This window comes from Hippoglossus stenolepis, chromosome 9 (assembly GCF_022539355.2).
Source record: "Hippoglossus stenolepis isolate QCI-W04-F060 chromosome 9, HSTE1.2, whole genome shotgun sequence".
Lineage (NCBI taxonomy): Eukaryota > Metazoa > Chordata > Actinopteri > Pleuronectiformes > Pleuronectidae > Hippoglossus > Hippoglossus stenolepis.
In genome coordinates, this window is record NC_061491.1 from 10,948,967 (window position 1) to 11,070,862 (window position 121,896).

The 121,896-nt window shown below is 41.3% G+C and overlaps 10 protein-coding genes across 17 annotated transcripts; 8 read left to right on the plus strand and 2 right to left on the minus strand.

Moving 5' to 3' along the window:
* Nucleotides 1–7,886: 7,886 nt before the first annotated feature.
* On the plus strand, nucleotides 7,887–13,967 carry ube2d4 (ubiquitin-conjugating enzyme E2D 4 (putative)). Of its 2 annotated transcripts, none has more exons than XM_035165190.2 (7): nucleotides 7,887–8,197; nucleotides 9,556–9,619; nucleotides 9,783–9,814; nucleotides 9,903–9,980; nucleotides 10,132–10,237; nucleotides 11,019–11,112; nucleotides 11,204–13,967. In XM_035165190.2, the coding sequence occupies exons 1-7, from the start codon at nucleotides 8,174–8,176 to the stop codon at nucleotides 11,247–11,249; spliced, it is 444 nt and encodes a 147-aa protein (XP_035021081.1). In that variant the 5' UTR covers nucleotides 7,887–8,173; the 3' UTR covers nucleotides 11,250–13,967. The 2 variants fall into 2 exon arrangements, with proteins under 2 accessions (XP_035021081.1, XP_035021082.1); XM_035165191.2 differs by lacking the exon at nucleotides 7,887–8,197 and adding an exon at nucleotides 8,460–8,571.
* A 470-nt stretch (nucleotides 13,968–14,437) lies between these two features.
* dbnlb (drebrin-like b) lies at nucleotides 14,438–24,164 on the plus strand. Of its 6 annotated transcripts, XM_035165184.2 has the most exons (15): nucleotides 14,440–14,649; nucleotides 16,573–16,628; nucleotides 16,843–16,955; nucleotides 17,045–17,119; nucleotides 17,865–18,014; nucleotides 18,468–18,545; nucleotides 18,945–19,096; nucleotides 19,179–19,233; nucleotides 19,492–19,563; nucleotides 19,789–19,912; nucleotides 20,797–20,913; nucleotides 21,238–21,312; nucleotides 21,536–21,594; nucleotides 21,683–21,770; nucleotides 22,604–24,162. In XM_035165184.2, the coding sequence occupies exons 1-15, from the start codon at nucleotides 14,567–14,569 to the stop codon at nucleotides 22,738–22,740; spliced, it is 1,434 nt and encodes a 477-aa protein (XP_035021075.1). In that variant the 5' UTR covers nucleotides 14,440–14,566; the 3' UTR covers nucleotides 22,741–24,162. The 6 variants fall into 6 exon arrangements, with proteins under 6 accessions (XP_035021076.1, XP_035021080.1, XP_035021075.1 ...); XM_035165185.2 differs by lacking the exon at nucleotides 19,492–19,563 and having other exon boundaries at nucleotides 14,438–14,649; nucleotides 22,604–24,164; XM_035165186.2 differs by lacking the exon at nucleotides 21,238–21,312.
* Nucleotides 24,165–28,037: 3,873 nt separating this feature from the next.
* Nucleotides 28,038–35,871, plus strand: arid5a (AT rich interactive domain 5A (MRF1-like)). Its single transcript, XM_035164971.2, has 7 exons — nucleotides 28,038–28,071; nucleotides 29,101–29,159; nucleotides 31,836–32,004; nucleotides 32,096–32,148; nucleotides 33,775–33,872; nucleotides 33,957–34,116; nucleotides 34,207–35,871. Exons 1-7 carry the CDS (start codon nucleotides 28,068–28,070, stop codon nucleotides 35,413–35,415), a joined length of 1,752 nt encoding a protein of 583 aa, XP_035020862.2. The 5' UTR covers nucleotides 28,038–28,067; the 3' UTR covers nucleotides 35,416–35,871.
* Nucleotides 35,872–38,823: 2,952 nt separating this feature from the next.
* On the minus strand, nucleotides 38,824–43,013 carry LOC118115274 (aquaporin-9). Its single transcript, XM_035166346.2, has 4 exons — nucleotides 42,887–43,013; nucleotides 42,602–42,720; nucleotides 40,777–40,991; nucleotides 38,824–39,051 (listed from the first exon to the last, which is right to left on the minus strand). The coding sequence occupies exons 1-4, from the start codon at nucleotides 42,990–42,992 to the stop codon at nucleotides 38,886–38,888; spliced, it is 606 nt and encodes a 201-aa protein (XP_035022237.2). The 5' UTR covers nucleotides 42,993–43,013; the 3' UTR covers nucleotides 38,824–38,885.
* A 19,507-nt stretch (nucleotides 43,014–62,520) lies between these two features.
* On the plus strand, nucleotides 62,521–67,625 carry gins4 (GINS complex subunit 4 (Sld5 homolog)). Of its 2 annotated transcripts, XM_035166101.2 has the most exons (8): nucleotides 62,550–63,212; nucleotides 63,311–63,397; nucleotides 64,757–64,870; nucleotides 64,965–65,062; nucleotides 65,465–65,553; nucleotides 65,718–65,808; nucleotides 65,951–66,055; nucleotides 67,072–67,625. In XM_035166101.2, the coding sequence occupies exons 1-7, from the start codon at nucleotides 63,123–63,125 to the stop codon at nucleotides 66,045–66,047; spliced, it is 666 nt and encodes a 221-aa protein (XP_035021992.1). In that variant the 5' UTR covers nucleotides 62,550–63,122; the 3' UTR covers nucleotides 66,048–66,055; nucleotides 67,072–67,625. The 2 variants fall into 2 exon arrangements, with proteins under 2 accessions (XP_035021993.1, XP_035021992.1); XM_035166102.2 differs by lacking the exon at nucleotides 63,311–63,397 and having other exon boundaries at nucleotides 62,521–63,212.
* On the minus strand, nucleotides 66,401–77,352 carry LOC118115121 (phytanoyl-CoA hydroxylase-interacting protein). Its single transcript, XM_035166103.2, has 5 exons — nucleotides 77,134–77,352; nucleotides 74,924–75,100; nucleotides 72,718–72,892; nucleotides 72,400–72,517; nucleotides 66,401–72,304 (listed from the first exon to the last, which is right to left on the minus strand). Exons 2-5 carry the CDS (start codon nucleotides 75,089–75,091, stop codon nucleotides 71,758–71,760), a joined length of 1,008 nt encoding a protein of 335 aa, XP_035021994.1. The 5' UTR covers nucleotides 75,092–75,100; nucleotides 77,134–77,352; the 3' UTR covers nucleotides 66,401–71,757.
* On the plus strand, nucleotides 68,797–70,290 carry ppp1r3c2b (protein phosphatase 1 regulatory subunit 3C2, duplicate b). The gene is made up of 3 exons (XM_035166100.2): nucleotides 68,797–68,938; nucleotides 69,202–69,294; nucleotides 69,426–70,290. Exons 2-3 carry the CDS (start codon nucleotides 69,275–69,277, stop codon nucleotides 70,288–70,290), a joined length of 885 nt encoding a protein of 294 aa, XP_035021991.1. The 5' UTR covers nucleotides 68,797–68,938; nucleotides 69,202–69,274.
* Nucleotides 77,353–79,874: 2,522 nt separating the features above from the next.
* Nucleotides 79,875–84,038, plus strand: polr3d (polymerase (RNA) III (DNA directed) polypeptide D). Its single transcript, XM_035166945.2, has 9 exons — nucleotides 79,875–80,031; nucleotides 81,123–81,290; nucleotides 81,411–81,454; nucleotides 81,556–81,710; nucleotides 81,808–81,932; nucleotides 82,022–82,178; nucleotides 82,312–82,559; nucleotides 82,643–82,795; nucleotides 83,576–84,038. Exons 2-9 carry the CDS (start codon nucleotides 81,129–81,131, stop codon nucleotides 83,690–83,692), a joined length of 1,161 nt encoding a protein of 386 aa, XP_035022836.1. The 5' UTR covers nucleotides 79,875–80,031; nucleotides 81,123–81,128; the 3' UTR covers nucleotides 83,693–84,038.
* A 1,046-nt stretch (nucleotides 84,039–85,084) lies between these two features.
* On the plus strand, nucleotides 85,085–96,709 carry LOC118115052 (glycerol-3-phosphate acyltransferase 4). Its single transcript, XM_035165975.2, has 13 exons — nucleotides 85,085–85,242; nucleotides 85,928–86,574; nucleotides 88,723–88,792; nucleotides 88,904–89,204; nucleotides 91,259–91,333; nucleotides 91,456–91,545; nucleotides 93,486–93,579; nucleotides 93,698–93,813; nucleotides 93,957–94,012; nucleotides 94,136–94,221; nucleotides 94,553–94,681; nucleotides 95,001–95,080; nucleotides 95,405–96,709. Exons 2-13 carry the CDS (start codon nucleotides 86,407–86,409, stop codon nucleotides 95,511–95,513), a joined length of 1,374 nt encoding a protein of 457 aa, XP_035021866.1. The 5' UTR covers nucleotides 85,085–85,242; nucleotides 85,928–86,406; the 3' UTR covers nucleotides 95,514–96,709.
* A 2,029-nt stretch (nucleotides 96,710–98,738) lies between these two features.
* inpp5l (inositol polyphosphate-5-phosphatase L) lies at nucleotides 98,739–121,163 on the plus strand. Its single transcript, XM_035166617.2, has 16 exons — nucleotides 98,739–99,590; nucleotides 106,318–106,359; nucleotides 106,773–106,873; nucleotides 107,634–107,721; nucleotides 113,273–113,336; nucleotides 113,942–114,045; nucleotides 114,296–114,348; nucleotides 115,804–115,923; nucleotides 116,646–116,730; nucleotides 116,859–116,954; nucleotides 117,038–117,112; nucleotides 117,448–117,521; nucleotides 117,603–117,714; nucleotides 118,219–118,287; nucleotides 118,372–118,431; nucleotides 119,331–121,163. Exons 1-15 carry the CDS (start codon nucleotides 99,531–99,533, stop codon nucleotides 118,411–118,413), a joined length of 1,185 nt encoding a protein of 394 aa, XP_035022508.1. The 5' UTR covers nucleotides 98,739–99,530; the 3' UTR covers nucleotides 118,414–118,431; nucleotides 119,331–121,163.
* Nucleotides 121,164–121,896: the final 733 nt, after the last annotated feature.

The window sequence follows — 121,896 nt, forward strand, 5'->3', positions numbered from 1 at the left end:
CAATCTGTCAGAACAATGCACACAGTCTGAAAATCATCATCTTTATGTGTTGGTCTGTAAAATTCTCCTCCATAGAATTACTGCACAACTCTCTGCTGGTGATTGCCTCATACTTGAACGTTTACATCTGGTGGGGTGTGTGCACAGACACAGGAAGCGAGGGGTTGCCGTTGAGAAGAACAGTATGTATAGTGATTCACAGGTCATGTTGCTCTTTTGGGTGTCTATCAACGTCTGTACAATTTTACTTGATTTGTTTCCCCATTGGTGATGAGGAGAATGAGAGCCAACAAATATCTGACAGGTCACATTTATATGATAGATATCAATTAGAGTATATCATTTGTAAGGGCTAGTGCTAATTTGGGATGAAATTTGTGGAGTTTTTTTTTTTACAAGTGAAACATAGTAAATACACTGTGCGGAAACTACAGATGCATTTTCCTGGTTTGTTGAATGCTGTCATTAGTGCAGGGGGTGAAATAGGCGCCATGTTTTTCTGTTAGTGAATTGATGTGCCGGGCAGGACCAGAGTCACGCTGATCAGACACATCTAAAACTCTAAGAAGTGAAAATTGAGATGATTGTGGAGGATAGAAAGCATTTTGAGGGAAATGACAGGAGACAGGGTGGATAATTGAGAAAAGAGCAAAAAAAGATATAAACACCTCCCTCTCTTCTTTGGTGAACTTTTCTCTGAGGTCGGGGCAGATGAGAGAGTGAGCATTCATGAACCTGCTGCTCATTTACATTGGAGAGAATTTAGAAAGAAATAACTGAGCGGTGCTATTGCCCGGATAATATTACTCACAGACATGTCTTACCTGCTGCACCACATTTCTTCCTGTGGTATCCCTTGGTGCAACAAAACCTCTCTCTCTCTCTCTCTCTCTCTCTCTCTCTCTCTCTCTCTCTCACTCTGTCTGCAGCTCATTCCTTATGTGTGTGAATGTCTGGCCACTCATCTGTGGTTGTTAAAAAAGCTGCTGTATACATCTCAGCATAACTGAACTGCTGCACATATTGCTCTGCAGAGTTTACACCACCTCTCCGCCGTCCAAGTTATTATCATTCTCAGTATTCTCATTATTTATGCTGTGTGGTGAGAATTAAGCTGTGAGAAAAAGAGCCACTGTGTGAAGTAGATATTACAAGTAAAGCATGTTTAACCACATTAACAATATCTGAACCAGACTGTTCTGTTGCCTTCTAATTCCACTGTACAATTATCACTCAGCGAATAGGAAGGTGCGTGCCAATAAAAATAAGTCATTTCTGTTTTTTGCTTTGGCCCACCTCTCCATAATGCTCGCCTCTGCAGCTGCACCTCGCTGTGGAAAACAAACAGTGCAGTGCAGCTGGGCTCCTCAAGACAGCGAAAGGGGGAATTTTAATCCCATTTTTCCCCCCATTTGGCACCAGCCAGATTTATTTGGTCATAAAGCGACGAAAAGCACCCCACCATCTGAGAAGGATTGGGAAGTGAGAACGCAAATTATGCCAGAACCCCAACTGCAGACTTAGAAACACAACGGGCCAGGAAATGAATCCCCAACAGGTCAAAGTGCTCAAAACACAGACGAGTCTGATTAACTCAGACAGTGACACATTAGTGGGATACCTGGACGGCTCCGATCTGCTCGTCATGCTCACAGAGAACACTAAGAACCAACTAAGTATGCAGCCGTGCAGATTTTTTTACAGTGATATCATGCACAGAAACAGTTTTATCACCACGAGGCGCAAAAGCCAAAGGCTAACCTACACGTGTCTCTCATCCATTCCCTGCAGCGTGGTCTGAAAACAAACTATCCAGAGAGCCTCAAACCATTTCCAGCTGTCACGTCCCTGCTCCAGTGTAGCTACTAACCTGATATGATGGGGCAGGATGAGGTGAGGGTCAGGCCTAGAGGAGGATACATAACATGTAACTAACACTGTGAGCATTATATTCATAAATGCCTGTGGTTGAAAAATGAGGATGGCCATGTGCTGCACCTATTGTCTCTCATATTACCTCTATTAATGGCTCATCTTACGCGAGACACTACAAGTCTTCACACGTACAATAACAAGCCTGAGAATAATGAAAACACACAATTATGCAGCGGTGGAATGTAACTAAGGACATTCAGACGATTTTAATCGAGCGCTTCCATGTTATGTTACATTATATTGTTGGAGCTTCTACTCCATCACTTGTGTGTGTGTGTGTGTGTGTGTAGTGTGACTTTTACTTGTAGTGTGTACTTGTAGTTTACTTGAGTATATTTACACTGTTAGGTTTACTTTGGTAAAAGTTTTCAATACTTATTCAACTCTTGTAATTACAGTCAGAAAGAAATAGTCATTTTAACATATGAGTGTGCCATAAATTAGAAATGTTTACTCTATCTGTTAAAAGTTTAAACTATGCATCAAATGTGACAAACACATGCCTGAAATGAAAATAAATCAATTTGGCGACAGATACAAATATGAAGCCTTTTCATCACAATCCATTATAAAACAGCTGATAAAATGCAAAACAACAAACATCTGGAATATTGTTCAAAGCTGCAGCTAAGTTCGCGCCATTAAAATGATAAATGAGTGTCCCTGTGAACGTCTAGAGAATAGCATGTCTACTCATCCCATTTCTCCAGCACGCTGAGGCACAGACAAGGATGGGCTGCAGGCCCTTAAAGCTCTTGGTTCAAGTGTAATAAAAGAAATAAGACTATTTCTCAAAAACCTTCAGAATAATCTTCACAGGAAATATTGTGTGGATGCTGTTTCCCTCAGACACAAGAACTTAAACTGATATACACCTCGGCCACTGCTGTCAGTTAGTAATAGCCTCAGGAGAGGTGCAACAAGTTTCCATTATGAAAGCATGGTGTTTCTGTTTAACCATCATAAACGTCTGCTGTTCTGGGGCGATATATTTAATTGTGCCGCCAAAAACGGCATTTACGTGGTTGTTTATGTGCTATCCTGTTTAAAAGGGTCACTGCAGTCAGAGGCATGTATCTGTTTCTCAGCTCCTGTGGTTCAAGTATAACACTAATGTGGTGAAAATCGTACAATACAACCACTCCTTTCTTGGCCGTTTTTTTTTTTTTTAATGATGTGCCTTACCCTCTGTTAGCTACTTAGATTGAATTTCCCAATTTTGTATGGGAAAGCTTGTGGACCACAGCTTCCATTAAAGATATGCAAAGAACGCATGCAAGGAACAGAGCTCTACACATGTACTGAAGGCAATCAGGATGTTCAATAAGAAATAGTCAGTCTGTGCATTGTCCTGATTCCACTTCCTGAAACTCTTGATAACGACTGGGCCTTCCAGCGAAAGACGGTGTGAGAAGAGACAGAGAAAAAGAAGCAATTTTAATGTTTTGTTTTTGAAGGGGTGCGTGGTTGGAGGAGGTGGGGGTTGGCTCTTTATCTTGCCTCACTATCCAACCTCTTACCTCCCCTTTTGGGCCTTTAGGAGCATCCTGTGACCCCCTGACCTCCCGGACAATAGAGACCAGGACGTTTCCCAGTGAGCGCCGATGGAGCCAACAACAGGAACATGAGGGGTGCTCCTGGGAAACAAACTGTTTATTGTGCAGCAGGATGGACAGCCCCCCCGATGTCCCAGTCACTTACTTTCACACACAATCACACACAGTGCACACCTCCGCACAGTAAAAGCCTGTCAAACAACAGGTGGCAGCTTCTGAACCACGTAGCAACTGTCACAGGCTTTTCAAATCTCCCGAGAGTGCATGCATGTGTGTGGTGGTTGCTAAAAAGGATATTTCGCTTTCATCGAAGTCACAATCTATGACCATATGATGCAGCTAAAAAGTGTTTTTTTACTTCTTTTGGTCTATGAATCTTTGTCAATGTCCAAGGAGACATCCTGTAGACAACAATGTGTCAGTTGTCGCCTTCTTCTTCTTCGTTTCTGCACCGACACATGCAGGCTGCAGATGATTTATATTATATTTATATTTAGTCAGACTTTCTATTTGATAACAGTACCAGGCCATTTGTTGGTGCTGCCACTGCCTGTCTGTTTCAGAGGAAATCCTTCCTTTGTCTCTCAAGGAAGCTCAGCAAACTGGGAAAACCTGAATTTGTCATCAGAACTCAAACAGCTGGAACACATTTGATTGCGGAGAGTCGCCGCTAAATGTATTAGTCAACACTCCAGACTGGTTATTACCTACGCTCTGGGGGCTACTCATTGCAAGAGCAGCACTGTAAAACAGTTTCCCGAGCTGTCAATCACCGTGCCAGAAATGTGTTGCAACACAAGAGTCACAGAGGGCCCCGGGGATTGGTCCTTTAAGTGCTTAACCCCATAGGATTACTGGTCTTTATGACTATGTGTGATTTGTGTCTGTGCTCGGCATGATGCACATCTGATAAGGGTGGATCAGAGGTGACAGACACTGGGGACTGCAATCGGAACTCATTCTCTCTGCTCTCGTCGGAGAGATATTACATTTGGATAATCAGAGAAGAAAAAAAACATTAATCATCTTTGGGATGAAGAATCGATGACTCATTCTTTCTGATATAACCACAATATTTAGGGTTAGGGTGATATGTGGAAAGAATTAAATGATATGGTACATATGTTAAGTTTGAGGCTCATGTGAGTTTTCACATTTGGTGATACTTTACTTTTTCTTTTCTTTTTTTTTAAAGTATATTAACCCTATCACAGCAGGATACCTATGAACATCTGACTGGTGCATTTACATTTGTATGAATGTTGATTATTATAGTACATTGTCCTTTTCCATATAAAGAATAAATAATGATTTTAAAATGTGATTAGCTTTAATCTGATGCACAGCAATACTTTAAACTACCCGGCATGAGATATCTTTTAATTATTAGTCTAAAAACTGTTAGGGGGGAAAAAAGCCTGTCACTTAAAAAAAAAGAAAAGTTCTCTGAAATAAAACACAAAATAAAGTCATATTTGGTGCTAGCAGCCTTGTGTGTAAATGAGACATCCAGTAACCAGCTATGCAATTAGGCCAATAAAAGCTGGATAGTTCTCCATGGCCACAATTAGAGCATGTAATACCATTTAATAAGCACGTTCTTGAAGCTGTAAATGTTTATATGATTTCATGATGTAAACCTCATGAGCCAAAAACAAACACGCAGTCCCATACCAGCTTGTTTTAATGTCCAACACTCAAGCAGATGAGAAGTAGAAGCTAAAAAAAATGAACTATTACATATTGATCAAAGTTGTAAAACTCTTTCACAGTGATACTCACAAAAGCACAGGGGAAGATTAGAAGAATAATTCAGAGGTTTTCTGGGTCAAAGGCCACCTTAGCACTGACAAGCAAAATCAAATCACAGCTAAGGAAATGAGCCATGAAACGCTGATTGCTCCATACATAATGACCCTTTTCCAGTTGCTTAGCTCAAGAATTATATGATTGTGCAGAGTGCTGACTTCACTGCAAACATGAGCGCTGCTTGCACATATTGCCTGAGTGTATAATCAAATCAAGACAATTGATACAAGGAGTGAACAAATATCTCTTAGTATGTGCGAACAATGGATCTTTGTTGCACAACAGAGCCCTCAGAAAGCTAATACACTGACCGAAGGTAGAACACCTCTGGGGACTGGGAGCCCAGCTTGTGCTCAACAATAATTGGTTGCGCTTTTATTGGATAATTCAGACATTGGCAGGACCCAGTTAAGTTGATTTTTAAAACGGCAGTGAGCATATGTGCTTCGTCATGGCAACCATGGGAAAAGTACCATCGAGAGAATAATGCTTGAGCAGGGCACAGCTTTAGCATAATTGCCACAGTAAGAGCAATGCTTTCTGCTATACAATGAAACTGATTATGATTCATGTGACCGAAAAGACAGATCACTGTCTGCCAAGTCCAAGGTTTCAAATAACCACACTATGGGCTATATTCCTCATGAGAAAAGCCAGCTAAGCTTCTGCCCCCACCCATATCATCCCAGCTCTGACACTTTCACACCTCGGCTCATACATCAATATGGAACTTGGGGCACCAGGCCTGTAACTAAAAACTCAACTTCTGGGTATGGGTGGGAAATTCCCCACACAGGTCACTGATAGGTTTCCCTAAAGAAGGAAAGACATTTCTTGCTTGTTGCTTCGGATGTTTACAAGGTAGCATGCACCCCCTAACTAAGGGACTTACCAGCGCCTCTGTCAGTTACACATGTGATATCAGAGGGAACTACAGTAGGGCGATTGTGGGAGGCTTTGTGAGCCGAAGCTTCAAGCCAACAAAGTGTGGGCTTGACTGTGTCTGAAAACCTCATGCTGATAAATGGCCTCTCCAAGAACACAAACTCGGAGCACAAGGCCCCTGCTGCACACGACCCAAACTGCTACCTCTGCTGCTGGCAGAATCTGATTACAGGCAGGCCCCGAGGACAGGCAGGTCATTGAGAGCACAGAGATGAGCAAACAATAAGATATTATCTGAAGGAATCTTCAGCTTTCCAAAGGAAAATGGTCCCTCTCAGTGTCACACTGACGATAGGATCCTCAACCTGACACTGAATCAGCCATTTAAGAAGAATGAACACTGCTGCCCATTCATACATAGCCACTAAAATAATGAGAGCTCTTTTTTCACCCTTGTTTAAGATATATAAAGGGGAGCTCATGAGGCTTTGCGAGACAAGGCTATGCAGAAACCGGAGCACGCAGCTGACTCAGATGAATATGCCTTTACAATGATTGGGTATTGAATGAACAATCCTATAGTCTTTTCCTTCATTCTTATGTACGTGTACATAATACACGTGCTTGGCTTCATTGCACTTCGCTGCTCCATTGTAATGCATTTTTGCAAGATGACTTACAAACAATTCTTTAAATGAATCAGCTGATCATGAGCCTGAAACATTGAGGTTGATAAATGACACTGGGACTCTTGCCAACAAAGCTGGTCAGAGCTGTATATCACATGGTCTGATCATGTTAATCCTGTGTGGGTTCGTTTTTGTTCTTCTCAGACAGTGACATCTTGTGGACACCTGGCCTCACTTATTGTGTTCAGGTCACAGGCTATGCTTATGTTAAAAGTTATATAGCCATTGTATTTATGTATGTATGCTGTTTGAACATTATCTTCCAATCTAGTATTAGTGCTGTGCACTCAGTGATGAGGGTGAAGAACTGTATCGATCATGATGGCAATTTAATTATTTTTTATGATATATTTATTTATGTAAGGTAGAATGTGATAGATAATGTGATAAGTAGAGAAGGGATAGGTTTGGGAGCAAATTTCTAGTATTTGTATGGAGTTTTGGTTCACAACATTATATTGTGATTAAAAATGGATTTATATAAAAAGAAAACACTGTTGAAGAACTATGAACTATGAGCTAAAGTAGAATGCCATATAACATGTATTATTTTTATGAGTATGCACTTATAGCAAAATCCAAGTACACATAATTTTTGTTCAATGGATTGTGACAAAAACTGTCAAAATAGATTTTTAAAAATACATTTATTTCGGTACCTACAGTGTATGTACTTATTTGTACTTATTATGACTAGATTTAAAACTATTACCTTCTTTCTAGAACCAATTTAAAATGCATGTGATTCCCTTGCAAAGAGTACAGCTGTTATGAAATACTGCAACTGACAAGTAAAATCAAACCTGGTTCATGGTATTATTGTTTAACTTTCAGTAAACATACTTTTTTTTTATTGTATTTGTTTATTGTATGCACGTATAGAAAAAAAATCGTGTAATTTGAATACATGTTAAAGGGATCATGTAAAAATATAAATAGATAAATAAATACATTAATTGAGGACTACAGCCATGACATATGCAATTGTGATTTCTCGTGATGTCTCGCGATATTACCCAGCAGTTGGGCACTTACACACCTCGTAGAGGAGCAGCGATGAGAGGAGAGGCTAAATCCCTCGGTTGTTCAGTGTCAGTCTAAAGAAAGATCAAGCTCTAACCCTTCTTCTCGCAAACGTTCACCTAGAAACCAAAAAGCCCCAAACCCGCTGTATGTCAGACGTGATTTTCCGCTCGTACGTGAAGTGAGATTTGAGAGTGCGCGGCTACAAAAAGCCGAATTGTATGTGTGAGGTGCGAACCGTTAGCTGACGGGCTAGCTAGCATAGCCACTGGAGCAATGGCGTTGAAAAGAATACAGAAGGTGAGTGTGTATTTCTTTCATCAGTCTCATCGTAAACGTGTTATTTTTAAAGCGTGGGAGCCTCGGTGAAGATTAACCGTGGCGTTTAGCTGTTTGTGTCGCTCCCCTTAGCCGTGCTGGCTTTTTGTGCTAATATTCAAAATAACACAAGAGACAAAAGACGAGCTAGCCCGCTGCTGGCCCTGTTGGTGCATTGCTACACTAACGCAGGCCAACTCGGACCTCTCCTACGTGTTGTTGTGACAGCTGCCTCTTGTTTACGTGCAATGTGTGTTTTCGTTTTTTTCCTGACGTAACTTAGCACCATAGTGGCTAGCGTATGCCAAACAAGCCGTGTCCCAGGGCGGCGCTAGGCTAGCAGTCATTCAGCAAAGGTTAGTATGAGCTGTGGTTTGCTCGGTGGACGTGCACAGGGTTTGTTATTGAACTGCTCGCTCGTTATCTCTATCGTTGTTGCTGATGATGTGTTTAATCGCTGAATGACAGCTGCCTGCTGGTTGCCAAAATTGAACCCTGGTGTCAGCGTTGCCATATATGGAATGGCAAATGGGGCAGTGGAGCAGGCCATGGTGTGTATTTATATAACAGAATAGATAGGCTTCCCGTTAAATAACGGGCTTTATGTCTTTTTCAAACCAATCCTCCTGTGCTCATTGTCATTTCATGACTGACGAGTGTGTAATAGGATTTGGTGAAAGTTGACATTCATTTCTGATATATTAAATGGAATTTTACACATAAGATTATTGTTTTGCTTTGGTTATTTCTATAGAACCTATTTGTTTTGATTCTGTTCATCTCTGTGACCTTCATAGTCGATATCCTCATGGAAAAACTGAACTGATGACTAAAGCGTTTATGGAATCAGCTGTCCGTGAACCACCATTAATATAGATTGTAAAACAGACATCACAGCCACTAAAAGGACGAATAGTAGTTGCAACCTGTCTTCATTTTAGTGTTGATAATGACATTATATTCCCCTCCTCAAAATTAGGTTATCCCACTGCATATAAAGCCTGAAATTATGTTGATTTAAAATCCGATAGTGTTTCGAAAAAGGCAAATTTCTGTAGCAAAGCAAGACGTTATATCAAAATGAATACAATAAATTCCCGACCTATAGTTATGACATTCACTTTATTTGTCCACTGAGTGAGGTTCTAGCATCATTATATTCACTCAGTACTGCTTACTACTAAAACTAACACATACTAATAGATGTGAAACTACTACTTCTTTTTGCAGCACTGATTTCAAATGAATATGATTTCTTATCAAAGAGTACAGTTGTCACAACACTGCAACTGACCAGTACATCAAAGATAATTTATTATATTTGTGTCATTTTTTTTTAGGAACTGTCAGATCTGCAGCGGGACCCACCTGCGCAGTGCTCTGCTGGACCAGTCGGAGAGGATTGTAAGTAGTTAGAAAATTGCTGCATCTGCATATGCTTGAACCCAAAAATATGTAATTGTAATGTAGAGAGACATTTCTAAGATTACAGTGAAGTATGGCATGCGCCCAGTGTTTGCATCTCAACGTATATACCAATGTATAATTTATCTTGTTTCTCCCTCAGTGTTTCATTGGCAGGCAACAATAATGGGACCGGTAGGTTACTCTGAAGCTTACACCACTTGAATTATGCAACAAAATGGCTGTAGAAAAACTTATCTTGTTTCTATTTCTATTTAATTAGGGTGACAGCCCATATCAGGGCGGAGTGTTTTTCCTCACCATCCACTTCCCTACAGATTACCCCTTCAAACCACCCAAAGTGAGTAAGGGTATGCCTTAAGTGTCACTACGGCTGTGGCATCACATGTCCCACCTCATTTAAATTCAATTATAGTCTTCTTTTATATTTACTGTGTAACATAATTTGCTTCACTGGAAAAGTATAACATTCTTTTCCTGTTCTGTCACAGGTTGCATTCACCACAAAAATTTACCATCCTAATATCAACAGCAATGGAAGTATTTGTCTGGATATACTGAGATCACAATGGTCACCTGCACTTACAGTATCAAAAGGTAAGAGATAATATAAGACATTTCTAACTCTGTTGACTTTTATTTATTAAAACAAGTCTAATGTTGACCCGACATGCACAGTACAAGGGCACTGACTCTGTCACCAGTAAATGAATTGCAGAAATTCATGCTACTCGCTAAACCTGATGGGACAAGGGGAAGTGATTACTTTTAGACTGGGCTTTGGTGTTGCTGCTTTATTGTTCATAGCAGGTTTGTATCGTGAGCTGTTTCAGACATGACCTGCGGGTAATAATGAATTGGCTACGAAGTCTACCTGCAGTTTGCTGAATTTCTACGGACATTATACTAGGAAGCCTGGTAGATAAAGTCCCTAGAAACTGTGGAGCGTCTCACTTGAACATTTGCGTTCAGACACGCACCTCCTGTAGAGAAAATACAGAGGATCTGCATAATTCAGTGCATGTCTGAAAGCAGCTAGATTAATTATTTCACACCTTAAAACAGACTTTTCTTTTTTTGTTTTCTTTTTCAGTTTAATATTTTAAATAGAATACATACAAATTACTATGTACGTTTGATGATTACAATAATATCCACTAGGTATCAACATATAACTAGTTATAGTTATTTGGTCATGTGTCTACTGATATTCTGTTTTGTAATATTGCCCGGCCCTACTATCATATTTATCTAAAATATCACTGTACTAGTGTTAGGAGGTTTGAAAAATATGTGCCTGTACTCATCAATGTCGTATCTATTTCTTCCCCATTTATTGCAATCTTTAATTTTAACTTTCTGATTCCTTCCTCCGCAGTTTTATTGTCAATCTGCTCTCTTCTTTGTGATCCGAACCCGGATGACCCACTGGTACCAGAGATTGCCCACACATACAAGGCTGACAGGGAAAAGTGAGTGTAACACACTGGCATTTAATATTCTTGGAGTTAAAATATTTACAATGCTAAAACTGTACTTCTAAACTTTGCATGTGTTTTACAGGTACAACAAATTAGCGAGAGAATGGACACAGAAGTATGCAATGTGAAAAATGCCAGGGAGATCAAAAATACAAACGAGAACAAAATAAACACGTTTGATTTGTAACTTGAGGCAAGTAAGCAACAGAGGAAAAATAAACTAGACAAAAGCCCACGTTTTGGAGAAGGAAGCGATACAATGAGGTACAGTGCCACCTGGCTTTCCGTGTGCTGAGCTGCTACCATGTGCTGTCCTTCATGACTTGTATGGATCTGCTGAGCAGGACCTGATGGGCTCCTTATGCCCTCCCATATGGAATACTGGAAAACTAACCACTGTCCATGCCACCACACTCAGACTTTCAACTGTTTCTCCTGCTATTTTATTCATCACTGTCATTGTTGCTATTCATTTGCATCATTGTTACTGTCAAAGAGTCATATCATTTTTGCTACTCAGAAAACAAAATGTTTGATTAATTTAGGAGATTGGCTGTCCCTTCATTTCTGAGGTACTGTCTGTGTCCCACTGGATGTCTTGTTATTACTATATCTCCTTGTATTTAGTGGCCTTTCTGTGTCCTTATTTTCAAATGGTGTATGTGCAATTGAGGCAGAATGTTCCCTGTTCAACACAAAATGGTGCTGTGCCATTACCAGCAGCTGATCTGTTGGCACATACTGTCTCTACCCCGCAACAATGTGAAAGACGCAAAGAAGGATTGGTCTCTTATCACTCAATGCATTTCATATCATGGCAGTATTTAGTTGGTTTGAAGATATTAGGGAACTGCTGGGAAGAGCTTGCTGTCCCTCGCCTCACTGTCGTGGCGTCCCACGGGGCAAATGTCAACATTCATTTTTCTCACATGGTGTCATTGCCCTTATATCCTGTATAAGTAGTCACCCACGGCTGGTGTCCATAGTGCACAAAATACTGCTGTTGTATGACATGTTTCTTGTGTGGCTATGAACATAGCTACTCTTTGGCATAGAGCTAAGCTGTATGCCGCCTCCTCAGTAAAGTTACTCAGGTATCAAACCAAATCATCAGCCTTTACATGCAGTGACCCATGTTGAGAAGAATTACCAGGGCCCATATCACCAGGTTTCTAAAAAAATCATAGTGCTGATCTACGTTCACTGGTTTGTTCACATACAAAACAGCTCATGCTTCCTGAAGAGGCAAACTGATCAATGACAGATCAGCACTCCTGGGGTTTTGAATGCATGTAGGCCCTGGTGGTCTGTGTTGTCATTTAGTCACACAGGGCTTCTTTCACTCGTTGTCCTTGAGTTCTTTTCATCACTATTTCCATTTTGAACAACACTTTGGATGTGAAAAGCTGTTTAATGATGCTGTTGAACATGTACATGCTAGTGTTTTTCTAAAATGAAATGGCCTTTGGCTACAGCTGGTGTCAGTTACACTCAATGAGGAATTTGAGCAGAATAACTTTTTGCAGAGCCAAGTAATTTGAAGTCATATGTGTTGTTACTTGAAGTGAACAAATTAGGTAACTTGCCATGACAGTTTTATATGCTTTAAGTATCAGGTGATGTGAAGTTTTTTCTTAAATTTAATCCATCATCGGTCTGCAAAGGTTTTTGTTTTGTTTTGGGGATAAATAATCCACACTAAAACAGTTTTGCCTAAGTGATACATTATGTGACCTTTTGTATTGTATCTTTAGATGCTTTAGTTTTAGGTTCTTTTTTTTAGTTTCGTTCATTCATGTCACCAGAAGTGAACATGATTTTGATTCGTCATGATATTAGTTTTAATGTAACCCATTGTGACTGTTGGATTAAGTAGTTAGCAAATGCAATTTTTGTTTTTAATCATTGCTCATAATGTGCTGATGCTGCCAATATAAAGGGAATTATTTGATGTTTGAAAGGAGAATAAGTTCTTTTTGCTATTGAGGCATTATTGAATGGTTTCAGACAGAACAATGCATAGTAAAGCATGAAATTAGTAGATCTGCTTGTAGAATTAACCCAATGGTTTAGGCACAGAATATAGATTTTCATGATTGTTAACTACTGTGGAGAAAAAAGTCAAATCAGGTTGTCCTGAAATACAGTATATATTAAAACAATTTAAAAAATGTATCCTCTAAATGCTGTTACAAAGTCTTTTTGCTGACAGACCACAATTGAAAATAACTTGCGTGTAATAGTACTAGTTCAAACTTTGTGAGCATTGTCATGACTTCATCTGGCTATTTATTTATTTGAAAGCAGGGTATCTTCCAGCTGTTCCAACTGAATGCAGCCTCTTCATTTCATCATCTGGGTGATGCTGCATTGACTTCCATTGTCCAGTGTGCTCAGTAGAGTTTCTTTAGGCAGCTTGGCATGCTTTGCACTCTGGAGAATCCTCCTCACAGCCATTAGCAGGATATCAGGGATTTCGTTACAATTCATCCGCCTAACACCTCTGACTAAAAATTTTAGCCTTAACCCTCATTTTTGTATATACACAATCATAAACTGTAAATTTGCTATCAGGGCTGTATATCCCCCATATGGGTGAATCATTTCATCAGTAGATGTGGAAACCTGCTTGAACAGTACCAGTATAAGTTTTCTTTTGTTTTTGTTGTTGAAATGTTTCAGCCTGGTTTTCTCTGAATGCAGGATCAGCTGACATGCATCTTAAAAATCTGGAATACTTGTGCTTGAACTGCCACCATGAACATCCACATGTCCTCACATAGCCTACATAAGATTAACTATTGACCTTGTCATGAAGTGAATAAAGCTCATCTTGGTTTACCTTTGTCTGCAGCCATTTCTGTCTCTTTCTTTATTCCACAATGTGGATCTAGGTAACAGCCTCACGAGTTAGAAGCCTATGTGGTTTTGAAAGGTGTGTTTTGTGAGTGTGGCCTCCAAATATAAAAAAATGTATGTATTAATCGAAAACAAAAGGATGGCACAATATCTTCATGCACTGTAGATACAATTCGTATCCACACGGGGTCAACAAAAAGTTGCTTTTGACATAAAGCGTGCCTGTAAGCGAGGGTGGGTTTGATTTAACGGGCTGTACTGCGAGGTTTTTGCGGTGCAGACAACGCCATACATTCCAACATCAAACTTTAATCGTCTAAAGTGTTAATATGATGCATATTCAAAATACGTTTCAAACTGTATCCAACATATTCACATACGAGTTTATAATAAACCAAACACAATCTAGCTCCGCCCTGTCGGAGTGTCCCGCTGCCTCATATGAAGGCTACCCTGGCTGAGAGTTAGCCGCCAGCCACACAAGCTTCCTGCTCAGCTGAAAGTCAGCATCATCATCACCGCTCCTCCCCCCGGTAGGAAGGGCGCATCCCGGATAGCTAGCAGGCTAGCTGTACTCAGCAGAACGATGGCAGTCAACCTCAGCAAAAATGGCCCCGCGTTAACGGCAGCATTTAAAGAAGTGGTGGATGAAAAATCCAGCACCAACTGGTAAGAAGCAGCATCTTTCAAAAACAACAGTGTTAGCCCTGCGAAGGAGCTATTGTATTAGCTGCAGCGATGGCTAGCGCAGAGCCAGTCGATAAGTAGTTAAGTTAACCTAACGTGAGATAAACTTAACCTGTGACCCGGTTAACCACAACACCCCAGCTTAACTAAACCAGCCACGACGCTAACGGGAATTAGCTTAATTTACAAGGGGGCTTCTCACAGTCACTGTCCCTCTGTTGGAGGTGAGCTAATTACATTAGTTAACATTAGCTGGATGCACTAACCAACTAACACATGGGGAATTATCCTCCATGCTTCACGTGCATCTTCTTGTTATGTTAATAAGCTTGTCTGTCCTGAAATGAGACTTAACAAGTTGCTGGCAGCTTCACCCAGTTCACTCACTTCCTGGTTGTAAATCAGAGATTGGATGTGACTAATGTGTGAAAGTCAAATCTAGAGACTTCCTCAGTGCATCGAGGTTCATATTAAACCTGCTGATGAAAGCTGCGGTGTTTAATAATGACCTGAGGTAATTAATCCGAGGCAGATATTGTCCAGGGAGTCCCTGCTCCACATTCCACATGTTGTGAGAGTCTGACAGTCTTCTCTCAGTCAAATAACCCGAACCACCACAGAGTCTTTCTCTATCTCATCTGAAAGGGTTACATTTAAAGATGAGAAATTAAAGTGATTAGTTTAGTTTAAGCCAGTGAGTTCCACTTCACTGCCTGTGATAGGATGTACTGCACCCCTTGTATCGATCTGAAGAAATTACCTCTTTATAGCCTCTGAGCCTGTTCTCCAATAGACCTAGGCAATAAAATAATATCAATATTATCAAAAATTTAATTTTCATCAATAGTAATACAACAGAGGTTCAATATATATTGATATATTGCTTCTGCATTGTGCAAGCATAGTGAGGGGGTATCACACATGGTGGTTTTACCTCAGATCAGTGAAATGTTTTGTCATTCTCCTAAGACGAGTGTAAAACGTTTACTCAGGAGCTAAAATCTGTCTTTAAACTTAAAATAAATTATAATTATGTGACATTTATACTGTCCGGGCCCCTGCTCTAATATAGTTTTTTTATATTATATTCGGTGTTACTGTGCCCATCATGTTAGTGTATCTCAAGCCCAGGTGTCATCTAGGTCCTATTTGTTATGCGACAGGTCAAGTGGTTGTTCTTCTGTGCAGCATTAATGTGAGGCTAAATCATAAATGCATATTTTATTGATATGAAATGTGAACCAAAGATGTGAGCTCATATTCGTAATGTTAATAAAAAATCCTCTTCATGAGGCATTAGATTAGAGCTGTATCTCCTTTTATAGTCAGGAATGATTGTTGATTATGGCAGTATAAGATTAACAAAATGGCCATAATGCAATTCATAGACTTGCCTAACCCTGCCTACTCTGTCAGTGCATGTCAGCATCATCTGTTGATCAATGTGATATTCTGGTATTTTCTTACAAGTTACTACAGAGAAAGAAAATACTCCTCAACCCATCTCTAACTTAAACAAGCTGTTAGGCCCACTCAAACATCAAGGGGAATGCAAATATGGGAAATGGCTCAGCATTAAATAAGGATCCAGCTATTATTCATTTTCATATTGCATTTAATAGGAAGGAAAAGTGACTGAACTCTTCACTGGTGCAGGCCACACAACCTGTAAAGATTACTGATACGGCTGCTGTAAAATCAGATTAAAAACCACTGCTGTACTTAAGTATATTTATACAACCATACTTCAACTGCAAAATGTATCTTGTTTAGAAAAGCTTAAATGGGTTTACAAAACATCTATTGTTTGGTTTAATGTGACAAGATGCATATCAACATTGGAACAAGTTCTCCGTCTGTCAGTGTCCTCTGTTTAAGATGGTATTTATCTGATGTTTCCTCCAGGGCCTTGTTCACCTATGAGGGCAACAGTAATGATATCCGCCTGGCAGAAAAAGGAGGTGAGTAACTGAGTGGACACTTTTTAACTCAATAATATCAGAGATGTTCAGGAATTTCATTGTCAGCAAACCGCTGCAGTACTGGAATATGAGCACAAAAGGATTGCTTGCCTCTGCTGTCTCACCCTGCCATTTGTAAGAGGGAAGAAATGTCCACAGTTACAAAACCGACCACAGCAACCATTTTACTTTTTCCACAATGTTTATGTATCAGATGGCGGCCTGGAGGAGCTGGTTGAGGAGCTCAACAGTGGAAAAGTGATGTATGCTTTCTGCCGGGTCGAGGATCCAAATTCTGGGCTGCCTAAATATGTCCTCATCAACTGGGTTAGTGCTGCACTCAACAATTTGCTCATTTATTTGTCTGCTTTGTTGTGGCCATCCTGGAACTTGGAGAACAATTCTTTGTGTTTCAGACTGGGGAAGGAGTGAATGACTCCAGGAAAGGATTATGTGCAAATCATGTCAGCTCCATGGGCACTTTTCTCAGGGTAACACTGCTTTTATTACTTCAGCAGAGGTGGTTATGTTTTCATGTGTTTGTATGATTGTTAGCAGGATTACACCAAAACTACTCAAACAATTTCCATGAAATTGTGTGGAGGGGTGGGGCATGACTAATTAAGAACCCATTCAACTTTAGTACAGATCCAGATTAGGGGGCAGATCCATGATCTATTTGTCTTTTTCTTTAACATTGCTGGATTGGGCATTTACACTGAAGTATTTTTCATGGATTTTGAAACAAATCAGGCATATGTGGGCAACTGATATTTATGAGTGTGTGCAATTTGGTGCAGATAGAAATAAAAATCTGGATCTAGTAAATTGAAATGTGGTTTCATAAGGGAACTGTTGGACCTTGGTGGAGCTATGCGCTTCTTAAGTGCTCCTCTAGTTACCTCGGCAAGGAAGGTTATGTTCCCATTGCTGTTTGTCTGTTTGTTTCACTTGAAGCAGGATAATACAGAACTACTCTATCGAGTGCCATTCTAGATTTTGACTCTAGATTTAAATCCATTTAAATTTCTACTATTGTTAACAAAGACTGGAGAAAGTAGCATATAGCATGGTGCAGGCAATTGTTGGAATAATGCAGCAGCTTATTGAGTTGAGTCAATGTCATATCATACCAGCATGTAAACAAACTACTGGGTGGCGCAGGCAGAAACCAAGATAACAGCAACTGGTGTTTGCCTGTGTATGAAGAGGAACTTACATTTTGCGCTGTTTCAGGGGGCCCATGTCACAATAAATGCCAGAGCAGAGGAGGATGTGGAACCCGAGGTGATCATGCAAAAAGTGGGCAAAGCCTCAGGAGCCAACTACAGTTTCCACAAAGAAGCTTCCAGCCGCTTCCAGGACAGTGGTCCTCAGGGTCCTGTGGTATGCACTCGCCTGTTTGCTTGTGTTCGACGGATAAGATAAACTCTGGGTTAAATTATAAAGTGGCTCCCTAATCTCAAAACATGGAGACATTTGATATGTCTTTGAGTTATTTATTTTCTCTATGTTATGGCTTTCCATTCACTCTAAGCCAGGATTTCTACCATTGAAAACAGATTTTTCACACTGAAGCAAAACATTTTGAAAATGCCAATGTACTAGGACAACCTAAATACAAATAACTTTTTTTTAGTTTTTGTCTTTTCTTTTTCATCTTACTTCTTTTAGGAGAGAATGAAATCATTGGTTCTTATAAACCATGTATAAGGAACATAATGTGTATGTATGGTTTTTGTGAATTAGTCAAACAGACAACTCCATTTTTTACTTGTTTTGTAAAACTGTCTTGTCATGTTTACACAATCATACTAAATAATATTTTCCTCCCTGCAGGGCTCAGTGTACCAAAAGACCAATGCTATGTCTGAAATCAGAAAGACCAATAAAGACAACTTCTGGGCTCAGGCAGAGGTAAGCTCATTGAAGTTAGGTTAAATTAATTCTGACTTGAACTTCACCTCTGAGACAGTGTGAAAAGAACCTGAAGTTCAAAAACAAACACTTCTTGTATATGTAACAATTTTACATGTAAGAAGTATTTGCAATTTTGAAACATCCATAACACTTTGTCATTTACCTAAAATCCTGTTGAAAAACAATAATCAGGCAGTTTTTTATCCATAAACAATGTAACTATAGTCAGCATAAAGCTGGATTGTAACTTTGCCATTTTAAAGTTTTTGCTGAGCAGCGCACCTCTCACCGATACTATTCACACACAACAAAAATATAATTGAATGCCACATTTGTCAAAAATATTTGCCAAAATCATAAATCAAAGCTGACCTGGCTGGTCTGTCTGACTTTTAGAAAGACGAGGAGAAACGTCGCAAGGAGGACCGGCACAGGGCAGACGAAGAGCGCCAGCAGCTGGACAAAGAGAGGAAAGACCGCGAGGCCAAGGAGGCGGTTGTGAGGGAGACGAGGGACAAGGAGAGGTCCTCTCAAATCGAACAGCAAAAGTAGGTGGCAACTGGGGAAAGCCTTCTGGTTGAGATTCAAATAATACTTCTCTTTAATTCTAAATGGCCTTTTGTATAATAGGAAGTACCAGCAGAAGCAGGAGGCCGACAGCAAAGAGATGGAGAAGCATCGCTATGTGAGTGTCTGACATGATCACATTTTGATTTAATGGGTTTCAACTGGGATTTAACTTGACACTGAGATGATGAACTGATGTGATTGAGACGAGAGCCAAGATTCTTTTTTAAAGTTTACTTTTATATTGAGCGTTACCCACTTTTCTATGATTATGTTGATAGTTGAGTAAGTGTCAGTAGCGCAAGCATCTTGTAAACGCTTAAGTCAGGAAGGTAGCGAATATCAGCAGTGCCAACAATGATGTCAACGTCATCAGGAGGAGCAGGAGGACAAGGAAGCAGTGCAGAAGAAATCAGTCAGGAGAGGTGTATCTCTGGAGAAGGCCAACGTGAGTTCCCCTCCCTGAAAGTGATCTCTCTTGGCCAAACTGTTTTTCTTTTTCTTACCTTTCTCAAGACAACAGTTTGTCTCTTTTAAGCTCAACCTCACTCACCTGTCTTTATTGCATGGCCTCTTTCCATAAGACACAGTCAAATCTCTTTTCCACCACATTTTAAAAACCTGTGGCCATTTGTTGCTTATTGTACGTATGATTTGTTTCCTTGTTTCCCAGGAGGCTGCTTCTCTCATCTCTCAGCGTGCTATGAACCCTAGAGAGATGTTTAAGCAGAGAGAGAGGGGAATCACTCCGGCTGAGCCAGACGTCCCCGCAGCTGCCCCTGTCAGCCCCCAGCCAGGTACCACGCAGACGTAAACAGTGACCTCGGCATATAAATGTTTGCTTTAAATGTCAACGCCTCTCCTACATTTCTGTAAGGCTCTTGTAGCCTCTCTGTCAGGTAGCAGTGGGTACCAACGCCAACCTATAGCTTTAACTTTCCATCAAGACTGTCTAGAGCTGCTTTCAGACATGCACTCAACTCTGCAGTTCCTCTGTATTTTCTCCGGAGGAGTTGCATGTGTAAACACAAATGACCGAGTGAGATGCTCCACAGTTTCTAAGGACTTCATCCGCCTGGCCTCCTAGTATAAAGTCCGTAGAAATCCAGGAGAAGTCTGTGTGAACACAGCAGGGAATCCCCGCTGGATTCACCACGAGCAAGTGAGGGGGTTGATGACGCTTCTAACACACGACAGACACAAAAAATGAAAAAACAAATATCTCCCAGTGAAAAAGCGGTGACGCATGTAGAAAACACTGACTAAGATGTCCAGAGAGTTTTTGGTGATAAGAGCTGACGACGGTGTCTGGGTGCAGTAAACAAAATCACATGATCTACGCAGCAGAGTTAATGCGTCACTTCCTGCCTCTGTCTGTTGCACCCGGCTGCTCCACCTCTCGCCTGAATAATGGAGAGGATTTGTTGCTGTTGTCAACGCGCCTGTGCAGAAAACCTCCCGCTGTGTTGTGCATGTGTGAAAGGCAAACTGCGGGTAAACTCCATAGCCAATTCTCCAGATTTTACCCAGAGGTCATGTCTGAAAACGGCTTAGTTGTCTCATAGTCATACTTAACGCGGTGTCTCCATCATGGTGTCTTCTCTTTTTCTGCTCACCCTGTCTGCTCTTTTGTTTTTCTCTCTCTCGTCCATATTTTGCTTGTTTTGGGGCTTCTGATCAGGGCGTCTGCAAAGCCCGTTTCTTTCTAAGCCAGCTTATGAACATGAGCCAGCCAGCTCACCTCAGCGCCAAGCTTCGCCTGTGCCGGCAGGCTCCGCCTCTCCTGTCCATGCTACAGGTGTGCGCTTTACACACACAAACAAACAAACAAACAAACACACTCACAGAGTCAAAGTCTCATACTTAACTAAAAGCTCACTTTTCTCATTGTTATTCTTCATTGTCATTTTCCTCATGATCATGAATTTCATCATGTGGCATATTTCCATTCAGTGTTCTTTCCATGTACATAAGAAACGTGGAGAATACTGTGGGTCTTTGTTCCTCCCTGAGTGAATCATGCCCGCATGTCTGAGACTGGTGGTGGTTTTCTGCCTGTGTGGACTTGTGATCGTGTTCCTCTGTGTACATGCATGTCTGTGCTTGTGTTTTGGGTGATAAGAGCCTGATGTGGATGATGGACAGTCCAGGTGTGAGTATGATGAGCAAGAGGCAGCCCCCCAGGAGCAGTTGAAAGGTGGGGCCCATTTCACACAACACCAGCCTCAGTGTTAACATCAGCTCTCCAACCCTCCCATCTGCTTCTTATAAAAATGCAGTTTGCACTTTGTTTATAAGAACAAACTGTGTTATTCCCTCCAGCTAAACTGTGCTGCCGGGATCAGCTGCTGCTGCCACCTGCTGGTAGATGGACAGCTCAGCTCAGACAGTATCATACTGACATTGTTCTCTCTTTCCAGAGGAGGCACCAGCTGCCAGCTCTTCCGTCCAGGAGACGGCGTTTGAAGAGCCTGCTCAGGTGCTTGTTTACTTACATTTTAGTAAACAGTTCCCTTCAATCATACAAAATCAAACTGAAACACAACCTGACCTCATTTCTCTCCCAGGTGGAGGAGACTAGCTCATATGAGGCGACTCCTGAGGAGACCTCTGACAAAGGCGTCTGTGCCAGAGCCTTATATGACTATCAGGCTGGTAAGAATTGTTTTTAATCACTTAACAAAAACAACAATAACCTGATATGTAGTGACCAAAAACAACAATAACCTGATATGTAGTGACCAAAAACAACAATAACCTGATATGTAGTGACCCAAATATGTCATGAGTTTCAAAAGACAACATAGCACCCCATTTTAACTTGGACAACACCAAAAATGTATTTAACACCAACACCTTTAGACCCCCATCACCCGAAGCTACTGGGTGGATTACCACGAAACATGATGGAAAGCTGCGCTGTGGGTCAGGGAAGAACCCATTCATTTTTGGTGCGGATCAGTGTCAGGGGGCAGATGGCGAGGATATTTTTAACATATACACTGTTTTCTCAGAGAATAATTCATGGATCTTGATTTTAAACAAATATGCATGTTTACAGGACTGATATGAGTGTAGGGAGTTTAGTTCAGCTTCATTGAATTTAAGGGGCCTTGGCGGAGATATGCGCTGTATTGCGTGCCATTCAGTCAACACTGTAAACTACTGGTGAAATAATAGCAGTGGTAGTAATTGTTTTTCACAGATTTATTTATAAGGAAGAACCTATTGTATTTTGAAGGGGATAAATGGGTGGATCCAGGATTTATTTTTAACTTTAACATGGCTACATGGGGCATTAGCCTTAGCAGAGGTATGCATGCTCCAGGTTTTCTACTAGTTCATATTTCTTTCAACGTAGGAATTATAGTCAAGTGAATTTCTGCTTAAAATAGAAATAAGATGTTATTTACTTGTAATGTTTGAACTTGTATATCATACTTACACTATGCTGATGTTCACAATGTTCTGCCCTTTTTCTGCTTTAGCTGATGACACAGAAATCTCGTTCGATCCCGAAGATATCATCGCCGGGATCGAGATGATAGACGAGGGCTGGTGGCGAGGCTATAGCCCTGACGGCCATTTTGGAATGTTTCCAGCCAATTACGTGGAGCTCATGTAGCCCAGCGCCCTCCCTGCTCCCCGCCCCCACCCACACAGATCATCCCACTGACAGCCTCAGAGGACCTCTGCAGCAGAACAACACAGCAACGTCTGTCCTCGCACAAAAGCGATCAGGCTGAAATGGAGCAAACAAGCCGCCACATCACGGACCAATGAACAGATGGTACTCGTGGGCCAGAATCTTTTGAAATCTCTCTATATATCAAGAAAGAAATTCCATTGAATTATTGATGTTGGAAGAAACTGTTGGCTTAGTTTATGGATTTGTGAAAACCCATAGACTGATCACAACTCCCTCCTACTCCCCCTAAAATTAGTCTTTACCTGTAAATGTGATGAAGTACAGTATCTGCCTTCGTTCAGTCTTAAATTCAGTAGAGAGCTGTAAAATCACTTCTAGTTCACATTCCTTACAAAGTGACTTCAGTTCTATTTGAGGTATTATTTAGTTTTTACTTGTCGCAAATGCTCCTGTACATTTCAGGAAGAAAAATCTAAAAAGGTGGTACCAGCTACAGCGTAATCTCTTGCCTTGATTTGCCTTTCTTTACCAGGAGACTGAATTTTCCTTTTTGTTTTTTAATGCGATTTAACTTGCATTCTGTGTGACTTTCAAACCCTGTTGTACTGACCTGACTGTGTTTGAAGTGAATATTTAAGAAAAAAAAAAACCCTGATGATGTTTGCTGTGCTCCGGGTGATTGACTTTTAGTGGGGGATGCAAAAATGGTTAAGTTCCCTTAAACTGTGAGTCTGCAACGGTTTGTCTTCATTTCAAGTCCTCGTTTGAACCAAATCATTTCAACATATTAAACTTTTCAGGGACAAGCTGAAGAGAGGAGGACATTAAGTCAACATTAGTGTTACTCAGTTCAGATCTCAAAGAGTCATGTATGATATTGCGGTGCCATAATGAGGGGTATTGAAAAGTGCTTGGTGTCATTTTAACATTTGACAGAAAGTTATGCAAGTTCACTGTTTTTATCTTGGAAGTAAATTCTTGTTCTTTTAAAGCTTTGAGGTCAGTCGACAAAAAGAAGCATTGATATCGATCATGAATAGAAAAGGGCATAATGTATCCGCTGCATTATTCATGTTTGTTTTTCCAGAGTCTATTGTAATGCACAGACATTCTTCATATTAAAATAAATAAAAAAACTTGTATTTTCTTATCATTTCTAAGCGGTCACATCTGGTGTCGGCTGCAGACATCTTAGAAAAGAGAAGTCTAACAGGAACTTAGACGTATACACAGACTATATGTGTGTGTGTTCTACAATCGGTTTCCTGGAATTAGACAACAGACGGGGGAATTTACCTGAGGTATGGGTTTCATTTTCACACGAAACATCTGATTTAACCTCTGCCCACATCCTTCACTCTGTTCAAGTGAATGAGAAGGGATATGTCCGACAAATGTAAACCAAGAAAGTAAATAAATATTCATAATTACAAAACAATGTACGCACATAAGATTTCTGGTTATTTTGACCTCTGCCTGCTCCCTCCACTCAAATCACACAGACCTTCTTGTTCTGTCCTTTTCACATTATTCACTGGGGGTATGTCCCATCCTCACACTCACATGAGAGTGTATCTACATAAAGTCATGTCAGGCAGGTTAGAGCTCTTAAAGATGTCACAATTGATTTCCCCTGAGTTGAAAGGACAAAAAAAAAAAAATGAACACAATTTTATTGGTTAACACACTGAATATTAAACTCCAGTTATGCCTTGTAATTTACAAGCCTCTGTGTTAAGTTTACATTCATTTCAATAAAGTTATCTGTTATAATTCGGATTTTGTGCGATGATAACCAGAATAGTGCATTTAATGACCCTGACTAACATAAAATTCTGCCTAAATAATATCTAATCATGTATAGAATCAGAACTGAAATTGTGCTTGAATCAATTTATTTTTTGACTTTTCACAAAATGAATCAAACTGTCATCTGGTCTTAGTTTCAGGGATACTTTCCACATACACCTACACCATCCAGAAACTGTTCACATTTACTCATGTTTTACATTTCTGCTTTAAATGATTACAGATCTTCTGTAACTTTGTTTTTATCCCTATAACAAGAAGCCACAGCTTTAAAATCCATGTATTGTGGGAAACTCTAGTGTCTGACACAGAAAATGACTGTTTCTCACTGTGACGGGAATCAGATCAGCCCGTTGAAACATTTGCGGATTGTTCCCAGGAAAGTGACTCAGACAGGAAATCTTTTTTCTGTATTATTCACAATATTTTCTCCTCATGTTCTCATTTACACTGCGCTGCCCTCACCTCAACCTAGTGTGTTTATGTCAGTGAAAGTCTGAAATGAATCGCTGGGGATTTTTTCTCATGTTTTTGCTCATCGTCCCCACATTTGTTGTGAGAGATAGAATCTTTACCTGGAATAAAAAAACCTCTCATAAAACCTCATGACATAAACAGTCAATACTTTATGACAGACGTCTCAACACACACCTGATGTTTGCAAGTGGATTTGTGTTTCACTTTTTTCTCACTCTCGCTCTCACTTTATTTAATATTTAATAAGTAAATCAAATATCAAATCACAGGTAACCCAGCTTCTCAGTTACATTACATGTTTGTACAGGAGTTGTGCCGAGAGCGTTGATCATCATCTTGACTCTCAAAAAGTACTCAAAAACCAAAACTAGTTTCACATCTATCAAACCAAAGAGAACAAAAACTCCCTCCGATATTTGGACAGTCTGTAGATTCTAGGTTCATTTGACATTTAGATGCTAATCATTTTTGAAATGTCACATTCTATCCACAGCAGATGGACGAAAGGGTTTCCCCTTTTTAAGCAGGTTCGAAAAACATGGGGAGGAAACGTGGATAGTGTTGAGTGCAGCTTCCTCGCACAACAGTGTTTTTCTCATGAGATGTGTAGTTTTAGAGGGAAAACACAGTAAGTCTGAAATGTGACCTCATGAAAAAATATAACAGGAAATTATTTAAGATTATAAACCAGGTTTCAATTGGGTCTTGAAGAGTAAAAACTATCAAATTCAATTATTTGAATCTCTTTTAATTATTTATAATCATATTTAATGTAAATTCCATCTGGTGTTCCTTTATAACTGTCACTCATACATCTAACTTGTTGCAGCACTGATAAAGTAACTTTCCTCTTTAAACAAACATGAACGCAAGTCATTTGACCCTGATGCCCTCTGAGGTCACTGGTGTGTCCATGAGGAACATGAAAATTAAAGACATCGCCCTCTGACTCATAACTAACAGTACAGACAAATATGATGTTCTTTAGCCACTGTAGTGGAAAAAGCTGATTCTGCATTAATCTGGCACTATATTTTTAGCCACTATATTTCAGACAATGGTCAGTGGAAACCAGTTTAAAGAAGTAGGGTCTTTGCCTCTTCCTTGAAATGTAAAGACTAAAATTTCCAAAAATCCTTCATGAGACAAGTTAGAGAAAGTGTTTACTCAGCTAATAAATTCATTGTCAATTCATGTCCAACACCCTTCTGCATATCTGTTTACCTCCCTGGTTGCACTTCTCTGGAAATTGTGCAATAACTGATACATAAATATTCCAATACAGTGTCAGGACAAAGAATACAAATAAACGGGGAGTACACAGTGTTACAGAGGAAAATCAATACAAATGGATTTTTCAAACAAACAACCAAAAAGACATGCTGTGATATGAGGTGTGTTAGTCAGGGATATCAGTGGGACAGCTAATGAATGAGTGTTTATGTAGTAACGGTGGGATGATGTATGGTGTAAAACTAAACAAAAACAACGCCCCAGCAAACTAAACAGGAACGTGGTGCTGGGCGGAGTGAAGAGTGAAGAGCAGAGAGAGATGGAGGGACTGGGCAGCTTCCTGTACTCCTGGGAGACTGGTGAGGTACTCCCAGTTGTACCTGCAACACAGAAACACACATTAGCAAGAGGGGGACACACAGAGACACAGGCCCTGCATCTTTAGTATTGTTGACTTTTACATTATATTATTTTATATTTATATTAAACTCTTTCTACTTTGTTTTTAACTTTTCAAACCTGATTCACTCCAAACCGATGAGCACACTTCCTTAACAATTATTTTTTCAAACATACTGTAAACATGTATATTTACAGCACCATCAAATGAAATAGCTTTTCTCACAATGAGCGATGCTGGTAAACTCTTGAACTACCCCCACATCTTTAGTGTTTTAATCATCACACTAACTATACACAAATTGAGGGAAGCAAGATACTTTAAAGGTGTTGAATCATTGTGGTGTTTAATACTTCTTGTGTTACTTCTCAGAAGATGTTTTGTGACTCCTCCTCTTTTTCAAGCATTAACACACACATGTACAATCGCTCAACACAATGTGATTTTCCATGTTGCACAACCGACACATGTCGGAAGTAGTAGAGCCCCAGTGACATGAAACAATGAAGTATAATTAAGATAACTCAGTTGATGGTGAATCAGACAGTAAAAACACTTATTGAGGCACTGATGTACATCTGACAGTTTGTACCTTATTTCAAATATTCCTGAAATACATTGTTCCAATAATAAAGACATATGGGAACTGATGTGAGTCATTTAGAGACATTTAACATTTATTCTGGGCATGGGCTGAATGATTGTTTCACTTCCTGAAATTAAGGAATTTCGGTAAATTCGGTCTGAACAATGAAGGTGACCAGGCTATAATCACGGGCTTTGGTCTTATTCTGTCTAAAATTATATTAAATAAAAAACTTGAGGGATGAGGCATTTATTATTGTCTTCGTCATTTTTGTCTCGTATTATTACTATTTTTAAATATTAATATTTTATCTTGTGTCTTCTTGTATTTATTATCTTAATCTATTTAGTCTCTTTTTACTTTAAAAATAAACGTTATTAATTGATTATAAGTTATTATAATGAAGACTGTATTGGTTGTTTTTTGTAATTTGTGGTAAAATATGTTAGAATTAGTTATGACATTACAATGTGTCACTGATAACATTGGACATCAACATAATCTTCTTAAGAAATGAAGCAACAAACAACATATGTATCTGTGCAGCATTGTATTCTGTTTGATTTGTGCTTAGATACACAATTTAAACACAGCTGCTGTTTTCTGAGGAGAACAAACGTTCTCAGACTCAATAAATAAAGGGGGGGGGGGAGGGGGGAACTGTGGTGCCACCAGTCAACCAATGAAACTGTCTTGTGGAGACACCTTCCTTTTTCGAGGTGTGGAGTTGTTGGGGCACCACGTGAGTTATTGTCACAAAACACAGCCAAGCCGGAGACTAGAGGACAACTTCTAGACATGGGTGAGAATTATTTTCATCTTTACTGAAGCCAGACACTGATCACAGCTCTATTAAACAGCAGGTTTAAATACTTTAATAGTTTATGTTATACTGAAAAATCAATGATAAATATTAGACTTTAAATCCTTTTCCTTGTTTTTATAAACAACTGTCTGCTTTTGCAAAAGTAAACTAGTTTACATTTCACTGATTTGTGAAAATGTTACTAAAGCTTCAATGCCTCAGGAATATGTCATTAACCTCAATCCTGAATAAGTGTGTATCACAGTAATTTGACTAAGATGAATATGAAACTTGATAATATAATTATATGTATAATTGACACACGTTTTAGCATTTAGAGTTGAACAAATGTATGAAGTGTCAGTGCACGTTAGAAAGAGTACATCAAAAATATTTCTTCAACACGTGAAATGGAGAAGTTAGAGCGAATGAAAGCAGAATTAAAGGTTCAAGCCGCAGCACAGGAAACAAGTGATCTCAAAAGAGAAGTATGTTGGTTTTGCACACAAATGATATCAGTGTGGGTGGGGGGCTATACGAGGAATTGTGTGATATTTCATCTGAATTACATTTCATCCTCAGGGCTCCAGCATGTTTTATTACTTTATTCACGGTGCAAATTAGATGTGCAACATTTCTCTATGTATTCTATTCCACTAGTGACAGTAATATTATAGTCACATATGTTTTAGTACTGTCATACTGTGCAGCTTACAAGCAGGAAGTGGTTTTGCAACTTGTGGTATCATATCAGGCTCAGTTGACAATATGTTCCACAGAAGGGTCACCTGATCAATGAACCAAAAGTAAATCAGACCCAACAGCAAAAACAATCTACTTATTTATAATATATATAGCCCATGTTTTAACCTGTGTAGACAATGCATTGCTACATATGATTTTTCCAGAAATGAAGAAGTGGTTAGTTTCGACACGGTGGTTCCCTGAATTCAAATTCACACAGTTCACAGGATTTTGTTTTCACGGCGAAGTTGTAAATCCCATGTCTGTGTTTCATGTGTGAAGCTCAAGAGGACCAGAGAGAGACGTCCCAGCAGACAGAAGAGAAGCGGACCATGAACCAGGTACTAACTTCAGATGAAGTGTCAGTTGGCCTTCTTCTAGCAAGCTGTACAATCATTTACAGTTAATCTGGGACTTCCGACATGACTCCTCACAGTGAGTTGTGTTTTCATTTCCCTGTTTTGGGTGAATTTGAGATAGTGGCAGATTCGGTCTTTGAAGTGCTGATTGCGTGCATACAGTTGTTTCGTCTTGATTGTGAAATGAGTAAGATGATTCTGCTTGGTATTCTGACGAGGACACGCTCGTCATGCACCCACCACACGGTATTTCACCTCGCACACAGAGACTGCAGGAGGTCTTCACAGCCTGTAGTCTGTTCTGGTAACTGAAGGGAAACAAACAATATGAGAAATTTCCAAGACTGATGATGCGACCCGAAAGCCCAGTGGTTTGTGTGGTGACCTCAGGCCTGTCGATAGCAGCGACCCAGTACGCCACTGACAATCACTTAGAGAGTCACATATCTACACTTTGACATCAACATCACCCACATGGTTTTCCACAAAATATAAATCACCCAGTGGAAATGAACTGAATGTGACAAAATGATATTTGCTGTCTGGTGTAGAGAGATATCTACAGACAAGAGGCCACCGTGTGTGGCTTAGACGTTTCCTGTAGGCAGACATTGAGGCAGGAACCTGAAAGTTTTGTGAATCACTGACTGAAAGTGAAGATCGGTGAATTTTACTGATGAAATACCCAAAGCAAAATTTTGAAATTTCATCTGCTGTATAGCCGTCACTCTCACACGACTTTGTCTGCAGACGCAAATATATTAAGACACCATGTTCCACTTTGAAGCAACCAACCGTCCTGGAAATAGATCGAGCTGTTCTACTTGGCGCTGCAGAGTAACAGTGGAAAGTCAGACAGGTTGAGCTGTGAAGTCCATCAGTGTGGAGTCGCTGCACTGTGACTCAGTCAGGTTATCTTGGTTAGAGGCCTGCACCTTCACTATTACTCACTGGAGGCCTACTTCTCGGAACCAGGAACCGCATACAGGAACTTGATTCAATATGAAACCACCTCGAGCCGTTGTGTGGTACAATGACTGAAATAAAGCAGCTGCTACGTGCGGTGATTCAACGTGAAATACTGACATTGTGGTCACCAGTGACATCCAGACTATGAAAATTGATCGACGCAGTGGCAAAGTGAGATTTCACATAGAAATATCTGATATGAAAGACCATCAGGTTTGATTCTGCTACAATAACAGAAGTGACTATATATGTGCTGTTTAAGTCAGAGTCCACATGACTGGAAAAAGATTGTTGCTGTGTACAATACAATACAATACAATACAATACAATACATATACAAATACAATACAAATACTATACCATACAATACAACACAATACAAGTTTATTAATCCCAAAGGCAATGTGTTTGAGGGCAATAAAAAGAAGACCGAAGAAACAGATAGATGTAGAAGATACAGCCATGCTCTGACAAACATCCACTCAAACAATAAAACACCATAAAAGAGCTGTTCAATTGTGTTGAGCTAAATAAGTGCAATTTCTTTAAAGATACTTAAAGTTATAACGAATAAATAAATGAACCAGTTCACATGGAAGCTGGTCGTTAAAGAGTAATGTGGGTTTTTTCATGTTCCAAGCTGTGGATGGAGGACAGAATTGTCCTGTCAGGCCTTATTAACCAGGCGGATCCATTGTATTCACTGAATATCGTCCACATCACAAAACAACAAGGTCAAGTTTTCAGCTCGCTTCAGCATTTCTGATTTTCTGAGAACGACCATCCTTAAATCAAACCGAGAATATCACCGGTGTTCAGACACTGTGTCGCCTGCATTAACAGTTTCTCTTCTTATGTTTCGGTTGTTTGACACTTCTCTTTTTGACATCTTCCTAACTGATGTATTTAATTGTGCATGCCTTCACTGTTTCATTTCTGCTTTCCTGCAAACCACAAATAGTGACATTATCAATTTCTTACACTGGACGTCTGGACTTCTTGGCTGTTACTGACACAAGTTCTGAAGAAGTACAGTGTTTTTAGATATTACTATAGTGCAGTGTCCATTCTATACATGCCTGTTTAGAATGGACTGTTCTCTTTGCCTTTGCTAATGCTCCAGAGCAACTTAAGAATTTTCTTCCTTTGAGTGCTGGACATCGTGTGCAGAGATTTTATATAAAGTGTGCAGAGTGAAGTTTGTGTTCATCCTACCTGGTTTATCTGCAGTGAAGATCTTGAATGAAACGTAATTTGCTGTATTACAGTGGCTTATACGTTTGAATTCTTTATTTAATACCCTCTACTGAGCGCCATTCTAGTTTCAGCAGGATGACTTCTCATCTGGTATATCTTTTTTTCAATACTTAATATATAAATTCCTTCTTATGGCTTATGTTCGTTTTTTCAAAGTGACATTTATGACAACTCCAGACCAAACCCCCCACAAGTCTGCTACTATCTCTGCAGACAGGATGTGCAGCGGTTATCTAGAGAAAGTAGCGGTGAAAACCTCCTCTGATTGTGATGTTTCATTTCACCTTTTGTGTCCCATGAGAGGACTGCCTGTGTCATTTTCCCATCCATCAAAATACCTTCAACTGTAAAACAGGTTTCCACATCAGTGCAGTGGACCCTGTCATATTTACAGGAGCTGTATACCTGACACACTCTCGCATGCTTTGCCAGGCTTCTCCCGCTGTTATCGAGATTCATGACTCTACGACTGAATGTGAGGAAGAGACGAGGCCCAGTCCAGTGCAGATGGAGGAGAAGGCTTTTGTGTCAAGTCTGCACTCTTTCATGAAGGAAAAAGGTTCACCTATAGAGAGGATCCCACATCTGGGCTTCAAACAGAGTGAGTTTATATTCATCAGCGCCATGCTTGCACAATATTCGAGGGGAATTTGAAACAAACAGGTTCTCACGTGTGTTTTTTCCACCCTCAGTCAATCTTTGGAGGATCTACAAAGCCGTGGAGAAACGTGGAGGCTACGATTTGGTAAGTTCAAGTTCTTTATTGTTCACAGTCGTGTGACTGATGCAAAACAAGTTTTTGTTGTCTGTCAGTGGAAAATGCGCAATAAGTCAGTTGCTGCAAACGTTGTGGTTTTTTACCACACTGCAGGACATTAATTCCTCTGAGCTGTCAAAGCGTCACCGCACATGCACAGTTGTTTTTGATAATGACACAGTGACACACAGGGACAAGTTCAGAGAGAGCGAAGCTCATATACTGAAATAGCTGACCCTGATCTCTGTCTCCACCGTGGCCCTGGGTGTAAATATAAAGCCGCCTTCGCATTGACAAATGTAAAAATGGAAGTGTTCTCTCAGCAGACGTGACATTTAAATGATAACCTGCGATCGCCTTTCTTTAAAACAGTTTGGAAGTATACATGAGAGCAGGTAGAGTCGGGCCTGAACCCTTAACACAAAATGAAACCAAAGGGCCACAATCTGGAGGCAAGTTAATTTTGCAGTGTGAGAATGCACACAATGGCAAGTTAGATAATAAAAATTAGTAAAACATAGTAATAAATGAACCTTTTTGAACAATTTCAGAACAAAAACAAAATAATAATTTATTATCAACAGTTGTTTCTCATTGTATTAGCCCCATGCAGCCCTTTAGTTTGTACTCTAGACTGGATGACACGTCTTCACTTCCTCCCACTATCAACAGATAAAGCTAAAATATCCCACATATGAACAATGCAATCTTGGGTCTGCGCAGAAGCGATCAGGTGATGGAGCTACAGAAGCGAGGTCATTCTGAGCTGTCAATCATAACGTTTCACCCCATGTTTACAGCATCAAATCATGACCAAACTAAGCACTTGAACATATACCAGTGTGATAAAAATGACCCAAAATGAGAGAAAACATCTCTGACAATAATTTATCAGACATTGATTTTGACTTTTTCTTCAGTTCATGTCCCATCTGTTTACATGGAGGAGGCAGGATTTATGACCTATACTGCAGCCAGCCACCAGTTTAGCTTTAGCTTCACTTTTGGGGGGCTGTCATGTCGTCCATCGTTATATACAGCCTTTAGTTTATACTTAGAAGAAGAAGAGACCATGAGCCTTTTTGTTTTAAAGGGCCCATATTGTGTAAAATAAATGTTCTGGTCTTTTACTATCCGTAATTACTTAGGGATCCGTAGGGATCCTCTTAGTATGAAAACAGTCACTCCGCGGACTTTTTCACTCAGTCCATTCTAAGAAATATGTTAAATTATCGAAACGTCTCGTTTTGTACTTCCTTCCCCGTATGATGTCATTCGGGATCACACTCGACTCTCAGCCCCACCCAGCAGGTACCAGTCCAACCTCCGAAAACAGCCTGTTCTGTCTGCAGCTCCAGAGAGAGGCAGAGGAGAGGACATGGAAATACACATTGCTGCAGTTTTTTCGACTTTAAACCACTGATATATCATCTTAGGGGTACCAATACCTCAAATTAAATCCCAGAAAGGTGTCAAATGTGGGCCCTTTAAGCATCACTGTGTCATGTTTTTGATCCTTGTTAAAAGCTGTCACTTATACCCCACACATTGAAAAAAACTAAATTACTGTAACAATTATTGACTTGAGCTGTCCCCACCCCCCACTGTGTAAAGGTGACGACACAGCGTCTTTGGAAGAAAGTGTATGACGAGCTGGGAGGAAGTCCAGGCAGCACCAGTGCTGCTACATGCACTCGTAGGCACTATGAGAGGTGAGGATTATTCTGTTCCCCACCCTGTCAATTCAATCAGCACAGATTCTGATCAGACTGATAATCACATATGTATTTCTTCAGGCTCGTGCTGCCATTTGAAAGACACATTAACGGAGACGAGGACAAACCTCTGCCCCCAAGCAAACCACGGAAACCGTACAAGAGAAACTTGGATGGGAAGATTAAAAAAGTAGAGGTTAAGAGAAAAAGGAGTCAGTCGGATAGAGAGATGGATTCTGAGGTAACGTGTCTCTGAAGAAAAAGTCTAGAAAAAGATGCTCCACAATATGTACATAGAGTGTTTCCTTTAATATCCCCTTGTATTTTACAGACCCAGAGGAGTCCAGAGGTCGCCTGCCAAAGTGAACCAGTGATTCATCCTCACTCTGCTCTCTGGGCTGCTGCGTCTGACAGACACTATCCAGACTGCTCTCAGCCAATCAGAGCCCCCACTGATCTTTGCACTTCTGTCTACGCCCTTCTCCCAGTGTCCACATCTAATCCTTGGACTGCTCACATCACTTCTGCTGCTGCTGCAGAGGTCATCTCTCCTCTGGAGAAAAAAAAGCGCATGGCTCAGGCCAGCTTGAATTTGCCCCCGAGTCCACAGAGCGAGGATAAAGAAAGGCCCTCGGTCATCCGCTGCTCCCAGTCTCCAGCCCGGGCTTCTTCCAGCCACAACTGCAGCTCCTCCGATGATGGCTCCCCGCTGCCTTTATCCTCCTCCTCTTCCCGCAGCCCCTCCCCTCTCTCTGTGTCATCAGAGGATGAACCAACAGGAAATGAAGATAAGCCTGCATCAAGCTCAAAGCTGAGCCCAAACTGTTGTAGCTCTGTTACATCCAACTGTGGTGAGGACAATGTGTCTGTGAGCTGTACTCAGGTATCAAAAGACTCTGCAGGACCAAATAAGCACATCTCTCAGGTCAGCTCCCAATTACTAATCGCTGACTCAATAAAAAGCCAAATTAGAGATTGGGAGCCAGTCCACAAAGTGGGTAGCAAATATTTCACCCATCCTTTCCAGTCGACTTCTACCTCCAGTTTTACCAAAGTTATTCCAAAATCGGTTCAGCTTATGCGGCCTGCTCCCATGCGGCCGAGTTATAAAATCCACCAGGGCAGGTTGGTGCACCAGGACGACCATCAGACTCATGCTAAGAAGCTGAGCAACGTGGTTCCATGGGTTTATCCGACAGAGAAGAGGGAGAAATCCAGGACGATGCAACAGAAAAGTCCTGTCTCTCAGCAGAGTGTGTCCCAGGCCACCGCCTCCCTGCCGGTGCTGTGCGTCCTGTCAAGCTACGACAAATCAGGGAGAGACTCTCGGCATCCGCCTCCATTCCACCCTGTGTTTCTCCCCAACAGAATGAGACTACCACAGTCCCAGCTGATGTACCGTCATATACCAATGGGTCCAGCTCCCTCTGCTCTAGCTGGCTCGGTTGTTTATCCATATCCTTACCCTGTTCCACTGTTAAACCCTCACATTGGATACACCCTGCCTGCCATGAATCCAAGTTATCCTCACAAGCTCTGATTTTTCAATTACAGTTCATCTTTCCATTGAAAAAGGCCGCCGCTGAGCTTGTTAGACCACTTTTGTATTGCTCCGTGTAATTTTGGGGAGGCCTTAGTGTTTTAAAGATGTAATGAATTACGCAACACACACACACAATAGGTTCTACAGATTTACACACGCCTGGGCAGTGATAGCTTTATGTGTAACAGTGGGAAACATACAAGGCATTGTCATTGTATTAGTCCAATTTTTTATGCACTCTGAAGGACATTACTCAAAAACGGTCTGTCACACATAGTACTACACTAGTGTATAGTCTGTTATTCACCCAATATGTTTCTTTTGTCACTTCACACATTTGCACATGTGTTCAAAGTATACAAACTTTAATGACATGTATTTATGAATATGACAAATTCACAGTAGATTTCTGAAACACAGCAGGTTCAATTAAAGGTAAAGATTTTCTTCCTTGTTTGTCGTCACTTGCATAATTTCAATACTTTTGAAACTAAGAACTTTCTGTTCTGTTCCTCTTTGTACTGTACTCTGAAGACATGATTCTGTAATATCTGACTCATATCAGTGTTTAATATTTTTAAAAATGTTACAAGCAAATCTCAATTATGTATTTAAATAGATGGTTATTAAATGATCATGAATGAATAAACAAACATTCAAAAAAATAAAACCTTTGGTCATGTATCCATGAAATAGGCCTGAAACTGAACTTAACACATAAGGTCTTTAAGATGTTCTCTGGACTGTCTCCAAGTTTCATACAAATAAATCGAGGAGGAGCCTCAAACTCCTTGTTTGTCAGAGAAAGTTCACACAGTGAGTCAGTAACCTTTTTAACATTTTCTCAAAATGTTGCTTTGATAACTTGATAAATGTGAGTTGCATCAATTCCTCCGTTAACGTCCAAGCAACATGAAATTTCACTTGTAGCCTTATGATGTCAACTGATGTCAATGGGACTGTGTTTATAAAACATGGGGGTGGAAGGCGTGAGGATGATGTAATTTCTCATTGTGGCTTATTTGTTGTCTCACTATACTTTTTGGATTATTTTTTAATATTTGGTTGAAACAAAAGCAGTAGAAGGCGTTAGTTTGTGTCTCGGTTGGACTCAGACTTTGTGTGAAAGTGAAAGCAGGTGTTTTATGTGATGTTACTTTATATTTGAGGTTGAGATGTGAAACTGCTGCAGATCCTCAGGTCAACACCTATTCAACAGGTTCAATGTAACGGGCTCATATCTCCTATTTTAAAAAGACATGATTCACTGACACAACTCTGAAACCAATCACTGAACAATGGCTTCACCTAGTGGACAAAACGGGAAACTTCATCTGATTATTTTCACTTCATGAAGCAACAGAAACAATAAATATTCAAATATGAAAACGAGTCAATTTTGTTCAGTCACATTGTTCAATGCCATTTCAGTGATGTGCTTTTACGTCAGTTCCATCACATAACAGTTCACATCACCTCAGTAGGTGTTAATGATGAAATTAATTAGTCTGTAAGTTTATATACAGAAATGTATTGATATATATTCTTACATTGAGTAACATATCCATAAACACAACTGATTCATTTTTAAATGAAAATATTTATGAGTGTTAGTTTATTGAAATGTAATGAATGACTTTTACCTTCAACCTTGTGTTATTTGTTGCACAAAACAATCTGTAAATAAATGATCTGTGTTATTTTTCTTTATTTTCTGAGCTGTGTCTGAAATCACTGAGCTCTTCATGTTCTAGTTATGTCTGAATGTTTAATGAGAATTATTACGCATTACACTACAAACTCAATATCCCACTATGCATCATTGAAAGTAGTGTTAAACTTTATATACAGTCTATGTGTAAAACTAACCATTCAACTAAACTGTGTAAAATATTGATCACTAACTGATGAAGTGGGAAATGATGAGAGATTACTTTCTGTGTACCAATGCTTATTTGTTTTCAATGCATTAGGATGTGGACTATATGTGAGTAATATATTAAAGTCTGACTAAGGTTATCTTATCTGCTCTGCCACACAATTTCATGGACAATGTTTCAAAACCTATAAATGACTTTTCAAGGACCCAAAATAACATTCCCACCGGGCTATACAAACAATCTTTATTATACAGGTCTGTTTGTATATAAGGTAGTATACTTTACTTCCAATACATATTATATATTTATTCAGATGGAATACATTTCATTTCAAATACCTCAAATGAGCACAGTAAGTACATTGCCATTCATCAAACCATTCCTCCCTACCATGCCTAAAGGCGAGAGGTTTTCAGCAGAATATTACTGTCACAATTAATGTCATTACACACAACCATCCCATTTCCACGGCTTTTAGCCCTAGGCACATCTCTCCTCTGCCTTAAATGTACACTACATTCAGGCATTTATGAATAAACAACATTCTCTCTGACATCAAAAACAAACTCACCAGCATCACACACACACAGCTCCTAAAATCATCGGCCCTCCACACCCAAAATCACAAACCTGAACAGAGCCACCGACATAATAAACAAACTGACATCAGCATTCTGTATAGGTCTATATGCACCATATCGTCTTACAGTGGCGCTCACAGCATGTTATCCATTGTTACAGGCTGGATTATGTATCAAACAGCCTGTTGACCTCAGGATTGTCTTTGCAACTTCACATTTCTCTGCTCACAGGATTGAAGCATAACTAATCACAAGAACACAGTAAATCGGGGGGAAAAAAAACTGTGTTTTGACAACTCCATTTTACCAATCCTAAACCATCTAAGTTGCTGATGTAAAAAAATTAGTGTTTGCATAGCCCGACTTAGCAGACACTTATCTTATGTTGAGTTATGGCTCTTCGATATCAAGCATGTCTCATTAATCTGTAATCCAGCATAACATAGGATTGTGTGTCACGGCAATATGGAAATAATTGAAAACACAAGCGACACCAGTGTAATCTTTACATGTGTGTAAAACTACAATGCTGGCAGCAAGATAAAGCAATCAATCACACTATCTTTACACACATCCAAAGGATGAAGTGAAACAGAACAAAGGAGTCACTCCACAAAGCACTGGCTAAATCAACTGTTTCCTACAGTTACACTCTTTGTGAGGTAGACAGAAATATATATTTTTTAAAACTGTACAGAAGCTTGGCAAATACCTCTTACAACAGGATGATCCCAGTTAAAAAGGAGAACATAAAGATTACTGTATGTGTATATAAAATACAAAGGAAAAGTATTATATCATGGAATTAAAGGAAAAACCTGATTTCATATATATAATATAATATATTTCATAAGCATGTTTAATATTTTGAAACTCATAAACAGACCAGACCTTCTACAAAAATACTTTATTCATACATATAATAGAAATGATAGTCCGTCACATACAACATGCTTTCTAAAAAACTGCTTCATTTAGATGAACATTTTTGTCGTCTCCTCCAGGTTTAAATCATGGTGATCATTTCAAACAGTGTCCTGGAAGTAGTTCTCTGCTCTCGTATAACTGGCTCAGTGTGGCTCCACTCAATGAAGAGAGCGTAAATACCATCTCCAAGTGCTGCACCCACCATGGGCCCTGTCAACTGGATCCAAAACTCGTAATCTCCAGCTCTGCAGTAGGGACACGTACACATGAATAATAATGACAAAGCACAAATTAACTGTGTAGTTATTATCACAGCTTCCTGCATGAATTAAACCCTTAAATTCTGACTTGATTGGGTCTGCCACCACTGAACAGGTCAACACTGTTTAGTTCCTCTATGGCTCTGAGCTTTGTCAAGTTTAAGGAAATTACTGAAGCAACGTCTGACAGACACATTTTTAACAGAAAGCTTGGATTGCAAACTGGGTGCATGGAGTAAGAAAGTTTACCAGTGAGGGAGAAACTAATGTTAATTACCGTCATATGGGAGGATAGCAGAGAGGTGAAAGATTCCCGTGTTAACACCTTGTTAGCATTCATATGAGACAACTTACTCATTCATCTAAGGGTTAGAAATGACTTTGTGTAGCAGGTATTAAAACTAATATTGCATTCCACCAAAAATCCCTCAGTTTTTGTTAATTATTGCTGTTTATTGTATTGGGTGTTTTACATGGGTTTGGCGCCCTCTATTGGTCGTGGGCGGACATTGTGTTTATTTTCCCGGCTCTCGCCAGAATGCACTGGAGCTGGCCGAGAGCGGTACGTATATTGTACAGCGCGACACTAATGTGTAAATTTCTAAGCTTAAGACATATGTAAGTGTTTAGAATGATTCATTTGCTTGTAATATCATAGCAGTCGAGCCGTTTCATTTATTTTTGGTTTATTTTCATTTGTGAGTTAGTTCAGAGTGTTTTAGCGAGCTAGCAAACATGTATTATGTTTCTGTGCATGTGCGTTGGCATTCGCCATTTTGTGTCCTGAAGTACGCCTGTTGAATCGTATATTTTTTTATGTTAGGCATGTACTGAAGACAAATGACCAATGCTGTTTCTTTTCTTCTGCTGAAACTCTGAACAGGTATGTTTTGTTGCATAGGACTCTTGTTGTAAATAGAAAATGTGAATCTTTTCATGATGTGTGACTGTGGTATGAGTGAATGTGATACATTCAAAGACAATTGTAAATTATAGTTTTGTTATTTATTTTTATGAATACTTAAGTATTTTTGCATTTATTATTTCTTATATAGGCCTTTTTGTTTTTATTAGGCAAGATTTGTAAATGTACTGAGAATGCACTGGAGCTGGCCGAGAGCGGCATGTACTGAAGACAAATGACCAATGCTGTTTCTTTTCTTCTGCTGAAACTCTGAACAGCAATAAAAGTTCTGTGCCGAAAATCAAGTCCCGGTCTTCGACTTCATAAACTGATACACAACGCAGAGCATACGACACAAAGGACAGACCGGTTACATTTGCATGGACAATATAACACTATATCCTATTTTTGCTTTAAGATAGGTGATATCACTCTCAGGTTTGCATAGAGGCGCATTGAGCAAAAAGAGATATTCACCTATCTGCATCCCTTAAGAGCATTAACTATCCCCAAAAATGTCAAGCTACTCGTTTATTGAAAGGATATAAACGACTTTGCCTGATACAAGGATTTTCAAACACTTGTACTCAGTAGGTGACTTGTATGTGGATGAGGGGGGGATGCCATCCCCTTTAAACCAAAACGACCAAAAAGGAAAAAAAAGATTTCTTCCATTTTTCTCTCTGGTAATAATCCCAACATAGCTTAGAAAGTCCTAAACTCTCTATTTTATGTTAGAAAACTTTAAACACAGTCCGTCACAGATTATACCAGGAACGTATTTGTTTCTACATCATTAAAATTACCTGAACACATACAGGCCCCAGCCAGCCACAGCCGCGAAGAGCTGTGGGCTGAGGTCTTGAGCTGGGTTGAGGGTATAGCTGTTCAGACCCATGGACACTGTGATGGCTATGATGATCAGGCTGATGGCCAGAGGTTGCAGGCCTTTTGGATTGCTGTTGTTGTTCTCGCCAATGAAGGCCAGGATGCCCACGATCAGAGCGGCTGTGCCAATTACCTTAAAAAAGCATAAGGAAATTAACAACAGTTACGTTCCATTGATGTTATTGAGAGGAAGTTTTTCAGTAACCCCATCGGCCCTGTTGTTTTGTTTAAGCTTATCATGAGGCTTCCCCTTTATCCTACTTTCAGTCTGTATAAATCAGCGTTACTATAGCTCCATAAAGGGTCACTCCTGGGTGAGATGATCATTACTCTGAAGGTTAACTATTAATGTTTCTGGTGTTGCTATTTGATTTACATCACTAATGCTGTTACATGCAGAAATCATGGCCTTTTAAAAATCGAATCAGTTGGGAAGCAATTTTAACAAACAACACAAACTGAAAGTACACAAAATGTATATGATCGACAACAAGTGAAAGAGAAGAAAACATATTAGACCTTAAAGGGGACATAGCATGCCCATTTTACCACAATATGGTATGGTTCCTTGGGGTCTTAATGAAATGTCTGTAACATACTTTGGTCAAAATACCACAAGGATCATTTAAAACAGCACCCTTTTTACCCTGTATAAAACAGCCCTCCACAGAGTGACCTGTTTTGAGTGCCTTTAAATGCTAATGAGCCAGCTCCCCCCTCCCCCCCCATGATTTTAAACGATATAAATTACATATTTTATATGATATAAATGATCAAATATGCATCCCATACTTTGCATTCCCCTTCTGTTGTCCTGGAGTTTTAATTTTCCCCAATCACATTGTCCCCCTCTGCCCATCCACTACAAGCACACAAGCAGACAGACAGAGAGAGAAAGAGAGAGAAAGAGAGGGGTGGGGGGGACACAAATTCCAGCTCACGCATGGGAGAGCGAGCGGTCGCGCCCGAGCAACTGCTGCAGCCTCCCAGTCCCAACGATCCAGACAAATGCCACATGTGAGTGAATCGCGGGCTGACCAGCGGAGAAATGCTCGTCCCGTGTGAACAGCCAGGCGGCTGCGCGCTTGGGAACGGCGCTGCGCTGCCTCGCAGCCTTGCTGCATCCGGTGTAAACACGGCGTAACGAGTGGGGGCCAAGACCATGTAGGGAGACTTCCAGTGCCTTGTTACGACACAAAACCCAGGAAGCTCAATCGAGTCACTCAAGCATGACGTTTCTGACTTAGAGGAACCATAACAAAACGCGCGAGTGTTTTTTTCCCCAGAGTTTTTGGGTTGGTAGACATGCCAGATACCCACATTAACGTGTAGAAGCACTAACAAAGTGGAATTTGCATGCTATGTCCCCTTTAACTATCCTAGCAGCCTTCACAAATACAATAACTACCATGTCAATCTCACCTCAAATCCATAACAGATGATATTTATTCTCAGCACTGGAGCATTTTGTCCATTTATGATTGCATTCATTCATAACTGCACAAAATGCACGCTCACAGATTATATCAGTATATATAGGCTCACATGCATCTCTGTGCTCTATTGGCTTCTATACTTAGACCCATGTTGGAAAAATACATCAATAATTCCATAAAAAGAGGTAAAAACCCTCCAAAGCTAATAGCTGAAATAAGAGTGCATTAAGTTCTGTCATCCATGTGGATATAGTAGCTATATATTATCAGCAGACATTTTTTTAAATTATAAATCTTAAGCCCCTACCTGATTCAAAAACCCATTTAGGACTGAAGTATATTCGGAAGGACAAGATGCAAAGATGTGGGCTGTGGCATTGGCACCAGTAACAGCAAATACTCCATTGGTATATGCCACCAACACATCTGAGGAAAAGAAAATACGATCATCATTATAAATAATAAATCACACATAAAAAACTGTATTGAAATATCAGGAAGCAGGATTTCTAGATTAGTTGGGTCATGACCGTTTTTTTCTGCTTCCTGAGATAGTGTCTCATAGTGATGACATTTACACGTTGGCACCTACCATAGTACAACCCATAGAAGACAGAGGCTCCAGCGAAAGCACCCAGGAACTGTGCCGCCACATACAAAGGAAACTTCATCAGTGGCAGCCTCCTCAGGATCACCATGGCCAGAGTGACTGCAGGGTTCAAGTGGGCTCCTACAACAAAGCAGATGAATGAAAGCAACAAAAAGCTTTATATTCCATCTCTTCTGTCATGCAGTGGACCCCAACAAGACATCCAGATGTGTTCAACTGGAGTTCGTCCTTAAATGATAAATGACAAAATAGCTGCTGATTCTTAATTAATTGATCAATTGACTAAAAAGGTCCAACATCTGTCTCCAAGCTCGTTGAGATGCCTAAGCCAAGTATATTCAAAGTCTTTGCGGTGGCAGTGTGTCGGGTCATTTATTTAACTCTCTGGGGTTAGGATTTTGACCTCACTGTGCTAACACCACTGGGGGTATCAGCCATGCGCCCATTGTTGATCTCCCCATCCTGTTCACCAACACTGACCAAGACAACCAGCCAGACCTGACATAATCTGCCTGAATCTTTATAAGGCAACTGTAGACTGCAGGTCATTAGACTGACCATGATGTGCCACACAGAGAGCTGCGAAAACTACTGAACTCACCAAAAAAGTGTGGTGTGACAGAAAAGGCTATTTTGCTTAAGGAAACTACGTCTGACAATTTTCAACATTTTCTGCCCCATTGATCATCAACATTAATGCTTATATGATAATGGAAATAATTAATAGTAACAAAACGGACTTGCAGGATCAAATATTTGTCTCTGAACTAAGAAGCAATTGTGTTGTAATGACTGTGTATATATGAAGTGTGGGTGCGAGTGTTACCTGACACTTCACCTGCCACGTAAACGGACAACATGAGTCCCAGATTAATTCCCGTGTTGAAGGTTAAGAGGTTCCCCCAAGCCCCTCCAGTGACCACCGCCTGGGCTACTGAACCACATACAAAGAGCTGGGACAAAAAGGGGAAAAAAAAAACACAAAGGATGGAAGAATGGTTATTGTAATTATACCCAACATTAACACTAGCCCTCTTGTCCAGCCTCTGCCAAAGATGATTAGTCTAACTTGGAAACATTCAGGAAATACACAATAACTGAGAAACAGAAGCAACTCTTACAAAAAAAGAAGAGAAGAACAGATTCTGCTCTGAAGTGTAAAGTGAATTGACCATTTGATAATTTCTCTACTGACGTCAACTGAATGGAAATTGCTTAATGCATCTATAATAATCCAGTTCGTTTTTTTTGTTTAACAGGTCACCATGGATGAGATATGATGAATAAAGATGAGTCACATCTTGTTGTGATTTCTAGCAACTCTTTGACATGTGAGAGACTTATTTCTGCTAATGGAGACATATGAGAGACAGCAGTCAGAGACCCTGGGGACACAGTTTTACACCTTATTAGAGAGCGGCAGTTTAAACTGGATGACAGGTGTAGAGGGAGGTACTCACTATCAGGATAAACACCCCCAGAAACTCTGCCATGAACTCCTTTGTCAGCTCGCGAAACATCGCCTTCCACGTGTTCATCGTTGTTGTTGTTGTTGTCTGGATCTCCATGATGTTCTTCCTCCGTCTAGAACAAACAGCTAAACCACTAAAACTCTCAGACGTCTTGTCAAAAAGTTATTGCCTGCCAGAAAATGTCAACGTTTTATTGCCCTGTTTATATGCGTCTACAGCTGGTTTACGTGAATCAATCTGTTACAACGTGAGTGTGCGGTGATAACGAAGGTATGTATTTGTAAAGCTAATGATCACAATTGAGGTTTGGTTTGGATTATTGGCGGGTGAATTAATATTTGATAGCTAACAGGGTCAGAATGAGGAGCAAGTAGGTGACTCTGCTCTTCAAGTTGAGGTTGGCTGGAATGCCTTTGTACCTTAGGCCCAAGCAGTTGATGGTGAATTACTGGGAAAATCTCCAAGGGCATTCTGAAGATAGAGATCCAACAACAAAGGTACTTCTTTCATGTTGTGAGAGCGAAGGGGCCAAAAGGGAGTGTTTTGTGTGGATCAGTATAGAAGTAGCCAGTGACATGTCATCAAGTCAGAAAAGTCAGTCAGACCATTGTCAGTAACACCTCCCTGGCTGTTCCCCTCAGTGTCTACTGGTTTTTCTATTTTCTGTAAAAAGTGAAAGGATGTAAAGATTGTTATGTTTTGATTGTATGTTAGAGAACGAGAAAAGCTTAAGAGTGAAATTGCGGTGCAGCAACACAGTAGATGGGGGTAATGCACCTTGATGTAGTTTGCCATCCGCCAATAGGCATTTTGTAAGTTTTAGTAACAAACTAGGAGGTACAATCACTTTTGGCAGGTGGGAAAGGGTATTTTTAAAAGAAATAGATTTCAAACATCCATAACCTGAGGGGCCATTAACTTGGGCCCAGAGCAGGTAAAAATAATGCTGTCATAAAGATGATGGCAAAAAGATTTTCTTTATTTTATATGTAACCCCTCCATAGGTCTTGTTAGTCACAGTCTGTTTTTGCAATTATTCCGTAAACATGGATAATAGACAGAGCAAATACTTTAAACATCATAGATGTTGGGACCTGGTTTTTGTGTGTATCACATGTTCAGTCAAAAGCCTGAAGCCGCATGTTCCTCCAGGACTCAGTCTCCCAGGGGCCATCAAAAACCAGAGCAAGGAACTCAGTCTCCCAGGGGGCATCAATGTCACAGAGGTGTGAAAATCCCCCCAGGGACACAGGTTTCAACTCCCATTGGTCACTCTGGACCCCATGACCTGTGAGGTCACCGGGCCGATATAAGGCCTTTTCTCCCCCTCTTCTGTCTCTTCTGCCCTCTTTTCTACGATCCTTCCGAGGGGAGAAGGCTCTCCAGCCTCTTTCCATCCAACTCTTCGAGAGGAGCACAAAGGTTCAGCTTCCAGCTCATCTCACCAAGGAAACCTCCTCGTAACCCAAGCTCTACCAACGTCCTAGCAGCGATGCGATGTCCTGCAGGAAAACTTCAACCAGCAACTGAGCTACACAGCTCAACAGAATCACCAAGGCAAGAGCCACAGACCAGCAAGACGACTTGCAAGACGACACAAAACTACGAACTGCACAGCAACTTCCTTTTTCCCCTTTCCACGGACGGGTAACACAACTGGGCTTAATAATTATACTAGGCTAAGCAAGACTGTTTATTCAATTCTGTATGATGTTTATAAGTTTGATTTGTGTTGTGATATTGTGGTTACAAGTTGTTGAGAAAGTTAATGTTAGTTATGCTCTTCAGTCCTTCCTTGCATGCATCTAGCAACTTTCTCTAATTTGACACACGCATAACTCTTCACCTAATTATCTCTACAGGTCGTAAACATTCCAATAGGGGGGAAGGGTGTAATCATTTTGGCCAGCCGCCATTTTGAAAGCACGCTAACTCATACAGACACACACACATGCATACTCACATACCTATCTTTGTTTAGTAAGTACACCGTTAGTAATTTGTGTTTTTATACTTTATTATATTCATAATAAATGTTTTTCTTTCACAAATGTTTTTTCATTAATGTTGCATAAGTGAATTTTGCCAACCTCTACACTGTCAAGAACTCCATATCCTTCAACTTAGCTAACTATCTATATGGTAATTTTGGTTAGTTATTAATTTAATTGTTAATCAGAGTTCCAAATTTGTAGTTAGAACCTTTATGAGACTTAATCAATAAATTGGTTATATTTTCCCTTCCTTTGAAGGGTGGTGCCCCGAGGTAACTTTAATCAATTAAAGAGATTATTTAAAGGGGACATAGCATGCAAATTCCACTTTGTTAGTGCTTCTACAGGTTAATGTGGGTATCTGGCATGTCTACCAACCCAAAAACTCTGGGAAGAAAACACTCGCGCGTTTTGTTATGGTTCCTCTAAGTCAGAAACGTCATGCTTGAGTGACTCGATTGAGCTTCCTGGGTTTTGTGTCGTAACAAGGCACTGGAAGTCTCCCTACATGGCCTTGGCCCACCCCCCACCTCAAAACAGGTCACTCTGTGGAGGGCTCTTTTAGACAGGGTAAAAAGGGTGCCGTTTTAAATGATCCTTGTGGTATTTTGACCAAAGTATGTTACAGACATTTCATTAAGACCCCAAGGAACCATATCAACTTGTGGTAAAATGGGCATGCTGTAACAATTCGCCTTGTTTCGGGAGAAGGGGAAAGTTACTAGGCTATTTTAAAAAGGAGCACGGGCGGACCTGTCCCGCTGTGTACAGGCGCCACCGCCTGACAATTTACAATAAACGAATACTATTCTATAAGGCCGATAACCTTGTCATCGGCCCCACCACCTATGAAATAATATATATATAAACGAAATAAACCCAGATATGTTGTATACAATGGTCTGTATTGACACCCAACCCAATCATACCCACGTACCCCCTGGACGTGTGCCCGCAAACAAAGCTGAAAACGTGAACATAACCCCACAATTTACACAAATCCCATACATCAATATTTCCCCAACCCCAAGTTCATACAGTCCCCGAACGTCCCAAAGCAAAAATGCATGCAGGTGTGGCGTGGCGAGATGCCGCAAACAATACCACAAATGGGTCCACGCTATCCTCACCACCTCTGAGCACCCAGAAAAATAGTTCCGTCCTCGCGGTAATCCTTGCAAGTGTCCCCCAGGCAAATAATCCCGTTTTTGGAAGTAATCCCATGTAGGTCTTCAGGACCGCAGTCGACTCGAACGTGGCTGGTCCTCTGCCGGCCCGCATACACAAAAACAACCCCCCGGCCGTGCCGTCACTTCCCCTCATTTATCACATTTTGATGTTAAAGAAACAAATGCATACACAATAACACATTCAATAAACAAATATATACGGAGATCCCTTCCCTTATCCTTATACTTTAAGGCCTCTGACAGTTTGGCTATGTACAGAACTTATAAAACATGTAGACAAGAAGGCACAGATTTATCGGTCCTCCCTAACACATTTCCTGTACATCAAGTGAACTTAGGTGACCTTTACAATGCTATGTCCCCTTTAATATTAATAATAAAATATTAATATTTTATTTTGATAAACAAATTTATTGAATGCCGAAAGGCACACCATTTTATGGTATCACGTTTAATGCATTATGGCACAACATAGACAATCACCATACTGTCATGTCTGACTATGCAATTAACATCTATGACCTCAATTGTGATCATTCGGTTCCGATAAACGTTAAATGTTTCACAAATACATACCTTCGTTATCACTGAAATAAACGTATGTGTATTCGACTATGGTCAGAATCACCATGTTACCTTCTGAAGGAGGCAGGCCAGTGACGAAATCCACAGCGATGTGTGACCAAGGCCGGTGAGGAATGGGCAGGGGACGGAGCAGACCGGCAGGTGCCCGATGAGAAGCCTTACTGCGGGCGCAGACAGAACAGGCAGACACAAACTGCTTGGTATCTGCAGACATGGAGGGCCACCAGAAGCATTGCTGCAGGAGAGCCAGAGTCCGGTGGAACCCAGGATGGCAGGAAATCCTGGAAGCGTGTCCCCACTGGAGAACTGGAGACCTGGCAGACAAAGGAACAAACAGCCGGTTGGGTGGACACCCTTGAGGGACTGGATGATCCTTCTGGGCCCCCTGGACCACTCCCTCAATCTCCCACCCAGCTGCTCCCACCACACAGGAGGATGGCAGGATTGTACTCCCCGACCAATCCTCCACAGGAGGGGTAAACTGACGTGACAAGGCATCTGGCTTGTCGTTCCTTGAGCCTGGTCGGTAGGTGAGTGTAAAGTTGAAACGACCCAGGAACAAAGCCCACCGAGCCTGGCGCGAGTTAAGCCTGCGAGCAGAGCGAAGGTAAGATAGGTTCTTATGATCAGACCAGACTATAAATGGGTGAGTGGAGCCCTCCAGCCAGTGCCTCCATTCCTGAAGGGCCAGAACGACCGCTAGCAGCTCCCGGTTCCCCACATCATAATTCTTCTCCGCTGGGGAGAGCTGGCGGGAGAAGAAAGCACAGGGATGCTGCTTCTGGTCGGAGGTGGTTCGCTGGGAGAGGACTGCCCCAACACCGGCGTCAGAGGCATCAACCTCCACCATGAACTGAGCTGAAGTGTCAGGGTGAATCAAAACAGGAGCAGAGGAAAACAAATACTTCAACTTAGAGAAAGCAGCCTTGGCGAACACCCGAAAGGGATTTTCACTGCTGTTAGCGTGGTAAGTGGTGTGGCAACTCTGCTATAGTCACGGATAAACCTACGGTAAAAATTGGCAAACCCCAGAAACCTCTGAAGTTGCTTTCTTGATGTAGGAGTGGGCCATTCGGCCACTGCCTTAACCTTGGCAGGGTTGGTCTTAATTTGCCCTTTCGCCACTATAAAACCCAAAAAACTGACAGATGATACATGAAAATCGCACTTCTCAGCCTTAGCATATAGTCTGTTTTCTCTTTTCAACACAAGTCTTACATGTTGTACATGTTCCTGGAGATTGCGGGAGAAAATCAAAATATCATCGAGATAAACAAAAACAAACCTATTACACATGTCCCGCAGAACATCGTTGATGAGAGCCTGAAAAACTGCAGGTGCATTTGTGAGACCGAATGGCATGACCAAGTATTCAAAGTGTCCTAGGGGAGTGTTAAAACCAGTCTTCCACTCACCCCCCTCCTTGATTCTCACAAGATGGTAGGCGTTGCGGAGGTCCAACTTGGAAAAGATGGTCGCTTGATAAAGGGGCCCGAAGGCTGAGTCAGAGTGGGAGGGGATACTTATTTTTCACCGTGATATCATTCAACCCTCTATAGTCAATACAGGGGTGAAGCGACTTTCTTTTCCACAAAAAAAGAATCCTGCCCCCATTGGTGAGGAAGAGGGACGAATGAGACCGGTAGCCAGAGAGTCAGTGATATATGCCTCCATGGCATCCCTTTCGGGCTTGGACAAATTATAAAGCTTACTGGAAGGATAGGGGGCGCCAGGGAGCAAGTCAATACCACAATCGTAGGGTCTGTGAGGTGGAAGAGACAAGGCACGGTCCTTATTAAATACCTCCTGGAGGTTATGATACTCAGTGGGGACAGAGGTGAGATCAACCGGCTTGGGTGGAAACGGTGTGGTTGCTATCGTGGGGGGAATGGCGGCATGCAAACAGTGAGAGTGACAGAAAAGGCTCCAATTGGTAATGGAGGAGGTAGACCAGTCTATGTGTGGACTGTGGAGTTTAAGCCAAGGGAGACCTAGCACTAGCGGAGAAATAGGAGATGGGATAATGTAAAGTGATATTGTTTCGTGATGGTTACCAGAAAGTAGTAGTGACACTGGGACAGTACGGTGAGTGACATGGGCAAGGAGCCTCCCATCGAGGGCAAACACATCCTTGGGTTCAGGAAGGGGCTCAGAGGGTAGATTTGACTGAGTAATGTAGTCAGAGTCAATGAAATTATCATCCGCACCGGAGTCAACAAGGACTAAAAGAGGTAGAGAGACCTGAGACCACCTTTGAGTTGCAGGCGGGGAGGAGACGAAACAACTGAAGAATGGCTCACCAGCGCTCCGCCTGTGGCGGATGAGCCCGCCCTTTTGGCAAGGCCAGACAGTGGGCTACCAGATGACCGTCCTGGCCACAGTAAATGCAGAGCTTCTGGAGATGATGACGTTAACGTTCTGTAGGTGTGAGCCTCATCCTCCCCAGCTGCATGGGTTCCTCGGTGCAGAGGGGTGAAGAGGCTGTCCGCGGAGGGACCCCGCAGGGGGAGGATGGTGGAAGAGGAGAATCCGCAGGTCCCCGATGGTGAGGGCTCATTGTCTGACTCCAGGTGGGGGTGTGGCTCTCCCTGCCTGATCTCTCCCTGCGTCTTTCACTGAGGCCATTATCTAATCGAACGGCCAAAGAAATTAACTCGTCTAGGGAGGTGGTTTCGTCCCGAGCAGCTAGCTCATCCTTTAGCTCTTCCCTAAGACCACGGAGAAAACCCCCTTGTAGCGCTCTCTCACCCCACCCGCCCTCGACTGCGAGAATGCGGAAGTCAATAGAATATGTAGCCACCGAGTTATAGCCTTGACGTAAAGAGAGAAGCCGGCTACTGGCTTCCTTACCTTGCAGGGGATGGTCAAATACTTTGAGGAATTCAGCTGTGAAGGATTGAAAAGAGTAGCAAATGGGTGAATTACTGTGGGATACGGCAACAGCCCAAGCCGCAGCTTTCTCCGACAGGAGACTCATAACAAAGGCAATCCGCGACTTGTCTGAAGAATAAGTTATCGGCTGCTGGTCGAACACGAGAATACACTGGTGAAGGAACTGTCTACATGACCCTAACACTCCTGAATACCTGGTGGGCATGGGGATGAAGGGTTCCCGGGGTTGTGTAGGATGAGTTAAGTTAACAGTTGATCTGTTAAGGTTTGTTTTTAGTTGGACCCCAAAGCAGAGACTGAAAACCAGATCGGAACTAAGGCAGAGTTTATTGAACAAGTAGGCAGAGAAAGCAGGCTGTGGAGGCAGGGTGCTGGAACACAGAACACCAGGAACGGGAAGGACACGGCACGGGAAAACAAAACGCAGACGAGCAGCATGGCACACGGGAGGTCTGCGTTACACTAGAGGGAAAAATACGGATTAGTAATTAACAAATGTAATGGGGTCAATCCTTAATAAAAACCTTTAGCTAAAACAGGATAGTTTTAGCAGTGTTACTTTCCCAGTTATGCTTACATGTCATTGTAGATATAAAATCACAGCTCTAATTAACCTGACAGGACGGCGATGCCTATAGGATGAGGGGAGTCGGCGAAGTTTATTTAGGGACACCGTAGTCGCTCTCTCCACTGCCGGTCCTGTGAGGAAGTGTAGCGTGGGCGCAGCAGGTGTGTACGCCAATTGTTTGTTGCGGTAAGTTTCATTAACTGAAAGTCACTTTAAATTAAATGAAGATCACGCCGAAAACGTTCCGTAAACATTAAGCGCATTTCTGTCCATAGAGCCCAGCGTACAGCTGTGTGTGTGTGTGCGCGCTTGTGTGTGAGAGACGGTATTAGCGTCGCCATACATGCACGCTGTAATAAACTCCAGTCAGCGTGTACACTCAAACTAATGGGAACGATACTTGTAAGTAATGCGATAGAACATTTATCCAAAGTCTATACTATTGTGTTGTGACATTAAGTGTAATTGTCCTTTCCTGTTTTAGTACTTGTCAAGACAATAAGGACGGCGTGGGTCTCTGCTTTATTTTAATGAATTGAAGGTATGGCATAATGATGTGTTTTATGTTTGTAAATGTTTTGAAACATTTTGATAATCTTGTTTAATAATTGTGTGACCTAATATGACACGTTTGTTTCATAGGGCTGCCTTCAGGCAGAATATTTACGGTCACTCTACGGTTTTTTCCCACATTTAGATTATTTGATTTAGTTTCTTTCTGATTAATTGGTTTGATTTCTGGTTTCTTTGTTTTGTTCTTTTTTCTATGGGTAATGTGCAATATGGTTGACGGGTACTGTGCAATCCTGGTTTAATGGCTTGAATATTGGTGAGTTATTGGCTCCGTAAACTAGAGGCCCTCTTCTGTTATTTCAATGTATAATATCGCTTGCAGTGATAATCCACTGGTGCAATCCCACCAGTGTTGGGATTCTTAAAGTGTGCTGTGCTTGTTTTATGCATGATATTTTAGCTTTGTTAAATTGGGTCTGGAGCCTTTAACTTCTCTCTTTTTAATCTGTTATTTATATCAAGTACAGGCCAGTACTCCATACTTTGCACATTATCCTGTGCTATTTGATCAGTCTTTTTAAATCATTTGTACGAATTGAATAAATTGTCTATTTCTGGAATCATCAGCCTCCCGTTCCGTTTATTCTGGATATATGTGGTGAACCTGATTAGCATTCAACTGTCACCCTAAACTTTTGACCACTACACAAACAAACGGACTAGAGAACCGAGGGAATACATGCGGATGCGCTACCGAACAAGACGGAATTATCTGGCAGCGTAGTGGAGTCAAGACCAGGCTTTTATTGAGGTGATGAGATGAATGAGAGCAGGTGTGCCTTGTCAGCTGCAGCGGGGAAGCCAGCCACACCCCCTGCCACACACACGACCTGCAGGGGAAGAACAGAAAGGGGAGGGGGAGAGAGAGAGAACACCCAAACACAGAATCATCCCAGCATGTTTGCGCTGCAGAATGAAATATCCTAATGTAGAGGGGGACACTAGGACCCAGGCACAATTTGGCAAATCAAGGGAAAAGTCTGATTGTTGGGGGTAATGTAGGGGTGCAACCCTGTGTGTGTGTGTGTAGTGTGTGTATTAAGTGTGTGTGTGGGAAGTGTGTGTGTGTGGGGTGTGTTGGGGAAGTGTGTGTGTGTGTGTGTTGGGTAAGTGTGTGTGTGTTGGGGAAGTGTGTGTGTGTGTGTGTGTGTGTGTGTTGGGGAAGTGTGTGTGTGTTGGTGGGGAAGTAAGTAAGTTTGTGTGGTGGGGGTGGAAGTGTTATGTGTGCGCGTGAGTGGAGGATATGTGCGCGAGTGGAGTGTGTGGGAGATGAGCCGATTGAGCACAGGTCTGTGTCAGCATTCATTCCTGCTCTGGTGATCACGCCTGTGCACATGTCCTTGGTAAGCCAAACAAACTTTTGTTTTAATCAGAAAAGTGTGATTGTTGGGGGTAATGTAGGGGTGCAAATGCACCCTGAGGTATTGGAATTTTAATGTAAATATTGAATGTGTTGAGGTTTTACTATTTATATTTGTTTTGTAAAGGGACATAACGGTCCAGAATAAGGTGTGTGTGTGTGTGTGTGTGTGTGCGCGCGCGCGCCCGCCCCGCGTGTGTCTCCGCCGAGAGCCCGTAGTGGCGTGTTTGTGTGCGCGCCCCCGTGTTCCCCCCCCACCGAGAGCCCGTAGTGGCGCTTGGTGCGCTCAGACAGGGGGAAAGCACAGTCTACAGTCGGGGTATACCGAACCAGGGAATCCTGCTTCGTTTATGGATTATACCAAAGGTTGGATTATGTTCACTGGAGGACCAAATTGAGGACTCCGGATTCTGAACGGACATGTGGTAAGGCTGTGCGGTTTCCGATTGCGTTCGAATCGCGGCGTGTCTCTACGCTTCCTTCCTGTTAATATTTTATTTTTTTTTTTTCTGACCTACTTATTTGTATTGTATTACATATATTGCCGCCCGGCTTTTGTGGGAAAGTGCCGACCGGGTCGGATGTGATTTAATTTGTTTGGCCCTTAATATACGTTTATCCATCAAACTTAGTTTTTTCGTTATTTAATATTTTATTTATTTATTACTGTGAGACAAAAGCAGATATTCTCTGCATACTTTGTTGATTTACAAACATTCTGTGTTTCCAGTGGTACAGTTATTGACGCGACAGGTGTCAGATTCGCCCGTGATCTTTAATTTAAGCGTGTGTACTTTATCTCAGATCATTTTAAATAAGGTGAATTGTTACAAGTGGTGCGCCTAAATTTTGTGCTGATGCCCCAAAAACATGTAAGTTGTCTATTTATGGGGGGAAATGTGAATAATTGCGTTGCAGGTCGATATAAGGTGTGTCCCTAAATGTTCTGCTTGTGCTCCTAACATTTCTAAGTAAGCGACTACAGTTCTCCAAAAACCTTGACAGAGTAAAGGCTATAATCAGAGTTTGACCTTTTCTGCCTTAGGTGCAGCACACGAGTATAAAGTGAATGAATGTCAAATCAGTGTGGAGAGCACTGTCCTAGACTTGCTGTTGTAGTCAGATTTTTTTATTCGAAAACCTTATTTTGTAAAATGCAGCCCACTTGTAATAACTTATAATACTTGTTAAGCACTTTCTAAATAAAAACACTGCAGGTGAATAGGATATATATAGATATATAGATATCTATATATATATATAGATATCTATATAGCCAATATGGATGGAATAAAATGACATGTCTGTTGGAAATATGAATGTGGTTCAATAATAAAACTTAATATAAAAAAATGTTGATATGGCACAGTAATTAACAGGAAAATTTCACATTGGCACTTGTCAAAAAGGTTGCCGACCCCTGGTTTAGGAGCAGCATGAGTTCACCAAAGCCGGACACAGCATTCAAAATACTTGATGAAGGGGTCCACCCACTCAGATAATATGCATATAATGCATTGATTTTTATCTCCAACAGGAAGTATACGGGCAGCCACATATGTCACAGTGAGCATCAGGATTGGGTTAAGTGATTCTGAAACCCTTTACTACACTGACCTCCAACATGAACAGTAGGTTTCTGACAAATCAACATTAAACTGTTTGATGACCACAACCAGAGAGCCTGCAATTTAGTTTGTATTTTTGTGTTGACAGATCTGACCTTCATTGTTCTGACCATCTGTCTGCTGTCTCAATTTGCTCCTGAACTTGTGCAGTGCTTCTCAGTTGCAGCAGGTCAGAGTATATCCTCTCTTATTTGCTACTCTTGTGATTTAAAAAAAAAAGAAAAAGAAGCAAGCGCAAAACAAAAACATGAAATGCTGTATGTGTTGCAGGTGGGAACAGATCTGAGCAGCTGTTTTTCTGTGAGGCTCCAGGCTGTGCTGCTAACGTGACTGTGGCGTACTGTAACGACGAGCTGCTCTTCAGTGGTGATCACATCGCACAATGTGCAGGCCCCCCACCACCCGATTCTGTCTGCCAGCACAATGGTCGGGCATTCGTTTCCACCACTTCAGGAGCTCAATGTGAATTTGAAGGCAATGGTTATATCGAGACCAAAAAATGCACAGGTATTTACTTTTACTCCCTAGAGTCCTTTATATTTACATACTGTAATCATATTGATAGTCATTCACACCACAACACAAAAATATTTCACAGAAGTGTTCATGCTCATGAGTATCCCAGATCTAAAGTAATTTAATGCATGAACCTCACATTTTGTTTCAGTGACCTGCTAGTTTAAAATAACTAAAATAATAGAACTGTGTACCCTGATGAAGATGGAGACACATTGTCATGTTAATCCCTTGTCTTGGGTTTTTTCTGGTGTGGTGATATATTGTGCTTCTGAATACACACCAGGACTCATCAGGGTAAGGGTTCTGCTTGAAAATAATTTCCTCTTGGAGGGAAATTCCTCATTTTAGCTGTAAAACTTTGATTTTAAATCAGTTTAAAGTGATGAAATACACCCTTGATGCCACATTAGACCCTTGATTTATATTATTACTGTTTATTATGTTCTGTAAGAAGTCCAATGATGGCACTGATGATGATATGAATTTTACACCCTGTACATTTTTGGATTAAAAACTAAATAGATAGCCCTATTGATTAATGATAAATAGCTTTGCTGGTGTCCATTAGTAACTGATACTACACTGTCTGATAACACTTTGTAACACACCTATTGTTTTCTCAACTAGACCTCCACAGCTCATGTGTTTTTCCCACTGGTAAGTTTTGCCTTCAGATACACACGTTACATCAAGCTGTTCACTGTTTTGTTGAACACTGAGTGAAGTTTTCCCTCTTTCCTGCAGATACCACACCTTGGACACCCGTAGACGGAGTCAGCATAGTCGGTGGAGTTATTGGTATGTTCTGAACAGCAGTAAACCTGACACTGTCTCCACACACAACGTTCATTTATCTTCTGAACAAGCCACTGTCAACAGCAGCCATTGGAAAATCTTTCCCTCTGCCACCAACAGTGTCTTTGTATTAAGTTAATAATCTTGCTTCTTTTCCCACTCGCTCTCTGTGTCAGTGTCGATGTCAATTTTATTCATATAGCACATTTAAAACAACTTGGTTGACCAAAGTGCTTCACAAAGTAAAAGGTACAACAAGAAAACAGCAACACACACTGAATAAAGTGTGTGTTGCTGTTTTCTTGTTGTATAAAGTATCATACCAATGATAAAAAATAAAGTCTGCTGGGATAAACAAAAGGTTCTCCACTCAAAGAGAAGGCCAAAGACAAGAGTAGTGTTTTTAACAAAGATCTGAAGCGTGCGAGCGAGGGGGCAGATCTAATATGGAGTGGTAATCTGCTCCAAAGGTTGGTACTGCACTCTGGTTATGAGCCTTGTTTTAGGAAATCCATGAGCACTTAGTGGCCGACCTAAGCTCTCTAATTGGAGTGTGAACACGAAGAAGTTCAGCTAGGTAAGGTGGAGACAGTCAATTAAGAGATTTAAAAGTTAAGAAAAAATGTTTTAAATCGATCCTGGCCTAAGCCCACATACAAAGAATTACAGTTCAAGCCGAGAAGTTACGAAGGCATGGATCACCCTCTCTAGATCTTTAGGTGGGAGATGGGCCCTTAGCTATAAGTCTCAACTGAAAGAAGCTAGACCTAACGGAGGAAATCTGCTTGTCAAATTTAAATATACCTATGTTTGCTTTCTTTCATTATCTCTGAGCTCGAATGTTCCTCCTTCAAATGCTGACAATCAGGTGACATCAACATTTGATCTATTGTGCTTCATACAGTCATGTTAAATATGCATCACTTCATTTCACAGGTGTTGTGATACTAGCCCTGTTTCTAGCTGCATCTATCATCATCTATGTCAAAAGGAACAAAAGGTAACTAAATCATACATCATTGTCAAGGTTTCTTTATTCACATGTCAAGCTAATGTGATGTCATGTAACCACCATGTCCTCAACTATAAATAAAATTGCCTTGCCTCATATTTCATTTGAACCCGTAGCAGTGACTTTGGTGAGAATATATCCTTAAGAAGGGTGCAAACCCAGTGACAGTAATCAATCGATCAACCAAATTTTATTTATATAGCCCATATACAAAAATTATAATTTGCCTCATAAGGCTTAACAAGGTGCGACATCATGTGCCCTTAACCCTCGACTAGAGTGAGGAAAAAGTACCCAAAAAAGAATTGGATGTGAAAGTGCAATAGATGTCACTTGTAGCAGAGCACATCAACAAAAAGGGAAAGTGTTTACCATAAATGGAGAGGTGCGCAGTGGCTGTTTTACCATAATTCAAGTTAGGCCACTTGCGTTGTTTTGTTCTGACTCGTGTTTCAATTAATTACTTTTCTTCTTGTGAAAACCCAATGTATCAACACTTAATTTAGACGATGCAGGTGAACTTTAATGATGATTTATTGAATATTAGCCAGTGGCAGAGAACACGATCCAACTTTCACCACAGCTCAGTCCGTTACCAACTTTATGTTCTTCTATGGCGTATGCAACTGTTGCATCCTTTTATCGTAAACTCTTATCACACGGTTAAAAACTCCGACATAGTTTTTTTTTTAATGCTTATGCTCATTGAACTGACTTAAGGCACAATCACCACGTCATAAACTGTCACAATATTATTCTAAAACACTGTATAATAGAATACAAATTTTAAATGCAGTTATTTTAACTTCACTCTGATAATAAACCCTTGTAATAGAGCATGAATAACTTTTTAAAGCTAAATTTACCAAGTAAGGATATGTTCTTAAGTGGCTTTTAGAAGGTGTTTCAATGTTAGAAGAAAATGTCTGACAGATGTGGGGGAACATGGAAGGCAGAGCAGCCAAGACAATTGCAATGATATAGGTATTGTCAGTAAATAACAATAGATATTCTTTAAAAAAAAAAAAAATCATACAGCCCATAGTTTTTACAAATTTCATTGTAAGTATACTCATTCTGACCTTAGATTTTTTTTTACAAGTTTTTAGACAGGGCTCCTTGACTGAAAGACACCAGCTCTCATTCTCAACATGACCACGGTGTCTGCAGCCTCCTCTCTCTCTGACGACAACAAGATCAGACATTTATTTTTACACCACTTAGTTTTGTTTTTTATTGGGATGATTTAGATGATGAATTTACGATCATGTAATTCGTTATTAATCGATGGTGTCGGAAAACCATGAATGAGTCCTGACTGTGTGTCACGTCTTGTACTCAATGCACACAAAATGTTGACGACTTGTTTTTCATGATGTTTAAATGCATCTCCATAAACTTCGGAGCAAAGTAAACTTCATGTACTGGTCAGGTCCTGATTACTTGTGATGAGTGTTAATTAGTTAAGCATCTTATGTTCATAGTTTTAAGAAACAACTCAAGACCTATTTCTATGATCTTGCTTTTAATTAATTGCATCTTCTTTTTTGAACCATTGTTTTTTTCTTTTTTATACCTTTTGCTAGTTTTATTGTTTGTTTTTTTCTTTTTTATACCTTTTGCTAGTTTTATTGTTTGTTTCCTAAGTCTTTGTTTTACTGCTAATGTGTTCTTATTGATCTCTTATTTCATGTCTTTGATTTTATTGTAAAGCACTTTGAGCTGTATGAAAGGTGCTGTATGAATAAAATGTATTGTTATTCATATTAAGACTGTAAAAGATTATTAAAATACAATGAGAGAGATAACATGGGTATTACAATCATGTTAATTTAAGACACTAAAGATCTAGATATTAAATTTCCAGTTGCTGATTATTTTTAACATTGTTTTTTAAATCTGTACATTTGGTTAGATGTGAGAAATCTGTTGTGGTAATTTTGCAACCCACTCTGATAATGAGGAACTTGACACAATTCTCACACTTGCTCAGGGCATGGTGCACAAGACAAGCATGGTGCACAAGACAAAGGTTGGTGCACACCAATGGGAAGCGGTTCTTTCTTTATACTTTTGGCTTGTTCCTCTGGTTGAGGTTGTTTCCTAAGCCAAATGTCAGGTTCTTCTTCTGACATCAAGATAGGCAACAATGCCTTAGTTTAGGCAATCAGGCCGAGACTCATTCAGTCAACAAGGGTTACATTGTACAGGATTTAACATGATTACATTATGCATGATCATGGTTAAATTGTATAAGATTCAACATGATCAAACATAGGGGACAAGAACACGAATTGCTCAAATTGATCAGAGGTTACATTTCCCTTACATATCTTTATATTTGGTGTTGGTAAACCTAATGGGAAATCTCCTCACCTGCTAGTGATATACTGTAACTGCTGTCACATGTCTGTTTGAAAAAAGGCACTGCTTTGGTAAGTTGGTCAGGTGATGGACTACAGTTGTAAAAGGCAATAAGTTTTGTCATCATTTATTTATTTATTTAAAACCTTGGGAGACACAGAGGTGGAGCCATTATTTACAATGGTGCTGAGTTACAGCAATACAAAAATACAGGGACTACAATAAATTTAAATTCAAACAGCAATACGATAATACATGGTTATACCAATTATAAGATCAATACAAGTTTAATATAAGTACAATGTTAGAGTAAAAGTGTATGAATAATAAAAAAATTATAAATTAAAATAAATCCAGTTGCTAAATTAAAAGCAGTGTTCTGTGTGTGTGTAACAGCCCCTGGCTAAAGTGATGCGTCACGGCTCTTTATTCAAACAGTTCACCATAGCACCGTAGAAACACCATAAAACTAGAAGGATAACACAAGTACAACATAATCATTTAATAAAAGACAAATACAACTATTGAAATGCCTAAACAGCAGTTAAACAAAGACATTACCACGTGAGAGAAGTTTGACGGGTTAATATGAAGTAACGCTGAAGCGCATTTAAATGAACCCGACTCACCCGCTGTGTGCCGTCAACGTTAACAAAGATCGGCTAAAGCCGTGACTAAGCGACTCCCATTCCGCGCTACCTGTAGCAAAGGGAATTAAAACTGGATTAAACGAGGATTAATGCAGTCTTCTTATCGGATACGTCTGATCGGGAATCGCCGTACAGCTGCTGTCCTGCCACTTCCGTTGCTACCATCATCAAGACACCGATGCACAGCAGGTGTTTTATCAGGCTCGGACCGGAAGTCTCTAATTATCCAGGAGCGAGGGATTTTGTGTTATATCGGTCCGCTCCGTGAAAGCTACAGGCATTTACGAGAGGTGAGTCGCTACATTAAAAGGACAACAAATTACTAATTTAAATAACAAGATACATACTTGAACATAAATAACAAAATAAACCCAACACAAATAATAAATCAAACAATCTGCGTAACCTACCAGGTTAGCAGTCAGTTACAGTGTGATTGAAATAGAGGGATAATTGCTTGCTGCATTATTGGATGTACTGTATTTGCTTGAGTTGCTGCAGCTGTAGATAACTTCTGTTGAAGATTGTGTTGGAATTTGGAGCCTGGGTTCTCGTCATCTGATCACTCCACTAATTTTACAATCCCATGCCAGGTAGTTTCAGGCCAGTGGCTCACTTTACCCAGAACACCAGATCATAAATATGTCATATCAAGTACATTTTATTATTGCCTTTTGATTATTATTAAGTGTTTTATAATTTAGCTAAAATATGAAGTGGCTAGTTTATTGTTACTTGTAGGCGATTAAGTGTTTGCTAACTGAGACTGGACACATCATGGCCAAAGGTTTTCATAGTAAAGCCTTCTGAAGGATTTAACACACATCATTAATAAATGTTTTATCAACATTAGCATTAACTTACCACAGTTTAAATGTATCTGAGTTTCTCATATGAGTGTTTGAATTGCTGTGATAGTGTAGAATGGCCATTTGATTACTCCTCTGATCTTGATTATTGGAGTCTCACGTATTTGCACTCATTATTGCACATTATGCATCTTACTGCATTTGGGTGGAGTCAAAATGTTTACAAATGTGATTCTTTAATTATTTCCATTTGTTATTATTTCTAGAAACCATAACCCTATTGCGTGACTCAACAGCATCTGAACCATCCCTCAACTCCTTATTCCATACTCTGGATGATCAGGCCTTAAAGGTCCATTGTGTAAGATTTAGTGAAAGGGATCTATTGGCAGAAATTTTTACAATAATCCTAGTGATGTGTCCACTAGTTTGTTTCATCTAAATTGTACGAATTGTGGCTTTCTTTATCCTAGAATGAGCACTTTGTATTAAAATACTTAATATTTACATGGGAAGCAAGTCCTCTCTACGGAGGCCGCCATGTTTTTTACAGTAGCTCAGACCGGACAAACTAACACCTTTGAGTTTTTATGACAGCTGAAGGCTGCCACAGGTTCTCTTTCATGTTTGGAAGTGGAGGATGAGGTGAGGGTTATTCAACTGCAACATGCAACTTCACCACTAGATGTCACTAAACTCTACACACTGAACCTTTAATGGGTGACCCGACACATGGGTACGAACCTTGAGACAAATACAGAGCTATCGCCCAGATTCAGCCTTTCCCTATTAGCTCAGCTGCATAGTGTCTGCTGTCCAGTCACAGCAACCACTGTATAATACTGTACGCAGGTCAGTGGCAGGTCAAGCTGCTGCATTTGAAAAGTGGGCTATAAAAATTTGTACAAATTTCTGTGCAATATAAACCGTTATGTGCAATCCATTTACTGTACATATTCTGAAACATAATATATTGCTTTACACTGTATATACCGGTTTAATCACATTTATATATTTTTTCTATATATTGTTGTTTATTTCTATTTCTTTATACTCCTTCACCCAAGTACTGCATGCTACTTATGTGTTTTCTTCTGCTGCTGTAACATTGCAAATTTCCCCATTGCGGGACTAATAAAGGACTTCTTATCTTATCTTATCTTATTTTATAGGCCTATGTTGGGATGTTCAAATTCACAATTAAAAAGTATTTACAGATGAAAATCCAAGTCAGTAATCGTGGTCTGTGATTAAAAACAACAATTATTGTTGATCAGCATTTATCTTGTGTGCACAAGATAAAAAAATATCTTGGCACATCAGGGTCTCCTTATATACTTGCTTTCATTGTGTTCATTGCACTAATGGGAAACATCATGTCCCTGCATTTAGACTGTCAGGAAGCACTGCTTTACCTTGACAGTGTTACAATCTCGCCTCCTGCAGTGGAAAAGGCCGAACACTACATCAACCATGATAACAACACTAGCCTTAATATATCTAAAGACAGTAATGTAATCGTATAAGGCGTTGGTTTTACACACTGGTCGTCCAACCTGTGGGGAAACCTCGCCTTCAAGACTAAGCGCAGGGAAAATACGTGTTGTACCAAATATCGCGAGACTACCGTCAGAGTGGCGCCAACACACAAGAAGTCCAGAGATAAACACGCCGCCTCGTGACTTGTCTTCTGAGCTAAACTATTCTAACTCAGTCAGCCCCGGTGGTTTGAAACTTTAGCTCTAATGTAAATGCACATGTTTAGTTTCTGTTGAGCTCTGTGTGCTTTGTTTTTACTCGGTGAACGATGTCGGACGCTCTGTCAGACGACGGCAGCCATGATGACAGTCAGGAGGATGTGATGACCCCGGCGGAGCTGATCGTCAAACTGGAGGAGGTGAGCTGATGTGAACACGGTGGAGCCGCAGACACACTCTTCTGTCTCCGGTTAGCTTGTCTCCTCGGTCCTCATGCTCCCGTCTCAACCTGTCGCAGGCCTGGCTGAATGAGAAGTTCTCCCCGGAGCTGATGGAGAACAGGTCGGAGGTGGTGGAGTGTGTGATGGAGCAGCTCACTCACATGGTAAATGGAGCAGCTGATCGTCACTCTATGTTCACAGACACTCGTCCTACATGGCAGCACACAGCCGATACAGCGTGCACCACAGCTCCGTGTAACTGTACTGACATCACACCAGATGACGCTGCAGTGGTGGAGAAAGTATTCACGTCCTTTGCGTCAATACAAGTATTAATACTGCACTGTAAACATGCTGTACACAAACATTGGAGCTAAATGTACTTAGACAAAACAATATCTGTGAGTGCTGTAGTGTTGACTGAAATTAAAGTACTTTGATAATATACTTCAAATTGTATCTTCGGCACAGTACAGCCCTGGATGAAATTAACTTTATTTTTCACCCATGTCTGTTCATTTGTCAGCTGTATTATGTAAGATTAGTAAAATCAACCTGCACCTCACCTGACGGAGGGATGAGGACCAGGGAAGGACTCCTTCAATGTTCCGGGCAGATCTGATTTTTATTTAAGTTTGGGCCATTTCAGTTTGAGAGCAGGACTGATTGATTACACGTTCACATTCTGTAACGCTCACTCTCAAAGCCCTGGGCTTGCACTCACATATACCCTGCTCGTGCTCACATTTCCAGCTTCAGTTCTTCTCCTCACTCTTACTCTGCTTCTGTGAAACGTCTGCTCTCAGTCTTCTCCTCTACTCTTGAATCCAATAGATTGCCAGGCGTAGTGATAACGAATTCAATTTCCCTGGCCCTCATTTTGCTGCTGGTACTGCTCCCAGTGGAAGGGGGAAAGAAACAGGGTGGCGTCTATTTTCTTTTGTTCCCATATTGTAAACATTTTAGATCCTTGACTTTTGTCGCGCCATGAAGGTGTCGTCAAGCACACCGATAGGAAGCTATTGTAAGCCGAGGAGGGCTTGAGTGCATGAACCTGATTAAAGTAACAAGGTCCTATTTCAATTTTTGAGTGAGAGCATTACAAAATCTTATTTACTTTGAGGTTTTTATTCTTCAAAGTGTGGCACATGTTGATTGTTGTTTGCCTCGGTGGAAATCTTCACTCTGAGTGTTTAACTTTAGGCATAAATGTGAAATATGGTGAATTGGGTGAAACAAAACATAGTCCTCACATTTGAGAAGCTGAAAATATTACTGCACTAATTGGTTTGCATTACCATGCTGAGTAACTAACACATATTTCAACGTGACTTAGGTTACTGACTTGTATTACTGCTATTGTTTGGAACACCTATGGCAGATCCAGCTGCGGGGACAGAAGTTGATCTTACTTCTTTATTCGTTCATAATAATAATCAAATAGTTTAACCAGTGAACGTTGTTGCTTTTCTTGTCATTGTCAGTCATCATGAATAAAATGGTGGTGATGTTCATGTCAATAGGAAGCCAACTTGCAGCGGGTGAAGAAAGGTGACGCCAAGGCCAGTATCCATCGCATGGAGATAGATAGGATCCGCTTTGTTCTGAGCAGCTACCTGCGCTCTCGTCTGCAGAAGGTCAGTCACATCAACAATACAGCGTGCAAAATAAAAACTCATTTCACTCAGGTTTGTTGACAAGATTTCCTTTTAATGTTTTTCTCATGTAAAGATTGAGAAGTTTTTCCCGCATGTCCTGGAGAGAGAAAAGTCTCGAGGCGAGGGGGATCCCTCTCTGCTCTCACCCGAGGAGTTTGCCTTTGCCAAAGAGTGAGTATAGCAGGACAATGTCAGAGCTGTTTGTGTAAGTTACTGCTGTGTTGTGATACTTGTGGCTTCATCCACACAACTACATTTTAGTTTTAAAAGGGACCGGTGTTGCTTCGTTTACACCTGCCATTGCCACTACTCAGAGAAAAACAAAGAAATTTGGAAACGCTGCTGGCCCAGTTTTACTTTAAAATGCTTGGTCTGCATTTTAGTCTTGATGGGCAGAAACGGAGACATTTTGGAAATGATGACACAGCCACACTCATTCGCTTCCTGATTCGAGATTCTTTACGATATGGAGCTAAACAAAGCTTGTCTGGATGTAGATAGTTTTCATTTTAAAGAACATTTCAAACTGCATGTGATGTAGCCTGAGATTTAAAACTCTTGTCTGTCATGCAGGTATTTAGCAAACACAGAAACCTATCTGAAGGCTGTGGCACTGAAGCGCATGCCCCCCAACCTACAGACGGTGGATATGATCAAAGCAGGTAAAAATCACTCTTAGTTTTAACACAGGCTCTATCGCTATTTGTTCTGACATGACCTAATACCTGAAATGCTGCTATATGCATGCACCGACAGATGGTGGCATTTGCTCTGATATTTTCACTGACTGTGACATTAAGTCCCATGTATTCTTATGTAACCCCAGTGCCTCAGCCCTGCTTAGACTCCTTTGTGTTTCTGCGGGTGAAAGAGCGACAGGAAAACATCTTGGTCGAGCCTGAAACAGACGATCAGAGGTACTTTAGTCACTTGACTCCTTGTCACTGTTTTAAAACCCCAGTAGGTGGCAGTGTTACCCTTTCACATTCAGTACTGTTCCATGTTTCTGCATAGATACTAAAACCACTGATATTATCTCTGCTCCATCTCTTCTATCAGAGAATATGTTGTGGATCTTGAAGAGGGCTCTCAGCACCTGATGCGGTATCGAACTATAGCACCACTTGTTTCGAGTGGAGCTGTGCAGTTGATTTGAATGTGGAGGTAAGTAACGGCAAGTGTTACGGTTTCATCTTTCTCATTATCTCAACACTGCCCTCACACCCTCTTGTACAGACGTCTGCTAATTAATTTCTGCAGATCTTACATAAGCTACTGCTTTGCTGTGACATCTGGATGTATTTTTAGATCTCACTTGTTTTTGCAGCGTTCATTGTCTCTTGGCAACAGAGTAAGAAAGAAAACCTTTTTTTAGGAATGTTTACAATGTGTCAGACTTGTCATCTCACATATCTTAGCAGTCAGACTTTATTTATATACAATATAACACAGAGTGCTTAGCAATAGCAATAGTGCTTAGCAATAGCAATAAAATCGATACCCCCCCACTTGTTTAACCACCCCATCCATTTATTTTTTCAAGAAAAACCTGGGAGTAAGAGGCATTTAAAATCAGAAAATAAATACAACACAACAAAGAGTTGATAAATAAAAGAAGCACAACAAGAACTTAATTAAAACATTTACAAGAATCATGAAAATCACCAGATTTTAAATCACTAAGGGGAATGTAAGACTTCAGTTGATGGACAGATTGCAGCTCATTCAATTTAAAAGGTGTGTAACCCCTCAGCTTAGTGTGAGCAAAGGGGACATTTAAGGTGATGTAGTTACTGCACCGTGTACTGTAGTGACCAGTTTTAAATACACAGATCAAGACAATATAAACAAGAACCGAGGAAACGTTATTGTGAATCTCATATTTGAAATGAGAAAATCAACAAAGGCTTATAAGATGATAAAGATAAAACAATCATATGCTAAGAGAGATATGAAAATGATAAAGATAAAACAATCAAATGCTAAAAGATATGTGATAAAGAGAATACTATATGTGAAAACAATTCTGAGAAAGTAAATAATTGAATAAATGAATCAAATATAAAAAAATGGATATATCTGTAAAACAGTCTGAGATGTATAAATACATACATATAAATAAATTAAATGAATTGCAGAATTTGCTTTTAACTTAACACACAGTGATTTTTCTGTTCCAGGTCTGTGTGTTGGTGTGGATGGCTCCAGGTGATCATGAACCTGCAGAGATCACTTGTCCTTGAAAACACCCAAGTTGTGGCACCATGGCTTCAGGAGATGTAACCCAGTGGAAACTATTCCTGCCAAATATAAGATCACCACTAATGAGAAGTGAAGGCTGGGAATGAACCCGGTTTACAGAACCAGCGTTTGCAGTGCTGTGGTGTTATTCATGGCCTTTTTTAAAAAATCATTACACAACATAAGTTCAATTAGATTTCTACAGTATAATGCATTCTGGTGTGTTGGTGTTTATGCGACCTGTAAAGACTATCAAATCTACTTGTCATCATTCCTTTGATTCTACATGCAGATGCAGATTATTGGATTTTTTCCTTTGCTGCTCAATAACAGGACACATCAAATGACCTGAAGGGGAAATTTCACCTTGGCATCACAGTGCCTATCACTCCCTGGTGCAGATATTAATTTGCGTGTATATTTGAAAGATTTTTTTTCATTTTGGTGATATTCACACTTATGTAAACTATCATTATAAATAATTGTATTCCTATTGATGTTGTTCTTTCCTAACTCTCATGCATCTTTTCACCTTGACTACCGGATCCGGTTTTATCTGCCTTTCAGCGCTGCTCTGCTACACAGCATTGAAGTTTCTTTAGATTGTGTCTCTGTAGTCTCACCCTGAGAGGATGTGTGGAACATTGTCTTCTCTGAGATTGTTTTAATAGCTTTGTTATGTAAGGATTTCAGAGGGAGCAGTCAGTGCCTATTTTTTGCCTGCACTGAACTAAACAGCGTCAACAGTCAGTCATCATCTTGATTTGCAGATCTAGCTAATATCAAATCCTAAAACTCTGTGGAGAGATGAGGTATTTAGAGCACACGAAGGCTCCTATTTGTATTAAAATGCTGGAAATTGAAAGCAGTGTTCACATTGACCTTGGAAATAGTTAAAGATGTGGATTTAAAAGAATAAAATCTTAAAAATGTGAATGATTGAATGGTTATGAGAGTATTTCAGTTTATTATTCATCCAGCACAGCAATCAACTTAATTATTAAACCTCTGTAAGATCTCTTGTTGTCTTTGTGCAATGGCAGAAAGTCAAATCGTGGCCAATAACCTCTCTCATAAAAAGTCTTAGGTTTAAATCATTCAAATGTCCTTGAATTTGGTGTCCAAATACATCTCTGCATTATAGCAGGTGCGTTTCATGTAACTTGATATGTATGCACGTACTTGGCTCAATTCTTGAATGGCTTCCTCCGTTAGCTGACTGGCATGCTGAAGATCGTTTGTAATCCGGCTCTTCCTTATGCGTCAAACATGTTTATGGATTGCGGGACAGCGATCCCTTCAGGACACAAGCGAACCAGCAGTGAACTTGGATCTGTCTCTATTGACATGTCTGAGAATAGAGCCCAGGATGACTGGAATAGTTTCCACAGGGTAGAATTACATGTAGACCACACGCTCAGTACAGTACACCTGTATGTGGTTTTAGCTCAGTGGATGACACATCTGAGGTGACTGTACAAAGACATAAATTCACATAAATCTTTACAGAAAACACTGGTGCAATAACATTTTCATGTAGTGACAGTCAAACTGAACTAAGCTACATACAATGAAAGCATGGCAAAATTAAAAACAAGGGCTGCTGCTGTACATGAGCTCAAATCGTTCTATGCTGAGCTGAAACAGGATGAGCACAAAACCACAACATTCAGCTGATTGGTCAGGAGAGTGAAGGGGGAGGAGTAAGCAACATGACTTGACAAGTGAGGTAGTGTATATAGGACACTGCCAGACTCTCCTGTGGGGATGAGTGAGACTACAGACGACCACCTGCTGTTCATGTGTGTAAGTAAGATTTTCAATTAAGTGAGACTATTTCAATGTGTCACAGCAGTGATTTGGATTAGTTAAAATACTGTTGTTCTATTTTCCAGTGTAATGGAAATGTTTTAATTTGTGTATGTGATACAGCATGTGCATAGGGGGGGTTATAAGATCACAGGGCTTTCCTCTGTTCTTTGCTCATTGTACATGTCATTCTGGTGATTGTGCTGTGAGTCCATCTGCAGATGCTGGACTAAGTGTTTAACTTTGTGCTTGATTCACAGAAATTGCCACCACACTAGAACTCCAGACAAACATTGAGGATAATATTTCCATAATTCAGCCTCGACCACCAGCATGGAGATCTCTGATACAAAGTAAGCCATAATAAGTGTGCCTGTTGCATTATCTTTCATCATTTTCTCAATTTGTTTGAGTGAGGGTGAATTGTAATCATCAAAGCTGCAGTCTTTATTGAAACCATTTTTTTTTTTTTGTCCTTTGCAAGTGTCCTGCCAGTGGTTGGCTTCGGGTCAATGGCCCAGTCAGCCGGACTTGTGGAGATTGCCGTCAGGCTGTGCTTGAACCAGCGTAAACAACTGTGTCCTCACGTTTGGGTTCCCATCCTGAAACCTCAGCGGCCGTGCCTCCGTGCTCAGGTGTCAGATCAGCTGCCCTCTGACATCCTGAGTCAAGCTTACCCAGCCCTCCCTTTCTCGTTCTTTCTGGACGACGACTTCGACGATGAGGTTTTGATCCCAATTAAGAATAAACATGTGGTTTTCGCTGACTCAAGAGGATTGTCCCTGACAGCTGTGCGAGAGTTTTCCGATGAAGAGGAGCAGTCCGACCTCAACCTACTGCCGTCACTGCCTGACATGGGAAGCATGACAGCGAACAGCTACAGCTGCACCGTCAGCACGTGCTGCCCAGGGACACAGCTCAAGTTGGGCTTCCCACAACCCTCTGCAGATTTCAGGGCCTTCCGCGCCAAGCTGGCAGAGAGCATGGTTACCCTGGACAACTGCAGCGTCACAGAACAGGCCCTCCAAGGTACCGTCCGAGTCAGGAACCTCAGCTTCCAGAAGGACGTGCGTGTGCGCATCACCTTTGACTCCTGGCAGAGCTACAAAGATGTGCCCTGTACGTACCTGCAGAAACGATTCGGAGGACCACAGACGGACATCTTTGAATTTGACATTGCCATTCCTAAAGTGCTGGATGCCAAAAGGAAGATAGAGTTCTGTTTATGTTATTCACCTGGAGGGCAGAGCAAACCTTTTTGGGACAATAACGATGGACAGAATTACAGCATTGCAGTGTGTGTGAGCTCACATCTCTGTTGTGGGAAGGGTCTAAGTGAAAGGGCATGACTTACTGAACTTATAAAAATATTATTTTTTTCATCATACATAATACATCTGTTCTGGATAAAAATAAGGTGGAGAGTTTTTATTCCATTTGCATCACACTGAATTGAATCTTATATTTTCATAAACTTAAAAACTAAATTTTCTCTCCCAGCTCTCTCTCACATTTCATCCACAACTAGGTAACCTTGTTCTTCGGGGGCACTCTATTGTCGTTTCCTACATGTTGGCAACTCCTCAGCCCAAGTGCACGAGGGAGTGGATCCCTTTTCACATGTTTGGGATGTTGGGATTCCCACATAGGTCAAAGATAATCGTGGACCGACAAACAGAAACACGAGAGAAGCTAATCTTAGCTCGGTCCTGTTTATAGAGCTGAGGCTTACTGTCAGAGACTGATGGCAGGGCACACTGTGTTGGCATCGTCACCATTATCTTTCTCTATGGTGTTCAAAACCCCAACACAATGAATCGCCCTACTTTCACTGTCACACTGCAACATTTAGACATTGGGCTCTTTTTGGACAATTTGAGTTCATTGTTTACAGCGATTAGTACAAGTGCATTTAGGGCTGTAACTTGTAAATACAACTGCATCAAGCTTGGCACTGCTTCGCTTCATAGATCCCACAGTGTCTTTAAGGATTACAATCCATCAATCCATTATCTTAATCTCTTATCTTTTGCTGGTTGTGATGGGAGCTGGAGCCAATCCCAGTTGACAGTAGGGGAGAGGCGGGGTACACCCTGGACAGGTTGCCAGCAAATTGCAGGGCAGGAGAACAGTTAATTCATCAATTTTAACTCTTCGATTAGCTTTTAAGGAAGGATTCAAGTACTTAATGTTTAGATATTTGACTATAAGGCTTTTTAAAAGACAAAAAAGTCTGGCAGTGACTTCACTGAGCATCACAAGAAGCAGCAGTAGTCAAACGTTTTTTATGATTTCTATGTTTAAAGCCACTTTCTTATAAAAGGGGCACGCTTTGTGCATTTGAACTTGTGGGCTGTATCAAAATAAAATAAATTCATGAAACTAGTCGTCCAGCATAGGGAAAAATGAAATCGAACACAGGAAAGAATATGTAAACGAAAGGTAGGAAATGCCATAAAAACACCAGAGAGGACAGATGACTCTCACAAACAAGGATCACAGATTTTCTCCATTATTCTGAAGCCTATCATTTTTAGTTTAGTTTTTCAATTATGATTTGTTCAGCAGTCACGGGTGGAAGTTTTCTCTATTTCCATCTGTGATCATGACAAATTCCTGTGACACACTGGAAGTTACTCACTATTCTAATCCAGGTAGGAGGGAAGAAGGAAAGCAGCATGCACACACCCCGAGAGGTGGGCTGTTTCCTCTGTTTTCTAACCTACACACAATGAACTCGACTGTTTCGTCCTGTGCAAAACTCTGTCTTTCAGCATTGTAGGCTCACACACTCCCAGCTCTGTCTCACATCCTCCTCAGCGTCCCACGCTAATGTTGCACACTTTGCAGCTTGGGTCTTTCTTGGCATTGGCTGTGGTCAGACTCATCAGCTGGTGATGTCCGCTGATCTGCTCCACGCTGCCCTGATCCAAATGAACCGGCTCTGTGAAAAGCACCTCGAGGATGACATCGCTGGAGTGGCAGAACAGAGGCTCTTCCCCTTCCCTCTGGGGGGCAGTGTATGTCAGGAAGGGGTTGGAAGCCAAGTCCAGCATGGGGAGGCGGGTGCGACAGAAGGTATCTCCCTCTGAGCCAACAGGGGCTAGCACCAACACCACATAATGGTAGGCTGTGTACATACAGTAGAAGTCTGCAAAGTACAGACAGATGTCAGGGTTCAGCAGGTGTCCAGCTGGGATCTGGTAACGCAGCGGGCCATAAGGGGAGTCTTTGGGAGGTAGGCCTGTGTCAAACTCTGTGTTGCAGCTGAAGAAGACTCCCTGTAGTTTGGCATTTATGGGAGAACCGTGACTCCCACTGTTGTCTTTCAGAGCTGGACGCATTAGTCCTCCACATTCCCTCCTAATCCAAGACGTGAAGAGAAAAACAGCATTACACTTAATTGCTGCAGGCATGGCTTTAGTTTTACAATAGAGAGAAAAGAATGCAGCACTGACCTGACGTAGTCAAAGTATTCGGTGTGCTGGTTGCGATAGAACACAGAGAATTTCAGCAGCCTCCCTGCGGAGCCTTTTGCCTTGTCAAGAAGCTGCTGTAGGTGTTCCATGGCATAGTCTGCAAAGTGGGTAAGAACTGTGTAATCACATAAAAGTCTGCACCTCTTTCAAATGCTAATGACTACCCAGTGCTCAGAAAGGATTGTTATTATGCCATTTCTGTGCACTGTACTTCTTGTCCTTTTCTTGTATTGCTCCATATCCCACTGCATACCTTTTATCAGGGTTACCTTAGCTGTCACACATGCTGTGACTTACCTCCAGTGCAGAACTCCACCACCTGGCTCCACTCTGACACCAGGTAGTCACCGTCTGGCTGACGGACAGCAGTTTGAACAGCAACGCAGTACTCTGTCCGAGGGCTGAGGAACCAGTGTCCCCTCACTGCCATGGGGAGAGGAACGGCCTTGGCCACAAGCTTGGTTGGCACATCCTGGAGCAAAAAGCAAGAAAAGACTTGACACCGGGGACAGGATGCTAGGGTTTAACATACTGCAGTGGTTTTCATTTCCATTTCAAAGCAAATGTAAATGCGATTGTTAATTCAACTATTTCCCTCCATAAACTTTGCCTGATTAGCCTGATATTCCACTTCAAACCCAAGCTGCAGTAACTAGGATACATCTAATCAAATCAGCGGCTTTGTTTTGACCAAGGCCTCTTAGAAGCGCAGCTAATTACAACGGACTCAGAGGCCCATATATCCATGGTAACATCTCTGATGCAAGTTTGTTTGTGCCACTTTGTGTATCAGAGAGAGAGAGAGAGAAACATAGAGAGAGCCTATCATCCATTCAGGAACAGCTCACTCAGTCCTACACCTGCCTTGACTTCACAAAACCAGTTTTCAGCTGTTGAATGTAATGAGCCATAATTACAGTCAGTGTTGTGCATCTGAAATAAATGTTACAATTCAGCTACAGGAGCTGACTTCATCATCATATCAAATTATTCACTGAAATACTAATTGCATTACTAACATCAATGTGCATAAAGCCTTTCCTTTCCAAAATTATGTAAAATGTGTTAGCCTTGCTAGCTACTTTGGCACAGTGGTGCTTTGACCTAAATGCTAACCGAAGCGCGCTAACATGCACATAATGAAAATGCTAACATGCTGGTGATAAGCAGTTATAATTGATTAATCATGATAGATAATAAATGACGAATCAGAGAATAACCAAGGTGACTAATTTATCCAAAGGGATGACAGTGTTTAAATGTCATGGCAGTCCATCATCCAAGAATACATAAACAATTTCACTAAATGTCAACTTAATGGTGGTTCGAGGTAAAGTCAGAGGATTACTGACGTCAGTAGGATTCATCTGCTGGGGTCAAAAATATGCAATTTCATCTCAATCCCTCCATTAGTTGTTGGGATATTTTATCTTATTGGAGTGAACTGACCGACTTCGCAATCCCCAGAGTTATTATTAGGCATAGTAGCTAGCGGGGCTAAAAATAGTCAGACATCTATATGGTAATTGGAAAATACTGTATGTGTGGTTCATGTAAGAGGTTCAGTTCATCTGCAGATCCAACGACTGCAGCTGAAAAGTAGCTGGCAGCAAAATTCGGTACAAAGCATCTCCTCTCAGCGTTTCTGTGATTGATAGTCCCCAGAGAAACACGTTTATTTAAAAAGAGATAAACTATCTATTACAGATTGTCTCTTTTTCACCTTTCGTACTGAATTTAGTGGTGTGCATAGAGAGTAATTAACATGAAAACAGTTTTGTGCTGCAGCTGAACTTGTCAGCTTTTGTCCACTCTATGAGGAAACAATGTACAACTGAGTCACTGGCCCGAAGCTGTTGACTGCACTCATTTTCATTTTGTGCCTGTATTGGAAGTGACTGAAAGGGTGCAACCAGGGTTTTCTATGAAGCAGTAAAACTGTTAATCCAAGCAGAACTGAATAAAAATTCAAATAGCCCTGTCTAATTTAAAGATTCAGTGTGTAGAATTTTGTGGCATCTAGAGGTGAAGTTACATTTTGCAACTCACCTCACCCTCCCCTTCCAAACATGAAAGAGAACCTGTGGTAGCCTTCAGTTGTCATAAAAACTCAAAAGGTGTTTAGTTTGTCCAGTCTGGGCTACTGTAAAAAACATGGCGGCCTCCGAAGAGACGACCCACCCCCAATGTCAATATAAAGTATTGACAATATAATATAAAGGGTCCATTCTAGGGAACGTAAACAACAATTTGTACGATTTAGATGATTACACATTAGTGAAAACATCACTAGGATTATTAAATATTCAATTCCTGGGTTAGATTCCCTTCACCTACATCTTACACACTGAACCTTTAGGCTTTATTTTAAGGTGGAATAAAGTACAGGGTGGACTCCTCAGCCAATCACATGCTGTAATTTGATTGGTGGGAATTTGGAAAATGAGCACAGTCAACACAGCAGGGAGCAGACTGCATTTGTAGCTGTTTTAAATGGTCAGACCCTGTGTTTGAAGCGGTTGGGGTCCCTGCTCTCTTTGCGGCTCAGGTCGATGAAGAAGTGCGTGGCTCGGGCAGTGTCCTCCGAGGTCATGTCCCACATGATGCGGAAGGAGTCACAGGTGACCTCGCAAATCTGGATGTTGCATGGGGTGGAGAGAGGGGCGTCCATTTCTGTCACCTAGAGATAAGAGAGGATAGTAAGACGACTGGGACTGTAATACCAGTGATGGAGACAACATCTGGTAACATCTGTACCGGCTTTTTATTACCTTCCTGCTCTTTTCTCTCCTCCTCCCCTCTTTCCTTGCCCTTAACTGTCATTTCCCATTACACAACGAGATACGCTCCCAGCTGAGTGACTGGCCTCTGCCTTCCCCGTGCATTTCATAACCCACCTACAGCAGTCTCCCGGCAACCACCGCACATCTGCAGCCTCCCTCAATCTCCTCCTGTGCTTCTCAAGGAAGGGGTCACTGCTGCACCCGTCAGCAGCAATTTAAACTTAAGGTAACTTTTTAAAACACTCCTTGCTGAAGTGGTCACATTTTTTTTTTTAAACCGCTGAGCAAGTGAGCTCCTTGCAGCTCGAGGGGAAATCTTCAAACAGCTTTTGGGCAGAAATGGGGGAGGTTTAAGTAGGTATCAGCAGCCGGTGATGTATGGTCATATTTCCTTAGCTGCCCAAGAGCAATTTCGATCCAGGCTGCTGCACACAGGCCAGAGTACCGGGCTGGGTCAGGCTGCATTTGTGTTTGATTAGCTGTCACCTACCCTCTTGTAAACTGATGGTGAGTCTCTGCAGTGAGTGCACAATGGTCTTCTTCTTTTACCCTGAGAATCAGTGCATGTCCATTCTTTCACCGTTTGCATGTCATTTTCATCCATCTTTGGGTTTTGTTATTGCGATAATCTCCTATAGTTTCCGAAGTGATCTTGTAGCTTAAAGAATTATCTGCTTTATTTCTCTGCACTGTAGCATCTCGGCACAAAAGCAGCATGTTTTGTCCTCATTAAAACTCCTCTAACACTGAGCAAATGCAAAATCACAGATGTGCCCCAAATAACCTTCGAGCGATTTAGTACAAAACGATCTTAACATCCTGCAGATGCCTGGTGTAGTGTCACTGTCTGACTGCTATAGGTCTGCTGTAAGGTGCTCTCCAGTCAGTATGATGGACAGGCTGCAGCAGCTCATTAAAGCCTGTGAACTGTGAAATTTGTGCGGTAGCTCGTTTGCACTGGGGCCAGGGGAGAGAGCCGTTGCGTCACGCATGTGTGTTTCCAGGCGTCCGTTTTCCAGCTGCTGTTCTCAGTTTTTAGCACGGTGTCTTTTCAGAGATGGTAACTGGGGCAGGAGCAGAATCTCTCAGGACAGGTCATCAAAGTCCCCATGTATGTCTGTGCGTTCCACTTTTGGATCGATTACATGTAAGCACAGTTCACGAGCTGGTTTCCACACCATTGAGCCTTCATTTCTGTCTGTAAATGGACAGAATGATCTTTGCTGTGACACTTGCTTTGATAGACAGTTGCTGCAAATAAGGCAAGTGCAAATTATTAAAAAAAGGGACCCACATTAGAAATCATAATGAATCAGAAATTGAGTAGTGCTCAGTTACAATTCCTCCACCGGCTGAAATACACAACACACAGAGAGATGTTGCTATCTCTGTGAGACAGCAACATGAAAGAAGATGCTGCACTCATGCATATGGAGCAGGGCACAGACAGGGTTTTTTTTTCCTTCCAGGGTGAATACTTTAAAACACAACTAGATGGCTGCATGAGAGAGGAGGGAAAGACATCATTTTACTATAGAGGATTAAATGTTTATTGCTGTTCATGAAACGGTCACTCTGTACTGTGTGGAATCCTGCAGGCTGTTAAAAAGACATTTTGTGTGACTAATGCAGTTTCAGCCCTCTTGCACAATTAAACCAAGCATTAACATTTAGGGCAAATGCGCACTAAATCTAATTACATGTCAGTGATGCTGTACGACAGATCTAATAAGTGAAACGGCATTGGAGGGCTGTAATATCATGGTATCACACATCACACACATTCAAATAGAATTACTGTATTCATCTGACTTCATATCAAAATGACTTGATAAGAGAACAAATGAAACGCTCCGGCATTATTTTGCATCCATAACTTGTGAGCTCTACAGCCACCAATAGAAAGACTGACTCAAAAGGAATCTCTTACTTGTATGAGGCTCAAATTCCTGATCGAAGCAGATTTTCGCCGGAGCTGAATTGTTCTATCTTCTTTTTCTGCTTCACTACCTTCTCCTCTGCTGCAGTGGATGATAGATCCCCAAGGAAAACTGATTAGGAGGTGAAACAAACACACAGGCACCTCTTTCCCTCTCTCTAGCTCTCTCTCTTTCTCTCTCTCACCCTCAGTGCCACCAAAGCCTCTGAACTCCCCCCTCCTCCTCCTCCTCCTCCTCCTCCTACTCCGAAAAAATAAAATCTCATTTTTGCTCTGGGCTCTGCAGGATGTTTACTCAACTCCTGTGCAGCCACAGAGGATGGATTAAAACCTATAAAAGAGAGAGAAGAGAGAGAGAGATGAGTGAGTGAGTGGGTGGGATTTTCCAACTGGCGTGTGACCATACACTGAAACTCAGTCAACCTCGTCAGCATCCTGTCATGCAGTCACACACAGCTCATCACTCTCCGGTGGTCCTCCCCGAGGCACCAAATCCACACACACACTAACTGCACATTTAGCTGTGTGCGTACATGTCACCTCTCAGATAAGGAGGCAGCCTGGACACTAAGGGTGTGAGAGAGGACAAATTACACACCCTCCACTGAGTATTCAGAAGAGAGGATGCTGTTAGTGATATCCCAGTAAACTACATGAAGCACCATGAAGACCTCAAAACATATACATGTGCCAACTGTTCTGCCATATGGACCAACTCCACAGGCCTTCTCCCCCCAGCCCATACAGAGGAGGGGGGATGTAAGTCCAAAGTAAGCAGACACCGACATTCATTTTCAGAGGGATGTTTTTGTACTGGTTCAACCTCTCGTCCGCCTCTCATCTCTATTTAGGATTTAGATTAAAATTAGACCCTCCCCAGATTAATGGCCATAATCTGCTTCGAAAACAATGGACATAGAATAAAGACAAATAACAAAGGGATAAAGAGATAGTGAGAGTGCAGTCCTTCACTAGCACATAAAAAAACTCAAATTGAAAAATGACAAAGACACAGTATTTTGCCATAATTGCACCGACTGTGTGTGTTATTGAAAAGCTTGATTCATATCCAGCCAGCCGCAGATAAGTGATACCCTCGGAGTGTAATTAAACTGCAATCATCCATCATTAGTCATGCCATGACAGGCTGCCTCTGTCCAAATCACCCCCCTGAGCTCCAGGGGTAGGAACAGCCATTTTGTTAAAGGGAAGAGCTGCCTGTCTGTGTTTATAGATTTATGCTCAATTTACATTAACTACAGATAACATCCAGAAGGACAATATCTATTGAGTTCGAGTGATGCATGCACATTGCAATATTTTTATTTTTCAAAAAAAATTTGTTTGATTAATCACAGTCCATCCCAGACCAACACTAAGGGCGAGGGTTTATCAACAGGACCAGAAACCATCATGGTGGTGGAGGAGTTGTTTGACCTATTTGACCTTTGATCAATTTCACACGTATCTTAAGGCTGTGGACTTGAGGCTCACAGGCACAACTTGAGGAATTTATAAATGATTGCATTTTGTGGTGGATATACACTTACACACTCAGTGTAATTTGACTTTCAAAAGTCAAATCACTCATTAATAATTATATAACATCTAAATCAAATGCGGTGTCAGGCACCAGCTGTGACACAGTAGCAGTGTACTATTCGGATGTTGTGATATGAACTGGATTGCCATGGACGGATTACTGACTGAGCTTACCAGGCACGGAGCCAGGGGCCCGGCAGGTCACAGGAGCTAAACAACCACAAACTACAGCTAAACACTAAACAATAACAGAGACACAAAAACAAACAAAACAGTGATATCAGGACCAGAAAGAGAAGAAAAATAACCAGAGAAAAAGTCCAAGGATCAACATAGAGACATGTCAGTTGGGGTTTGTTGTTTCTCTTACACTCTGTCTGTCTTGCTCTTTTGCAGGAGAGGTCAGGGGTCGTTCTACATCCCTGTGATCCATTGTGCCCATTGTGTCATAATCCATCAATTGGGCCCTAACGATACAGCTTCCATGTTAGCTCAGATGTTGCTATTAAATAAAGCAATTTTCAGATTTTATTGGAGTTTCCCATTTCTTTATCATAACTACATGAATTAAATATTTATGTACTTATATTTTGAAAAACCCAATAGAGAACTATTGTCTATATGTATTCATACTCTTTTTTTTTACTTTTCCCCTCTTGTTTGATATGTCTGATATGAGTTTGTCATTATCACACAACATTAAGGTTATGTTTTCATTACAATGCCATGAAATGTGATGAGGCCATCGTTTGTGTTTTTCTATACATGTGTGGTAACTTCAATAAAAGTTGAATCAAAGTCTTTATCAAAATGACATTGCCCAAATAAAGTGAGGTCTGTCAGTGCAACATTTACTTTAAGTGTAACGTTTTCCAGATGTAGATTCAAGATTCAAGACTTCATTGTCATGTGCACAACAATTACATTTAGCAGTCACTGGCAATGAAATGCTTGGGTCACAGACTCCCTTCTAGCCAAAATATTACACAAGCAAAAAATAAAAAATATATACAAAATAAACAAATGTATGTATATGTATCAAGCTTTATTATTATTATTATTATTATTATTATTATTATTATTGTTGCTTTCATTGTTATAACGGTTTTTTAAGGAGAAGAAGAAAATGTATTTTCCTCATCCTGGTTCTTTCAGAGGAAAATGTGAGTTTCCGCACGCACCGTTTATCCACGTGACCTGACCGGCTGATGACAGAGCGGAAGTGTCATGGCGCCGCGCGTCCTGCACGGTCCTGCAGCGTCACAAACAGCTCCACACGACTTGTAATGACTCTAATCCTCCTCGTCTGGACTCAGGATCTGTTTAGGAAATCAGAGGAATAAAAACGTGAGTATCCGGAGGAACACAGAGCGTCAACACTCAGCACTGACAGTGCTAAAGCTGCGTCTACTGTGATTTAATGTTGTGATCTGACCACGTGTTGCAGGATTTTTGCTGTTGTTGACACAAATTCTTTAAAATTAAGAGTCACGGTGATAAAACAAACTCAGTTTGAAGTGGCCGTTTGGCTTGTACACCTAAAATGGCTGTTAGTGGTTTATACCACTGAAGTACACCTTTGTTACAGAGGAACACTGTTTCTCTCCATACATCCTATTTTACATGGAAAATGCTTGCTTACTGTATTCATTTATTTATTATAATTTCCTCGTTGATATGCTATATGAACGTGTGTGCTGAGCTGAAGAATAATTTAAACAAAAGCTAAAATTTGAATGCAGTTAATATATTATCTTTTGCCTTTTTTGAACAAATTGAACTTGAGTGGCCACTTTAGAAAAAACAGCTTTTTGAATAAAACCTTGACCCATAACCAAAGCTCACAGACACATTATCTACATTTTTTAAAAGTGCTATAAATGACACCACATGCAAATTAAAGATTGTAAGCCCTGGAGGAGATTTGTATTTCATACTACAGATATCATTACAAGAGAAATACACTTGCCTGCCACCTAAAGTTGGGAGTGAATGGTTTTTGTAAAATTAAAAAGCAGGAATAACTGTGACTGTTTTAAAAGACTTGCATGAATAAGAACACCTTTGAGAAAATTATGTAATTGAAATAACCAGAGAGATTTGGAGCTCTCAAATCTGTGTCTGTATTTATATGAGTGGAAAACAAAAGGACACAGGCACTTTGAGCCTTTAGAACCAGACATGAATATTCATATCTTAATGTCCATTGGTGGGCACTGCAAATGTTGGTGTCAAATAAATAACTGATATTATTTCCCTTTTTTTAACCCAAATCTTGGGGCTCATAAAAAAACAAATGACATGCAGTATAGAATTTTAAAAACTTGACTTCCTACAAAGTTTGGTGCGGCTAGGAATCAGACTTTTCAAGCTATGAATGGCTGCCATTATTAAAAGCTTTTATGAAGCTATAAAAACGAAATAATATTACTCTCCAGTTTAGGATGGCTGAGTCAGGCTCAGGTGACCCCAGTGGGCAACGTGTGCCAACTCCTGGAGGGAGCAGTGCCGGACTGATGAAGGGCCGCCGACCTTCAGGTGCCATGACTCCCGTCCGTCTCCCTTCAATGCGATCGAGAGACCTCACCCTGGGCGGAGTGAAGAAGGTGTTGCATTACACTGAAGAATATATATATATATATATATATATATATATTGATAAATTATTTTCTAATAATTTGACTGTTCCAATGATTGATCCCTGTTTTTGTGTTGTTATTTTTTAGAAAACGTTTACACCCAACATCATCGGCCGAAAAGCCAAAGAGGAGTAAGTTTCAATATTGATGTTAAAAGAGACAAAAATGCCGGAGAAAATGGATATAACTGTCTATTCTGTCTGTTGGTCAATTACATTCTCTGTCACGGCAGCACAAAACTTGAAGGCGGGGAAAGGAGAGAGAAAAGGGATCCCAATCGAGGGCGAGGTCAGAGAGATAGAGGCAGGGGCCGAGGTCGTCCAGAGGTCATCCAGTCCCACTCTATTTTTGAACAGGGGCCTGCTGAGATGATGATGAAAAAGAGAGGTAGGAGTTCAGCTTGGAAAAACACACATTGTGCACCACTTTGGCTGACGCGTTCTTTAAATCAATGCAATCAAGCAAACTCTTGAATCAAACGCAGGCGGCTATGAAAATGAGCGAGATGCTCCGAGCGCGGGGCCCTCACCCATCATCAATATTAAAAAGGAGAAGAGGGAGACGGAGGAAGAGACTAAAGAGATCCTGCGCAATCTGGAACGAGAAAACGTGAGACCTACTCATCAGTATTATAATAAATCGCTTTATTTTGCCTTTTCCAAAAAACAACTGTATTCTTTTTCCTTTGGTGTTCTCAGGTTATAGACGATCCCTTCCTGCAGAGTGAGGAGAGTAGCTGCCCCGTCCAGCTCCCCCTCGCTGTGTCAGGATGGGGATTCAAGGAGGAATTCAGTAACACTGCTAAAATTGAGAAGATGGAGGATGATTGTGAACCTATGGAGCCTGCAGTTAAAGGTGAAGGCAGATTTTTGTAGTTTTAAAGGTTCAGTTTATAGAATTAAGTGACATTTAGTGGTGAAGTTGCATGCTGCAGCTGAATCTGGTCACATAGCTGCTCTCTCAAAAATACGCATTGTCTTCTCTTCAGTCAAACAGGAGCCAGAGGAAATAGAAATAAAGAAGTCCGAGGCAGCGTTCAAGCCTCCTCCTATCCCTGAGCCTGAGATTCTGCACGACCTGCTGAATAGGTGGAGTCTGAGCAAAGGGGAGGAGCTGTTCTTTATTCAGCTGCCCGACTCGCTGCCCGGCCAACCCCCTACCAAAGAGCACAAGCCGCAGAAGACGGAGGTGCAGTCAGAGGATGGCCAGTCTGTGCTTCTGAAAACAGAGTCTCAGGTACAGTAGATACAGCTGCTGTCTAATGTGTTAAAATACATGATGATACTGAGGTTAAATGTGTAAAATTGAATGTTTAACAGGAAGAGGAGGCTGAAGAGAACTGCTGTAATCTGAAAGATCTGCGGGAGGGTGTTGTAGGAAAGATGCTGGTGCGGAAGTCAGGCCGGGTTCAGCTCATACTGGGACAAGTGACTCTGGACGTGTCTCTGGGAGCTTCGTGCTCTTTCCTTCAGGTATGATGGCAGAGTAGTCATTGATGTGTCTTCCTCTTTGTCTGTCTCCAAACTGTATCCGTCTCATCTTTAATTGTTGCTGTTTTCAGACATTAACTTCAGAAATTGTCTCCAAAATTGGATCTGGACATTTCCTGGAGTTTGTCTATTACATAAGATAAGATACACTTTACCTTTATTGACCCTCTGTGGAGGAAATTCACAAATAACAAGGCAGCAGCAGTGCAAGGGGAAAATATATTAATAATAGAAATATGAATTAAAATAGAGATACTATATACAATAAGAAATAATACTTGATATGCAAAAATATAAAAAATGTGTAATATATGGATAGAGATCGATCTTAAAATAAACAGTTGACCAGATATGCTTTGGTGGTGTGCGGAGTCAGACCTTATCGTCAAAACCTCTCAAATCTTTCCAAGTCTCCTACGTGAATGGATCCTCTTTTTTTAATTTTTTTAACCAGAGATGTTTTTATTTACTTTTTCTATTACAGTTTTGTGTCTGTCACGTGTTACAAGTGTCATAGACCCACCCAATTTTCCAGTCATTTTCCTGCTGTATCCTGCCATGATCTCACTCAGACATTTTTCGGACATTTTACTACTGGGGGCTGATTGTAAAAGTTCTGAAAAATGTCAAGAGCAACTGACTAGGACATTTGCATTCGGTCATACAGCTTAATTCTCTACAGGCCAGTTCATTTAACAAAGGGTCAAATATTTACAATCAGAGCTCTGAACTTTTCTGACGTGCTTTTTTCCCTTCTCTCAGGAGCTGGTCTCTGTCGGTACGGAGGGAAGAACAGGCGACTTGACTGTTTTGGGAAATGTCCAACACAAAATGGTTTGTTCTCCAGACTTTGAGGCTTTACTGGAGGGCAGTGCTTGATGCTCAAGAAAGCAGCACGGCCTCCTCCAGCCATGACAGAGGGATGCACTTGTGGTGGGTTGTGATGTTGAAAAGATACTCCCTGTTACTGTGGACTGTCCCTGGATGGTTGATTGCGCTCTTGTGTCTGCAGAGTGGCTATAATAACCTGATGAAATACACTCTCTGTAAATATGAATCATGACTGGGTCTTTATTTTCTTCTTAGGAAACAAGAATATTAATTCAGGGCTCAAAGGTTGAATGCTGTGCCAAATGTCAGGACTATTTTCATTTTTCTGCATCTGAAATTACTTGAGAAAACTGTACATGAATGTAAATGTGTGAATAAAAAAAGTGTTATTCAAGTTGGTTTCAAATGGATTGAAAGGTTAAAGATTTGAATTGTTTGTTCACAAAATTACAAAACTGAAAAAAAGAATAATTTTGGCCATGCAGGAGGTACAGGAAGTGATATTTTTTTCTATTTTATACAACCCCTGTTGGAATCCTCTGAATGCCCTCATGTTTGTGCTGCATGAACTATTGAAGAATTACATTTAAAAAGGTGGTAACACTGAAAGATAAAGGATGTACGTACTATAATTTAGTCTGAAGCAGCTAGAAATACATTTTGATATTGTATGTTGGCCATGAAATAGAAAATTGCACTTGATATTGAAATATTGCATATTATATTGAATATTGATCATGAAAGTGAATATGCACATGATATTGAAATAACATGATGAACTAGAAAATTCCTCCCAAGAATTTTTTTTATGTGTGCTGCATGCTTCCTGCCGGGTGCAGATGCTGTTTCAGTTTGAGAGAGAGAGAGAGAGAGAGAGAGAGAGAGAGAGAGAGAGAGAGAGAGAGAGAGAGAGAGAGAGAGAGAGAGAGAGAGACTACTGGCACGCTTGCAAAAGGGGAAATCTTTCACCTTTGCCACTTTCTAAGACATCAAAGGTCCCTTTGATCTATGACATTGTTGTTGATTAGAGTTAGAAAAAATGCTCCTTCCAGGAATTTTCTCTCAAAATTTATATCAGCGTCAATGGAGGAAAAATCGGACCACCTTCCGCTTTAGACCTCATAGAGCCACAAGTTTAGCTCTGATAGATTTCCTACAGATATTTCTGCAAAGCCAACAAGTTTTGATGAAAAAAATCATGTATGACAACCTCCATTTGTGGGTTTGAGAGCAGTTTAAGCACAGTTTTTGGCAATTTACGAGCGAACCGTTCTGCGGGAGGAGTAACGGGACAACTTTTATTGCAGAAGAAACTGAATAATATTACTCGCATACAGCGAAATATCGCTCTACAGCGCCGCTGGTGGTCAACCGTAGTAAAAACATCACTTAAAGAACCCCAGCGCAGTGCCCTGTAGTGACCAGCAGGTGTCAGTGCTGCACGGAGCCTGTTCAGCCTCAGACCGGAGCCGCTCTTGTCCACCGGGTGGAGTTTGAATCAGTCCGCGACACAAAGCCCAGGGATGGAGGTGAGTGAGGAGCCACTGCAACGGCGCTGGGACTCAGCGTGACTGGAGGTCCGTTCACCACTACGTCCGGTGAGCTACGTTTGTTTCAGCGGCGAGTTAGGACGGTAAAACCCCGTTAAGTTCGCTGAACTTCACGCACCGACTTACGGGAAAGAACCGCTTGTCTCAGCACTTGACGCGCAGCCGAGCGGCGCTGTGAGGGGCTCGGTGTGGAGCTAGCAGAGCGAGCCGGAGCACACCGTTAGCTCCCAGGCTACAAGCTAACAGGAGCGTGTATTTCATCAGTGTGGAGCCTCAGTGTCGTCACCAAGCAACAGATTAAGTGTTGCTTGTGTTTATTATTGTTTCGTGGGGTTAGCAGGTTGCTACATGACCACAGGGAGGCTAACTGTAGATAACCATGAGCTAAGCTAACCCAGTGTTGTGTGATCCGGGATGGAGCCGCTTGTTAGCCGTCCTCCTGCATCAGCCGGCGGGATGAGGCCCTGTGATGTTATCGCTGCACCGTGACGGATCACAGTAACATGCTAACCTCATGTGGTCCTACTCTGGACACACTACGTACACAACCACTGATCAGCAGGCTAATGGCATGCGTTTCTTTCATGTTTATCCAGCGGGATCAGTGTTAAGTTTGCACACCAGTAGTTTAAATGTACGTAGACACGGTTTCCCTCCGTATAGTATTAGATCCCATGATGTGCTCCAGGACATATTGTGACAAGACTGACTCTTCATCTGTATATCTTTGCAGGACCGTGTGACACTGAGCTGCAGGGACCTTTTCTGAATCTTCACCAGACAAGCGAACCATCTGCTGCGCACACTTTTTCTTTGTTTACATCCTTGTCACCAGAGGGAGGCTCCGCTCAAATAACAAACATCTTAAGAAAGAGGCCATCATTTCATCACAGCAGCTGTAAAGACTTTATCTTCCTTTTCCTGGAATTCAAATCCACCGAGGATCACGAAACCCGCTCATGGTGAAAATAATGAAATTCAGTAATTTTGCCCAAGAGGGCAACGCCAAGATGGAGACTTTTATTTGTATTGATTCTGTGTTCAGCACCAGGAGAAGCTCCGTCCCTTAGTTGTCTTGATGAAGCCCTTTTTCTGACAATAGATCAGGGCCACTCGCCCTGAGTGGAGGTGGACTGTTGTACCTCCTCTACCACCGGCTCTGCTCATTGATTGCAGCTATTTAATAGATATAATTTACCTCCTGACGTCAACATGGAGCTCTTCTTCAACCCCTTTGACAACCTGGTGTGTATCCTGCTGGGCATCTCCTTCACTGTGTGGTTCACCCTGCTGCTGGTCTTCATCATCGTGCCTGCCATCTTAGGGGTGTCCTTTGGCATCCGGCGTCTGTACATGAAAACATTGTTAAAGATTTTTGAGGTAAGAGCTTCCCACGCTACTGAAGAAACGTTTGAATCATAAATGTTAACTTCTTAGTTGAAGCTGTGGAATGGAAAAACAAAACTTAAGTCTTACTTTACCTGCACAGTTCCCAGTCAAAATAATTCAATCTGTCTGCTCTTGCCAAACATTCTGCTATTTAACAAGCTATAGTTTGTATAAGTTGTTGTACCTGCGCTTTAAGAGCAGATTTGCATTTTGCAACTTGCTCTGGATTTGCATTTTTTCGATGCTGTTTCAACACAGTTTGTGTGCATACAGCAGGTGTGTGTATATTATTTAATTTTAACATCTGAATGTCTAAAGATGGGTTTTGCTTCACAGTAACACTGCAGAGGATGCGGTCAGCTGCAGGCACTAGGCTTTTCTTCAACCTCTAACCACTGGCCGTTAATTGTCTGATGTAGATATATACAGACCCGGAGCCAATATTATCTTGTTATGTGACTGAAGAAAACAGCCACACAGACCATGTTGGTAACGGTTGTCTGGAACGTGCTTGCAGCAGAAGTCTGGAACATATCTTCCTGATGGCATTAATGCATCATCTGCTTTGTGTAATGTGGGTAGTTCAAGATTTACCATTTGATGGTCTCCTCACATATTGGACTCCAGTTTCTCTCCGGCTGCTGCCTCTGGTGTAGTTTCACAAGTGAAGCCGTCATCACTTTCCAACACGTACCTCTGAGAGCAGATCCTGAGCCAGAAATAAATGGATGAGTGGGAGATATGAGAGATTTTCTCTTCTCATGATTACACCAGCAACCATGAGATTTAGACAGAAGGTCAAAGGACCGATTCAGTTCAGACTGTGTGAAGCTGAAGCAATCTTCTACTTATACATACAGTTTGTCTCACTGCGTGCAAAAGTCTCCATTTCAGGCTTGTTGAATAAAAAGAATGAATCTTTGTCATCGACATGATTCACTGTCAAAGATCTGATTCTCACACACTTCATATGGGAAAAACCTTGTCTTTCACATCAAGTTCTGGAGCCACATGTTAGCATGACGTACGCACTTAGTTTTATCTGTGCTCCTCCTCCTCACTCAAAGAATCATCGCTTTCATCTGAGGCGACATTCTAATACGATGACTCATTATTACAACTTATAAAAACATGATTTAAACGTAGTTGTAAAAAAAGAAGGCATGGAAATGCTACCTATAAACAAATAGGTATGTGTGTACCTATACTGTTTGAGCCTGTTGTAGTACAGAGTATGTTAATATGTTAATTCATACTCAACAATTTGTTTACTTACTATCAATAAACGGTAATTGGGAGGCTTGTGGAAAAGCTTTTGTTTAACGGTTGTAACATTAAGTCCTTTAGTGCTTTAAGTGCTTAAGTATATTCATGTTTACAAGGTTTTTCGTTGTGATATCTGCAGCCGTGAGGCAGAACCACCGTATCCCTCAACATTCTTGGAATTCCTTTATAAGAGCCCCTGGCTTAATTCCAGTGTGTCTGACAAATAAAAGCAGGCTGGGTATAGCATCACTGTATTTGATTATACCTCCAAACATTCCAAGTGTTCTTGTAGTTTCAGTTGGCTGTGATTGATCAATAAATATATTATTGATTGATGTAGCCTTAGAGATATTCCATGATGTGGTATGAAGTGTAGTCTGAGACCGGTGTGAACACATCCAGCGCCTCCCAGGCCATACTTTTCCAAACTCGCCTGCAGTTGGGAGAAGAACACTATGTCCTGTTCCTGCCTCAGTGGAGACATTACATGGTTGTTTTTGTCTCAGTGTGCAAAGTGCACACAGAGGGCCAGGCTTTTGCCTCGAAGGGTATATATTTAACTCTGACTGTAGTTTAATGCATCCAGACGAGATGCATTGCACTACAATAAAAGGGAGAAGTGACCATTGTAATGCAAGTTTCTTAGAGCAAGGCTGTGGTCACAGATAAGCCAGGGGTGTTACTGGCCCAGAATGATTCAAATGTGGAAGATCAGACATCACATCAGTGTGCTAATAGCGGCAGCTGGTTGCTAAACAAATGTTTGCATGTTGTCTTTGCACCACTCAAACAGAAGACTTAACATGAGCACTACTTTTTGTGTTTTGTGTCCCTCGCGAGTCCCTCACTCTTTTCTTTTGTTTCTTTCTCCAGTGGGCCACACTCAGGATAGAGAGAGGAGCGAAAGAAAAGAATCACCTCTTATACAAACCCTACTCAAATGGTAAGACTTGATGATCAGTTTGTTTACATGCACATGCACATGCTCAGTAGCTGTATTTGTTTTAGAGGTGAGTATCGCTAACATCCTGTTTCTCTGACTCTCTCGCTCCAGCAATCATTGCAAAGGAGCCCACCTCCTTGGAGCAGGAGATCAAGGAGATCCGGCGGAGCGGCAGCAACAGAGACCTGGACTCCGCCTCTGAGTTTGAGATGTCAGACATCTTCTATTTTGCTCGGCGAGGAGTGGCGAGCATCATGGACGATGAGGTGACTAAGCGGTTCTCTGCTGAGGAGTTGGAGTCCTGGAATCTGCTGACCCGCAGCAATAACAACTTCCACTATATCAGCCTGAGACTGACCGTCCTATGGGGGCTGGGCCTGCTGATCCGCTACGGTTTCCTGCTGCCTCTTAGGTAATAGCTCCACCTCCAGCAAAGAGGTTGGGTGTGAGAAGAGAAACCCTGATCACAGAAACCTTTTTGGAAAGACTGAACATACTGTCAAGTCTAGAAATTAAACTTTAGTCTGTGTTGCACGAGTGGCCACCAGTGTAACATAATTCAATATATTAGATTAATTTATAGCCAGTGCTTAAAAACAACAGCTGATCATTTTACTTTATAAAAAAGAGATCAACTAGACTCAGTAGAGTTTATACCTTAGCCAAGGTCCAACAGTCCCCTTGAATTTAATCAAACTGCACACACTCATAGATATCAGTAAATATCCCTGATGGTCTGCAGGCATTGTTGACAAACTGGTGAAAGACAATCTCTCAAAGAAAGGATGGGCCCTTTGACCCGGATCAGCCTCCAAATTGAATGGATCCTTTCTTGGCCCATGTCCCATCCTTCCAAGTTTCGTGGAAATCTGTTGAGTCGTTTTTGCGTTATCCTTCTGACAGAAACAATACAACAAACAGACAGGGGCAAAAACATAACCTCCTTGGTAGAAGTAATGATGAATACAATTCTCTCAATGATCAAACATCAATATGGAGAATAAACAAAACTAAAGAGAGAGACATACACATCATGAAAAACAACCCATACAAAACCAAACATTCAGGGCTTTCAACACAAAACAAAACCTGCTTTATCCATCTACGGCCACTGGAAGACAGTGAGGCGGGAACAGGACTAACGTGGTCCCTCTTCCCTGCAACCAGTCGGAAGTCTGGTCACAACATTTTGGAGCAGCTGTACACAAGATAATTCAACATGGGGATTTAACTACCAAATTTTAAGATTATCACCTGCTGGGTATCTAATAGAAAACCTCTGGACTGAGCCTGAGGCTTTGTATTTGACTGCTTTTTCAGGAGTCCCTGCTGAAGTATGAAAATGTGTCATCGGTGCATGGTGGGATTCATGAGGCCTTTTATAGCATTATCATTAAGAACACAAAGTCAAACCAGTTATCAAACCAATATGTGTGAAGCTGCAGGCTTTCATTAGCTGAGAATTCAAAACATTCACATCTGTGGAATATTTTGTTCCTAACTCACTGTACAAGGATGCTGTTCAAGTGTTGGAGCAAACATTCACAGATACACAGTAAAGAACATAGTTAAATAGGCCCCAGTCTGCATATAGATAGAAATGAGCCCGACATATTAATTTATGTAGGGTAGACCTTTGCTTACTTGGTGTGTGTGTAGCAGAAATTTAGAATTTGTGCTATGTTAATGCTGCAGACGTCAGTTATGTAACCAAAATATTTCTAAGTATAATGTCACATTTTACATCTGTATTCATGATGTAAAACTCAGACATGATAAAGGAGAGACTCCCCCACAACTCACAATGCAACATTAAATGTCTGCACACACAGTAAAAGGTGGGAGCTCCTCCTCAGAGTCAGAGCTTAGCGGCAGAGGGACAGTGACTCAGTACTAAGCCTGGTTGGCTCATGTCCAGTTGCCAGTGGGGAGAGGAATCAGGCCACCGCTGCACAGACAGACCACATTTCTAGTCTCACATCCATCCAATAGATTCTGTCATTCACCACTCTTCCAGTCAAACAACATCCTCTCTCCCCGCCTGCATGAAACCTTCATCTCTAGTGTTTTTCTAATCCTCGGCCAATTTAATCAGCACCTTCTCCAGCCTCTGGGTGATCGGTCCATCCAGATTAAGGCGACCTGTTGGTCAGCTTAACGTCTGCCTAATATGTCCACCTGCAGGTTCTGGAGTCTATTATCAGTGACAGTGGCGAGTAGAGGAGAGCGTGATACTTTAAGTTGATAACAAGAAGAGCGTGGGACTGGATAACATCACGCATGACCTTTACATGTAAACTGAGCAGTCACTCTTTTGCATTGAAAGGTTGGAGAAGGTTTATGGCTCAGAGTCACTACTAGTTAAATTATTAGTTAATTATTAAAAGTGTTCATCTAAACAAGGAAATCCTCCTTTTTGTGTTTTGTTGAAGATTCCCTGTAACCCATCTTCTCTCTCATCACCAGGGTAACTCTTGCCTTCACTGGTGTAGGCCTCCTTGTGTTCCTCACCTGTGTTATCGGTCTGCTGCCGAATGGAAGGTACGGCTCATGACAAGCATTTGTTTGTTTTTATTTATCAAAAATACCTTTTCAGACCCTTGAATGTAATCGTTTTTAGATTTGCTGTCTTGACAAAAAGTAAATTGTCGCTTGTCTTCCAGGATGAAAAACCTTCTGAGTAAGAAAGTCCATTTGATGTGCTACAGAATATGTGTCAGAGCTCTGACAGCCATCATAACCTACCATGACAGGTAAGGGCGTTACTGCCTTTTAAGTATTTTACCAGAAAGTCTGCTGCCAGACTCCTTAAATATTTACAGCCACTGAAATTGAATGAGTGGTTGGATAAACGAGATGGTGGAGCACATGTGGGAGTGTTAGTTCAGTCATTCTCTGAAAGACTGTAAACAAATACATGCAACAGTCAAGTGTCTGACGCATGACTCAAGGTAATGATGTCAACAAAATCCATAAACGACACAGAGCAGCCAGACTGGTTTTGTTGAACTTAAGATAAGGACTGTTCCACTCTTGACATTAAACAGGGGGCTGTTCACTGACTATAAACAACAAGTGGAGTCACTTTGACAACCGAGGGGTGATAGTAGATATCAGGCTAATGATACAAAACACTATTTCGGAAATGGTGTCGTTGCTGCAGATATTTGTACAGACTAAATGGAACCTGTGGGTAAATATTGAAGCAAATATTTTAAATCTACTCTGTCTTTGCCATAATAGAACTCATGCCTGAGAGACAGCCATTGAGTGTTGGTTAGGGTTGATTGGTTCCTGATTGCTTAAACCTTTTGCACCAGTTTGGTCAATTTTCACTGTAAAGTTCAGCAAGAAAGTTCCTCATTGTTTCCATGAAGTTTCTCAACTTCTTGGTCAATTTCTTCTCTACGTTTTTTTTCTTCAATTTACTCATTCAGTCATCACATGTAGACACACTTCTGGCTTGTGGGTAAAACCTCTAGTAAAAAGTCATTTGGCAGTTTTTGGAAGTAAATAACAATAATAACTCAAAAAACTTATATGCATAAATAGAAATGTGCATTTTTGAAGTTCAACATTATAAGCATTTTGTTATGGCAATTTTGTCTCTCCAAAAAATACATTAATAAACTGTATACTTCAGTATAAACTGACATACACTTGTCTTATCATGTCTGGAAATTTTGATTTAAAGTTGGCGTAAATTTGAATCCAGTGGGTTATAATAAAAAAGTTGCTCTATTGCTGCACATGTCGTCCACATGGTCTCATCATGCTTCTTCCTCAAACCTGATCTGCCGCAGACCCTCCTGCTGTGACAAGACTGAGTCCGAATGTGAGATTACATAATGTCAGATGATTTGTATTTGGAGAACAGAAACCAGGGTGTGTTAGCAGTTAATACTCTGAGCACCCTGAGTGTGAGTATGAAAGGGAGGATGCCTGAGGCGCAGTTCAGACTGCTCGCATTCTCAGCTATTATGAACCTCTGAAGCACAAAATGCTCGGAGCTGCTGCATTCATCAGGAGATACAGAGATAGTGGACTGTGCACCAGTCTCCTTCTTTTACTGTTTTTAAGTTGGTTGTGCTGTGTTGGTTTTGGAAGTGAGAGGAACATTGTCAGAGTAAAGCCAAACATGAAAGAGAAGTGAGGGTTTCTTATCGAGAGGATTGCACATGCAACAGGATGTGAATTGTGAAGGCGGAAGTTGTTGCTATGCGTACGAACCCATAAACTGAAGTGCGTAACAGCTGGTGTTTTTAACGGCAGTGCAGGCTTGACTGAAATTTCTTTTATATTTTCAGTAATTGGGGGTAAAAACACATTGATACAGTAATCATATTAAACCAGCATCTTGGTTTGTAAATGTGTGTGATTTGGCCTGTTGTAACATGTATTTCCCTCCACAGTCTGGGGCTAAAAATATACAAGGGACACGGAAAGTTTCTCTCTCTCCTCCTATTTAAGACTGTAACTCTATCTTTGGAATGTGCTGTCAGTACGTTCAGGTCCTGCATGCTCTAGGGGTCAGACCTTTAACATAGGCACCATGAGTTGTTTTGTTTTTTTACAGAAAGACTGGAGGCAGTAGATCAGTGTATGAAAACATGAATTGTAACCACATTTGTTTCGGGTCTTGATAATTAATCCTCCATATAGATTCACAGTTCATTTCTCTCCACTTTTCCAGTGAGAATAAACCTCAGAATGGAGGCATCTGTGTCGCAAACCACACCTCGCCCATTGATGTCATCATCCTGGCCAGCGACGGCTGCTACGCTATGGTAACTATACATCTCCGTAACTACAGAAGATGCACCAAACTTTGGCACTCGTCTGTTGAGATGTCATTTCCCTCCCAGATATGTAAGTGTTATTATTTGTGTGTTTGTTTGGTGTCAGGTCGGCCAAATTCACGGTGGCCTGATGGGTGTCATTCAGAGATCTATGGTCAAGGCCTGCCCTCACATATGGTTCGAACGCTCAGAAGTCAAAGACAGACATCTAGTGGCCAAAAGGTAACATTACAACCTTTTGTTTTTATCCTTTTTTAAACTGTACATTTATTTGACATTTTTCCCCAAGGTTTCTTGGTATTCAGTTAGATATTGCAAAGTATTTTAGTATTTTTACATGTACCTACATACTTCTTGTATTGCAGATTGAGTGACCACATAGATGATAAAACTAAACTGCCCATTCTGATTTTCCCAGAGGGTAAGTTTGTTCAGTGATCTGATACAGATGGAAAGACTTTGTAATCTCACTCTGACCATCTAGGATTCTTTAAAAGTATCATAAGCCTCAATTTATTTTGTAACAACCATTCTAATTCCTCAGGTACCTGCATTAACAACACGTCAGTCATGATGTTTAAGAAGGGCAGTTTTGAGATTGGTGCTACAGTCTACCCTGTGGCCATCAAGGTGAGAGCTATGTCTTTTTCTTTTGAGATGCTAGAAAGGGCGATCGGAAAGTTCTAAGACTGTTCTGTTGTGCACAAATGGAGCAGGACATGGTAATGCCTGTGCAGTAGCTGCCAGCAGTACTCTTGTGAATCAGTTTTCTTTGTGATGCTGTCTGATTAACACCAGGACCTGTGTTTATACTTTTGTGACCACTTGTAGTTGGATATTTGCGATTCCACCACGGACCTCAAACTTGTGTAGAGAGCTCAAACTTGTAAACCTCAGATTCTGAGTCAAACTGATCAAGTATCATAACCAGCAGTCACTGATCCAGTCCTTGATCTTGCAGTATGATCCCCGATTTGGAGATGCCTTCTGGAACAGCAGCAAGTTCGGCATGGTGAACTACCTGTTACGTATGATGAGCAGCTGGGCCATCGTCTGCAGCGTGTGGTACCTCCCACCTATGTCGAGAGAGGTGAGACCCCATGTGTAATTCTACACTTCCCTAAATTTTTTTTTTTTCTCACAACACAAAGGAATGGGTTTGCTTTCATTTGCTGTGACAACAAGCACAGCATGTACGCAAGCTTTTACATAATGATTTCAAAACCGACCGGTGTCTCAGTTTTCTTCTTCTTTTCCTAAGAACTTCTTTTTCCTGCTTGTTTCTCTTTAATTCATGAAGTCACACCACCGAGAATACACGCAAATTTATGGTTGACTGATTCCTGTTAAATCTTTTGTAAGACCACTTGTTTGCCTGTTTTTACATTACTGTCAATCTTCACCAACAGGAGGGAGAGGATGCCGTACAGTTTGCCAATCGTGTAAAGGCAGCCATTGCAAGGCAAGGAGGTCTGGTTGACCTCCTGTGGTAAGAAAACACATTCAGCTCAATGGATTCTACCACTTGCACATAGAGATACTGAACATAATGTGGGCATTCTGACACAGCTCCTCCGAATTATTTCAAGAGATAATCCGGACTGTAGTTCATGTCTGAAAGCAGCAATTGAGATAAATTCAACATTCAAAGATACTGTTCAGTAAAAAACTGCTCAGTTGGATGGTGTTTCATTTGTGCTTATTATAACCTCAGTCTTTATCCTTCATATGTTCATGTGTTTGCAGAGTCAGAATCACAGCGTGTTTGATTTGCTTTTCAATCCTTTGTCACTAATTTCCCACTCTTCTGCAGGGATGGAGGACTGAAGCGCGGAAAGGTAAAAGAAACCTTTAAAGAAGAACAGCAGAAACTGTACAGTAAAATGCTGGTGGGGACCCAGGAAGACCGCAGTCGCTCCTGAAACCCATTGGTGGAGGAGGACTGGCTCAGAGACCCACGCACGCACCTCTGACTGTGTGTAGGCAATCAGTGGGGCTCGCTCTCTACACTCCTGGACTGGAAAAGGTCCCTCTCAGATGTCAACAGTGCTCCATTTGGCTTCCTCGGTCACTGCCTCAGCCTGGCATGTTCAGTTTGCACCGCGGCTACGGGTCTTTCTCAGTCTGCTGCCTTCTGTTGGAACAGCTTGACTGGAGCCTTGCTTGCATTAGAAATTACAAATGAGTCTTGTCTTCCTCGGTGGCAGTCTTTTGAGGGAAAACATTATTATTATTATTATTATTATCATTTTCGATCCTGTCTTTGTTTGATAGTTTTAACTTTTTAATTTCATTTCACCGTCCTGTTTGTACCACACGGTGTTAACAATACTTGTTTATATCTGGGAATTAGTTCCAAAAGCTAAAACCTGTGACTGGCTAATGCCCACGGTTTGGGGGCACTTCTGCCAGATTTTGTTACATTTAAAATATTTTTATGGGCTTTTTCCAAGAGAGAAACAAATTGTATTCTAAGCTTTATGTGTTTTTGCATTAAGGCTGGTATCGAACACACGTGGTCACTAACGGATTTCTGTTGCAGACAAGCTCTTGTTGTGTTGTCTGTTTTTGTGGTGTTTTTTTTTTTTTCACAGAATGTGGAAAACGTCACATTATGAAGTAGAAATTGTTCACCCACTGTTACTGATGGAGGTTAATGGACTGAGGCACATGTTGCTGTTCCAGTTAAAGCGATTATAGTCCATTAATAAATAATTTATTTTAGATGCTTTTAGCATTGTCAACATGGGAAAATTACCATCACAATTGGTCTCCTGACCAACACGTTCATACTAATACACTTCCTGGCATTGGCTTTCTGCCTGTGCAGTGAACATCTCGCCTAATTTATTTCAACTGAACTCTAAAAGCTATTGTCTTAATCATCCCTGCCCCTCGTCAGTGATCTTTCTCCTCCTCCTCCGCCTCTTCAGGGAGGTTTGAAGGACAGTCTGAGTGCAGCTGTGGTTCAGACTCCTATTAGGCTGAGGAACATGGCGGACGGCCTCCTGGGTTCCTTCCTGAGGCGTTCACCCCTCTAGTTTGCTGTTATCAGGGATAGTCATTTAGATGATGTCCAATCTGTTAATGGAAATAAATGTTAAAGAATGTGACTATACCTTTGACTTTTTGTTAATTTCTTTTGTATGTGTTTCTCTTACTGTCGATCACATTTGTTTTCCTTTCAGTTTTAATCGTATTCTTACAGAAGTGTGATTTAGTTCAATATTTAGTTTTAGCAAACTATTCTAAATATGTTATTTATCATTTCTATTATGTTATTTACAGTTTTTGGAAACCTTTTAGCCCACCTTGTCTAACGTTATTTTTTAACTTGCATTCATTTTCCAAAATCAAATAGTTTTTCACCTGCTATTTTTGTATTTTAATGTTTTTACTCCAAACAGTCCTGCTTTAATCAGTTGCTTTTCTTTGTAGAGAAACCAGGCCTCTGGTAACATTTCGTGTTTGATTTATTGTCCAGCGGTCAACAAGTTACAACAACACAGTCTGACATGATGATTAGGAGCCTTTTTGAAAACCATTTATTTTGCATTTGTTTCCCAAGCAAAGAAATGAGGCTCAGTAAGATTTCTTTCCACGGATGCCTGCTGCTGATTCTTTAGCAGCTGCTCCATCCAAACCCGGGGCCTCTTCTGCCTGCAATAAATAGACTGTCGCAGTCTCCTTTCAGAGAGGTTTCCCCCAACCTTTAACTTTCTTTCCAGACCGGTGATGGACATGGCAGCATTGTTTTACACCTCTGTTGTGTTGGTTTTAAATGGATCTGTTGACGCTAGTGAATAAAGAGCTCAGTGCTTAGAGGAGGAGTCAGAGGAAGCAGCGAGAACAGCTCGAAAAGCTTGGCTGTGTAAAGCACGCCATGGTTGAACTGCTCATTAGCAGCACTATGGAGAGCAAAAGTTACTTCCCCACATGCAGCAATCTTTGGCTTTAGCCCAGGCTGGAGCTCAGACACTGAGGTGGCACAGATCCATCTTACACCGAATGAGGGGGTTTACAGCTACAGAATGAGCTACTGTAGCTGTGTTGTAAAACACTGTGGTTACTCTGCTGTAGTGTTGACTGGAAGCTGTAAGAGGAAGCAGGATTTTCTGGAGAAAATTACAAAACAGTACAGTCATGTAAATTAAAACAACGTTTTGTGTTTGCACTCGTCCAAACTGATGTGACCTTTTCTGCTGGTGCAGGACTTTACGCCAGAGCAGGACATGGGGCTGTGCATTTGTATCTCTTAACAAGGAGGTGATGTTTGTTTGTGAGCCAGATTACACAAAAACTAATGGAAGGATTTCCACGAAACTGGAAGGATGTGGTATGGGTCGGGGAAGAACCCATTTAATTTAAGTGCAGATCCAGATCTATGGAGTTTAAATGGGATTTCATAAGGGTGCTGGTGGGGTTATGTACTCTACTTGGTGCCTTTTTTTCACAATAGGTGAAATAAGACCTCCACCAACAACATATAACCTTTTAGCAGGAATGGATCCAAGGGTGGTGCCAGGGGGTCACTGCACCCAGCTGCAATCTGATTGGCCCCTGAAGTGCCCCTGTCCTGTCATCTTCTCTTTTAATGAACTACGAAAGATACTATCAATAAATATGACAATTTCTTAAGACTTAATTTTCTATGGAACACTTTTCAAACTGTATTCAATGATGTGTGACTTTGCTTGAAGCTGTACAGCTAACAGTAAACAAGGAATGACTTAAAGGTTCAGTGTGTAGAATTTAGTGACATCTAGTGGTGAAGTTGCATGTTGCAGCTGAATACCCCTCACCTCCCCCTCCCCTTCCAAACATGAAGGAGAACCTGTGGTAGCCTTCAGTTGTCATAAAAACCTGTTTGTCCAGTTTGGACAACTGTAAAAAAAACATGGCGGCCTCCGTAGAGAGGACACGCTCCCAATGTAAATATAAAGTATTTAAATATAAAGGGCTCATTCCAGGGTAAAGAAAATAACTCGTACAATTTAGTTGATTACACACTAGTGAAAACATCACAATTATTTAGTATTTCTGCCGAAAAATCCCTTTTCCCCTAAATCTTACACACGCAACCTTTTAAACGTGCACCTTACTGAATCAGAAATTGTGGATGGATGTTGAACATATAATCAACCCCTCTGTGTAAATTGAGGGCCCTTTATGGCCCCTGACTTAGAAAAAAGCTTAGATCCGCCACTGCCTTTCAGGCATATAGAGTGGAGAATAAATTAGACAGGTGCTCTTGTGAAAGGATGATTCATTTTAAGAGAAAGGGATTTGACAGTTGTAACTTCCTGTCTGGACTCTGAGCCTATGTGGAGTGGTGAGTTTAGAGCCCTTCAGGTATTTTTTAAAGGCCTCAGGTGATCATGGAATTCTGCAGATTTGTTTTTGGGGGCTGGCTGGCTGATGTCCACGAGGTTACATTCTGTTCATGTGAAACAAGGTTGTGACTGAACATGAGGAAGAGTTGCACAGACTCGTGGGCGGAGCAGCTCACTTCACAGCAGTAGTTGTGTGAGCGGTGGTTTGTGCAGGAGGCAGCAGATGCACCGTCCAGTCTAAGTCTGCTAAGAAGCCACTAGTCCAATTAACCAGGAGGAGCAGGAGGAGGAGGAGGAAATCCATGAAGCCTGGTACAGCAACTCGACGATGGACATGACTCCGGTGTGTGATGAAGAGCAGCAGCAACAGCAGCCATCAGGAAGCGGCAGGAGAGTGAGCAGTGAGGTGCTGGTGTGAACCTGAACCGTCCACACCGGATTCCTCCCGCCTCTCTCCCTCTCTCCCTCTCTCTCTCTCGGGTGAACCCTGGTTAAGCTCCCGGGCAGGAGCCGCTGCTGCCTCGGGCCTGGACGCGCTCCTCTCCCCGCCGACTGCTGCGGAGTCTCGCCCCCCCGGACTCGCGGAGTTGGATCTTCTCCTCCAACATGGACACGTTCACCGATGTGCTGCTCGTCACCGCCAACGTGGGCTCGCTCTTCGACAATGTAAGTAGTCCGCGATATTAAAACTACACCAGACCGCCGCGCTGCCAGGGGATTAGACTTAGCGCTGATAGGCTCACACGGGCCGGGCTTTGCCTTCAGCGGGCTCCGCTCACACTCTTAAACTCTCGTCGTTATAACTCCGCTGTGTTCTGCCTCACAGCGGAGTTTCACCGTCAGCTGTCAGTCCCATGTGCTCTGTAGTATTCATCCGCTGCCGTTCATTAACAAAGTTACTGTGCGAAGATGCGCAGTCCGAGTGGACCCTTCAATCAATCAATCAATCAAATTATATTAGTATAGCCCATATTAACAGATCATAATTTGTCTCAAAGGGCTTAACACGGTGCAAACATCCTCTGTTCTTAACCCTCAACAAGAGTGAGGAGAAACTACCAAAACACTCTATTAACAGGGATAAAAACAAATAAAACCTCAGCGAGAGAACACTGTGACCCTGAGAGGTCACATTTAACAACACTCACAATGTATAGATAGGTGTGAATCATACTATCATACTAAAAAACTAGTGTAGAATTTACAGTAAACATTTGACAACAAAGTTGCCAATGAAATATTGTAAAATTGCTCTTGGTACGTATACATATACTGTAAACACCTTTTTGTATAATTTACAGTGAACACCAGACAAACACTTTGCCGAAAAGTACAGTTAAATTACTTTTGGTACCTACACACGTACACACCAAAGAATCTACAGCACCCTGAATCTATAACAGGTGCTTTATAAATAAAATAGCCTTGCCTTACAGTAGACATCTGGCAGAAAGTTGCCAATAAAGTATTATAAAGTTGCTGTTGGTACCTAAACATACACTGGAAAGAACCTTCAGTATAATTTACAGTAAACACCTGGCAAAAAGGTTGCTAATAACAGAATGTAAAATTGCTGTTGGTACATATACATACACTGTAAAGAATTTAGAGTAAACACCTGACAAAACTGGCAACAGTAAATGACAGGATACCACTTACAAGTGTTTGCTGTATGTAATTTACCACCGTTTATTTAGTTTTAACAGAAAAACAGCAATTTGGCTAATTGTAATCTAGTTCATATCATTATCTTGTATTCTATTCAAATCAAGCCGTTGTGAGATATTAATTCCAGAGAACGCTCGCACAATTGGGTCTGGGCTTTCTCCGGGGTTTGTCTTTCACATATGCAATACACAACAGGAGATACTGCGGTCAGGCATGTTCACAACAAGGCAGAAATCTCAGGAGCGTTCAGGTGAGAGGTGGTGCAGCAGGCAGGATGTAATATTAAGTAAAATAAGTGTTAAGAATGTATTGAAATGTTTTGGTTCTGCCTACTAAAATTGTTTTAATATGAAAGAGACTGCCTGGTTAAATAACGGTTTTAAAAGTCACAGAATCCGACAGGTCTCAAACATAGACCACTACCCGGACGTCTTAACTCAGTTTACTTCATGTGAGTTCTGCATAAGTTTTAATTTCTCACACTGAATCAATCATCCATCACATCATCCAGTATTTGTATAAACTGATCCTCAGTGTGGACCCTCTCCAGATGTGACCCTCCTGTATCATCATCACCTCTCACATTCTGTCTCTTATCACCAGTTACATACTTCACTTATCATCATCACTTATCCTTATCATACTTTACTGCATTTACAGCCTTACTGGTGTCACTATATAATGTTACATGCGTTCTAGTTTGTAGCCAAGTCTGAGTTTAAAAAAAAGGGATTAAGGAGATCTGGCTGTATTCTTAACGCTTGGCTAAGTATCCAGTGGTTTGTATTCTGGCCTCGACTGGCTTGATGAAACGTTTAGACCGAGGAGGGAGGAGGAGCTCTTACGCTCATGGAAATTTGGCTCCGGACCATGTTTCCGGTTGCCCGATCTGGCTCCAATGAAAACATGTTAGATCCCATTGTGGGAAATATGTAAACAGATGAGTATCTTCCCCAGGGGAGTTGAGCCTTTTTCTACTCACTTAGGCCCCTCTATTTCTATAAACAAACGCTCTTAAACGTTCACTCAAACTTTGGGATAAGAGCCAGTCCTTAAGCACCTCGCAGGATAAATCCTATTGCATTTCAGCTAATTCTGTATATGGATATCTTGGACCAACATTGTCTTAAATAGATCCACAGGCTGGATTCATCATGGGTAACAATGACTTTAGAACAGTGCTGCTGGGAAACTCACTGGACCTGTTGTCTGACACATCGCTCCTCTTTTTGCCACAGATGGCAGGAATATGCTGTTTTATTGCTGGATTTTAAGTGTTTCAGGTTTTCCCCTTCTAATTTGTACTGTCTTCTTATGTCTCTGACTTTTTATTACAAAAGCAGAATTGCATTGTGGCTATAATTGTCGTGTGAACCTTATCTCTAAACCCTATAGAGTTACATATGAGCGCTGTTGTCCTGCGTTTGTGTTCATGGACAAATAATTAAAGAGGAGTCCCTCAGTTCACAGCGGCTATAAGCCACAGTCACCCACGCTGCACTACCATGCAAATACACTATGCAAAGCCGATCTCTGGTGGGCTGAATGCACCTGGCCTCGCAGAAGACTGAGGCATGTGCGTGAGCAACAACGTGAAAATGTATAGTTGCCAGGACATTTGTTGATTTGATTCTTTGCCTATCACTGTAGGAAAAAACTGTTTTAGAGTTGAGGAGGATTCTTTGGCATGAGAATCAGAAATGTAATAAACTTATTCACCATCAGAACAAAACAGAAATATTTTTCACACCCAAGTCAAGTTGTTTTTTTCTGTCAATATGTAATAAAATAAATATTGCTCCATTGGATCCATTATCTATATTTCCCTTATCCTTTAGAGGGCTGCGGGGGGGGGGGCTTGAACAAATCCCAGCTGATATTGGGCAAAAGATGAAATACACCCCGTAGAGTTCGCCAGTCCATCACTGCACTGACTTGCCAATGTCTCCACTTAAAAACCTATTTTTAGGTGCAGCACCCTGCTACTAAGAAGAAGTAGTTTTACGGTACACTAAGTTAGAATTGGGGGAACGTTGCCACTTGAGTTCTCACCCTCACCCCGAGCGCCTTTTCTTTCTCTCTATGTAACTTTGGTGAGTGATCTCCTGTGGGAGGTTTGTAACTTTCTGATAGTCGCAACTTAAGCTGCCACAATCGGACCCAACAAGTTCAAGTGTAATGTTTAATTGGAGATCCGTAAAAAAGACTTTGAAGTTATTGAAAAATCAAGAGTTTAGTGTATTTGTTGCTGTAGCAGTGCTTTTGTTCACGAAGTCGGAAAATGAGATTTATAGGCTTTGTTTTTTTCTCTTTTTCTCAACATGAAAACCATCACTCGTACATGGAGCCCAGCAGAATAAATCACCATGTGTGGCTGCAGAGGGCGCAGCTTAGTAAAAGTTACATAGTGTTGCTTTAAACTAACAAATATCCAACTTTTGCTTTGTGCATCTTTAATATCTACAGTGTCCGTGGGAGTCTCCCTGTTTGTCCTCACAGAGAGGGATATGCTGATTAACGTTCAGCCTGGTTGCACACGTTTCTGTGTGTAAAGTTTATCTGCCGGCTGCTTTTCTCATACATGTTTTACAGTATGCCCCACTGTGAAATGGCTATGCAATATTAAACACACCCTCAACACCCATCCTATGGTGTGTGGACCATGGCCAGATTAAAGCAGGTGCAGCTACACTTCCTGGAACATACAGCCAGTGGAACGAACAGGATATAATATTTCCAGACAATCCTTATTGTTTGTTTTAACCCTGCTCAAACTATTTCCTGTCTGAGATTAATGGCGACTTGCTTTCCATTTGACATGTTTTTCTATTAGTTGTGAATAGACTTCAAACCCACAAGCTGTGATAACGTTTTCATATTTTTTTATTATTGTTTGGTTTTATCTGGACCCCAAATTTACTAGTATGATGAAGTTAATGTTAATAAGTTTGTGTAGCGTGAGCCAGCTAACTTAGCCAGCTAACTTAGTTAGTGTTAGCTTGTCAGCTAAATGGATTAAACAGTGATGCTACAACAGTTTGTACTGTAACGTATCATAGACTGTATATAAAGTTAGATGGCACAGCTCTTCTTCCTCCCGTTGTGTTCAAATGAAGCTAAGTATCCTGGTTATGATCGTGGGGTGGTGCCGCGGTATCAAGGGCTCACTGATGAACCCATTTAACCAATCAGGAGTCAGTCTCAGCTGTCAATCAATATGTTTCACCCTGTTTTTATACCATGAAATGACTGAAACCATCTTTAAAAAAATGTATTGAACTACTGACTTCTATTTTCTTTTTACATTTTGAGAATAAAGTAGATATGTTGAGACTTAAGTTGAAATGTTCAGAATAAAGTCAAACTAAATCATAGGTAGATTTTTTTTGTATTTCGAGCAGTTGACCGGGCAGTTGTTTGTGCAGTTTCTTCAAAGGCCTGATACTGATCTCCAGTCTGTGTTTATGTGCTAAAAGAGAGAATATTCAGTTTGTGCAGTTTTACAGGCAGTCATATGTGTGCTCACGATTGTTGAAGTGAGTTTGTTTTATATATTCTTAAAATGCAATTTTAATCTTTATATCAAGGTTATTCTTGACATTTTAACTTTATTCTTGATATGCAAAATTTAATCAAAAAATCTCCCCCCCTGATTTTGTTTCTCTTTACTTACACAACATTTTGACTTTTTTCTTGACATTTTGACTTTACCAATACGCCCTTGGTGGGGGATATGGCCTATACTGCAGCCAGCCAGTAGGGGGTGATCAAGATGATATATTCTATGTGAAGTATATGGAGATTTAAAGGGACATAGCATGCAAATTCCACTTTGTTAGTGCTTCTACAGGTTAATGTGGGTATCTGGCATGTCTACCAACCCAAAACCTGGGAAAAACACTGCTACATGTTGTTATAGTTCCTCTAAGTCAGAAACGTCATGCTTGAGCGACTCGATTGCGCTTCCTGGGTATTGTGTCGTAACAATACACTGGAAGTCTCCCTACATGGTCTTGGCCCCCGTCCCCCACACTCGTTACTTCCGGGTTTACACCGAGGCTGCGAGGCAGCGCAGCGCCGTTCCCAAGCACGCAGCCGGGCTGTTCACACGGGACGAGCATTTCTCCGCTGGTCAGCCCGCGATTCACTCACATGTGGCATTTGTCTGGATCGTTGGGACTGGGAGGCTGCAGCAGCTGCTCGGGAGCGACCGCTCTCCCGTGCGTGAGCTGGAATTTGTGTCAGCGCCACACAGCCAACAGTGTGGAAGACTTCCGCAGTGTTCAGCGCTACTGTAACCCCCGAACCCCGACATTCAACGGGTACAACAACAAGCGGAGAAAGCAGAATCGCGGGCTGACCTTATATGTACAGTCTATGGGGCTGACCAGCGGAGAAATGCTCGGCCCGTGTGAACAGCCAGGCGGCTGCGCGCTTGAGAACGGCGCTGCGCTGCCTCAGCGGTCTTCCACACTGCCAGCTGTGTGGAAGACTTCCGCAGTGTTCAGCTCTACTGTATGCCGTGTTACAGTAGTTCCGCCGGGTTACATGAGGTAACAGTGGGTTACAGTAGTTCCCGACAGTAGTTCCCGGTTACAGTAGTTACGCTGGGTACACCGGACGCGGAAGTGCCGCTGCCAGGCAGCGCAGCACCGTTCTCCAGCAGGCAGCCGCCTGGCTGTTCACACGGGACGAGCATTTCTCCGCGCTGGTCAGCCCCATAGACTGTATATATAAGGTCAGCCCGCGATTCTGCTTTCTCCGCTTGTTGTACCCGCTGAATGTCGGGGTTCGGGGTAAATGATGGTCTTCATAGCCCCCCCCACCTCTCTCTTTCTCTCTGTCTGTCTGCTTGTGTGCTTGTAGTGGATGGGCAGAGGGGAGACATTTAATTATGTGATTGGGAAAATTAAAACTCCAGGACAACAAGGGGAATACAAAGTATGGGATGCATATTTGATAATTTATATCATATAAAATATGTAATTTATATCGTTTAAAATCATGGGGGGAGAGGGGGAGGGGGAGCTGGCTCATTAGCATTTAAAGGAACAGGCACTCAAAACAGGTCGCTCTGTGGAGGGCTGTTTTATACAGGGTAAAAGGGTGCTGTTTTAAATGATCCTTGTGGTATTTTGACCAAAGTATGTTACAGACATTTCATTAAGACCCCAAGGAACCATATCAACTTGTGGTAAAATGGGCATGCTATGTCCCCTTAACATTGTATACAATGGCTGGTGCTTCCTTGTGGTGTAGATGCAGGTACTGGAGGTATTTAGGTGAGATGGCCGGCGCCACAGAAACCTTTAGATTTATACTCCTATGAAATATGGAGAGGAAATGAAAAGTTCACAGGATTAAAGATTTTATAAGGAAAAACTAAGGAGGAGAAAAACAAATTATGGTTGTAAAAGAAAAATGTTTCTGTTTAATTTGAATTTGAATGATTTATTCAAAAGTGTTATTTATATATTCAGGTTTGTTTTTGACTTGTTTTTTACTGGACACGAAATTATATTCTTGTTCCATATCTGATGTGGTATAAGGTACCTGTTTGCCATTATTAATAAAAAAAATTCTCCACGGAAATGATATGTTAATGTTTTGTTTACTGATCCCACTGTGGCCAGAACATAAATTAATATGGATTAGCATTTGATTTGGTCTCTTACAGGTTGAATGCAAGCTTTTGACGATTTTTTTTCTCTTTGTTATTTTACAGTTGGGTGAAATTCAAAGTGAATGGTTACTAGAGCTGTATAAGGTAAGTTTTGGCCTCCAAAGTTTTGGATCAATAATTTATAGATTCAAACATTTGCACTCCTGCCATATGTTGCTCTTAGATTTTTGCTCTTAGTCCAATTCAGGCAACAACACATTTGTCACACATAGTTTTTTCTAGCTCACTTTTGTAGGCTGCTGCTGCATCATCACTCTGACGATATACCGACTTACACAACTGCTGCCTGTGCCTCTAGAAAACAGATACTGTGCTGATAAGTGAAAACAAAGCCCCACTGGGCCCAGCACAGAAACTCAATAAGAGAAAAAGTCCACATGACCTCTAATGGATGGTTAACTTCCTCCTGTAACACACAGCGTTGACCTTCATCACTCCTCGTTACTCTGTAATGTCAGATGTGTACACTGAGGGCTGCTTGCTACGCTTTGTTACAGACTGTCCACAGCTACAAGCCTCAGTTCATCGCCCTGCACTTCCAGGAGGTGGGAGGGAAGGACTACATGGTGAACATGGGCCATGCAGAAAACTTCTTCAGGTACGATTCATGTGCAGAATTCATGACCCTCGCCCCACAATGTTAAAGAAAATTAAAATATCTTCCTGGATCCCCTCCCAGATCTTGATCCACACCAAAATTTGATGTGTTTTTCTCTGTCCCATACCACATCCTTCCACCAAGTTTCATGGTAATCCGACCAGTGGTTTTTGGCGAAATTCTGCTAACTGAATTTCATTGTAATTTGGTGGATTGTGTCTATGGGCCAAGAAAGAACCCTTTTTGACTTGTTCATTTTCACTTCCTTTGATTGCAAGACTGTGAGGGTGGTTTTGTCGTTTTTTATGTAAATTCTCAAAGAATAATTTAGAGACCTTAATGAAAAATCGAGTATATTAAGAAGACTGATCTCTATGTGTGTGAAATTTCACAGCTTCATCAAACTTGGTCTTTTGTTAATGTTTTGACTGAGAGACCCCTAGTGGCCAAAGTTATATTGTTTAAGAGGAGTACTGGGCTTCAGCAGTGGTGTACACACTCTACGAGTTCAGTTTATAACATTTCAGAAAATGTAAAAAAAAATAATAATACTAACCCTAACCCAAAAAGACACATTTTCAAAATGTAGAACAAGTGAAGCTTTGGCTTTTTTGTTTTAAAAATGCTTTAAAAGTATTAAATAATCCTAATAATTTTGTTTCAGATTAATTGTCTAATCTCTTCTCTTCATCCACAGGAACAAGCTTTTTAGTTTGTGTTGTCGCCTCCTGACTGATCTGTTGTGTTGTGTTGTTTCCAGGAGCATTGAGTCCCATCAGGAAATGAAAGACTACAACAGGGTGTGCATCTATGTGGACAACAAGTTCCAAGCAGAGGACAGCTTTACAGTAAGAAACACTGAGTCCTCAGACAAATCCCAGTAGTTCACACCTGCTTCCACTAGATGGAGTCCTCCTCCATGTTAGTGCTCAGTGGCAGTTGGAGCTACTGCTTGGATCTGCTATGACAAGATTCAAGATTCAAGAGTTTATTGTCATATGCACAACGATAACATTAAGCAGTTGCTTGCAATGAAATGCTTGGGTCACAGGCTCTCTTATAACAATGCTCAATCAAAATTTAAAATTTAAAATAAAATATACATATCTAAAATATATATATACACCTAAAGAAAAAAGAAAAACAATAGTGCAAGTGTGTGCAATAGTGCAAATATGCAATAGTGCAAATATGCTAAGGTGCAGAGTTATGACAGATTGGAGGAGTTTAAAAGTCTTATGTCCTGGGGGATGAAACTGCCTCTGAGCCTGGTGGTGCGGGCCCGGATGCTGCGGTACCGTCGGCCAGACGGCAGCAGGCAGAACAGTTTATGGCTGGGGTGATAGGGATCTTTAATGATCCGGTTGGCCTTCTTCCTACACCGCTGGGTGTAGAGGTCCTCCATGGATGGTAGCTCTGTCCTGGTGATGTGCTGGGCAGACTTCACCACCCTCTGTAAAGCCTTACGGTTGAGGCGGTGCAGCTGCCGTACCAGGCGGTGATGCAGCCAGTCAGGATGCTCTCTATGGTGCACCTGTAGAAGTTGCAGAGAATCCTGGCATCCATGTTGAGCCTCCGCAGCCTGCGGAGGAAGAAGAGCCGCTGTCTGGCCATCTTCCTGATGGAGTCTGTGTGGTTGGTCCAGGTCAGGTCATCACTGATGTGGACCCCGAGGAACCTGAAGCTGCTGACTCGCTCCACCGTAGTCCCGTTGATGGAGAGGGGGGCGTGTTCTACTCCTTGTCTCTTCCTGTAGTCCACGATCAGCTCCTTTGTTTTGCTGGCGTTGAAATGGAGGTTGTTGTCCTGGCACCAAGATGTCAGGGCTCTGACCTCCTCTCTGTAGGCCTTCTCATCGTCGCCGGTGATCAGGCCTATGACGGTCGTGTCATCAGCAACTTAATGATGGTGTTGGAGCTGTGGGTGGCCACGCAGTCATGCGTGAACAGGGAGTACAGGAGAGGACTGAGCACACAGCCCTGGGGGGCACCGGTGTTTAGAGTCAGGGTGGAGGATGTGGTGCTGCCTATCCGCACCGCCTGTGGTCTGCCCGTCAGGAAGTTCAGAATCCAGTCACGGAGGGCGATGTTGAGCCCAAGGTCTCTGAGCTTGGTGACGAGCTTCAGGGGCACGATGGTATTGAATGCTGAACTGTAGTCAATGAACAGCATTCTCACATATGTGTCCCTCTGGTCCAGGTGGGAGAGGGCAGTGTGAAGGGTGAGGGAGATGGCAAGGAGCTGGTTGTAGAGTGGAGCATCATAGATAGTGCTTTTATGTGTGTAGCACACATTTTAACTTGTAAAACTGTCCATATCAGAGAATGTTGACGTAGGTTATATGTGTGTATTTAACACATTTAAAGGTTTGTATTTACTGTGGAAAATAGAGACCAAAAACAGCTTTCTAATAATGGAGGTGACAACATGTGGCTGCTACATAGAGGCTGAGATGTGATGAAGACATTTAATCCAATTCAATAAAAGATCTGGAGTGAAACCCTGTGCTCATTAAATGTTGTTAATCTGACCACAAAGTCATTTTGACTGTATCAAAGTCAATATTTGATCGGCAATTCTTTTTTTGATAAAGCAAAATGGGCATTATGGGAGATTTGATCAGAGACTGTCCTGTATGTCTCATTGAAAGTTTGCTTTTTGTGATGAAGACTTTTTTGTGATTGAAAAACAAAAACAAAATGTTATCAGTACACTCTGTTTTAGGTGTGCAGATTCCGCCTCTAACAAGAATCTGTTTTCCTCTGTGAGTTGTTGTTTATGAGTTTGGTACATTACTCTCAGGTATTCAAACAACTTCTTATGTAAGGCTCATAGATCTCAGATAGACAATGGAAAACAGAGTTGTATAAGTGACACAATGTGGGCACAGACCTGGCACCGGCAGGAGATATTTTAAAGACAGGTTTGTCGTGCCATTACCCTACATCTCTTTATCATCCTATATCGTTGCACCCAGAGACTGTCTGCATAGCTGAAGTCAACTGGTCATAACAACTGCTGGGACGTCACCCGGGTCATGATGCCGACCTCGATGCCCCACATCTGTCCTGACAGAGATTCCAATAGTGACTCACACAGCATGAGGGTGTTTTCAGCATCTATTGTATGATTGAATTGTGTTTTGTAATTGCTCCTAATGCGTTTTTCAGAGATTCCGTTCAGAGGTGGTTTTAACACCCATCTTAAAGGGATTCGATCCCAAGTGGTCAGTGTTAATTTTATGTGTGACCGCACCCCCATGCGTCCTGAAACCCACTTTCTGGCCACATTCTTTTTGCTGTGTAAACACAAATGTGTGTGTAGCTGACGTCCTCTGATTCGTTCCTGTTTAGATGTTTTTTTTGCGCTTCTTAGTGACCATTCATTGATTTGTTTGTGGCCACCGCCACATTATCAACACTGATTACCACATCATGATCAATACTTTTTCTTGTATTGGTAAAATATGTCTGCGCACAGTCATTCATTCAGCCCCTCCTGACTCTGCTCACTCTCTTTCACTCTCTGTTTCTCTCTCTCTCACTCACACACACACACACACACACACACACATTGTCATCAGACACATCTGTAATGTCTAAAACTGGGTAAAAACATAATTTGGTCTTCGTGAACAGAAATGACGCACGTGATTATTGCATACAGAGCAGGAGAGTGAGATCCAATCACACGCAGTCACAGGAGACACATTCAGGATGCATTTTTATTCCAGAAGTGAACAGACAGACGTAACGCTGACCCCTTATGATCGGAGCTCTCAGGACAGATGTTAATACCGGGTGTGAACAGGGCCAGTGTTAGTTTGTGCCCTGGTTTGGTGGGGGGGCGGTAACACCTCCCCAGGGAAGAAAAGTGGCTGCGTACTTCTTAAACTATTAACCCTCACTCCTCCCAGGTGATACCCTCACACTGCATGTGTGACAGTAGGGGTCAATGGCAGCATCTGTAGACTGTAGGTGTGTGAAGTAAAAAAGGGGGAAGTCAATGGCCAGGTGTGTGTGTGTGTGTGTGTGTGTGTGGGGGCAGGCCAGACCAAACTCAATACATTTAACTCCAGATTAAAACTATTGATCCTAGCCTATTTGTGCACGATAAATAAAGTGTGCGAGGGGGTTGGAAGACAGCTGGGACTAAGTTTCCCCTGCGCTCCGAGTGTTCGCACCCTCCACTCTTTGCCCTGAGAGGGTTGCGCCCCCCCACCGCCGCTCCTAATGCCTCATTCTCATTTCGTCGGTGCCACCCGCATTGATTTTCAATTTGTTTCCCCCTGGCTGCAGATCATCAGTTATGTGGCCAAGAGAGAGTTTGGGGGGTTCTCCTCTCAGGGCTGCAGGAGTGGAGGGGGCTGACTTGCATGCATTCCCAGTACAAATGGTGTTTTGATAAAAAATCACTTGTAAGTCAATATTTTTTTATTAAACTGTGCACAAACCTGATTGATGAAGATAGGTGTTTGGCAGAGTATGTGGAGGAGAATGTGCATCTGTGTTTGAGTGTGTGCTTTGCTGCACGGTTTGACCGGTTTGTGTTACTGATCCAACATAAACAAGGCCACGTTTAGTTAAAAAAAAAAAGCTAATTATCTCGATCATCCTTGATTTTCCCACAAGAATAATTAATGTACTCTTTTTTTTTTTTTAAGCTAAAATAATATTTTTACTTTTTCTAGACCTTCTCCTCAGAAATATTTGTGTTTGATTTAGTTAAAAACAAAAGAAAACTTTCGGGCTTGTACCTGAAGAAAAGATGTCTGGCCTTGCTCTAACCTCGCTCCCTCAGTTTGGACAAGTTGGTCACTAATTGCCGCTCACTGGAGCCGACAATGGAGACTCTTCCATTTTATTAAATGAGGAGGACTTTGGCACTGAAGATAAATGATCTCTTCAGGGAGAGATCTCTCATGCTCTGGCTGGATGGGGAGGGGGCGGTGCACCGTGGCTCGTCACGCCCCGAGCCCTCCGAGCCCTGGCTTATTTTTCTTTGTCCCCCCCCCCACTCCACCAGTCACAGCGGCAGCACTGGCAGACAGCAGGCCTACTGCTTAATACCTTTTAAATTGTTTTAATTTTCTGTCTCTATTGATCTCGCGGGGCATGATTAATCAGATCAGTGGAGCAGGCAGTTAGTACATTAAAAATTGTCAGCACCACGTCAGGGATGATTGGGCGCTGAAGTGTGTGTCTGAGGGATAGCATGTGGATGTGTTGTGCAGCCACGCGTCGGCTTTGTGCGGCTAAATTCTTTTTAAAGTTTCATGTGTCTTTGGGAGAGTAACGATGAACTGTGTCGTACTGTATCGTTCAATACAAGGCTCACAATTCAACTCGCATGATGGGGGAATAAAACGATTCAATCCATCATCGCAGCAGCTGAGATGATTACTCCTGTTTCTGACATCTTACTTTGTGTTTCATTGTTCATCACTGCAGAGAAAACCTCTAAAAGCTATTGTTGAATTTCAAAATGCTGAAAATATCTAATGTTTTTATGAAGTTTAAAGTTGCAATTTGAAAAAGGACATGTTTAGGACATTTAAGAAATAATGAATTCTTTCAAATTGCAAATTTTATCTTTAAAAAAACTGTTAAATATTCCAGTGAAAATATATGTGGTTCACATGTTTAGGCCCTCCATAGATTTACTACATTTAAAATACTAGTTCAGTCAGATGCTGGTTGCATCTCTCTCTGAAACTGTAAAAGTGACCTACAGTAATTGAGACCGACTGCAGGACTCAGTCCACAGAGCCCTGAATCCACGGCTGCTGCACAAAGAGCTGTTCACCTGTTTATTCAAAGTTCTGTGAAGCTCGACGCAGTACGCAGAACCAGGAACTGGAGGATCAATTGTTGTTGCTGGTGTCATGCTCGACGACGTCACTTATTTAAAGTTATTAGTATTGAGGGTATCACACATCGAAATTGCACCAATTTCATCACTGCACTTACTTGGGCCTTAACAACACACGTGCAGAGTGTGAAGCCGACAGGATGAATGGTTCTTGAGATATGTGAGCCACAGGCAGACAGAGATTTTTCTAGAATTAGTAGATAGATGTGATAAAATAAAAATTATTCTGATGTTACTGAAATTTTTTTTTAATTCGTAAGTTGACTTTTTCTGGACTTAACATCAAAATTGAGCTTTTGGTCATTTTCTTGCTTTTCCTTGCAGCAGCTGTCTCAAAGTAAAGGTGTTGACAAAAATAACAAGAGTAATGTTCCACTTTAGTGGGATTTGTCTCACACTTTTTTTAGATGCTTCAGTTCCTAAGTGATTTAACAGAAACCGATCTTGCATACGATAACTTGTGTTGCTCCCAGCTGCATTTATCGGATATTGTAAAATTAGAACACTCTTAATTTCTGTCTCTCCGCAGGCTCTGGGCAGCATGTACTTCATCCACAAGACGCTGAAAGACATCTATCAATATGACTTTAATGGTAAAAACTTGAATGCTTAATTGTGACATTCACATTGATTGTGATTATTTTATTATTCATTAACTGATGACAGAATTATGTCCCTTTTTTCTTTGTAAAAACAAAGGAAGTAGTATTAGCTCAATGTAAACCACTCCCCTTTTATCATGTACTGTTTCGGTAATGTTACATAAATGCTCATAATTTCAATGTTGTGCATGATTGACAAGATTCAGGTCATTTTTCTAAACCAGGAAGAGCAAAACAGTTTTCGGTGTGTAACGACACTTTGATGGCCGCCCCACCTGACCATGTATTTGCAAAGAACCTGAATCTAAAGTGGAGCTGTTATTTTCCTGCTGCATAGTCCAGTCACGTTAGGTGTGAAAAAGCTCCTCAGAAAAGCTTATGGAAGAACCATAAACATCCCGGAGCTGCCACTCGCCGCGTGGCCCCAAACCGATTGTTGCTCGCCAAACGCAGTCTAATGGCTCGCTTATAGATTCTCTCATCACGTATGCCGCTCTGATGAGGTTAACACCAGTTTATTGATTGCTGTTTGCATGTTTTCTCACTCTTTTACATGTCACGCTTCTCTCCCCCCATCTCTCTCCCTCTCCGTGCAGTTAAGGATTTTAAAGCGGTGTCAGGGCAGAGCAAGTACGTGGGCTCCCTGGACGGGGTCACCACAGTGGAGAAAGAAAAATTCCCAAAGAATTTCTGGCCTGATGTGAGTTCGCACGCATGAGTGTGCATCTGTGTATGGCTGCATCCATGTGCAGGTGTAGGGAGGGGTACGTGTGGGCTGAAGGGAGATGTTGTTGGGACAAATGAGTCTACTGGGGCTGTGGGGGCCGTCTGCCCGCTCTGACAGGGAGATGAGACAAATTATGTGGGAGAATCAATAATTATCAGTTTGGCCCTTCAAACATTTGGAGCGCTGCTGTTTACTCACTCACTCTAATCTGTCTCTGTTGCAGTTCAAGTGGTCCAGAAAGGGCTTCATGAGGACCCGCTGGATCATCCACAACCAGTATGTACCGTGCACAGACCTCACCTTTTTATAACACAGTCAAGGTCGCACTCAAACTGCTTTCAGTTTTGGTTCTTTGTGGACTCCTGCATTTATTGGAAAGCTCCTCTGATGACACATAATGAAACTGGCTCTCCCGTGACCTGAAAGCTTTTTATGTCCAGCTCTAACACCAATCTCACACCAAAGTAACCTTAAGTTTTGAAAAACTAATCTTACTTTAAGACATTAAGATGTTCATTTTAAATTTAAAGAAGCTATAATCAAAACTTCTATATTAAAATGGGTCACATGCCTACTTTTGTGAGAGAACTAAAATAGTTATTGTGACAAACCCATAAAGATTTATCACCCACATTTACTGTTTTGGTCCACTATCTAATCAGTCGTTTTCAGATTTAGCTGTTTAGTGAAAAAGCGCTGATAAACTCTCCTTTTACAACAGCAAGCTGGCAGACACATTTAGCAACTCACTGGTGAATGTAATTGAGCAGCTAAAGATGCTGGTATTTCCTTCAGCACTTGGTGGAGACCAAAACAGAGCTAAAACAGAGGGAGTCTTGGATGTATAGCCAGGTGTATTGTGGATGTGTATGCAGGCAAAACCCAGGAGGCAAATAAAAACAATGAATGCAGGTTTAACTTTCCGTGAATAAAATAATGTGGAATTCACAAAATGTTAATTAATAAACATCTGATCTGACATTCCCGCTTTCAATGCATACAAAACAAATCAGCGAGGTATAAATCCTAGCTTGGCCTCATTTGTTGTTTGAGCTCTCTCCACGTTTAGGAACAGTACTCCACTGCTGCTGCAGCAGCTCAAACTCAGACCTCCGGTTTTCTCATCACCCAAGTTATTAATATAATCTGTGTTGACCCCTCCCCAGTGTTTTACAATAACTGGAATTATTCCTTTAGTTTTGGAACTAAACTTTCCAGTTACCAGCTATTTAACATATACAGTATATGTAGCCAATATAGTATGTTGCTCTGGTGCAGATTGATATTTTTATTTACTATTAAGAAGCAGAGAACGTGTATTTCTGACACTGAATGAAAATGAATGAAACACACAGTGCTGCTGCTCTAGCCTGAGTAGTGTAGTCACTGTTTGCTCGGCTGTGGTGTTACATGGGGGGAATAACAAAAGGAGACCACAATCCATGTGCCACTGCATCACGTCGTGAGTCAACACTGCCCTTTTGTTGGGCGCACATTAATTGTCTCCCAGCGACAGCTGAAGAAAAGGAGTGAATGTTCGACACAAAAGACAAATGTGCTTGTTTGTGGTCTCGGATTTAACACGAGTGCACTTGCTGATAAGCAAGCGTTGCAGTGACACCTGTGTTGGCGCACACATATTAACACGCCCACATGCATACTCGCCTCTGGTGTGTCTTCCTCCACCTGCCTCATATCACTTTATTGTGTGTGTGTGTGTTTGCTTCACAGAGGTTTGGACCTGGTCAACGTCCACCTGTTCCATGATGCCTCCAACCTCACTGCCTGTGAATCCAGTCCTTCCATTTACTCAGCCAACCGCAAAAACGCTCTGAGATACGTCATCAACAGGTCGGCCCTGCAGCTGTGTATTAACATGACTGTAAAACGCTCAACAGGAAAACTCTGCTGATATACGTACAGACATATATTTTTGTACTATTACATCTATACACGATAACAAGCTTCTTTTCTCTCCCAGGCTTTCTCCAGTTAACTGACTAATTTAGATGTTTCATATGTAAACAGCCATCTCAGTCTTTGCACATCATCCATATGTACAAACCTTTTTATTTTACAGCACAGAGCATTACACAGTTCACAATAGAAGGCACAGTAGAAAACAAAATGAAACTCATTTTCTTCATTTATACAGCGCATTGGACAGATCGGCTTTTCCTCTTTTAAAGACATGTATTGTATGTATGTATAACACCCGATCTCAGCTGGGCACACAGAGATCTCTGCTTTTTAGAAATATTATATAAAACATAGTCCTGTATCATATTCAGTTTTTTTATCATTGTAAGAATATGCAGTTTTGGTTTGGTCCAAATATCGTCCACCTTCTGTCCAAACAGATAAATAAACAAATATTGACCTTTTCATTTACAGAACAATGTGGATACATCTTTACATAGATATCCACTAAATTTAACCAAAATGTACAATTAAAGACTGGATTAAATTACCTCTTTGAATGGATTGTGTCTAATACCTCTTTTATACCAAAATTATATATATATACACACACACGCTAAAAATAAGGTTTAATCCGTGTGTTTTGTTTCCAGGATATCAGACAGCCGTTACTCTCCTCTGCCTTTCTTCCTGTTTGGAGATTTTAACTTCCGTCTGGACACACTCAGTCTAGTCCAGGTACATTATATATATGTAATATATTTATGATATAACAACTGTTTTCTGCTGAAGCTTGTGTGTGTAGAATATGTGTATTCTATGGTATTTTAACACACACCTTCCTTGTGTTTGTTGTCTGTGAACAGCATCTGTCCACTAAGGCAGAGGCTCAGACAGTGAAGAAGGACAGCAGCAACGAAGTGGAGAAGATCATCTGGGAGGAAAAAGACAATGACCACCAGGTGAGTGAAGCAGTTCAAAAAACAGCTGACATTTTTATTTTGAAGTGCTGCCTCCGACTCCCTTGGCTTTGCCTCTCGTGCAGGTGTTGCTCCAAATTAAGGAGAAGCAGTTTGCCTACCTGCACCAGGCCTATTTCAGGGAGGACAACGTCCCGTCGGTGAGAGCGCCATCTCAACTTTCACCCACACAAACCCCATCAGCTCTGCCGCAGTCTCACAGAAACTCATGTGACGTATCTAACTTACAATTCAACCCGCTGCTTAGCAACTATCTGGCACGTCTTCGCAGATATAGATTAGATCCTATCGGTGGAAATAAGATGTGAGTGACACATCGTAAATGCAAAAGCACGGAGGTAAACAAGACTGATAACTGAGACGGTGATTTGGCTTTTCACCTGGACTGAAGTTGCACTCACTCACCTCATGATATGTTTTTTTTTACGTGTTGAGATTTCCATATCGCTGATCAGTGACGCCTTTTGTTCCTCAGCTTCTGAAATATGACAAGGAAGTCGCGGCCTTTCAGGATGTTATTAGCGAAGAGGACATCAAGTTTCCACCGAGGTAAAACTGGAAACATTCTGCGTTTAAAAACTTCCAACTCTGTTTTCATTCCTCTCATGACTCTCATCCTCTCATCCTCAGCTACCCCTACAGTGAAGAGTACACTAAACCCACCCAGTACATGAACACCCGCTGTCCTGCCTGGTGCGACCGTATCCTCATGTCACACACTGCCCAGGAATTCATCCGCAGGGTCAGTCAGTGCTTACTGTGGTTGTATTTACAGCTGAAATCCCAAACTCTCAGAATGTCATCAATTATCATGTCCACAAAGTGTAAAATATATATTTTTTAAAATCACCCTTTTTTGTGATGTTAAAGAAATTTAACAGAAAATCCAGAATTTAGGAGGTTCTCTTTCTTCACCCTCTCCAAGTTTTAGAAAAATAAATAAATAATTAATGACATTTTTTCGACATTATGGCTCACGAACATGCTAAGTTACAAAATCAAACAAATTGCTACTTTACAACACATCTTGGCCACACCAAGCATTCAAGGGGGAAGGGATTACGCTGTGAAAAGTGTGGAAAACATGTTAGTCTCTGTCTAGTGGCTCCAGTATGAACAGTATTATTGTTATCATCGTATGGTTGTGTTATCTATCCTGGGCTCATGTGCAGATCTCAACAACTGTGTTTTCTTTTAATTTGCTTTATTAATACAAATGAAAGAGAAATGAATTGTGTCTTTTCAGAGAGATGATGGTGAGAGGGGCATTGTTTACAACACACTGGGTCCTAACGTCTGTATGGGAGACCATAAGGTAACAGAGGAGAAGGTGTGAGGTGGAGGTGAACAAAGCAGCCACGCAGAGTAACTCTGGTGTGTTTTTGTGTTTCTCCTTTAGCCTGTTTTCCTCTTCTTCTCATTGAAGACAAACGACCATTGACTTGGATCCTTGTCAAGGGTGAGAGAGAGAGAGAGAGAGAGAGAGAGAGAGAGAGAGAGAGAGAGAGAGAGAGAGAGAGAGAGAGAGAGAGAGAGAGAGAAGAGAGAGAGAGAGAGAGAGAGAGAGAGAGAGAGTGAGTGTGAGTGTGTGTTCCAGAAGGAGGACTCGGAGTGTGAGAGCGATCATAGTAATCTTGCTCCTGTCCCTGGAGAGCCATAACCCCCGGCTGGCCCAGTGGACTCAGGATATGAACTAAGATGAAGTGCCTGCGGGACACAAGCTGTCCTTTGTGCCCAGTGTAGTTGGAGCACGAGCGATCAGCACCTTTCACTGATATATGTCTATTGAATCCTCTCCACTGTCACTGTGGCACCGTCCTAAGTGCATCGCTGGGCCGCTTTTCATTAATTACCATTTGGACGGTCGGCCGGAGAGAGACATACATTGTGCCGGACAGCCTATTGGCATTTTTATGGCCATGATTTTGTTTTGCTGCCGCTCAAATTTATTTGTTTTAAGGATGGACGTCTTTTTCATGAGGGTCCTTCTTCACTAGGCTGCAAAATGATGAGTTACATGCAACGAAGAGGCTTCAGGGAATTTAACTTTTGAGTCTTTAAGACAAAGTTTAGTCCAGTAAAGCAGCAACTTGGTATTTCTCAGGCTGATAAGGATGGCTGCCATATAGCGTTTATCTTGGTTACTACTTTTAAATAATAGGTTAGACTTGTTTTATAATCCCTGAGTGCAAGATTTGGTGTCTCCACCCACAGTGACCTGCACCTACACTCTGATCTACACATTCAAACTGGTTAAACTGAGTTTGACTGTATATCTGCTCTCATACCTGGGTGTGTGTGTGTGTGTGTGTGTGTGTGTGGCTGTGTGTGTGTGTGTGTGTGTGTGTGTGTGTGCAGGTCCCATCGTCGGAGCTCCTCCACACTGTCAGTACCGGAGGACTATTCAGCGTGATGGTTACCCACTAAAACCCACCCGTCAGCTGGCCACAGGGCTCGATTCAGTCCCCCCTGTGCCCTTGGACACTCCACCCTCACACCGCCGGTGTTTCTGACCGGCTCCCCATCCTGTCCACCAGAGCTTTAACGACTCGGAACACTGATCTATCTACAGCTGCTGTGAATTTCTGAAGCAGTTTTTCAGATTTTTCTCTTTCTCAGAAATCCACCAACATCAAAACCAAGTGACACTAAGGATGAAGAATTCCTGCAGGTTTTCTTTTTTTAATGGGAACCAAACATTGATGTGAAGACTCAAATGTGTGAGTCTGGACCGGGCCCTTTACATGTATGTGAACATGTAATATATTTAAATATTCCTAAAGGCGTGATTAGAGTGATTTTAGTTGTAGTTTTTTAAAATATGCCTTTTTTAACAGGCAGTGTCAGACAACCCACAGCCAACACCACGAATTTAGTCATCTTTGGCCCTTAATACTGTAATAAGTGTAATTTAGTAAATCCTCTCTGGCTGGTCAGTTGTAGGTTAGCGGTCAAATTCAGCCAATCATAATCCAGTATTACGAAACCATTTTAAGATTCAGAGTAATTTACTATTATCGTGAATCGTAAAAAATTAAATCATGAAAACTAAAAAACATGGGACCAACAATTGGAAATAATCAACACGACTGACCACATGGTGTATGCTTTTATTTTGTATTTGTCGCCATTGTGAGTTCAGGTATTTATTGTGAAGTTATTTACTGCAACACCAGCGGGAAAAACAACAGAGGAATGCTACTAGCTCGGCCTCCTGATGATGTCCTCACTCAGATGTCCCCGTTAGATAAAAAGCAGAGAGGATTTCTCAATGACATGTTTTTCTAACACAGTGGATCTAACTCCCGATAACATTTCTGATCACACGATAAAACACATTTTAGAAAAGTTTCTCATAAATGTGTCAGAGGTTTTCAATGGTGACATTATTCAGTCAGAGCGACAATGAACCAACTAAAGCAGTTTAGTTCATTTTAACCCAGAACCAGAATCTTTTTACCCTGTTGATTTTACAATGATGTCCATTCTGTGCACCAACTGTACTTTCATACTAAGTGCTTTATTCCACAGCTACAATCTCAGCAGGCCTCAACTTGTCTGTTTTTACTGTTCTCACTGAGAGTTGGTTATTTTTTTTCAGTTTGTCACAGAAAACGGCTTCGCTCTCTGTTCTGGTTGGCATCGACCATATTTCATTGCCAAAAGAATTTAATTGTATAGGCCTCATGTATGAAGATTAGGTGTGGATGTGCGAGTCACAAATCCTGTTTATATACAGTATATATATATATTTAGCACCAGAGCTGTAGTATAATGTATTTGTGATGTGTGGCTTATTGTTTTCTTTGTCTGGCTTTGAGAGAAGTTAAAACATGTTTGGGGTTTGTTGCTCATTCTGTTTTTGATTTTTGAGTGTTTTGTGAAAGTTATTTTGTCATAAACATCTTAGTGGTAAACCAGCACTCAGTATAGATTCTTAGAAATCAGCTTTTTTTTTTTTTTAAGGTTTGGTCTGTCAGTCACGATTGAAACGTTGCCATAACAACATCAAGGTCAGACTCTGTGAATCAAATCAGTTTGTGTAGATTGAATTTAAGTAATAAATGTAGCAGTTCATTTATGGACCAGTCATGGGAGTGGAGTTGGTTTTAAGGCCAGTATTACCTTTTAAATGAACCCTGGTCCAACACTACATCATTACTTTTGTAAATAAAATATTACCCTCACAAATATGTTGTGTAGTTATTTATTGGCTTTTAGCAGCAACGTCTTTTACTCTAAATCCAGTTGTAACACTGCCGGGGATGTTGATTGACAGCTTTGGGTTAAAGGAACAAACAGTCATTATATAACAAATAAATTCAGGCTTTATGCAGTAGTGAGTTGATTTCCATCTTTGGTCTCGTTGGCAACTTCTCTATCATTTCCTTGTATCCAAAAAAATGCCTCCTCCATAGTTTCTGATGATCCTATCTGAACTGAAGTCAACTGCAGTGTCCGAGATATCAGAAAAACCACGTCATACTGTTATAATAGCATTTAGCTGTGTTTTGATTCGGAGCATGCAAAAGCGCACTAATGATGCTACGTAGGTCTAGTTTAAGAAATGCGACCTAGATTGATGAGAACTGGACGTCCGACCTGCACTAGTCACAACATGTTTATTACTGTACGTCTGCGCTGTGTATTCAGTTTCCATAGTTTTTCTGAATCCAGTTGTGGATGGAGTTTTGCTTATTTTGTGGCAGAAGAGAAATCACATCGAAAACAGACGAGGCAATCAAGCCGCCCTCCAAAGCTGCAGAGGGCTGGTGTTTTTACGACGTGCTTTTTAGACTGAAAATGTTCAAGGGCCGACAAATCAAAAGACTGATTCCAACCTTTATGGAAAAAACAGATTTGAAAATAAAAAAATCACAGTTCCCTTATGAAAGATTTTATAATGTCTGATTGCCTTTAAATA

Coding starts and splice junctions, on each gene's coding strand:
- inpp5l (XM_035166617.2), top strand. CDS start 99,531: ATGGACACGTTCACCGATGTGCTGCTCGTCACCGCCAACGTGGGCTCG. Junction 106,360..106,772: donor GGTTACTAGAGCTGTATAAG/GTAAGTTTTGGC, acceptor GCTTTGTTACAG/ACTGTCCACAGCTACAAGCC. Junction 117,113..117,447: donor GGGAGGACAACGTCCCGTCG/GTGAGAGCGCCA, acceptor TTTGTTCCTCAG/CTTCTGAAATATGACAAGGA.
- ube2d4 (XM_035165190.2), top strand. CDS start 8,174: ATGGCGTTGAAAAGAATACAGAAG. Junction 8,198..9,555: donor CGTTGAAAAGAATACAGAAG/GTGAGTGTGTAT, acceptor ATTTTTTTTTAG/GAACTGTCAGATCTGCAGCG. Junction 10,238..11,018: donor TGCACTTACAGTATCAAAAG/GTAAGAGATAAT, acceptor CTTCCTCCGCAG/TTTTATTGTCAATCTGCTCT.
- ppp1r3c2b (XM_035166100.2), top strand. CDS start 69,275: ATGGAGATCTCTGATACAAA. Junction 69,295..69,425: donor ATGGAGATCTCTGATACAAA/GTAAGCCATAAT, acceptor GTCCTTTGCAAG/TGTCCTGCCAGTGGTTGGCT.
- dbnlb (XM_035165184.2), top strand. CDS start 14,567: ATGGCAGTCAACCTCAGCAAAAATGGCCCCGCGTTAACGGCAGCATTT. Junction 14,650..16,572: donor GAAAAATCCAGCACCAACTG/GTAAGAAGCAGC, acceptor TGTTTCCTCCAG/GGCCTTGTTCACCTATGAGG. Junction 20,914..21,237: donor CTCTCCTGTCCATGCTACAG/GTGTGCGCTTTA, acceptor TTGGGTGATAAG/AGCCTGATGTGGATGATGGA.
- polr3d (XM_035166945.2), top strand. CDS start 81,129: ATGGCTGAGTCAGGCTCAGGTGACCCCAGTGGGCAACGTGTGCCAACT. Junction 81,291..81,410: donor CCCTGGGCGGAGTGAAGAAG/GTGTTGCATTAC, acceptor GTTATTTTTTAG/AAAACGTTTACACCCAACAT. Junction 81,455..81,555: donor GGCCGAAAAGCCAAAGAGGA/GTAAGTTTCAAT, acceptor CTGTCACGGCAG/CACAAAACTTGAAGGCGGGG.
- LOC118115052 (XM_035165975.2), top strand. CDS start 86,407: ATGGAGCTCTTCTTCAACCCCTTTGACAACCTGGTGTGTATCCTGCTG. Junction 93,814..93,956: donor AGACATCTAGTGGCCAAAAG/GTAACATTACAA, acceptor CTTGTATTGCAG/ATTGAGTGACCACATAGATG. Junction 94,222..94,552: donor TCTACCCTGTGGCCATCAAG/GTGAGAGCTATG, acceptor TTGATCTTGCAG/TATGATCCCCGATTTGGAGA.
- gins4 (XM_035166101.2), top strand. CDS start 63,123: ATGTCGGACGCTCTGTCAGACGACGGCAGCCATGATGACAGTCAGGAG. Junction 63,213..63,310: donor TGATCGTCAAACTGGAGGAG/GTGAGCTGATGT, acceptor AACCTGTCGCAG/GCCTGGCTGAATGAGAAGTT. Junction 65,809..65,950: donor CCTGAAACAGACGATCAGAG/GTACTTTAGTCA, acceptor CTCTTCTATCAG/AGAATATGTTGTGGATCTTG.
- arid5a (XM_035164971.2), top strand. Junction 29,160..31,835: donor AGAAGCGGACCATGAACCAG/GTACTAACTTCA, acceptor ATGCTTTGCCAG/GCTTCTCCCGCTGTTATCGA. Junction 32,005..32,095: donor ACATCTGGGCTTCAAACAGA/GTGAGTTTATAT, acceptor TTCCACCCTCAG/TCAATCTTTGGAGGATCTAC.
- LOC118115121 (XM_035166103.2), bottom strand. CDS start 75,091: ATGGACGCCCCTCTCTCCACCCCATGCAACATCCAGATTTGCGAGGTC. Junction 72,893..74,923: donor CCAACCGCTTCAAACACAGG/GTCTGACCATTT, acceptor TTTTTGCTCCAG/GATGTGCCAACCAAGCTTGT. Junction 72,518..72,717: donor GGTGGAGTTCTGCACTGGAG/GTAAGTCACAGC, acceptor CCCACTTTGCAG/ACTATGCCATGGAACACCTA.
- LOC118115274 (XM_035166346.2), bottom strand. CDS start 42,992: ATGGTGATCCTGAGGAGGCTGCCACTGATGAAGTTTCCTTTGTATGTG. Junction 40,992..42,601: donor TAAATGGGTTTTTGAATCAG/GTAGGGGCTTAA, acceptor TGCTTTTTTAAG/GTAATTGGCACAGCCGCTCT. Junction 39,052..40,776: donor TGGGGCCTGTATGTGTTCAG/GTAATTTTAATG, acceptor TCCCTACTGCAG/AGCTGGAGATTACGAGTTTT.